This window comes from Phoca vitulina, unplaced genomic scaffold, assembly GCF_004348235.1.
Source record: "Phoca vitulina isolate PV1807 unplaced genomic scaffold, GSC_HSeal_1.0 scaffold21, whole genome shotgun sequence".
Lineage (NCBI taxonomy): Eukaryota > Metazoa > Chordata > Mammalia > Carnivora > Phocidae > Phoca > Phoca vitulina.
The window spans coordinates 1,110,857-1,255,035 of record NW_022589724.1 but is presented as its reverse complement, the minus strand read 5'-3'; the positions used below and the strand labels follow the sequence as shown (position 1 = coordinate 1,255,035).

The window sequence follows — 144,179 nt, the reverse complement described above, 5'->3', positions numbered from 1 at the left end:
TAAGCGTCTGCCTTTGGCTCAGCCTGTGATCTCAGAGTCCTGGGATCAAGTCCCGTGTCAAGCTCCCTGCTCAGTGGGGAGTCTGCTTCTCCTTCTGCCCAGCCCCCACTCATGCTCTCTCTCTCAAATAAATAAAATCTTTTAAAAAAATCTTATTTAGCATTTCAATGATGATAATATTAATCTATTAAAAGAATAAAGATTTAAAAAGTCACCACTAGACTTCAAGCTTCATGATGGGCAAGGTCATGTCTGTTTCAGTCACCCCTACACCCCAGTATGAGAAAGAGCTTTCACAACTGTTAAATGATGAAAACTGGTCACAGGCTTGTCAGAGTACTGCCTACGGGTTTGTCAGGATTGTAGGGGATTGAGTAGATGCAGCCAATAGAAAACTTGGATATAAAAGAGAACCTCTTTCTGATCACAAGTATTATCACATCAATGCAAGAAGTACATTTGTCACTGTTAATATTTTGGTATATTAGCTCAGTCTTTGTATATTTCATATATAGGTGAGATAAAACTCTATTACTTAGCATACTTTAACAACTCGAGTATTTTTAATGGCTAAAGAAATTAGAGTATATGGATATACCACAAATTACAATCCTCCCTGTTGAATATATTTCCAATTTTCCCTTTTATAAATAATGGCATGGTATCTTTTTACACAAAACTTCTGTAATCAGGATTCTTTCCTCACAATCGACTGCTAGGTGAAAGAATAGAGACATTTGAGTCTGTTATTGAGTTCCGAGTTCTTTATCTAAAATGGCAACCAACCCTTGTTATTTTTGTGACCTTTCTTGATATACGGAAATTTTAGGTATTTGCATTAATTTGTTTTCTCAAGGATACCGTTTTTACCTTGAGAAAGAAAAAAAAACAACCCCGAAGAAACATGGACAAAAAACAGACAAGCAAAAAAAAAAAAAAAAAAAAACAGATCACATTAAAAAAGTTGATGTGCAACTACAACAATAAAAGCTGCATATTAAAAATGAGATAGATCATCTGCTATGGAGAAAGCCAGGATGGATACAGATGTAGGTGAGTTTATAAGTGGGAGAGCAAGAAGTTCAGGGAATGCACACCTGAGACCTTTAAATTTTCTCCACGAGTAGGAGGTAACAGAATTCACTGGGGGTGAATCAGGCAGAGGATTGTATGGCTCAGCAGAGAAGGCATGCCCCTTGCCTTTTCCAGGAAGGCTGAAGTAGTAGTAAAGAAACGTGGCACCCCCCGGAACAAAGAGCCAGAGGCACAGTAAGAGGATAAGCCCCTGGGGAAAATGCACAGAACAGAGTGGGACTTACTGAAGAAAGCAGAGACCACAGGGTTCTACTTGGGGCTGTGCCCGAGGACAACAGGTCTGGAAAGCCAACCCTCAGCAGCCTTCTTCTAGCCCGTATAAAGTTCTAAACAGGAGCACGTGAAAGGTGTTTGCTCTCAGGCACTGGGTCAGCAGCAGCATTTGAGAAAACAGCCTTCCCCCTGCCCTATTCCTTGCTATGGAGGGACCCTGACTTGCTTGCAAGGGATAGAACTGTGGGAGAGGGGACAGAGGGCAGGGAGTTGGGGGTACATAACCCCGTGGCCTCCCAATCTAGTCCCAGAATAAATGAGGGATTCTAATCAATAAAAAATGGCCCCAGTTTCTCCTTCTTATGTTCCAAATCCTCACAGAGCTGCTATCTAAGGAGGTAAGGTTGGGCAGGCATTTGTACATTTATGTGTACAACTCAGGGAGCTATTTAGTCCAAGAAAAAGTTAGCTGGCCTTCTGCTTGAAGATAGTTTAACTTTAGAGACCAAATTTACTCATCCTTCATTTTCCAATTAAACTAGATTTTTTTCCAAATATGAATTCAAGGTAAATACTTAAAAACTAAAAATAATCCATATTATTTCCTATTTAACTCTTGTTTTTGTTTTCTGCAACTATCAGAAAAGCAATACTATTTTCGACTACTTTTTAACCGAAAAATCTGAGAAATATACTGTAGTCAAGTTATGGGGATTGGTGCTAAGGGCCACAGACAAAAATCAAGCAATTTTCCTTTCATCCTCTCCAACTTGCTCTCACTTTCCACTCCCCTGGCTACTCAAATCAATTTCACCTAACTGGTTTGGAACTGGTTGGGTGATTTTCCCCAATTAGAATGGTTATAATTGTTATAAGAGAGGGGGAAATGTATGGAGGAATTATAGATCATTTTGAATTATCAATTCCTTTAGTTAAATTAGAAAAGTAATACATGGTTATTGCAGTAAGTGAAATAATCCAAAAATGTAGAAAAAGCAACTCCTGCCATCTTTGTCAACTTTCATTCTTGAGTTAACCAATGTTCAAACCTTCCACCTTACCATTATTTTTAAAGTGTTTTCAAAATGACAGAATTTATATTAATGGTTCTCAATTGTATTTAGGTGACAGGACTACCAGCATGAAAGAAGGAAACACCCATATCCTATTGGTGGGTAGGTAAAGAAAGGAACCATTCTAAACAATTTGACAGAAGACAGGTTCACATTACAAGATGGTCATTTCAGTACTATTTAAAATGGCAAAAAGCCTTCTAACCACCCCCATAAATTAAATTATGATCTATGCAGACATTAACAACGAGACTGCAAAATAATAGTGACACAGAGAGATAAAGTTTACTGTATTTATATAAATATATGCATTAATAAAATTTGAATTTGGAAAAAATTAAATATTTTGGCAGACTATATACCCGAATGTCTAGATGGTAGAAATCACACAAACACACACACCCCATCCTATTTTATTTTTGTTTATCTACATATACTACTTTTGGCTTACCTGTACCTATTTTTTCCTTCAATTTAGATATAATACTTAAAAAATGAAAAAACCAATTAGTTGCTATGCAATCAATTAGAATATCCCATTATGCTAAAAATTACATTAATACACACAAGATGACAGAAGTTGGGGAAAAAATTTTAAAAGGTGCAAAGTAGAGAAAACTGAAAAGTGTCTCCTAAGACTACTCTTATTTATAGGAGAGGAGTGTCTAGTCTTCGCACACAGCCCACCAGAGTCCCACAGAGGCATCCACTGAACCATAGGAATTGCCTGGCTTTCTAACTGAATGAAAAACTCAAACAGCTACCATCAAGGCTGGCTGTCCCTGGATGCATAGTTAATAAGGTGCTCATAATAGAGTGCCATGTTTGGTGCAATGGAAGGATGACAGCCTCACATAAACAACAGCTATTTTTTCCATTTTGGAATATAACTAAATTATATCTCACTAGCCCCTATCAGTGTCTCATTTCAAATCTGAAAATACCACCAATTTCTGTGATGTATATGGTGTGTTCTAGCACTACACAATTTGTTCTCAGTGAAGTAACTGACAACACAATATTTTGTATAAAATATTTCTTATCCTTGCCTATATTTTAAAATGGTGATCTCCATTCTTTATGTAGATTTTTAAATGCCATCTTAGGCATTTTCCACTATGAGAACACACCTAATATTAAGAGCTGTTTTGGTCTTAGAAAAAAACCTGAAATACACATTTCTTTGCAAGTCCCCTCTTAAATGTTCATACTTGTGTTTATAAGGAGTAAGAATATAGTAATATGTGAACTGAACCTATTATCTTGGTCTCGCATACGCTGGCCAAGGAACACAAGAAGGTAAAAGTGTTGCCAGGGTCATCTTCACACCTCAAAATAAAAACAAAAAAGCCACACACACAATAAAAGCCCATCTGGTCTTAAGAAAAAAAAATTACAAAAAACATTTGTGGTCAAACCTCTACCCTCCTCAAACACTTAGTTCTCACTTGATGGCATTAAGTCAATCATAGAATGCATGTATGCATTTCAAGAGCCTCCTGTCCATATTCTAACTGTAAATCCGAAGAAGAAAAGGTTTTCTTTTCCCAAATGACAAGTCTGCAGGATCCCAGAGGCCAAGCCTACTCTCTAACAGCTGGCCCCACAAACATAAGGAGCCATGTGACTGAGTTTGGTTTTAAAGGAGTCCTCTTCGAACTTTTCATTTGCCTCAAGGATGATTCTTTTGTGCAAAACACTATTTTTTAGTTTTAGAATGTCCTTCAAAACCTACAGCATTTTCTCCCTGGAAAGCCTTCAATTTAAGATCAAAGCTTTCCTTTCTTAAAAACCTAACTCTTGGGGCACCTGGGTGGCTCAGTCATTAAGCATCTGCCTTTGGCTCAGGTTATGATCCCAGGGTCCTGGGTTGGAGCCCTGCAGCACCGGGGCTCTCTGCTCAGCAGGAGGCCTGCTTCACCCTCTCCCACCCCCCCCCCCCCCGCTTGTGTTCCCCTCTCTGTCCAAAAAAAAAAAACCTTAAAAAAAAAAAAAAACAAACCCAAAAAACCTAACTCCTGTTATCTCAGTCTCCTCCTCAGGGTTCCCAGGGGAGCCTTTCTTTACCTGTCCCCCAACCTTAGCAGGCTTCCAGGACGCTCCCAAAGCCCCTAAATTGCACCAGTACAATAGATACCACCGGGTTCTGAGGCTCCAGGATGGAAGGGATTGCTGTCTAGTTCACCCTGCTTTTCCAGACCCTGCCATACTGCTGGTACTCAAATATTTATTTAATAAACCAGTGGATGGTTGTAGGCTAGTGCTGTCCAGTAACAGTAGCCTAGTCGCCTGATAGTGCAACTGAAAAACTGACTTTTAATTTAACGTTCATGAAACAATCACATGACTGACCTGTCTTTGGCAAGAGCGTAAGGCCTAAGTTGATTTTACTTGAAAAGTTAACACCTGCTCCTATTTTATTTAAGTATTTCTGAAAATATCCTGGTTACTGCATATGTGAAAAAATTCCATATAGTGAGAACATCAGCCCAGTTGTGCTTCCCAGAGGCGACAACATTGCTCTTACCCACTACTTTAATAGTACTTTACTTTTCGCACAAAGAATTGAAATTCTAGATTTTAAAGTGCCTTGAAGATCCACGTGCATACTTTTGGCAATTTTGGCTAAATCTACTCCACATTCTATTGACTCGCAGCTACGCAGCAATAATGCAAAGGTCTGAAGTTAACAACTCCTCAAAATGAGAACACAACTCTTCAAGTCTGAGGGTGCGAAAAGGCTTAACCATTCAATACACTAGCACGTGGCCGACACAAAATGTCTGACTGTGGACGGATGGGACTGCCGTGGTCGAACCTCAACCTGAAAACCCAGGGGACCGAGTGGAGACGCCAACCCCTCCGGTCCTCCAGGGACGCGCGGGGCGCTTCTCCTCGTACCCCATTTGTGGGGACACCAGGAGAACGCAGGTGGATGAATTTCCACAAGTTGGCAACTTGTTACCCACAGCTACCTGACTGCACGAAGCGCGCCCACCGTTCGACCGGGGCAGGGTGAGAGGACTTCCCCCGGGCTTCCCCACGGCGAGGGAACGCCACTCACCCGACGCCCGGGTCTGGCGGAGGCGCGGCCGCCCCGCTCGGGCGCCGGGGAACATGGCCCCGCGCCCGGCAGCAGGGAGGGCAGGATGGAGAAGAAAGAGGCGATTCTCAAAGGCCCGCCCGCCGCTCACGCAGCCGCCGCGGCGAGTGCCGGCCTCCCTGGAGCACGTGCGGGGGCAGAGGCCGCCGAGACCGCGCGGCCCGCGAGCCCAGCCGAGGCCCGCCCGTACGCCCGGCTCCTGGCTCGGGCGGAGGCGGCCGCCTGGCGTTGCCCTTTTAAGAAGGGGGGAGGGGGCCGGCGACGCGCCCGAAGAGGAGTCGAGCCGGAGGAGTCCGCGGCGGCCGCACCGTGCGGCTCCCGCCAATGCCAGCCGAGAGCCGGCGAGGCGGGCGCAAAACAAGCCAGGGGCTCGGCCCGGCAGCGGTGGCCCGAACCCACAGGCCGGCTTACGCGGCGGAGGGAGACGAGCGCCCGCCAACATGGCGCTGTGTCGGACCGTGGCGCGCCCCGGCTGGCGCGAGGAGCCGCAGCCCGCCCACACCAAGGGGCCAGACTCCGGGCAGGGGCCCCGGGCTCCGCCGCCACGGCGCGGAGGAAAGGCGAAGCCGCCGCCACCGCCACAACGGCTGGCCTGGGCCGACCGGGGCGCGCCCTGGGAGGCCGGGAGTGGGAAAAGCCCGGAGGACGAAAGCGGAGCGAGAGAAACGGGGGAGAAAGTTTTATTTTTAGGCTTGAAAAATGGCGGGAACCGCGTCCTTTTTTTCAAACTTGGCCTCGGAGGGGCGGCGGTTGCGCCACCTCCGCGGCCCGGCTCGCCCCTCCCCCGCTCCGCGCGCCAGGCCGCGCCCGCCCAAGCCCCCCGGCGCGCGAGGGGACTCATCGCCCCCCTCGGAGGCCGACAGCCCCTTCCTCACCGCACGGCCCCTGCCCTCGGCCCCGCCGGCGCCAACCGCGAGGCCCGACTGGAGGAGTCCCCCCCCCCCCCCCCGAGCCCCTTCCGCAGCCGGCCCGGGGCGCGCGGAGCCCCGGCGGGCCGAGCCCCGGCTGGCCGCGCGGCTCCTCGGCAGGCCCGGCCTCCGCCCGGCCGCGCATCCCGAGAGGCTGCAAACATGGCTCCCAGCGTTACACAACCCCCTCCTCCCTCCCTCGCCGCCGGCCACACGCACACGCGCTCCTCCGAGAAAGGACCCCGGCGGGCGAAGAGCTCAAAGTTTGCTTTCCCCCACCCCACCGCCTTCCCCAGACGGCCGCGGGGGCCCTCGGACGCCAAAGAGTTAATCCCCGCGCGCTCGCTCCCCCCCTCCACGCCCGCCCGCCCGCCCGCCCGCCCGCCTTCCCTGTCCGAGCCCGCGAGCTGCGCCCTTCTCCGAGCCGGGGCCGGCGAACCCGCGGCCCGGGCCCCGCAGGTGGCCACCATTACATGCAAGTCATCCGGGGTGTGGGGGGAGAGGGCGCCCGACGGGGGTTCTACTTACAGCTGCCGGGGTCCGGTTCCTCAGCTCCAGGTGGATCCTCCTCTTCATGTCCATGTTTCCCTCTTCCCCCCTCTTCAAACTTAACTTTCCGCGGCGGGGGCGGAGGGGGGGAGAGGCGTCCCGGCCTGCGCAGCGAGGGCCGTCGGAAGGGGTCTGCTGGCGGTAGAGGCCGGCGGCGCGGTCCCAGGCGGCGGGCGGCGTGCGGGCTGGCGAGCGGAGCCCCCCGGAGCCAAGTTACTCACGGGAGCGGAGAGAAACCATGGAGGGAAAAGGGGGCTGGAGCGCAGCGCTGGTCTCACTACCGCCGCCCCCGGCCGCGGCCCCGCACTGCGCTTAAACCGGCGACGCGGCGCGGGCGGCTGCTCGGCTCGACTCGGCCCCGCGCGGCGCTGCTCGGCTCGGTGGCCGCGGCTGCACCAAGGACGGGGCGGGGAGACGCGCGGCGGGAGGGGCGGAGGCCGGGGGGGCGGGGGTAAAGGCGCAGCCCGGGGGACTGGAGCGACTTCCTCCCTCCCTCTGACTGCACGTGGGGTGGCTGATGTAAGACCTTGCTCGGGGGGCTTCCCCGCCCGCCGCCGAGCCCAGACCCCCGGGCCCCACCTCGCCGCGCTTGGAGGCGGGTCTCCGGCCCGCGCTTGGACGTTTGCTCGGAGGGCTGCGGGGAGCCGTAAGGCCAAGTCCGTTCTCGGAGGCTCGACCAAGCCAGCCCGACGCCCGCTAAATCGGGAGACGTGAGGGGAGCGCGGGACGGGGGGTCGCCTTCCGCTCCCTCACGCAGTTCGAGGCCAACAATCCCGACTCCGCGCTCCATGGCCGGGCCGGGGAGGGCAGTGCTGCGAGGACCCCCCGTCGGGGGCGGAATCGCTGCCGGCCCGCGTCGTACCGCGTGGCACCGGGCGGAGTCGGCCTTCGCGGCCTGCGGGCACCGGACAACCCCGGCCGCCCGCCGGAGCCACAGAGGGGCCGAGTGTCCCCGAGCTTAAGAGAATCTCCGTGGGTTTTTTCCTGACATTTAAATATAGGCTAGCAAGGCAGCAATTAGCATTTCTAATGGAGTCTCGGAGTTTTATAGAGTTTTCCCGCAGACTTTTATCTCATTTATTCCTCAGGGCACCCCTGTGAGGTGTGTAAATTCTCGGTGGGCTCTGTTTCGGCGGAGCTTGGCAGGTAGCCTTTGTAATGGTCTGGCGCGGAGAACAACCACTCTGAGAGCCAGGGTTAGAGCCCTAAGTTTGCAGACCTCCAGGGAGTCACGTTAGGGTGTATTAAGCTTAAAATAAGTAAATATGTCATGTGTCAAATCAGATGCCATCTTCATAGAGGCTCCAAAGATTGAGAACAACTTATGAATAGAGAAAAACTGCACAATTGTATGCAATAACCTAAGGTTTTCTTGAGGTAAAGAAAGACTCCCCATTTTACCTGAGTTCATTTAGTGGCAAACAAAACCGTCTATATCAATTTTTTAAATATCCAATTAAAATTTCAAAACAAGAAAGTTTTAGAAGCATTTTGGGGAAAGGCAAAAACTTTATAGTACGTTGTTTCTCGAGTCTTGTATTCAAAATGTTAGTCTTGGGCGCCTGGGTGGCTCAGTTGGTTAAGCGACTGCCTTCGGCTCAGGTCGTGATCCTGGAGTCCCTGGATCGAGTCCCGCGTCAGGCTCCCTGTTCGGCGGGGAGTCTGCTTCTCCCTCTGACCCTACCCCCTCTCATGTGCTCTCTCTCATTCTCTCTCTCTCTCAAATAAATAAATAAAATCTTTAAAAAATAAAAATAAAATAAAATGTTAGTCTTAGCCTACATCACTGATGGGAAAATGGTGAGTAAAGTGGTCTTCACGATGTCACAGGAGGTCTGTAAATATAAGGTTATGAGATCCACAAGGCCATGAGATAAAGGCTTTTATGAAAAACTAGCAAATCAGTTACATGAGCTAAGGGGCAATTACTGAGCCATCCGCTTTTAGGGTTTGAATGATTTAATCTTCAGACAACGCTGTGAAGTAGATTGTACTTTATTCATTTTACAGATGAGGATCTGAAGCACAGGGTCCTTAAGCTGCAAGGCCAACAAGAGGTGGAGCTAAAACTTAAACCCAGATGGGTCTGACTCTAAAGCCTGCCATCTTGTCTGCTACACCATCAGCTAACTGGAATGAAGTCAGCACGAGGCCTTCTTTGGTACAGTAGATTGAGAGCAATTGTAGAGGGCCTTTAATACCAAACAGAGCACGCAGGTGCCATCTTGCAGGTAAAGGAGAGATGCTGAAGGAGCCTGGAACATGGTAGCTCTGTGCTAGAGAGAGTGGTAACCTGGTGGCTGGTGGGGGAGGTGGTATTGATCCTTAGGAAGAAAAGGGGCAAATCTTGAGATCCTGTCCTCTTTTTATAACCAACCCGAGGGTATGAAGGACTCTTTCCCCATGATACATAGCTCACAGGATAAATGTCTGTTTTATAAGATTAAGCTACAAAGTAATTAATAAACATAGCCACAATGTGCAAGCAAATAAAAAGAAAGCAAAAGAGCCAAAGGAGGAGAGACTACAAGCCCGGTACTGTCCCTTCTGACACAGCCGGTGCTGGTATGCACCTCTGTGAACAAAGAGCATGTGTTCCAGTGACATGCTTCTTTGTCAGGGGCTTCACTGCCAGAGGCATAAATAACACAGGCAGAACAGGGTGTGTCTCAGTGCCCTGCCAACATCTTCCACTGGACTGTCAGTCCACAGGCCTGAAGGGGCTGTTGTCACAGTGCCCCGGTTTTGAATGTTGCTGTACTTAAGTGCATCTGGGTGTGAAAAAGAAGTAGAATATATCATTGTATCTAATCCACAATTACTATCATGTCCAGAGATTTCTGGATTTGAACAAGGGCTGGAAGAGATTAAGGAAAAGTAAAAAACACTTTCTTTCTTAGGGAGTCTGAACTATGGGCCAATCTGTTTTTACTCCCATTAATCTTAATGTATATATATATATATATATATATATATATATATATATATATATAAAATAATGCCTGATTTGGGCACTCCTTTGAGTCTTAAAGCTGCCTGTTAACCAGAATGTGTGTGTATTCCAAAAAGCTCCAAAATGTCCGAGAACACTCTGAGCTAATTTATAACTCCTTGGACCTGCTCTCCATCCCACTGCCTCAGCAGCATCATCAGATGACCCGAGCCTTCCACAAACTCTGTGGCTGTGAACAGAATTTAATAAATCTGAAGGTGAGAGGAAACAGCCCCACTCAGGCATTGGTTTAACTGACTCTGCAACCAGTTTAGCAGAATGGGCACATTTTCTCTTTAGTAAAGACAGTATATGAAGCTGATGCATAATATAGGGTGAGCAGATCATTGTTCTTTAAATACTAAATACTTCCATTCTTCCCCTCCTCTCCCATGCATATGTGCATACACTGGTAAATCTGCCTTTTGGGTTTCCACAACACGTGTGTACCTGTTACAGCAGTTTGACAACAAATGGGAGTTGAAGGATCTAAATTCTCAACTAGACTGTGAGCTCATACAAATATTTCTGAGGATATGAATGGAAAGTAGAAGCCTCGGGCCATCTTTAGGACACAGGTGCTCTGCAAACGTGGGTTATGTTGAAAATAATGTCACATGTATTCAAAGATACTGTCTAAGCAGCTGCGATTGTTGAGACAAAGGGAGAAAGAGAAGCAAATAGGTGAAAATGGGGTAAGGAATGAGATCCTATTAGTCTCCAGATGGTAAAAACAGGGGAGGAGAGAGTGTCAGGTGTGTAGACAGCTGCAGGTCTAGTAAGGGGCCCCTGCCAAGGAAACCAGATTCCTTTCTGCTCTCTGAAACAGCTGTAGGTGCTAGGCCTTCCTGGTGCAGCATGAAGAGCTATGACTAGTCAAGTTTAATGTTTATTAAACATCATCCTTATGCCAAGTACTGTGCTTGGGACTTTCATGTACGCTGCATCTCAGTTAATCCTGGCAACAGCTCACTGGGACAAGATTATAATCCCCTTTTATTGTTTAGGAAACAGGTTCAGTGAAGCCAAGTGGAACTCACATAACCAGTAAGAACCTGGATTTCTCTGTCATTAAGGTCTCACTGTAATTCACTCCAATTACTTTGATCCACTAGTCCTCACAACTGCTTCTGAAAAATTTTTTTGTTTTCTCTGCTTTAAGAAGATTTATGTGCTCATCATGGAGGAGGTGGAAAGTTAAAAAAAAAAAAAAAAGCAAAAGCAAAACACCAAAACCAAGAAAATAAAATTAAATTTAAAAATTAAATTCCTAGCAATGAGACTTAGCCACCATTAAGGCATATATTCTTGCAGCTTCTGTCCACCTGTGTATTTTTTTGTAAAAAAACAATATTCATATTTATCATGAGTATTAATTCTGCTCAATGTTTTTCCCTTTTCAGAGAGTGACTCTATTGAGTTAGGAATTCTGTTCCATTACTTACTGGCTGTGTGCTTTTGAACAAACCACATAACCTCTCTGAGCCTCAGGCTGCTCATCTGGGGACTGTTGCAAAGATTAGACATGGTCATGTGAGTGAAGCTCCTGCCTGGCACAGTGCCTGGCATTCTCCTCTGTGCCCCGGGCACAGTCACCAAAAGCCCAAGTCCCTCCCTTACCCTAAGCAGAGGTCCAGAGTTCGCAGGCCTCCTCAGAGGCTATTGAAGTTCTGCTGTGGCCATCAGTCCTTCACCTCCACTCCATGTCCTTCATCTCCTGTAGGGGTCCTGCCCCTCTGCCTGAGGGAAGGGCTCACCCAAATCAATACATGTTTTCACTCTCGAAAGGGGCAGGCTCATTTTCAGTTTCACTCAGTCCGTGGCTTCCCTTGAGGAATTGGGAATGTGTTCCTGAGCTAGTCTGGAAAATATCTGAGTGGCCCCACAGTGTTGAGCATCCCTCTCCTCCATAATTAGCCATCGTCCCCACCATCTGGACCCTCTCCTACCTCACAAGGATTTCCTTGTCCACACAGTACTAAGACTGATCTCCGAGTCCTGCTCCTGTTGACTGAACTTTCCATCTGTTCTCAAACTTGCTTTGCCAGCCCCTGCCTGGCCCAGGGCCCTTCAGTGGGCATCCAAGCTACTCCTCCCTCACTCTAGACTCGGACACTACTCAGGGAATTTATGTGCTCCCCAATTTGTTAGGCTCTATTTTGGTAAAAGCCAGAAGTCCCAGGTACCCTCACACTCTACTTCTTCCTTGAAAAGCAGGTTGCTGGGTGATTTTTTTTTAATGTTTATCTATGCATGTACTATAGAAAACTTAGAAAATATACTTAATGAAAGAAGAAAATAAAAATCTCAATTCAGGGCTAAGCACAGCTCATGTTTTGGTGTCTATTCCTCCAGTCTTTTCTCTACCCACATATGACACTTTCTCAAGTCTCAGGTTGCCAGAAGCATCGTCTCATTAATAACATCTTTTCAGGGGGGCAGGGAGGGGAGAGCCCACTACATTAAATATTCATAAGGATTATAACAGACATCCTTATTTCAGAAATAGCAAGTAGTGAAAAAAAGTATCATAGTACCTAGGAAATACCATATATATTATATAAAAATTTTTTTTCGTTAAGTGGAATGATACTGTAACCTGATTTTTTTGGTTAACAATATATTATGAACATATTTCCAGGTCATCGAATAGTCGTTTACAATATATATTCCTTGAGGACATTCTTCTACAAAATGAAAATAGCTTTTCTTTTTCTGAATATAAAGACAATACATATTCATGTTGCAAATTCATGCAATGCAAAAAAGTATAAAGAAAAAAAAGCCAGCCAAAATCCCATTACCTAGTGGCCACCACTGTTAACATTTTTGTGACTATTTTCTGAGTTATCTCTATGAATGTAGATGCATATGTAAAATATATAATATTATATAAGTGCAATCCTACTATAAATGGTGCTTTGTGACATACTTTCCTTTTTCTCTTAGCAATAGATTGCTCCAAGTCAATAAATATAGGTCTCCATTGTTTTATTTACTTATTTATTTATTGGCCTCCATCATTTTAAAAGTCTGCATCATATTTCATTGTATGGATGTAGCATAATTTATTCACATGGTCTCCTACTCATAGACATTTAGGTTACTTCCAGTTGTTCACCACTATGTATAAGAGCTTTGTACAATTAGCTCCTGAAAATAAATTCCTAGAACTACGATTCCTGAATCAAAGTATATATGTGTCAAATTTGGATGTGCATGGCAAATTGCCCTTCAGAGGATGTACTTCTTTTATATTCCCATTAGCCATGTAAGATTTCCCCTTACCCTTTCCTAAATTAGGTATTATCTTTCAAAAAATCTTCAGCCAGTCAGTTTCCAAGTAATAACAAGGTTGAAAACCTAAGGGCGCCAAGACAATTCAATGTGAAAAGAGTAGTCTTTTAAACAAATGGTGCTGGGAATATTATACATCCACATGCAAAAGAATGAAGTTGAACCTGTACCTCACAGGATATACAAAAATTAACTCACAGTGGATCACAGACTTCAGTATTAGAGCTAAAACCATAAGATGCCAAAGAAAAGAAAGGAGTTCATCTTCATGACCTTGGATTAGGTAAAGCTTTCTTAGATGTGACACCAAGCGCACAGCACGCCAAAGGAAATTGAAAGATAAATTTGGCTAATCAAAATTTTAGAACTTTGGGTTTCAAATGACACCATGAAGAAGGTAAAAAGACAATGTGTGGGATGGGAGGAAATATCTGGAAATCATATATCTAATAAGGGACTTGTATTCAGAACATATACAGAACTATTAGAATTCAACAACAAAAAGACAACCCAATTACAAATGAACAAAAAATTTGAACATTTCTCCAAAGAAGGTATACAAATGGCCAATAAGCACATGAAAGGAGCTCAATATCATTAGGCATTGGGAAATGCAAACCAAAACCGCAGTGAGATACCACTTCACACCCACTAGGATGGCTATGATAAAAATGATGGACAACAAGTGTTGGTGAGGATGTAGAAGAATTGGAAACTTAGTGCATTGCTGGTGGGAATGTAAAAAGGTACGGCTGCTCTGGAAGACAGCTTGGCAGTTCCTCAAAAAGCTAAACAAAGCCAGCAATTTCATTCCTAGCTATATACCCAGGATAATGAAAATATATGTCCACACAAAATGTGCACATGAATGTTTATGGTAGCATTATTCATAATAGTATAAATTGTAAACAATGCAAATGTCCATAAACCAATGACTGGGTAAACAAAATGTGGCATATCCATACAATGGGATTTTTTTCAGCCATAAGAAGGAATGTGGTACTGATAGATGCTACAACATGGATGAACCTTAAAAATATTATGCTAAATGAAAATAGCCAAACATGAAGGCCACGTATGATTTCATTTATGTGAAATGTATAAAATAGGCAACTCCATAGAGGCAGAAAGTAGGTTAGTGGTTGCCAAGGGCTGGGAGTAATGGGGAGTGAGTGCTAATGAGTATGAGGTTTCTTTTGAAGTAACAGAAATGCTCTGTAATTTGATAATGGTGAGGGATTTAATTCATATGCTTCTTGCCATCCCCTTCCAAATCCTTAAAAGGATTTAAAAGTAAGGTTGGGGAGGGGCACCTGGGTGGCTCAGCCAGTTAAGCGTCTGCCTTCACCTCAGGTCAAGATCCCCAGGTCCTGGGATCGAACCCCACGTTGGGCTCCCTGTTTAGTGGGGAGTCTGCCTCTCCCCCCACTTGTGCTCTTGCTTTCTCTCTCTCTCTCTCAAATAAATAAAATCTCTAAAAAAAAGTAAAGTTGAGGAAATTTTCCCAGAAAGCAGAACAAAAAGATCAAGAAATACTGAAAGAAAAATAAAATTAAAGGACAGCCCAGGTGGTCCAATATTAAATTAATCAGAATTCAAGAAAGAGGAATAAAATGGAGGGAATTAGTGGAAGTCTACATCCCAAATGGAGAGATACCCTTCCAATTCCCCTTCCAGAAGGCTACTAACTAATCTTCAAAGGCAGGAGATTGGAGAATTCTTTTCAGGGGAAAGTGACTGATTTAAGAGAAAATATCTAAAATAAGCAGATTTATTTTTTCTTAGCTATATTTCTAATTTTCAAGGGCTTTCTCTTGTTCTTTATAATTGTTCATTTTTCCTAGCATCCTGTTTTTATTTCACTGATGTAACATCTTTTTTTTAAGATTTATTTTTTTTAATTTAAAGATTTATTTATTTTATTTGAGAGAGAGAGTGGGGGGCGCTGGGGGGCGGCTGAGGGAGAGGGAGAAAATCTCAGACTCCCTGCTGAGTGCAGAGCCATCCTGGGCCTAGATCCCATAACCCTGAGATTATGACCTGAGCCAAAATCAGGAATCCGATGCTCAACCAACTGAGACACCCAAGCACCCTGAAGATTTTTATTTATTTATTTATTTATTTATTTATTTTTAAACATTTTATTTATTTGACAGAGAGAGACAGCGAGAGAGGGAACACAAGCAGGGAGAGTGGGAGAGGGAGAAGCAGGCTTCCCGCGGAGCAGGGAGCCCGATGCAGGGCTCGATCCCAGGACCCTGGGATCACGACCTGAGCCAAAGGCAGACGCTTAATGACTGAGCCACCCAGGTGCCCCAAGATTTTTATTTTTAAATAATCTCTACACCCAACATAGGACTGGAGCTCACAACCCCGAGATCAAGAGTCGTATGCTCCACCCACTTAGCCACCCAGGCGTCCTGATGTAACATCTTTTCTATCTTTGAAGAGATAAAGTTTTATTCTTATATCTGAATTGTGTTCATTTTCTCCAAATTCCTTTTTACTAACTCAGATTTTTGGCTCTTGTGTTAGAGTCTTTCCCCAGTATCCGATCATTCTTGAATATTCATTCATATTTACAAGAGAGGCACTAAAAAGGTGAGTGGAAACTGTGTGCACCGGTAGGTCTGAAAGACTAATGGGCATCATGCCACGGTGATCAGGAAACGAGCTGGCGCTTTCACTGAGAGACCCTCAAATGTCAGTCTTTTCAGTACCTACAGCTATAAAGGATGAACTTATCGAGCAATAATACAACACAGTTCCTTTGAATTTCCTGATTGAAATGGCCCACCAAGTCACATTGTAATGAGATTTCAGAAAACCAGAAATCCTAAAAGTGTCCTAAGAGGCAAAAAAAAGGCATAATGAAAGGATCAAAAGTCAAATGGCATGAGACTAGAAGACAGTGAGCAACTGATGCCTTCTGAGGAAAAGGATCCTCCTCTGAGAACTTAACACACAGCCAAACGATCACTCAGGATGAGAGAAGACTACAAATGTTTTCAAACATTCAAGATCTCAGACTAGTAACCCTCCACGCACCCTTGCCCAGGAAGCTACTGGAGAATACCGTCCCACAAGGGTAGCTGTAAGGCCTGGAGAGCAACCCAGTATGAATGGAGCAAGAGGTCAGAGGGCTCCAGAAGGGATGCTGGAAAATAAAAATGAGGATTACCTCCCATGTAACCACACTGAGAGGTCATTTTACAGCTCTGATTGAGAAATGAAAACGACGGAAAGAGGTAATTCTTAACTCGAGGAAAAATAAAAAGTTGTACGAGAAATACAGGTACATAGCTCATCTGTAAACATGAAGTCACACTAACATAAATAACCAGGACTGAAAGGAGGGTAGTCAAAGCTGGGCGGGAGTGAGGGTGGAAGAGAAGGAAATTCCTCTTTTTCATGGTAGGAAGTCACTAGTTAGTGGTAGGGGCACCTGGGTGGCTCATCTGCCTTCAGCTCAGGTCATGATCCCAGGGTCCTGAGAGCCAGCCCCCCCCATCCCGTCCCGGTCAGGCTCCCTGCTCAGTGGGGAGCCTACTTCTCCCTCTGCCCCCCCTCTGTCCCTCCCCCTGCTCGTGCTTTCTCTCCCTTTCTCAAATAAATAAATAAAAATCTTAAAAGAAGTTTAATAAAAAAAATAGTTAATGGTAACAGTTAATGTCTCAAATTTTAAAAAAAAGCTAAAGAGTACTATAACTATATTAGTTATGTAAAAGGAGGCAAACACCTCAGAGGCAAGAGCTAAAAGAACCTGAATCACTGTCTGGAGAGAAGGGGGGGTGAGGTGGGAAGGGTGGGACAGGAGCCCCTGTTTGGGTAAGAGCTCTGTAGTCCTATTTGGCGTTAAAAACTCTGTCCATCGAGGGGCGCCTGGGTGGCTCAGTTGGTTAAGCGACTGCCTTCGGCTCAGGTCATGATCCTGGAGTCCCGGGATCGAGTCCCACATCGGGCTCCCGGCTCGGCAGGAAGCCTGCTTCTCCCTTTCCCACTCCCCCTGCTTGTGTTCCCTCTCTCGCTGTCTCTCTCTCTCTGTCAAATAAATAAATAAAATCTTTAAAAAAAAAAAAAAAAACTCTGTCCATCGAACCATGAGAGACGATGGACTCTGAGAAACAAACTGAGGGTTCTAGAGGGGAGGGGGGCCGGGGAATGGGTTAGCCTGGTGGTGGGTATTGAGGAGGGCACGTTCTGCATGGAGCACTGGGTGTTATGCACAATGAACCATGGAACACTACATCGAAAACTAATGATGTAATGTATGGTGATTAACATAGTAAAATAAAATAAAAAAAAAAACAACTCTGTCCATGTATTGTATTAACTCTGAAACAAATGAAAGTTAAATTAAACAGCAAGCGAGCTGGCAGAGGAGGCTCCTGGCCGCAGCTGTGGATGCTGAGAAAAGGTGTTCGGGCTGCCTCAGATCTGTTCCCAAAGGGCTGGATGTCCCCCAAGTGGCAGAGAGAGGACAGGTGGTATGGGAGGGGCCCAGGGGCTTCATACCTTTTCTCAGGCATCTGCTCAGGCAATGGAAGTGGTAGGATACGAGCTCAGATTGGGTCAGATTTTCTTAATCCAGCTGCAACATGCACTTTAAAAGAGAAGAGATGATGCCAAGACTCTGGCATTGCATACCTGTCAGATTTTGCATGGTGTTGGGAGATTCCTAATTTCCCCTGTTCTTCAGATGTTCTTTAGTGAGAAGCTGAGAGAGGGCTGGGGCCTCCTAGGAAGCCACTGTTTTTCACCAGACGTCCGGGTTCTTCTTTCCACAACAGGCTGAGCAAGTAGGTTTCTCTCGCTCGCTCGCTCGCTCGCTTAAATTGAGAAGTAATTACATACAGTAAAATGTGCAGATGTTAAGCATACAGTTGGTGAGTTTTGACAAAGGTATACATGTGTATAACTGATACCCCAATCAAGTTAAAAAGTACAGCTCTCATATTCCCCTGTATCCCTTCCAGTACCCTATCAGAGACAACCCTTATCCCAAATTATATTCCCAAGAGATGATTTTGTCTGTTCTTGAACTTCATATGAATGAAATCATACCACAGGTACTCTCTTGTGTCTGCCTTCGTTCACTCAACGTGGTATTTTTGAGATTTATCTGGGTTGCTGGCTGTTCACTTCTTTTTATTAATGAGTCGTATACTAGTGTATAAATATAATGCAACTTGTTTATCCATTTTCTTTTTTTTTTTTTTTTTTTTTTAAAGATTTTATTTATTTATTTGAGAGATAGCATGAGAACACAAGCAGGGGGAGGGGCAGGCAGAAGTAGAGGGAGAAGCAGACTCCCTGCTAAGCAAGGAGCCCCATGCGGGACTCGATCCCAGGACCCTGGGATCATGACCTGAGCTGAAGGCAGACGCTTAACCAACTGAGCCACCCAGGCGCCCTGTTTATCCATTTTCTGAGCAAGCTTCTTCTTTCTGGTGACTGGCCTTGTTCCTGAGCTGGAGCAAGTCTTTGCGTGGCACTTATTTTTCCACTACGAGGAGTTGAAAGGTAAACAGCTAGGCTTTTTAAAAGACCAGCATAATTTACACACATGCTATAAATGAAAACCAGGTGTAATACATGTTCATTTAAGTTAAGGCTATTTCTATACCCGGAGGAGGTCATTTAAAAGCCTGTGACAATAACCTCTGTGTGAGGTAACTCAAGTCCAGAGCCAGTTTTTTTGCTGTGAGGGGACAGAGGGAGGGACAGGCAGGATACATATTTCACAGGAAGATTCAGCCGGGCTTTGTGTCAGATTAGATGTGTGGGATGAAGGAGCAGGATGAGACAAGTCCTATTTCAAGGTGGTCATCTGCCCGTTGAGTCCCTCTTCTCTTTACAGCTTGGGCCAGTCGGTCCCTCTGCAGGCTCTGTCCTGTTAGGGAATTTAAGGAGCCCTGGTTCAGTGGCTCAGCCTGCCCTCCAGGCCAAACATACCTTTCATCCTGCTCCTTGGGGCTAAGTTCTTACCACGAACCGTGGTATTTTTCAAGGCATAGTGAGATTGTGAAAAGAACACTGAATTTGGAACCATGTGAATGTAATACTTTTAAAACAAGTCACCCCTAAACGTAATCAAAGAAACTATCTCTATAAATGGTTTGGTACTCTAGGCTGCTGAAAGGGAATGGGTGCCAGAGACCGGCTACCTCCTAGAACCTTGAAGTCCATTAGCCCACAAGTCCTGTCACTCTGGGATAGCTGGATGATAGGGAACTATTTCAGCCTAATGACAAAAAATAGGTTGCTTGGGTTGCAGTGGGAAGAACTCTGCTCCGAGGGTAAAGAGATCTGGATCCTGGTCCTGTCTTTACTGTGTAAGGTAGGTTCTTTCCCCTCTCTGTGTCTTCTCTTGAGTGAAGGGGCAGGACTGCATGATCTTTGAGATGCTTCTGGCTCTGACATGCTAGAATATAACGCTAATTTCTAAGCAACAGAGGTTATCATGATGTGATATCTACAAAGGATTTGCTAGGGGCATCTTTATATCTAAGACAAGATACCTTTTCCCCTTTGATACTTAAGTAGATAACCAGAAGTGATGAGTCAAGTGGAGTGTATTCCAGGAAAAAGAAGCTGAGTCATGTTTCAGTAGTACTACTGGTGTAATCCCAATGCTGTTTGTTGTTAAAATCAGAATAAGGGTGTATCAATGATATTTTGTGAAGATAGGGCACTTTATATGGATATCAATGAACAAGGTCTCAAAGATCATATAGTTCAAATTCTAAGAAGACTCAAACGTGAAGCTTGGTGCTAAGGAACTCACCGCCTCCTGAGATGCTTCATTCCATTTTTATATTGCTCAAGTCATTAGGAAACTGTTTACTAGGTTGAGCTAAAATCTTTATTTCACCTAGCTATCAGTCCTAGCTTTGCTCTCTCGAGCTACAAACTACACCTGCGTTCTTTCTGGCTAAGGTTGCAAACTGCTGAAATGTGGGCCAGTATTGGACCATGTCTTGTTCGCTCTTCATGGCATTTAAAAATATCTCAATTAGGGGAGCCTGGGTGGCTCAGATGGTTAAGCGTCTGCCTTCAGCTCAGGTCATGATCTCAGGGTCCTTGGATCGAGCCCGGCGTATGGCCTCCCTGCTCAGCCGGAAGCCCTGTTTCTCTCTCCCCACTCTTGCTCTCTCTCTCAAATAAATAAATAAAATCTTTTAAAAAATAAACTTAGAAAAAAATTAAAATATCTCAATTAGTTTCCAATGTGAAAACATCATGAGTTTTTTGTTTGTTTGTTTGTTTGTTTGTTTTACATAAACTGCTTCTGGTTCTCTTGAAAGATCAAAAAAATCTGTATTGTTTCCTCCCCAATATGATTCTTCCCTTTTTTATTTATTTTATTTTATTTTAAGATTTTATTTATTTATTTATTTGAGAAAGAGAGAGAGAGAAACAGCATGAGAGGGGAGAGGGTCAGAGGGAGAAGCAGTCTCCCCGCTGAGCCAGGAGCCTGATGTGGGACTTGATCCCAGGACTCCGGGACCATGACCTGAGCCGAAGGCAGTCGCTTGACCAACTGAGCCACCCAGGCACCCCTCTTCCCTTTTTTATTAACAATTCAAAGTTTTGTTCCAGTCCCCATCTTTCCTGCCTCAGCCCCATGTGCTTTGGGAGAGGCTGATCCCACCCCTGGTCCCATAATAGGGCATGAAATTAGTCCTAATTCATCAACATAGTCGAACCTCTTGTCACCTTTGTTGATTCAGAAGCAAGCACTGTCTTAGATTGGGTTCCCTGGAAATGGAATCCTCGATGGAGAGTAGCATGCACAAGGTTTATTGAACAGTGTTCTTAGGACATAGACCTGTGGGGACTTGAAGACAACAGGGCAGATGTGGACAGAGTTGATCAGCTAACTGCAATGCAGTTACAACCAAGGCCTCAGCAGATCCCACCAGGGACTTGAGAATGGGGATGGCCCTTCAGACTCGTCCAAATTGAAGTGCAGGGCCCAGGCTCATCAGCCAGTTGCTAGCTTCAGGCTGCACCCTGGGGGAGGGTGGGGTGTAAAACCTTGGGGGAAGTGGTTTCCTGAAACCTGAGACTAACTGCAAGAATATTCCCAGGATCTGAGAGTTGGCTATATCCACCCTGAAGAGGGGAACTGAGCAGAGCTTCACAGTATCCACTACAGGCACATGACCCAATCTGGACTAACGGAGGTTTGCTGAGGCCACTGAGAAAGAGGCTTCCAGAAATGACCCTTCACTGTCTGGATATGGGTGAGGACCCCGGCGACTGTTGGCGGCCATGTCACATGGAAATCAGCATTGATGACACAGGTGTTCTGCTAAATCAAACCAACCTTGAAGCTTGAATTACCCTGGGCTGTTAGTGTGAGCTTCATGGTTAAGTCTATCTTTCAGCTGTGTTTTGGTGACTTACAAATAAACCTACTTTGACACATCCTGCCAACCTGGAGCTGCATTCCTGGCAGTAACCTGCTAAGTAGCAGCTGTCTCCCTTTCAGATGGATCACTTGGCTTCCAGTTTACTCGTGCACACCCAGTTTTTCGGGGAGGTAGCGGAGAACTAAATCCTCATCTTCTAATAGTAGGAACTCAATATGTAATGTCTAAAGTGGAAAAATCAAGAAATAGCAACAGAAACATGTATTTATAAATATGGAGGTAAACCTCAGAAGCTAAAAGAGTTGGCAGTAGCTGCCTCTGGGAAGATCTATCAGGGTGGTGTGGGACAAAAGATACAGCTGGTCTTTGTGGGAAGCCTTGACATGTTCTTTGATTTGAGACTCTGTATCCCCTGGGAAGCATGCATGCTCTGGGGCATCTTGCACTGCTCAATGGCTCTCCCATGTCTTAGTTCTCCTGCCTTCCTCCTGCCTTTCTCCAGGGTAGGGGGTTTCCTTAGTGCTGGTTGAATAATCGTCTTAAGCTACCCTCTCTTCTCTCTCTCAACTTATTCACTCTTCACTTCTAGGAGACCTCTTTCCTTGCTCCTGACCTCTCCCCTTAAGCTCCAGGGCCATGTCTCTTCCACAGGACCGCCTGGCAGCTTCCCTGGTCTATCTCTAACTTGCATGGGGAGATAGCCAAGGTCCCTCCCAGCTCTAGCACTGTGAAGTCTAAAAGATATATGTAAACATTTAACATGTCATAAGAATAGGACTCTTTTATTTACCCAATATTACTAGCCATTTCTTCTTTTGTCAGAACAGGCATTTATCGAGCACCAACCGTGTGCAAAGTTTGATAGCAGATGCTATCCCGTGGTTTTACTGCCACACGGCTTTGATGTTTTTTTTTTTTAAGATTTTATTTATTTGACAGAGAGAGAGCACAAACAAGGAGAGTGGCAGGCAGAGAGAGAGGGAGAAGCAGGCTCCCTGCTCAGCAGGGAGCCTGATGTGGGGCTCAATCCCAGGACCCTGGGATCATGACCTGAGCCAAAGGCAGATGCTTAACTGACTGAGCCACCCAGGCACCCATGACTTTGCTGTTTTAACGTCTTCATGCCCTAAAGTTTTTGTTTCCTCAGGTGAACCATCTATAAAATGTATATAAGGTTAGAAGGATTACATGAGCCAATGTTTGTAAAGCCTTTTAAAAAGTACTTAATATAAAGTTACTGGGACGCCTGGGTGGCTCAGTCAGTTAAGCGGCTGCCTTCAGCTCAGGTCATGATCCCAGGGTCCTGGGATCGAGTCCCACATCGGGCTCCTTGCTCGGCGGGGAGCCTGCTTCTCCCTCTGCCTGCCTCTCCCCCCTGCTTGTGTTCTGTCTCTCTGACAAATAAATAAATAAAATCTTTAAAAAAAAAAGTTATTAATTGGCACAATATTTGGAGAGCTGTGGGGGTGCGGAGTCGGGGGTATGTGTATGTACTGGGATTTTGGGGCAATGAGAAATACTCCCGCTCTTAAGAGTCACCTTTTAGGAGAGACAGACACATTAACAAAAAGTGATGTATTGTGAGTAACTGTCATACAATTCTTTATATCAGGAATATGATATAAGGAATAAGACCAAAGTACTGTAAGAACCCAGACTGGGGGAAGGGGCCAATTATTCCCGGGGTGGGGGTGGGGGTGGAGGTCCAGGGAGATTTCACCAAGGGAGCATCATTTTAGATGGACTTTAAAGAACAAGTAGTAGCTTTCCAGGTGAACAGAAAGGATAAGGCAAAAGGATAAAGCATTGGGCAAAGTCCAAAGAAATGGTTTTAAAGAGCCTAGCATGTTCAAGGAATAAGAAAAATGTTTCCTTACTTTAAGAATTATAGCTATTGGGGGTGCCTCGGTGGCTCAGTTGTTAAGCATCTGCCTTCGGCTCAGGTCATGATCCCAGGGTCCTGGGATCGAGCCCTGCATCGGGCTCCCTGCTCAGCGGGAAGCCTGCTTCTCCCTCTCCCACTCCCCCTGCTTGTGTTCCCTCTCTCGCTGTGTCTCTCTCTGTCAAATAAATAAACAAATAAAATCTTAAAAAAAAAAAAAAAAAGAATTATAGCTATTGAAAGGCCTTGCAAAGAGGAAAACTTTCAGGACGAGAAAACTCTCAAGCTTCAAAATTCTGGATAGGAAGAATTTCTCATGCGGTACAATGTGCAAACTTTACTCTCTCTCTCTCTCTCTTTTTTGTCTTTTAAAAAAATTGTGGTAAAATTCATATAACATAAAGTTCACCATTTTAACTATTTTCAGTGACATTTAGGACATTCACCACCACCACCACTATCTATTTCCAGAACATTTTCCTCGCCCCAAAAGGAAACCCTGTACCCATTAGGCTCTCCCTTCTGACCTCCCCTGGTCCCTGGCAACTGCTTATCTGGGTTCTGTCTCTACAGATTTGCCTGTTTGGGACATTTCATATAAATTGAATTATATAGTATGTAGTTGTTCCATAGTGTGAAAAAGACAAATAACATCTTAATATTATTATACAAATAATTTGGTCTTAAGGACCCCCTGAAAGAGTAGCAGGATCCCAGAGAGGTCTGCAGACCAGACTCTGAGAACTGCCCTTTTAGGTTGTCCAAGACATGGGGTACTGGGTCATCATTACAGCTTCTATTCTATTTTTTTTTAAGGTTTTATTTATTCATTTGTCAGAGAGAGAGAGAGAGCACAAGCAGGGGGAGCGGCAGGCAGAGGGAGAAGCAGGCTCCCTGCTGAGCAAGGAGCCCGATGTGGGGCTGGATCCCAGGATCCTGGGATCATGACCTGACCTAACGGCAGTAGCTTAACTGAGCCACCCAGGCGCCCCTACAGCTTCTATTCTAGCACAAGGTGGTTATCACGGCCCCATGTCCAACCCGAGGCCTCCCCCTCCCAGCTCCTCATCTCCCTTGTAAACTCTGCCAGCCATTTTCTGCACAGTTGAGATGAGCAGTATAGTAACGGGTTCACATCTAAACTGCTCAAAGGAACCAAACAACCAAATAGGGACACATTTTTATTAGTAATAAATCTGAATGTGGTAAACAACAACAACAACAACAACTATACCACATGCTTCCTTCCAATAAAATTCCGATCACTTCCTGCCACCTCATTATAGTTTATAATCACAGTCATTACCTTTTACCTGTGATGAGAACAGTCATGTATTTTTTTTTTTAAAGATTTTATTTATTTATTTGACAGAGAGAGACATAGCGAGAGAGGGAACACAAGCAGGGGGAGAAGGAGGGGAGAAGCAGGCTTCCCCGCGGAGCAGGGAGCCCGATGTGGGGCTCGATCCCAGGACCCTGGGATCACGACCTGAGCCGAAGGCAGACGCTTAACGACTGAGCCACCCAGGCGCCCGAACAGTCATGTATTTTTGAATATCAAGCAGCAGCCATGCTATAAATTGCTAGCCCCTTCCTCCTTTAATGATCACAGCTTATTTTATTCTTCAGGTATTCTTCTCAGAGTAATTAGCACGCTTATTATACCTCATATTCGAACGTTAATGTGCACGCTGCACTGTTGCTATTGTGAGACCCATTTTGCTCAGGAGCTAAAATTATGTTGCCATTCTGCTTGGTGCTAGAGGTCCTGTGCCTGAAACCTGTTTTCCACATGTAAGGAGCCAAGGTTATTTAATTAGAATGCTGAGCTAGAATGAGAAGAGTCTGACACTTAATATAGAACCTGCAAGCTAAACGGGGTCAGCAAGTATAGGGCCTACACATTTGAATGAGCCATCCATCACTGTAGAGACAATCAATATTTGAGCAGACTGGCTTTGGGGCATGTTTAACATCGTTCCTCCAGGGGCTCTACCAAATTCTGCCTCTGTAGGTTAAAATGCCAAAAAATCACAGTTCAATTGGGAACATTGTCCTCACACTGAGCTGAAGTCGGCTTGAATTTTCACTCTTTGTTTTTTGCTCTGCCCTCTGGAGCCCCTTAGAGCGTGTCTGTCTCTGTTCTCTGACTGCCCTGCAGAGACTGGGGACCGTGACCCTGTCCCCATGGTCTGTTCTTCCAAGGCTCAGGTGGCTCAGTTCTTATATGATAGGTTACCAATCCCTTTACCACTGTGGCTAGTTAATCAATGTCCCTCCCCCCACCACCTTTTTTTTTAAGTGAGATGCTCAGAACCTGAAACAATGATCCAGGTGTGGCCTGATTGTTGTGGAAATGCATAGACCTCTCTTGGATAGGATTCTTTAGTGCTTTCCCAGAGTATATTACCTTTCCTGTTATCCACCACTTACTTGTTTACTCGTGCACACCCAGCAAAACCACCAAGCTTTCTAAACCATGTATTGGCACATAGGCAATTAGCCATTTAGATCCAAATACAGAATCTGAGATTTGTCATCATTACATTTCGTCATGTTAAATTTGGCCCAATGCTTTGGCCTATCAAGAGCCTTTTTTTAGGGACGCCTGGGTGGCTCAGTCGGTTAAGCGTCTGACTTCAGCTCAGGTCATGACCCCAGGGTCCTGGGATCGAGTCCTACATCAGGCTCCCTGCTCCGGAGTTTGCTTCTCCCTCTGCTTGTGTTCTCTCTCTGTCAAATAATAAATGAAGTCTTTTAAAAAAAAAAAAAAAAGAGCCTTTTTTGAAAAAATTTTTAAGATTTTATTTATTTATTTGACAGGGAGAGATTGCGAGAGAGAGAGCACAAGCAGGGGGAGCAGCAGGGAGAGGGAGAAGCAGGCTCCCCGCCGAGCAAGGAACCCTACTTGGGGCTCGATCCCAGGACCCTGGGATCATGACCTGAGCCAAAGGCAGAGGCTTTAACCGACTGAGCCATCCATGCGCCCGAGCCTTTTTTTGAATCTATCCTGAATCTATCCCTTTTATCCACAAATGTAAACAATTTATCAATATTGCTATCTTTACACAAAACAAAGTTAAAAACAACTGACAGAGAAGGTCTCCGGATGGAGCCCTTTACCTGCTACCAGAGACCTCAGATCAAAGTATTCATTCAACCTGTTATAACCCTCCCTCCCCACCCTCCTTTTCTCTCAACTGTCCCATCCTCTAACTCAGGTTGTCAAGGAGGGAAAACATCAAAGAATATTCCACGTCACTAACTGGCTGGTTAAAGTGACCTGGAAAAGAAACCAAGGAAAAGGAGTGAATAAGACCTGTTGAAGGGCCCGATGTGGCAGGAGAGGATTTTCTGAACCCTACTTTAGCTAGGTCCACACACTGGGACAAACTGGGGAGGTATCAAGGCCTGGGTCAAATGGAAGATAGTCCAGGGTTCTGTTATGATGAGAGAGAGAGGAAATCAATAACGAGGAAACAGAACCAGTGTTGGAAGCTGGAAGACAGCCAGTTGGTAATCAAACTGAAGGACTAGGCAGAAGAGAATAGGGACAGAGGAGGGTCACGAGGAGAATGAAGCAAAGAATGAACATTTGAAACAGAATCTGGGCCTGCTAAATGCACTCCAGAGCCGTACTATCCAATGTGGTAGCCCTAGCTACAGGTAACGATTTACATTTAAAGTAATAAAAATTAAATTAAAAATTCACTTCCTTAGTCACATTGGTCACATTTCAAGGATTCAATAGCCACATGCTACCATATTGGATGTTACAGAAGAGCATTTCCTTCGTTGAAGAAAGTTCTATTGGACAGTTCATCCCTAGAGCACTCTAGATGTCAAACCAGGAAAGATACCATTTTAGGGCATTTGTTTTTCCTTTGCTTTCCTTCAAGACCCAGCTCAAATATCAATTCTTCTGAAAATTCACCCCATGCTCGGTCTGTAACTATATACTATCGGCAACAGAGCATTCCGAGCTATGCGGTTCTTGGTGATAATGCATAGATCTAGATGGGACTTAGCACGGAGATCCTAGCACGGATATTTGCCAATCCTTAACCAAAATGTGGCTTTTTTTCTATTTGGGGTAGGCATCCTCCTTGACAAAGCAATTAGTTTTGTGACTAAGACATGTGGAGCAGGAGAGAAGAAGGAAGGGAATATCGGCCCAGTCAGCCAGATCTGCTGAATCCACCTCTGCAGCTATTAAAAATCATTTGTAAAAAAGCTTTTGACCTCCTGTCCACAAACATTACATAGGCCATCTTGGCTAGGCAGTCAAGAAGTTGAAGTCAAGTTGATGCAAGATATCTTGTCATCTTACCTGTGGGCCCTCACTAAATTTTCAGTCTGACTTCTTTCTTTTTTAATTTCCTGTGCCAGAATCTCTTAGACTTTCTCATAATCAGGTCTATCAATTCTACCTCCTAAATCTCTCTAGGATCTGTCCCTTCCTTCAGTACTCTCAGTTAATTTATCTTCTCTCCCCTTTCCCACTCAACCCCCACACTGCCACCTAAATGCTCTAAGAACCTTATCTGACCATGACATTCTCCTCCCTAAAATCCTTCAGTGGCTCCCATGACATCATAAAGGCCTGCTCCTTGGGCCCCCACTACCCTTCTGGTTTCAGGTCTTTCCACTTCCTGCCGTGTAGCACACACTCCAGCCTCCTTGTTACCCAGAACCAAGGTGTCCCCCCAACAGCTGTGTGCCTTTGTACTTGCAGCTCCCCCTGTCCGAAATGCCCCCCTTCTCCCCTGGGGAATTTCTACACCCCTGTTAAGTTTCCATTTAAATCTCATCTCCTCTAAGAAGTCAAACCAGAGCCCTCAGACAGACTCCATCAGCGATGCCCAAACACTGTTTGGGCTTTGGTCATAACGCATCCTGTGTATGACACTCATGAGTCTGTTTCTCCCACTAAACTGTGAGGTCTCAGGGGAAGGCAGCAGGTCTGACTCATCTCTCATCCCCAGTGGCAAGCACAGGGCCTGACGCATCACAAACACTGACTAAATGCCTGTTAAAGTGAACAGCAGTCTGTGCCATTGGGAGGCTCCACTGTGACTGAAAACCGAGGACTTGGCGGATCCTCTGTGGGCTGCTACTGCTGGGCTCCTCAGGGTTCAATAGAGGCCTGTGCACAGGCGGCCCTGGTAGTCGAGGATGTGGGGAGGAGCAAGAAGACCCAGCAGATGGGGCGCCTGTGTGGCTCAGTCAGTTGGGCATCTGAAAGCCTCCCCGCACACTGGCCCACCCCCACCCCCACCCCAGGCGCCTGCGCTGTGACCTGCACAAATCCATTCCTTCTTTTTCATGCAAAAGCCCAGGATCCCTCGATGAACACTCTTGTAGGGACCCATCTGTGGGTAACTCTACAAAAAGAATGAGGGGCAAGGGTGAGAAGCCTCTTCGTAGAAGGGGGAGGGACGGAACCCTGCTCCTCTTGCCCAGCATGGGGGATGTCACTGGTGAGGGAATAGCAACCCTTGTCATGTTGTCAAAAGTGCACCATACCTTATGGTTACCAAGACACTTCTACTTCTACCATCTTCTTTAGCCTGTTCTCCACACTGAGGGGCAGGCAGCAGAGATCTGGGGCGGTTATTTATAGATGCTGAAACAAATAGCCAGAGAGGTCACAATTTTGAGCAGAGACCCCTAAAAATGAAATGACTTTCCCAGGGTCATGAAGTTACAATGAGAACAAATGGGGGTTACTTAAAAAGTGTCTGCTGGGTTTCTTTTTTAAAAATTTTTTTAAATTATTTTTTTTAAAGATTTTATTTATTTATTTGAGAGAGAGAGAATGAGAGAGAGAGCACATGAGGGGGGGAGGGTCAGAGAGAGCAGGGAGCCCGATGCAGGACTCGATCCAGGGACTCCAGGATCATGACCTGAGCCGAAGGCAGTCGCTTAACCAACTAAGCCACCCAGGCACCCTAAATTTTTTTTTAAAGATTTTATTTATTTATTTGACAGAGAGAGAGAGAGGGAGAGAGAGCACAAGCAGGGGGAGGGGCAGAGGGAGAGGGAGAAGCAGACTCCCCACTGAGCAGGGAGCCTGATGTGGGGCTCGATCCCAGGACCCTGAGATCATGACCTGAGCCGAAGGAGATGCCCAACTGATTGAGCCACACAGGCGTCCCATCTGCTGGGTTTCTTTAACAAAATGCTTAAAATCAGAAACATTTTCTAATAAACTGAGTCTGTAGAGGGCTTTCAGGCATCTCTTGGGAAATGGGACCAGATGACATTAAAGATTTCTTCCAGCTACAAGATTCTGTGAAATTTAGTGCTTACCGTGTCCCAGGTTCATGTAACTCCATTAAGTACAATTCTGAGCTCCCTCGTAATTCCCAAAATACATAGCTCTCCTTTCCAGACTGGCATCCCTGTCTGACTTACCAAGAAGTCTCACACCCAGTACTTAACTTATTTCATCACCTGGCCATCAATCTCTTCTTTCCACTCCTTCTACTCCTTACAACATAGCAACTCTATTACTTGATCAATGGTTCACTTCCTCTGTCAGAGATAACTAGGATTTAGCGCTAGAGGCATAATTTCTATATAAGACTAGAAAGCAGAACTGTCATCATGTATTATTGAGATCTTAATTTAATTCCCATTAAAGGGGAATTAAATTGCCTGGATTAGTGAAGGTCCACTCTATTCTTTCCTCTCAGAGAGATGACTAAATCCATTTCGGTGCCATATTTGGTAGTGGGCTATGGGAATGGAGGTTTCCATAAGTCAGACTAGGTGTGTGGTTTTCTAGAAAGGAAAGTCTGCCTTCATTGGATGGACAGATGAAGTTATTTACATTCTGTCTGACAAGGTTCTCCCCAGTCTCCTTCATGAGAACGAAGTATTGTACACCCATCTGGACTGGGTGAAAACAGAAGCTAATAGCAGTTCTGTGGAAATAGATACCCTATTTATCTTCTGATCCAAGAGTCCAGGCTCTACCCGCTGCAGCACATGCTGTTCAGGGTGGTAGTTGTTCCTTTGAGTTAATGTTTCCTGAGAAGTGAGGTGCAATGTCCAACTTTAATGATAAAGGCTCTATCAATAATAACACATGGCTCCTATTTCAGATAGAAGAGTTATGGGCAATTCTGGGTGTTGCTGGCAGTCTTGGAGGATGGCTATTCTGTCTGGGTTTGTTTTAATGTCTCTCTTGATGACCAAGAACATTCTGCCTCTTACATGTAAGAATAAGATGTGCTTCCTGCTGACGGGGAGGGGGGGCAGGGGGGGAGTTGGAGGGCTCACTACCATGGGCTGGGCCAGGCCTGTCACCCTCTTTTCCAGTGGAGTGTCACTGTTATGTGACTCCCACACAGGGGAGTCATCTCATTTCCTTAAAATGAGATGAGAGTACTAACAATGAAGGGTGACAAGACAACACATAAAGAAGCACAAAGGAAGTCTTCATCCTCACGTTGAACTTGCCCAGGATATGTGCTGATAAAATCAGAGCTGAGCATATCCTGAACTCCATCTGTTAAAGGCCCTCACAGCCACTTAAGAGAATGCCAGGCAAGAAAGACCTGGCAATACATTTTCTGCCTGCCAGAGTAACTCCTTCTCTTCCTTCCCCAACCTGGCTAAAAATACAACCAACGTGTCACTAAACACACACACACACACACACACACACGCACATGCACACGCATATACACACACACACACACACACACAAAACAAAAAAAGCCTAACATTTGTTGAGCAGATTGTGACAGAATATCAATCAGCTAAGTGTTTGGTATGCAAACATCCCCAGTTCTAACTCACCCAGAGGAGGGGCTTGGGGAGAGGAGGAACAGAGTGTCAGAAAATGAGGGAGCAAGGCACGCTGCCTCCGAGAGAAAGCGCTAGAGCCAAAGCTCTTAGTTGGCGGGTGAGAATGGTGCAATTGCCATGTATGTCCACCTAGTGGCAGCAGTTCCAGCCAGAGCCACCTCTACCTCAATTGGTGCAGGTGATGTCTATTTACTGAAAGCACGCTGGTGCGGGGCCTTCATGTAGGGTGGGGTGGGTGCTGGTGGTGGGTGCTGAACCATTCGGAAGGTTGCAATTTGTCAGCAGTGGTCCCTTTAGGGCAGGGGCTGATCTAGGTTACTTGAACTCTAAATTCCAAGTCCAGGGGATAGAATCTGCTGGAAGCAGGGGTTGAAATTTCCAAATAAATGGAACTAAAGCATCATGTTAGTTTCTATATATATTCTCTGCCAGAATAGCTAAAACTCTAGGGGATGAAGAAATAGCAAAAACAGGAGAGGCCAGTGTTCAACTAGAGACGCCAATGAGAGTAGCTGATATGAATAATAGTGGGACAGCAGCAGGCCAGAAGGAGCGAGGTGAGTCTTTTGCTCTGTTCCTTTTGAATTATAAACCAAACCACTACCAAGGGCAGTTTGGCTTTAGGATAGATTTGGACATGATCTAGACGTTCTGCGAAATGAAGAGTTCACTGATTAATTACATGGGCCAGCATTTCCCAAGATGTGGTATGCATTCCACTTGGGGAAGGGCAGACAATTAGATGAAATGTCTTTTATTTTAATAGTTTGGTATTTATTTATAAAATCCATCCATGAAAAACCCACAGCGAATATCATCCTCAGTGGGGAAAAACTGAGAGCCTTTCCCTTAAGATCAGGAACACGTCAAGGATGCCCACTCTCACCACTACTGTCCAACATAGTACTAGAAGTCCTAGCAACAGCAATCAGACAACAAAAAGAAATAAAAGGTATTCAGATTGGCAAAGAAGAAGTCAAACTCTCTCTTTTCGCAGATGACATGATACTTTATGTGGAAAACCCAAAAGACTCCACCCCCAAATTACTAGAACTCATACAGCAATTCAGTAATGTGGCAGGATACAAAATCAAGGCACAGAAATCAGTTGCTTTCTTATACACTAACACTTTCTTATACACTAACAACGCAACTATAGAAAGAGAAATTAGAGAAACGATTCCATTTACAATAGCACCAAAAACCATAAGATACCTCGGAATAAACCTAACCAAAGAGATAAAGAATCTATACTCTAGGAACTACAGAACACTCATGAAAGAAATTGAAGAAGACACAAAAAGATGGAAAAATATTCCATGCTCATGGATCGGAAGAATAAACATTGTTAAAATGTCTATGCTACCCAGAGCAATCTATACCTTCAATGCCATCCCGATCAAAATTCCAATGACATTTTTCAAAGTGCTGGAACAAACAATCTTAAAATTTGTATGGAATCAGAAAAGACCCCGAATCACCAAGGAAATGTTGAAAAAGAAAAACAGAGCTGAGGGCGTCACGTTGCCTGATTTCAAGCTACATTACAAAGCAGTGATCACCAAGACAGCATGGTACTGGCACAAAAACAGACATATAGACCAATGGAACAGAATAGAGAGCCCAGATGTGGACCCTCAACTCTATGGTCAAATAGTCTTTGACAAAGCAGGAAAAAACATGCAATGGAAAAAAGACAGTCTCTTCAATAAATGGTGCTGGGAAAATTGGACAGCCACATGCAGAAGAATGAAACTCGACCATTCTCTAACACCATACACAAAGATAAACTCAAAATGGATGAAAGACCTCAATGTGAGACAGGAATCTATCAAAATCCTAGAGGAGAACATAGGCAGTAACCTCTTTGACATCACCCACAGCAACGTCTTTCAAGATACATCTCCAAAAGCTAGTGAAACAAAAGCAAAAATGAACTTTTGGGACTTCATCAAGATAAAAAGCTTCTGCACAGCAAAGGAAACAGTCAACAAAACAAAGAGGCAACCCACAGAATGGGAGAAGATATTTGCAAATGACACTACAGATAAAGGGCTGGTATCCAAAATCTATAAAGAACTTCTCAAACTCAACACCCAAAAAAACAAATAATCAAGTCAAAAAATGGACAGAAGATATGAAAAGACACTTCTCTGAAGAAGACATACAAATGGCTACTAGACACATGAAAAAATATTCATTATCATTAGCCATCAGGGAAATTCAAATCAAAACCACATTGAGATACCACCTTACACCAGTTAGAATGGCAAAAATGGACAGGGAAAGAAACAACAAATGTTGGAGAGGTTGTGGAGAAAGGGGAACCCTCTTACACTGTTGGTGGGAATGCAAGTTGGTACAGCCACTTTGGAAAACAGTGTGGAGGTTCCTCAAAAATTTAAAAATAGAGCTACCTTATGACCCAGCAATTGCACTCCTGGGTATTTACCCCAAAGACACAGATGTAGTGAAAAGAAGGGCCATATGCACCCCAGTGTTCATAGCAGCCATGTCCGCAATAGCCAAACTGTGGAAAAAGCCGAGATGCCCTTCAACAGATGAATGGATAAAGAAGATGGGTCCATATATACAATGGAATATTACTGAGCCATCAGGAAGGATGAATACCCAACTTTTACATCAACATGGATGGGACTGGAGGAGATTATGCTAAGTGAAATAAGTCAAGCAGAGAAAGTCAATTATCATATGGTTTCACTTATTTGTGGAACATAAGGAATAGCATGGAGGACATTAGGAGAAGGAAGGGAAAAATGAAGGGGGCGGAAATTGGAGGGAGAGATGAACCATGAGAGACTATGGACTCTGAGAAACAAACTGAGGATTATAGAGGGGAGGGGGTGGGGGGATGGGTTAGCCTGGTGATGGGTATTAAGGAGGGCACGTACTGCATGGAGCACTGGGTGTTATACAAAAACAATGGATCGTGGATCACCACATCAAAAACTAATGATGTATTGTATGGTTACTAACATAACATAATAAAATTAAAAAAATAGTTTGGTATTTATTTATTTATTTATTTATTTATTTATTTATTTATTTATTTTTAAAGATTTTTGTTTATTTATTTGACAAAGAGATACACAGTGAGAGAGGGAACACAAGCAGGGGGAGTGGGAGAGAGAGAAGCAGGCTCCCCGCGGAGCAGGGAGCCTGATGCGGAGCTCGATCCCAGCACCCTGGGATCATGACCTGAGCCAAAGGCAGACACTTAACGACTGAGCCACCCAGGCGCCCCAGTTTGGTATTTATTTTAATGTGCCTTAGATGAAATATAATTTATTATAGCACAAGCCTGTGATTGGTTTTGTTTACAATGGTGATACAATATTTCCATTTGAAATACTTTTAGTAAAAATCCGACTCTTGATCTCAACTCAGGTCTTGATCTCAGGATGGTGAGTTCAAGCCCTGCATTTGGCTCCACAGTGGGCCTGGAGCCTACTTAAAAAAAAATGTTTGAAATACTTTCAGTAAAATAAGTTTATTTGAGGAAAAATATTAAGTACATAATAATACAGAAGACGTTATTACAAGAATCTGGCAAAAGTCACAAATAGGGAATGTAAACAATTGGAAAGTTTGGAAAATACTCATTAAACGAGGGAATGAAATAGATGACTTGTAGACAGAAGAGTTCAGAATACCAGAAAAGTGAAGGGAAAATGGTAGAACTCTTAAAGGATCCAGATTCCAGTTCTAACTGCCACTAAGCCTGTGTGACACTGGCCTCCCTCTGGATCTCCACTTTCTTACCTAGAAAATGACTCTAATGCCTTGCTCAGCTTTCCTATTTAGTGGTTCTGTTTCACTTATTATTAGATTATGAACAATTATAATAACAGCCAGCGCATTAAGGTTGGTTGTGAGCTGGATGGTTTCCATAATTCATCATTTTAAATTTCCATAGTAGTCATGAGAGGTAGGTGTTATGATGCCCATTCCATATACAAGGAGATGAAGGCCAGGAGATTTTAAATAACTTTCCCTAGGTTGCACACAACCTGATGGGAATGACCTTAGATCTGACGCCAGAGCCTGTGTTTGTTGCTCTTAGCTTTGTTGTGTCGCAATAGTTAATTCCTATTCACCCTTCAAAACTAAGCTCAAGATCATCTCTTCAAAGAAGTCCCTCTCTTTCCATCTTAGCTAGTGTCCCTCATCTGTGTTCTCTTGCTGTTCTATGTATGCTGTTTTTGTTTTTGTTTTTTACTTTGTATCCCCAACACCCTGCATTGTTTTGGGTAGAATAAAGAGTCAACAAATGGCCAAAAGAGGAGAAGTATAAGGGAGAGGAAAAAGGGGAAGCCAGGAGAGGGAGGGGATTGGAAAAGAAAATATACTGCTATCTTATTTTATTACATATGAAAGAAGTAGAATTAAGAGGTAAGAGAACAAGGAGATTAAGTATATGATCTTCTATATCCAAACCACCCAGCTGTGCCACTTACTAGGTGGGTGATTTATGGCAAAGGGTCAATGCCTGTCCTTCAGTTTCTTCATCTATAAAACAAGGATATCAATACTTACTTACCTTAAAGGATGTTGCAGAGACTAAATGAATTATATATAAGATGCTTAGAAGTGTGCCTGGGGTATGGTAAGCAGGTGCTCAATAAACATTTGTTATTATTATGATTATTTTTGTGAAATGAATAAAAGGGGAGAAACCCTACCATTATAAAGTGAAAAAAATCCCACGACACTATTACATACCTATAAAACCTCTTCATTTTCCCAATTCTACTTGTTGACCAGTGCAGATTCATTCCATGGCAGTTACAAATGAAAATTATAGCCGTGGTGTGCACAATGTAATATCCTTATCTTTCCGCTTCTATGGCAGTAGAATTAGTACTCCACCTCTACTCTCAGAACATTTGGAAATATCAATATTAAAATTACCACACTGTGTTATATTCTAATTCAGATTTACTTGTTATCTCTTGCCCTCAATCAGACTGAGTTTCTTGGGGTAAAGGACTCTTGTTTGATTCTTCTCTCTGTCACCAATTCTCAGTGAAGATGTTGGCAATAAATGTTCATTACATGTTTGCCAAATGAATACTGTAGAAAAGATATATACATGTGAACAATAAAATTAAAAATATTATGTGATATTTACCATACAAGAAGCTCAAATTAAGTGTGATTATAGCTTGGAAGGGAGAGATCACTTCTAGGTAGGAAGAGGAAGTAGAACAGAATGGTGAAATCTGAACTTTAGAGACAGACGGCCTTGGTTTTGAGCCCTAACTCTGGCACTAATGAGCTTATGTGATCTTGGGATATAATCTAATCTCTTTAAACCAATAATGTCCTTATCAGTGAAGTATGGATAATATTAGTTGGACAGACTAAATGGGATAATGTATGTATATATCAGGTACCTATTATGTGTTTGTAAAGTGGCTAATATATCATCATCATCATCATCACCATAATCATAATCATCATCATCAACAAAGGCTTTGTGATGGAAGCACTCACTACCTGGATGGGCAGACACAAGGAAAGAGCACTGAACAGCCAGGAGGTGTGAATAAAGGTACTGTGGGTGTTAGAGAGAGCCAAGGGCAAACAGGGAAGACAAATGGCACTGTTTAATTAGAATATTGGATATTTTCAGGAAAGTAATGGGAGGGAAGATTGGGAAGTTGGCTTTAAAGGCCAGGCTGAGAAATTTAGTCTTTAGACTGCAAGTATTACTGAGACTTTACAGTATTCTACACATGGTAATGACCAGTTCAGAGTCAGCCATATGGGGAATGTTCTAGCTGTTTGTGCAGGACAGTCTGGGGATGGTGAGGGAAAAGGGAAACAGATAAACCACCTAGGAATCTTTTCCAGTATTTCCAACGAGAAGTTGAGGTCCCTCTCTGGGCTGGTAGCATGGGGAAGGATAAGAGGGAATGAACATGTGGGACACTGGGAAGAAGAAACTCATAGAACTGTGTCCATCTGGATGTGAGAAGCAGTGAGGAGGCAGAGGCCAAGACAGCTGTGAAGGTTTCCAACTAGATGACCAGGAGCATGGCGCTACTGTTCTAACAGAAAGAAACCACAGAGGAGAGTGGCCTTAGGGGCCAGATAGATTTGCTTTTTGCTATGCTAAGTTGGAGGTGCAGTGGGATATTCTGTAATGAATGATATCCAAGAGACTCTTGAAAACGTGAGCTTAGAACTCAGACTGATATTTATTTAGAAGATATCTGCACAGAGGTAATAACTAAAGGTATATAGTGGATCAACCATCTAAGAAGGGTGGGAGTATACAGAGAAAAGATCAGGGAGTCATCCTTGGGAAATACCTCCCACATCGAGGGAAGTGAAAGAGAAGCCTGTGAGGAAGGATGAGGAAGAGGCAGAGAGGTGAAGAACATATCCCCACAGATGCCAAGAGCCAGAGCAGGCTTCGGGGGGGTGGAAGTGCTGGGAGGGGTCATGAGTGAGTCTCTCTCAGAGAGAGAGAGAACTGCGGAGGGGCCACTGGACTTGGCCTCTAGGTATCGCTGATGAGAGAACAATATGTGGAAAGAAAAACTAGACTGCAGGTGTGAAGGAAGGAAGAAGGGCTGTGGGGGAAAAGGAGGTCAACTGAGTACGGTAGGAGTTCAAGAAGTTGGGAAAAGAAAGGATAGAGATGTGCTGGCGGCTCAAGGTGGGAGCAGAATTGTTCTTCCCCAGATGAACGACCACTCACAGTTCATCCGGAGATGCCTATTTGGCTATACAGTAAGAAGTAGAAAGAAACATTGGTGGAGGAGGCCAGAGGAGGACATTTGCAACAAACTAGATTGAAAGGCAGGTTGTCGCCGTTCTAAAGCCATAGACCATGTTATCACTAGGAGGCCAGCAGCATCTGCTTTAGCAGAGACAGAACTCATTTATCACGCATCCACAGACCGTGAGAGAGGGAAACCAGAAACTCTCCCTCTCCCCTTAGGAAAACAAAGTTTGATCCGCTCTTTGAAAAGAATTCAAAAGCTTTGGAAAAGTATTTTAGCAAGGAAGGAACACTAAGAAAAATAAGTGCACGATATCTTCCCTTTCTTGACTTTTGTGCCCAAATGCACTCTAGGAAAATGCCTCGGTGCATCATTAGACCACTCCAACAGTACCTATGAACACCGCCCAAGTTTAGGACCTCCTATCCCCACAGGGCTTTTCATTCTACAAAAAGCTCTCATGATCACTTTCATTCTCGCAGAATCCCTGTGAGGTTTTACTTTTCCTGTTTTACAAGTGAAGAAGCCCAGGATTAGAAAGAACTGAGCGATTTCGCCCCAAATTACACAGCCGGGAAATGGTACAGCTACATACCCTTTGCTCTTTTTCGTACACATTCTCAAATATCACTCACATGGTCCTCACAGTATGATGCTCTAGGTATGGCATGACAAGCCACAGTGTAGCAGGACTCTGATCTCCCCTTGGTGTGGGGGCTCTATAATTATCAGTATAGCCTAAAACTACATTAGCTTTGGAGCACTTGTGTCAGATCATGTTTTTGATGGGATAAAAGTATCCTGTGTGCCCTGCTCACCCGCATCATAAGAGCCCTAGGGCAGAGGCTCTTAGCCATGTTTCCTTCCCTCCCACACCTGCCTGGTTCATTCAGCCCTCCGAAATGCATGAACAAGGCCTCAATATTTAAACTTGCTCCAGACGGGTCAGGAGGTAGAAAAGCCATTCTCTCCCTCAATAACTGGTTTGGTCTTGTAGGAAGAACACCAGACTGGGAGGCTGAAGGCCCAGGTTCCAGATTTACTCTAGCCCTGTGACCTGAAATCACTCGATATTTAGCACCAGTATCTTGATCTGAAAAATGATAATAGTTATTTTATGTCTGCTGCAAGGATCCAGCGAAAGACTTGTGAAAGTAGGGAGGGCCCTGTGCTGGGTTTAATTTTCTGCTGTGGTCGGCTTGAAATTCTTTTTTTTTTAAGAGTTTATTTTTATTTTTTTTTGAGAGAGTGCACGAGCAAGAGGAGGGGCAGAGGGACAAGCAGACTCCCTGCTGAGTGTGGAGCCTGACGTGGGGCTCAATCCCAGGACCCTCAGATCATGACCTGAGCTGAAGTCAGACGCTTAACTGACTGAGCCACCCTGGTGCCCCTTGACTTGAAATTCTTAATTTTTGTAGGAGGAGCTGTGCATCTTCATTGTGCACTGGGCCCTGCAAATCACGTAGCTTCGTCCTGCCTATATGACCTCTCTGGGCTCCAATCTATAATTAATTGAATTGTTAGGAAATAGACAACCCTCAATCCTTCTTCTACTCTACCTATTAGTAAAATTTGACACAATTGATCACTCCCTTCTCCTTGAAACATCTTTTCCACGTGGCTTCTGGGACACTATACTTTTCTTTTTTCCTCTGCTTCACTGGCTGTTCCTTTGTTGTTTCCTCCCTAATCTGTTAGCATGTCCCAAACTAAACTCCTCATCTCCTGCAAGCCTGCTCCTCCCAGCCTTCCTCATGTATTAATGGTAACTCCATCCTTCCAGTTGCTCAGACCAAAACCTTTGTCTTAGTCTTTGACTATCTCTCACTCCATATCCAACTTGGAAGCTACTCCAGAATCTGACCACTTCTCCACCACTCCCATCACAGTTCAAGGCTTAATCACAGCTCACTTGGATTATTGCAAGACCCTTCTAACTGGTCTCCCTGCTTCCGCCGCCTCCTCCTCCATAGCTAAGAGTCTATTTTCCACACAGTAGTCAGAATAATCCTTTAAATATATAAGTCAGATCATATCAGTCTTCTCTTCAAAACCATCCTATGACTATCCATCTCAATCAGAGTAGAAATCCCTACAAGATGCAACAAACTTACCCCTCTGAACCTATTTCCTACCACTGCAGGCCATTTGCCCATGTCTCTTTGCCTGGAATGCCCTCCCAGCTATCAGCCTGGCTGGCCCCTCCTTCAGTTCTGCTCAACTGTCACGCTATCCATCAAGCCTTCCTTGACCACCCTATTTAAATAATAACCAGCATCGACCTTCCCCTCATTCCTTAGCCTATTGTTCCCTGCTCAATTTTCTCCAAAATACTCATCACCATCTGATATACTTTTAAAAAATTTGCTTAATGTTTCTCTCTCCGCATTAGACTGTAGATTGTACGGGCAGGGGCTTTTGTCTTTTAGCTGCCATATCTCCGGCACATAGGACGGTGCAGTGAATGACAGTAGGCAGAGTTCTGGAACAGACAATGGGATTACTATTATTAAGTCATAGCCAGGTCAGGTCCTCTGAGTGTACAAAGTACTTTCACAGGCTGCATGCCCCACATATAGGAGTGTGGGCATTTATGGGGGGCTCCTGTGACAGCCTCTCACTAGATTACACTGTGGGGATGGAAAGGTGAGTCAGGAGAGGTGACTACCCCCTAAGAGTTTGACGCTTAGAGAGAGGTTTCACGTGTGTTTATATGCAAATAACTCTAGAACCAGGCAGCATTTGTTAAAAAATATCCAGCCTTTAATGGCTAACATCTCACATTCTGGTAATGACTCCAGAGTTTTCTACAGAGAGAAGGAACAATGAACTATGGCTTTTGAACTTGCTGTGTGGCTACTTCTGCCCCAGACAAGTTCCTGCTCTGGCCTGCTTATCACATCAAAGACACCTTGCTCAACTTCCAATCTAGTTTGCTCCAAAGTCCCTCCACTGGCACCCTCCACCCAATATTGGCCCTACTACTGTTAACTTGAGACCCCGCCCTCTCATAGTCCCTCCACATTCTGCTTCTAGATAAAGGGAACATGAGGCAGGAGTGGAATCAACTTAGGAAGCCTGCAGCAGGCTAACGAATCTATTATTTCCTTACAATAAAGATGCATATGTCTATCTTGAGCATATGGTGCCCAGAATTCAGGGACTACATCTGTTGGTCTTTGCGTCCTGACAGTCTTGGTCAACATTTGGCACAGCACGTGCCGTTCCCTAAGGTTTGCCGAATCATTGAACTGAATGTAATTAGCCCTGAGTAAGGATCATTCTAATTAAGAAGTACTTCTGCGCGTGGAGCACTGGGTGTTATACGCAAACAATGAATCATGGAACACTACATCAAAAACTAATGATGTCATGTATGGTGATTAACATAACATAAAAAAAAAAAAGAAGTACTTCTGCATCTTCTGTAAGGTACCCCAGAGATATTTTATGAGGTTATTTTATTGAGCTATCATAAGAAACAACCAGTACGAATTAAAGCATCAAATAAAGGGACCGATATTTGAAATACCAGTTTAAATGATAAACACTACTACTTTAAAATTTTTTTTAATTTTTTATTCAGTTAGCCAACATATTACTTTAAAATTTTTGAATTTATATTTGATTTCTTTAAACCCTATATCTGAAAATCCAAAAATTGTCAAGAAGCAAATTGCAAATTACACCTTCCATTCCCTCCAGGACTCCTTTGAAGAGAGAGTCTCTGAGGTTATGAGTTTTTAGATCTTTTCTTATGGGAAAGACTGGAGAACTGAGAAACTTAAAGCTAAAGCATTAGGATCTGGTGACTGAAAATCACATTAAGTCTGGGTGCTGGGTATATGGGTGTTTGTTATGTAATTCTCGATATTTTCCAGTGTTTGAAAAACTTGCTTCTCTCATCCATTCACACTACACATACATTTTCATACTCAGGCAAGATCAAGCCTGAAGAGATAACCTGTCTTATAATCAGTAAGAGGTGCTGTTGGCAATAAGTAAGAAAATTTGGGGCAGGTAAATCATACCTCTCCTTGGCTCTCAGTTTATCTCTATATAAAATGGGGGGAGGGAACTAGATGGTTTTGGGGGCCCTTCTACTTCTAATGCCTTACTAGTCTAGAGAAGTAGGGGGCACCTATTCACATTTTAAAGGTTTTCTCTTTATAAAGGATTCTTTTCAGATTTCCTGCATTTCTTTAGTGCATTTAAAACTATGACTTGGGGGATGCCTGGGTGGCTCAGTCAGTTGAGTGTCTGACTTCGACTCCAGTTGAAGATCTCAGGGTCCTGGGATCGAGTCCCGCATCGGGCTCCCTGCTCAGCAGGGAGGCTGCTTCTCCCTCTAACCCTCAGCCCACTTGTGCTCTCTCTCTCTCTCTCAAATAAATAAATAAAAAATAAAGTCTAAAAAAAAAAAAAAACAACCCATGACTTGGTTTACCAAAATCTGGTTACTATATTTTTATTATTAATAAAAGCAGCTAATACTTGTTAAGCAAGTTCAATATGCCAGGCACATATAAAATGTTTTATACAGATTATTTGATTTAATCTGCCCAATCCAATAACACCAGGAGATAGATACCGATATTGTCCCCATGTGTAGATAGGTCAATTGGCCCCCCTAGGCTATCTAACCTGCCTAAGCAACACTGGAGTTCAAACTCTCTTCAATGCAATCTATGACTCTAGAATACTGTTAATCCTGCATTTCTCACAGATGGGCTGCTCAGATCAAGGTGTGTTCAGTGGTCCTTCCCTACTTGAACAGTCATGGTCCTCTGTGCCTCCCTGCCTTCTCAAGTGGGGTGACCAACCGGGAATGGGGTAATTCCTCTGGTTTCAACTTAATTTCTGTGGCATAACAGGGTCATATTTTCATTAAGAAATTCTTTCTGATCTTTCCTGGACAAGTAACAGTGGATTTCACTAGTTATTTTGAGTCACTGGACAATGATCAGGTGAGCAGAAAAGGGTTCAGATTTGCTTTGAATTCCTAATTTAGTTCTTTGGGTCTATCATCTAAATTTCACAGCATCTACAGCAAGACTTTACATTATTTTGCAACAGATCAAGGTAAAAAGAACGCCATATGCAGGAAAATCATGTAAGATTAATTTCACATCTTCATAATGTTCACATTCATTATTTTCACTTTTTCACAAGAACTGTGTGAGGGGGGCAAGTCAGGAATTATTTACCCACCTTGCAAATGAGGAAAGAGTCACAGAAAGGGGAGGTGACTTATTCTAGGACATGGACCGGTTAGGTCCTAGACCTAGGGTTCTTTCTACACTATGTCACTTCCATATGGAAAAAGGGCCATCAGACTCAGGTACTTTTTGGCAGACAGAAATAAATGGCAGTTCTACCAGAGGCCGTGCCATGCCCGGCTGTGGCCGTGGGGCTCCCTCTATAACTAGCAACTATGCTACAGGATGAGGATAGTAGGACCGACCATGCCCCCTACTCATACCTGTGCGGTGTGATAAAGAAAGTAGAAGTAGCCAACAGCTGTGGTCCAACCAGATAAAACTTTTAGGCGGGAAGTTAAGTGACAAGTAAATTTGTGTGCCTGTGTGTCTGTGTGTGTTTAACTGTTAGGTGCTTTTGATATTTTTAAAAAGGTTACTTGTGGAAGTCAGACCAAATAGCAGGAAGGTATTACAGCAAGATGGATTTGGGAAGGGACCAATCTCACTTGAAACTCCATCAGACACCTAATCCTCATCAAGAAGAGAACCATGTTCCAGGTAATGAAAGAGATCCTGAGAGGTCTCTAGTGGCCACTCAGATGTCTTAGTGACTGTTGGGAAGAACTGAGGCTGTGATTATTTTCCTAATTTTTATGAATCTGGCTCCAAAAAAGGACATAATTGAGTATGTTCACATAACCTTAGATGGGAAGGATTGGGGTTGTATACCTTCTGAGGTGACTTCTAGTGCATTGATTCTAGTAAGCCAGAGAAACACAAGGAGATAGCAAGTAAATTACTAATAATATATTCAAGTGAAAGAAAATGAAAATACCCAGTATTGGATGGTTGTGGTAAAACAAGTACACACTTATACTTCTATGGTAATGTAAATTTGGTATGATTTTTGGAAAGAGATCTGGTCTACCTATTGCCACATCTGTAATAGTCGCTTATTCTTTTGACTCACTAATCTTAGTCTTGAGTCTGTCCTAAAGTGGCATTTCTCAAAACGTTTTTTGCAGAACCCTAGGCCTTGAGACAGTTTTTAAAACTTTTTTGTGCCATGGATCCCTTTGGCATTCTGATGAACCTTTAGACCCCTTTTTAAAATAAATATTTTAAATACATAAAATTGATAGGATTCCAAAGGAAACAACTGTATGATACAGTTATCAAAATGAAAAATTGTGATACAACAATATATATGCTTATTTATGGATGTATTAAATAACAAGATTATATTAAGGTGGGTCTAAAACCATTGTATCAAATCAAATATATTATCTCAAATAAATTATATTTTAAGGTATCTGAAACAACTGTATTGTAATATGAAAAAAATCTGATTTCTTTTGGTGACAAAGTCACTTACTGCACAAAAATTGCTGTGGTTTGTCACCTACATTGATAATTGAAGGAAATTTAATTAGACATAGGTAAAAATAAAGGTATAATATTCTTCCATCTAAGTTCACCATAAGAACTTCTGTCCTAAGAACAAAAGGTGCTGTGGTCCAAGGGCATGCTCTGGCTCTCGGGGATCTCAGTGCAAGTTTGTAATCACTTTACAGGCTCTAAGAAGACCCATTAACTTTTCACAAAAAAACAAAAAGTCAACAGAACCTTTTTTTTGATAACTTTCCAAAGAACTTGGAGAAACATCATCCTAAGGAAAAAAATTCAAAAGGAAAAAAGCTGTATGCATGAATATTCTTATTATAATTTGATCTACAATGGCAAAAAAAAAAAATAACCTTAAAATTGGCAACAACCAATACAAGTGGAATGACTGGGCAAACAGGAATACATCAACTTGATTAAAGTTATAAGGACTATCTCATAGAAAATATATCTGACGTAATGTTAGATTAATAATGATATATGGTATGCTATCATTACAAATTTGTGTAATATATGGGCTAGATGGGTATGAGAAATAAAATGAAAATGGGTTATAATGTTAAGGATGGCAGAACATGGCTAATTTTTTTCTTTTATGTTCCTATAATATGTAAAATTATTTTGAAGAAATTAATGGGTTGATAGCACACTTAGGTACTGACCCTTTCGTTTAAAAATGTTTACTGAATGTTTGTTCCTAGGCATTCTTTGGAGGTACAAGGATAAATAAGATATGGTCCTTGTCCCCCCAAAGCTAGGAACAAAACAGACACCTAGTATAGGGGTTCTACCACTCTGCCATAGGACTCTTGCTGATAAATGCCACAATTTATCACTGCATCCTCTAACTTCCATTTTGATCCTACAGAAGTCATTGGAACTTGGAATTTGCGAAACAGAGAGCAACTCAGGAAAAGGAAAGCTGAAGCACAAGAGAAGCAAAATTTGCAATGGCATTTTGGGTATAGTATCATTGCAAGGGAAAAGGAACTGATATTTGTCAAGTATATGCTGCGGGTCAAGTAGTGCTGAGTGCTTTTACATACTATGTTTATCTTTCCAACAATCCCATAAATTGGGAGCTGTTATCCCTATTTTACAAAAAAAAAAAAAAAAAAAGGAACCAAGTCTTCAAAGGTTAAATCTCTTGCCTAAAGTACATAGCTAGTAAAGGGGTTGGAACAGAATTTTATTCCTGTTCTTTTTATTTTTTTTAAAGATTTTATTTACTTATTTGTCAGAGAGAGAGAGAGAGCGCACAAGCAGGGGGAGTGGCAGGCAGAGGGAGAAGCAGGCTCCCTGTTGAGCAAGGAGCCCGATGCGGGACTCGATCCCAGGACCCTGGGATCATGACCTGAGCTGAAGGCAGATGCTTAACTGACTGAGCCACCCAGGCGTCCCTATTCCTGTTCTTTTTAAATAAAAGCCCCAGGCAGTTGAATTATATTGTAGAGAGGTCTGGTGTTCTATTACTCTGGTGATATAAACATAGAAGCATCTTGTTGGGAGCAGGAGATAACTTTGAGGAGAACTTCAAGTTAGTTTTCCACGCTTTCAATTAGTAAAATCCTAATTGAATGAGTGCGTTAACTCTCCATGGAGTAAACCATGGAAATAAGTGATGGAAGAGTAGGAGTTTTTAAATCTCCAAGCAAAGTCACCTGTATGTAATCTCAGTGGGGGAGTACAAGACCATGATTATAAATGAGGCAGCTTCTAAGTGCATCCATTTAGAATAGGAGTATGAAAACAGAGGTACTTGGAGATGCTTGGAGATAGAAATGGGGAGTCCAAGGAGCCAACGTGCAACACCCATCTAAGCCAGAGTATCTCAACCTGGGCACTGTTGATGCTGTGGGCAGGATAATTCTTTGTGTGGGAGGCTGTTCTGTGCATTGTAGATGTTTAGCAGCATCTCTGGCAGCTAGAAAGTAATAGCACTCCCCCACCCACATTGTGACAATCAAAAATGTTTCCAGACATTGTCAAATGTCTCCTGGCATGGGACATGGGGAGGGGGGTGATGAAGGGGCAAAATTGCCCCCAGTTGAGAACCACTCATCTAAACACTCTTATATTTTTATTATTGTTGTTGTTGTTGTTAAATTAGCAGTTAGATTTGCATTTCTTCATTGCTGCAAAAATGTTTCTTTCGATGGCAAAGATAAAATAGGTATACATATTTCCAAGCATCGTTTAAAAAAAAGTACAACCTAGATGTTTTAGCACTTTTCTGGAGAAAGGGCACCTCTCACCCCAGTGGACTGCGTTACCGGCTATTCTGCTACAGCACCAATCAGCTCACATATGATTGGTAAATAGGAGAACGATGTCAGTATAATATAGAAGTTGTATTGGTTCGAGATTTTTCCCAGTCAAAAGGGAATGCAATTCAAACCTTTGGTGGGAAAGGGAAAAGCCTTCAGCTTGGCTGCTGCATAAGCAGGGTCCTTTTCAGCCTGTCTCCAAGGCTCCTTCCCCAGAGGACAGGACTGGCCCTGCACAGCTCTCCACATGTAGGTTGCACTTGCCCAAGCCCTGTGCCCAGCCCAAGGGCAGCCCTGCTGGCTCAGAGCACCACCAGCATTTGCATGATCTCAGCAGCTGAAAGCCTGCATTTACACTGCTGTTTTGTGTATTTTTGCTATGCCCCAGGCAGCCTCCAGCCAGGGTAAGCTGCCTGTCTGTACTACTCAATTTATCTCCCGGGTACCCATTATTGTTTTTGTTAGTGTTAAAAAGTTGCACAGGGGTGCCTCCATGGCTCAGTCGGTTAAGCCCCCAACTTCTGATCTAGCTCAGGTCTTGATCTCAGGGTTGAGGGTTCAAGCCCCGCATTGGGCCTACTTAATAAAAACAAACAACAAAAAAGTTGCACAGGATTTGAGTCATTTGCCTTAACTCTATTTTTCCCCACAAGCACTGTACTTTTAGTGTATGATTTTGAAGAAAGGTTTTCCAGGAATTACGTTATATTACGTTATAGCAGAAACTTCTATACTCGAGTCCTGTGGCGGGTGACTCTATTGAAGAATATCCTATTAGCTCCCCTAATTCCATACTCTCCAAGCAATGTTCTGATCATTACTTGGCTTCTCAAATACTTGCTACAGAGAAAGAATTACATTCATCTGTTAGTCCAAACATCCTCTGCTATGTGACTCTGCTTTTCTCACTGTTCACTTAAAAATTGGTCTTTAGGTTTAATATTAGTCTCTCTGAGCTGGTTGATGAGTTCTATCCCTGATAAATGGAGTTAGTCTCAGTGTGCTGATAGAATTGGGTTTCTGAGCTTGCTGGGTTGGGGCGGGGGCAAGGCTGAAAAAGTCACTGAAGTAGATGACACCTTGGTGAGCCTCTTGGCAGCTGGCTGGCCATGCTCTTGTGACACATCTCTATATTACTGAGGGCTGTTCTTACTACAACATACCACACAGTGAAACCTTATTGGTTCCAGAGAGAAGCAGGGGAGTGTAATGGTTGAGAGCCCTGGCTGTTAAAGCCAGAATGCCTAGATTTGAAGCGTGGCTCCCCCACTTCTAGCCAATTGGCCTTGAACAAGAAAGTGCCTCGGGTTTGTCATCTGCAAAATGGAGATAATAATAGTATCTGCCTCATAAGTGGATGATGTGAAGATTATACGAGATAACAGAATAAGTAAATTGCTCAAAACAGTGCCTGGCTCATAGGAAGCCCTGTGCTTCCTGTATTAATATGAATACTAATTTATAGTTGAATAATTCATTCATCCAAGTTATTATATGCAATTTTTTTTAAGATTTATTTATTTATTAGAGAGAGCGAGAATGAGAGAGAGAGAGTACATGAGAGGGGGGAGGGTTAGAGGGAGAAGCAGGCTCCTCGCTGAGCTGGGAGCCCGATGGGGGACTCGATCCAGGGACTCCAGGATCATGACCTGAGCCGAAGGCAGTCGCTTAACCAACTGAGCCACCCAGGCGCCCCTGCAATTCTTTTTTTTAAATTAATTTATTTACTTTTAGAGAGAGAGAGTGCATGAGTGGGGGGAATGGGTGAGGGGAAGCAGACTCCCTGCTGAGCAGGGAACTCAACATGGGGCTCAATCTCAGGACCTTGAGATTATGACCTGAGCCAAAACCAAGCACTGGATGCTTAACCCACTGAGCTACCCAGGCGCCCTTATTATATGCAATTCTTTCAACAACCACCTGAAGTTGGACAGATACCATTTACTCCATTTTACCTATGAAGAAACCAAGGCACAGAGAGTTTAAATGACTTGTCCATGATCACATAGCTGATCAGTGACAGAGTCTGGATTAAATTTTAGGCCACATAGATATATTTGCATCTTTTGAAAAACTACCATGAAGAACATGGAACATAACTCAGAATCCCTCAGATAGAGATCTACCTAACAAATTATTTAGGATTTAATATCTAGGATGAAGTAAGTGTTTCCTGAAAAAGTCACATACACCATCTTTTAAAAATCTGACAGTAAGGACTTTATAAATTATCTTGTGTCCTTTGTTACTTGGAATGAAACTCTAAAATGCTGAAGCGTCATCCTATCATTTTTACACATTTTCTTCTGTATTATTTTAATACTTATTTTTTACTGTCTTATTACATATGTAACTTTTTAAATTGATTTCAAACTGGTTTTTGTGAGGCAACCTTTAAAAAAAATTTAACTATGGAAATCTTCAAACATAAACAAAGGTAGAATAGGGTACCCATTTAAGTATGCAAGGAATTATGAGCACTGCAGAGACATAGGAGCACTGGTTTTATCTAGTTTGCTAAAAGAAATACAAATATTTACTATAAGAATATTCCCCCAGAAGTAATGAGAGTCTGAGGCAGGCTATGTTCCTCACCTAAAAGCATGATCCTCATCATAAACCCTGAGCAAGGAGAGCATTTCAGCCTGTGATCTCTAAGAAAAGGCTCCACAGAGCAGGTAGCCTGGAACAGAATTTCAATAGGTTTAGAAAAATGATGAAATGTTTATTTATAGTACCTCTTCCTCCCCACGCCCCCAGCCCGTCTGCATTAGCCATCTGTATTCGGTGATGGTGCTGTACCCAACAACTTGCCATTGCCGCAATTTCCATGCGTATCCTTTTATCTTTTAGATCCTTCATCTAGCTATTAATTTGGAGTAGGTATAATATGGCCACTCATGCCTTTCCACCAGGCTTCTTTACTTCCAGAAATGGTTTTGCAGCCTTTGACCCAGCTTACAGTACATCTCATTTGACATGTATCGCGGCTATTTAGGATTCTGTACACAGGACGCTGAATTAGATAAGCAATTAGATATACATCTTCTGTCTACAGCCTGCACAGACAAGGAGCTGTGCCTGGATTGCAGATCTAGAAACACAATTGTATCCGTTGGCCCAGGGCATAGTGGGACTAACTCACACAGACTAAACCCAAAGAGACTACTGTATAAACCAGCATGCCAATCTATTCTTTTATAACATGAGTTATACGTTTCCCATAGCCAATCTTTAAGTGTATGCTCTCAAACACACACATGCGCTCTACACTCACCAAGAAGATTCTGTGTGAGCCAGGTGTCAGAGACAAAAAGTCCCCGAGGGACATTTCATCTCCTGACAATGGAGAACATCTAGCACTACTCCTTCATTTTACAAACAAGGAGGTTGAGGCCTAGAGAGATTAAGCGATTTGTCCATGGTCATGCAACATGGCAGGCGGGAGACCTGGGGCTGTTACCGCAAAGCACTTCTTCCAATCCTGTAGCCCCGTTGCTGACACTAACTCTGATCTTCCACAGAGAGAAAAAATACAAGCGGCAAAGGACAGGAAAAGGAAATAAAAGAGGCAGAAAGAGACAACAAAATACAGAACTGAAGGAGGAACCTCAGTCACAATTTCAAAAGGACATGATGGAGAAAGCACTGGCACCTATGGAGAAAGAAACTGAACCGCCTAGGAGTATAACTGAAGTGCTGTCTCTGGTAGCCTCTCCCAAAAAAGTTGTGCTTGAGAGACAATTTTCTGCAGTGGATCAAGAAAGCATTATACATCAGGAAAATTCTTCTGAGTTACAAGAAACAATGGTACAAAACCATCCTTCTGAAACATGCCAAGATGTGGCTGAACCTGAAGCCCTCTCTCCTAAAATATGCCAAGAAACAGCTGTACTTCAAGGCCATCCTTCTAAAATGTGTCCAGATATGGCTGAACCTGAAGCCCTCTCTCTCACAATGTGCCAAGAAACAGCCGTATTTCAAAACCATCCTTCCAGATTGTGCCCTGATATGGCTGAACCTGAAGCCCTCTTTCCTAAAATGTGCCAAGAAACAGCTGTAGTCAAAGTCCTTCCTTCTAAAACACCTGAAGACATAGCTGACCTGGAAGGATGCTCTCTTGAAGCATTCCCCAAACCAGGTATGCCTAAAAGGTATGCTCTTGAAACATACCCAAAAAGAGCTGAACCTGAGGAATACAATTCTGAACCAGATCAAGGAATGGCTGAGGTTGAAAGCTTCTTTCCTAAAACAGAAGAAATAGTTGCGCCTAAAGACCTTTCTACAAAAACACATGAAGAAAAGGTTGAACCTGAATACTTCTTGTATGAAACATATAAAGAAATTGCTGTGCCTAAAGCATCCTCTCATAACACAGTCCAAGAAATGCCTGCTCCTGAGGAATATCCACCTGAAATATATCAAGAAACACCTGGGCCTGAGGACTGTTCACCTGAAATATACCAAGAAACACTTGGGTCTGAGGATTGTTCACCTGAAATATACCAAGAAACACCTGGGCCTGAAGACTATTCACCTGGAATATACCAAGAAACACCTGGGCCTGAAGATCTTTCTACTAAGGCATATAAAAATAAGGATCTGCCTAAAGAATGCTTTCCAGAACCATACCAAGAAACAGGTGGGCCCCAAGGCCAGGATCCTAAAGCACACCAGGAGGATGCTAAGGATGTTTATACTTCTCCTCGAGGTAGGGTGTTTTATTGGGATAAGTCAGTGACACTGCCACTTAATGGGGTTTTGGTCCCCATTTATAATTAGAGCACTAACATAGATACATCTCCCTCAGAGTGGTGATTTATAGCCTTCTTTAACAATCGTAGAGTATCTCCCGTTATCGTAAAGGATATCATTAATGTCATTAGCCAGTTTCAAGTAAAAAATGTTTTTCACCCAACCAATGTCTGTTTGGCACATTTATGAAGAATTAAAAGAAAATAATTGGTGAAAATATAAGTGTGTATAGTAGGTATTTGACATACTTTCCATTCTGGGAAGCTTTAGCCAGTGAAGTGAAATGAACCCAACATAAGATGAATTATGTACAAAATATTTTAAAGAACAATCAAGTTTAAATTAACAAGAAAGCTTCAGGAATACAGTTTTTCTTGAGAATGAAAATTCCCCAGCAAACTAAAAGCAAGTAAGTTCAGGGTACAAGGTACCAAGGGAGTTATAAAGGTACAAAATATGATCCTGTTACTGAGGAACTCATTTTTGTAGGATTTATCAGGTTTGCCAAAACCCCTCTCTATTTCAATGTCTGTTCCTGAAAAGCTTTCTCCTAAGCATAACACTTTTAAGATAATGTGATCTTTCTTCAGTTTGACTTAAGCGAGAACCTCGATTCCCTTTGTACAATACCGTAGACAGTGTAAGGGCTGAATCTACCAGACCAGAGTTCTCCCCAGGGAATTGTTTTCTAAAGAAATCCCTCTGGTAGCTTATTTGTTCTCGTTCCTAAAAGATGAGTGCAACAAAAGCATGGGGTTAGTTGGGTTCCCACAGGTACAGGTTTTGAAGAAATACCTTGAAAAAATTAGAGTAAAAAGCAGACAGGTGAAGCATGGGCCTGTGCCGACAGGAGCCCCTGCTGGAGAAGCAGCTCTCATCCACACAGGGCACCGTTCTAAGAGGTTCATTCTTGCCAAGGTTAATGTGGGCAATTAATTCATGCTTTTCTTGTTTCGGGGTTTTGTCTGGCCAAACGAATGGAAATATGTACCCTTTTACTGATTAGAAAATATTCATAATAATGAATTAGGAATGTTCATTATGATAAATGAGAGCAATATGTAAGTGAATATAGAGTAAGTCCACTCTAATACCATCTCCTATCTCTGATCCTCATCCGGAAGGTTGTTTTCCTTTGTTTTAACAAGTGAGATAGTAGAATACATCCTATTCTGTAACCTGCATTTTTTCACATACAATATATATCATGGCCATCTTAATGACATCTTTCGTAACAGTTGTATGGTATGGTGTTATATGTGCAATAATTTGTTCAACCAATCTTTGAAATGACGAACATTTATGGCTGCCAAGTTTTACTATTATAACAGTGTTCAATGAACATCATTGGAAGTAACATTTATTGGGCACTTTCTATGTGCCAGAAACTATTAAACCTTTTGTGTGAATTATTTTATTCAATGTTAAAAGCCCTACTAGAAAAACAATATTATTCCCATTTCATAGATAAGGAAACTGAGGCACTGGAAGCTTAAGTTTGTCTGATTATATTCTTGGATAAATCCCTAGAAATTGAAATGCTGGGCCAAAGTGTACCCACATTTAATGTTTGGATACATTCAGTCAGACTAACCTCCACAAATATTGTAGCAACCCACACAAACCAAGAGTTTATATGTGTCTTTCCTCTAGGCCCTTGCCAATACTTCATATGATTACATTTAAAAAACTTTTCTGGGGTACCTGGGTGGCTCCTTTGGTTAAATGTCTGACTTGATTTTGGCTCAGGTCATGATGTCAGGGTCCTAGGATTGAGTACCACGTCAGGGTCTGTGCTCAGCAGGGAGCCTGCTTGAGGATCCTCTCTCCCTCTCCCTCTGCCGCTTCCCCTGCTCTTGCCCCCCCTTCTCTAAAATAAATAAATCTTTAAAAAATAAAAATAAAAAACCTTTTCCTATATGTTAGGTTAAAAAAAACCAAAACCAAACAACTGAATTGTTTCAATTTCCACTTTTTAAATGACTACTGCTACTAGGCATTAGTATTATCATGAATTTGAATTTCATGACTGTTATAAATTTGAATTTTTTCTTTTGAGACTTGCCTGTTCGAATTCCTGTTCCATTTTAAATTTGATTTTTTTGGATTGATTTTAAAAATCCCTATATAATAGTTATTAAGCTTTCACCTACATATAAGTTATAAATATTTTCCCTGTTGTTTTTGGTTTAACTTTATTTATAGTGGTTTTTGTCATCTACATGATAAGATTTTATTTATTTATTTATTTAAAGATTTTATTTATTTTTTGACAGAGAGAGAGACAGCGAGAGAGGGAACACAGCACGGGGAGTGGGAGAAGGAGAAGCAGGCTTCCCGCTGAGCAAGGAGCCCGATGTGGGGCTCGATCCCAGGACCCTGGGATCATGATCTGAGCCGAAGGCAGACGCTTAATGACTGAGCCACCCAGGCGCCCCAATTTTTAATTTTTATTTATTCAAAACTGTCATGATTTTAATATTTAGTTATTCAAACCAGTCATTCTTTTCCTTTATGGTTTCTGGTCTGTGTTCTGCTTAGAAAGGCCTTTCTAATCCTAAGATTATAAAAAACATTTTATTGTTCCTACAACACTTACGGTATTTTAATATTTAAATCTTTAATTCATCTGAGTTTTTTTTCTCTAGGTAGTCAATTGTTTCAATACCATTTATTGAACCTATTTTCATATTTTATTTTACAGAAATGAGAGAAAAACCCAAAGCAGAAGAACCAGAGATACCAGCAATTCCAAACGTTGCTCAAGAAATTCATCCAGAAAATGACGTCTTTAGTTATGTTTTGTTTTAACAATGCTCAACCATCAATAGTTGTGCAAGAAAATACACATCTTAATATATTATGTGTGTGATTTTCTCAAAACACTGTAGATCTCTACAACACCCATTAATATTTTAAGCGTTTTTTTTTCATGTATAGACTGTATCTGGGAGAACGAAGGTGTTTTTTCAGGCTCTATTACGTAGATGATATCCTGCTAGTGTATGCGTGTGCATGTGCGTGTGTGTGTGTGTGTGTATATGTATATGTATATTGGGGTGAGGATAGTGGTGGGGAGAGACAGAAATGGGAAAGGGATGGCTGAATAACTGATCCCACCCCTTAAGAACAAACCTTTCTTTGGTTAATTCCTTTATTTTAATTTATTTTTTCCTTGGTTAATTCTTAAAAGTAGAGAAAGTATTGTCTGAACACTTAAAATCTGGGGGAGTGATAGTTTTCTTGTAAACTTTGTTCACTTACCAATGTAACAATAGCTTCAACATTTTATTCAGACTTGGTAAGCTTTTAAAGTTAATTTTAACAATTGTTCTGGGACTCCTTCAAAGATATTTTGAGGTGATGAGTGATGAATACAGTTTACTGGAGTGTTTGAATTCTGATTTTCTCTTTTTCCTTTTTAAATATTGTATTTGTGCAGAATGTATATTAAATCTTTATTACACGTTTCACCATTACCAGGGGTTTAATCTAGTCTTGTGAGGGGAATAAAACAGAATATAAATAATAGTAAATGCTAGTGTCATTTGAAGAGTAGATACAATAGAGGAAACACTCACTTTTTCTTTTTTTTTTTTTTTTGCTGGAGTGACCTAAAAAAATTACATCTTCAAGGAGCCTTGAAAGATGGAAAAGATTTGTACTGTAGGTGAGGATTGTGGCTTTATTGTATTGTATGCGACACAGAGAAGGATGAATTCAGGGCATATTCAAGAGAACTACATGCAAACTACAGCTGATGCACGGTCCATGTGGAATAGCAGGCTAATAGGCTAAAAATCTCATATTATTAGAGTGGACAGAATTTTGCATACCTAAGAAGTATGTGTTAGGTAATGTGGAACTAAGTAAGACTTTTGAACGATGCAGTTTTAGTATTTTAAGAATATCTATCTGGTGATAATGGTCAGGGTTAGCTGAAAATGAAAGAGACTGGGGGCAGGAATAGGAGTTATTCTGGGTGGGAAAATATCTGAAAACTGCAGTTTTCCATCTATTAGTACAGAAGACTCAAAGTCAAGGATATTTTTACAAGTAAAGGTTTAGTTCAGCAAGGACACAATTTTACAAGCTCTCCATATAGGTACAGAGGCACTGTGCTAGGTACTAGGCTAGACAGCGAAGAACAAGATAGAATCCCAGTTCTCACAAGCATTCACAGTGTAGAAAGAGGTTCTCAACCCTCAGGATCCATTAGAACCACTGGGGAAGATTTCAAAATTACAGCCGTCCAGACACCTCCCCAGAGATTCTGATTTACCTGTCTAGGATGGCATCCAAGCATATACATATTAATTTTTTAAATTGCTTTTTTGTTTTAAATATTTTTGAGAAATAATTTTAGAAATTATAGAAAACTTTTAACGAGAGTACAGAAGTTTATACCTCTCACCCTGTTTATCCTAATGTTAACATGTTCTGTAACCATGGTCCATTCATAAAAACTTATGAAATTAAGACAGTGACATTACCATTATTTGGATTTCATTAGTTGTCTACTAATGCCATTTTTCTGCTTCAGGATCCAGTCTAGGATACAACATTGCATTTAGGGTATTTGAAAAGCTCCCCAGGTGATTCTAATGTGCAGCTACAGTTGAGGGCCACTGGTAGAGTGGGAGGTTACAATGCTTTTCCCTCCTGTTTGCACCCACTCCCCCCACCAACATTACATTTTTTTCCCTCCCGGGATATATTTATCATACAGGGATTACTCACACCCCGTTATATTAGTCCAGTGACATATTGAGGGCAGCATTACCATATAATAGTCATTTACATCTGGATGGCACTTCAGAATTTATATTTTCATATACACTTATTTGATTTGCACAGGAGTCTGTGAAATGGGCGGGTCAGTGATTATCATTCCAGTTTTACAGATGAGGGAATAGCCTCAGAGAGGCTGGGTACTCACCTAAAGTCACATCTAACTTCTTCAGTGCTTTTCATGCTGGGTCTAATCTTAAGAAATCTTGTCTCAATTCACCTGCCAGAGTGGGTCAACATTAGAGGAAAAAGAGTAAATGGAAGTTTCATGTTCTAAGAGAGTTGCATTAAGATGAACCATAAGACACTTGCATAGGCATAAAGGTGAAAGAGATGGGGAAGTAGATGGAATGAGGCATATAGTACATTAGAAGGAGAGGAATCTTCTCTTCTTACCTCTTAGGACCCTTTCTGCTTGTCCTCTTACCCCCCTCCCTGTATACACACAACCTCTGCTTTCTCACTATTCTCATTCAAACACCAGTGTGCATCTAAACATTTTCCAGTTCTCTTCTTTGGCTTTGAACCTTGAGGTCACAGAATCAAAAGTTTTGCCACCATTTACCCCTACTTTGTGCTACTTTCCTCTCATGGTAGGTACAATAGTGGTTCTTAAAAATCCATGATTCCTATGCTTTTAAATCTAAAATTATGCATGAGAAGTCCCAAAGCTTTAATTGCTTTTCAAAGGGATACTTCATCCAAATGGAAGATTAAGAACCATTATAAGGAGAAGTGTCTCTCTAAGTGTAGGCTGATGACCACCTATATTAGAATCATTTAGGTTTTTTTAAAGGCAGATTCCTAGGTCTCACCTCCAAATAAACAGTTGCCTTATAAACTACAAATAATCAGATATAACTCTAGAAAGGATAATAAAAAGCCTCTCAGATCACATAATAAAAGTGCTACATATTTAAGTTCCTGTTTTCCATAAAAAGAAAATTTACCTTTGAAATTTAGATGTAGCAAGCTGCTTCATCAGTGTTTCCAAACCTCCTTTGCATCGCAGTACTGTCACACTCGGTAATGCGTTATTTTGCATGATTATCATTAGATAATGATATCTAGGGTCAGGAGGGCAAATACCTCTCATTTTCCGCACTAGTCTGTCCACAAATTAAGCGAGACATTACTTTCAACACCACCATCTAGTGGCAAACGCAGCTATTACGGCCCCAGTTTTATAAAGTGTATATAGCTCAATTGTTCTCAAACTTGTTTCTGCAGGAGCACAGATTAATGGCATTCCTCCTGGCAACAGATTAATAGCATTCTTTTCCAAATTTTCATGGACAGAGGACAGAGAACACATATATGAATTTGATCAATTTTAAAGTGTGTGTTTTATTTTTATTATTTTTTTAAAGATTTTATTTATTTATTGGAGAGAGACAGAGATAGCGAGAGAGAGCCGGAGCAGGGAGGGGAGGGAGAAGCAGGCTCCCCGCTGAGTGCAGAGCCCTTACATGGGACTAGATCCCAGGACCCTGGGATCATGACCTGAGCCGAAGGCGGACGCTTAACTGACTGAGACACCCAGGCGCCCCAAAGTGTGTGTGTTTTAAACCACAACCCTCTCTTTATATCTTTGGCTGGTTGTTTTCTACTAGTGATTTATAACTCCACGACAAATGAAAAGGTTTAGCAACAGATGTTCATGGTTGAGCTTTTAAAATCTGTGGACTTCCACGCTTTTGAATATTTCATATTGCAAGCCATATGTTCCCCCCACCCCAAACAGGATAAAAAAAAAAAAACCCAGAAACAGAATTATATGTACAGAGAAACTTGATATAGGGGAGAGATGACCTTACAAGTAAGTAGGTGAAGGGATAGTATCGCTGCAAGGATAACTGGTCATCGCATGGGATGAAAACAGGATTCTTGTTGGCTCTCAACTTTTCATAGCTGCCCAGAAACAAAGATCACAATCTCTCCCATGTACATGGCATATTGACTCTCAATTTCATTCTTGCTTCAGTTCCCGCGTGGTATGGAACACAAAAAAGTCCCCACCTCTTAACCCCTATTCCAGTGTGACGCTCCCCATCCATTAGACGTGAAATAAGGCTTACTTAGGGTTCCTTGCTGACAAAACATCGTTTTTATTGTGGAAAAATTGGGAGTACACAGAAGTATAAATAATCATGTACATTCCCACCACTCAAGAATTTCTAATTTCCTAACATCCGATCGTTGTGCTATGTGGTAACTGCATATACATATCCTTTTTAAAATTCAGAGTCATTCATTGGACACGTAGGTTGTTTATATTAATGTTTGAGAGAGCCATCTCAGTGCGTAAATCTTCATCGAAGTGTCCCCCTTCGCAAGCGCGGTAATTCTGAGTCGCTGACTGGCAGGGAATCGCAGCGGGTCAGCGGCAGGGAACAGCGAGCCACGTCCGGGAGAGGAACGGAGGCCGGGAAATGGAAATCGAAACCCTACTGGTGCCACCAGCTGCGGCCGCCTACAGCGCGTCCCACTCCCCACGCATGCGCCAGGCCCCGGACCCGCACCACCCCGCCAGGGCGGCTACTGCGCAGGCACCAGGCTCGGAGACCGGAAGCGGAAGGCCTGTCGCGTCGAGTCGACACCTCAGTGAGTAGTAGCCATGCGCGTCTTGGAGGAGCCGGGGCCTCAGCCCACAGCGACCCCGTGCGGGTGCGTGAAGCCGGCTCTGGAAACAGGTAATTTCTGAGAAACCCGCCGTTCCGCACTCAAAAGAGGCCTAGGTTCAGGCCGCTGATCTGACTGTAGAGAGGGATGTAAAATGCGAGAACTTGAACCGGAGTGCGTCATTCTACTTATTGCGAAGCCACGATCACGTGCACCTGCGACCACGTGATTGTGCTGAGGCGAGCGGAACGATGTCATCTCCTGTTCTGTTCTTGGTAGCCGCGGTTGGGTTGGGCCTGGCACTGTGGCTGGAACAACCACGTGCAGTGTAACAGCCTTTCTCGCAGAGTTCTTGCTCATGTAGGAGAGATAGGATGTGAACGCTGGTGTTAGGCGGGTTAGGAGTTAATAAATACCCCCGAGAGAGAGGCATCCTGTGCTGTAGGAAGTGAGGCGGGAGATGTGGAAAAGTTCTGGGGCGAAGGGAAGAGACAGGAAATCTTTTTAAACTGGGCTTGGAAAGATGGGCATGAGTTTATTTTCACCTCATTATATAGAGCGGAATATTAACTTTAGAAATTAGAAGACACAAATGGAAGAAAATGTCTGCCATCACCCAGAGAAAAGCACTGCTAATATCCTGGTGCCTACCTTCCATACTTGTTTCAGTGCATGCACGCTAGAAAAATGGATTATGTGACCCCACTGTTTCATAACTTCTTTCTAAAACTTAAGTTTCAGGGGCGCCTGGGTGGCTCAGTCGTTAAGCGTCTGCCTTCGGCTCAGGTCATGATCCCAGAGTCCTGGGATCGAGCCCCACATCGGGCTCCCTGCTCCACGGGAAGCCTGCTTCTCCCTCTCCCACTCCCCCTGCTTCTGTTCCCTCTCTCGCTGTGTCTCTGTCTGTCAAATAAATAAATAAAATCTTTAAAAAAATAAAAAAATAAAACTTAAGTTTCATATAAATCTATGGCCGTTAATAGTTTTAAGGGATTGCACATTATTTTGCTTTAGAGATGTGTTCTAACTAACCAGTTCCCTATTGTTGGGCATTTAAGTTACTGCCAGTTTTCACTGTTGTGAAGAAAATTCTTAAGACTAAAATGTTTGTGCGTGTTATGTTTAACTTAGATTAAATTTACTGAAATTACTGTTACTTGTCAAAGGTTGTGCTCATTTAAAAATTGTTGCATGGTGCTAGATTACAGGCCTAATAGTTTGACAGGCAGGAAGGAGCAGGGCTCAGAGGTCTGTTACATAGCACCAGATTGGGGAGCTATAAGTTTGAAATACTGGATGGTACAAGGAGGTTGATTGGATTCAGATTGTAGAGAACCTTGAATACCAGGTGGCTCAGTGAGTTAAGCGGCTGCCTTCAACTCGGGTCATGATCCCAGGGTCCTTGGATCGAGCCCCACAAAGGGCTCCTTGCTCAGTGGGGAGCTGATTCTCCCCTGCCTGCTGTTCCCCCTGCTTGTACTTGCTCTCTGCCTCTCTCTCTCTCTCTCTCTGTCAAATAAATAAATAAAATCTTAAAAAAATATATATATATATGGGGCGCCTGGGTGGCTCAGTCGTTAAGCGTCTGCCTTCGGCTCAGGTCATGATCCCAGGGTCCTGGGATCGAGCCCCGCATCGGGCTCCCTGCTTGGCGGGAAGCCTGCTTCTCCCTCTCCCACTCCCCCTGCTTGTGTGTGTTCCCTCTCTCGCTGTGTCTCTCTCTGTCAAATAAATAAAATCTATAAACTAAAAAAAATATATATATATATATTAACAGTTATATATAGTTATATATTAACAGTTACAGATTTTATAAATAAAATCTATAAACTAAAAAAATATATATATAATATAACAGCATAAACTTATATATATATAAACTGTGTATAAACAGTTATATATATATATATATATAACGTCTGTTAACAGTGTGGGAAACATGGAAAATTTAGTTAGAGGGTAGCATAAGATTAAGGAACACAGAGTCTGGAGTATTGGTGTAGAGTATTTTAACAAAGGGAGGGACCTGTGCTAGGGACATGAATTATATTTTACAGTCCCGGCAGGAGGGTCAAAAGGACCGGAACTTTCTGTCAGCACTAAGACATACAGATAAACTTTGTGTACAAAAACTCAGCATTAATAACTTGTTGGCTTTTCTCTTATTACACAGTTAGTACAATTGTAGTATTGTTAAAATGAGGGAAAAGCCTAAGTAAGAGCTTGGAAAACCACTTTTTGCTGAGCACTTTGTGTGGTACTAGGTGCTTTACATATTTTTCCCGTGATATTGAAACATATTGTGAGACTCTCCCCAACCAACTGTTAATTCCACTGTGATAAGAGTTCTTGTTGTTTCTTTTATTCAAACTTAGCTCAATGTCTGGCAATTGTATGATATTGGAGTGTTTGTTAAACAAATGAAAACAAGACACAGGGATCCCATCTTATTAGGTTAGGGGTTCTTTTTTGGCCATTTTTCTTTATGGCATTTTAATGAACACCAGGATTGTTTGGCCTCCGTTTCCTCATCTTTAAGGTATTTACTGTCTTTATTCCACAGGAACATGGATGAGGATAAACAAAAGAATGCCTGTAAACATATTTGGAAAAAATTTAAAGTCATCAAAAACATACACAGTATGGAAGGGTCTTAGAATCGTAATATTGAGAGAAAAAGCAAGTCTGAGAAGATAACATGCAGTTTGATACCAGTTTTTGTGGAGTTCAAAGACAAAATAAATGAAGTATTATATAGGCATGCATATGCATGTGATAAAATTATATTAAAGGAAGTGAGTGATAAAGATCCCATTCAGGCACCTGTTTATCTCAGGGGGAAAGGATGGATTTGCCATAGGAGAGAAGCAACATAAAAAGATACATTTTGTTGGTAAAGCTCTAGTTCTTGGAATGGGTGGTGGGTACACAGGATTTCGTAGTATTATGCTCTATTATACATTTATTACATGTAATATTTTATATGTAGCCAATAATACAGTTTTAATAAGTGAAGAGTAACTAAAGGTGCTGTGAGGGACAACACCAGGCCTATAATCTTACCACCTGTGCTGGTAGGATAGACTTAATTAATGGAAGCTGGAAATAAAATGATGGTCTAGAGTGTCTGTATATCATCTCTTAAAAGAAGTAAAGTTTTCATGAGATGTGAAAAAAAAAGTTATTTGTAAATTCAAAATGCTAGTTGTGGATACCTTGGACTTTAAACAACTATATTGGTGCTGCTTGGCTTTTCTTCTTTTGAAAGGAGTTACTATTTAGGAAGAAAAAAAAAAGGATTTCTGATTGTTGTAAAAATTTCAAATATTATACAAATTACAAAGTTAAATATAAAAATAATCCAAAAATCTCAGTGTCTGTTTTTACAATATTACCACATCCGTTTTACCAAAATGTTAACATTTTGGTGAATATCATTCCAAATAGCTTTCTAAACATATATAGGTACATATTTAAATAGGTAAATGTATAAGCAAACTTTCATAAATGGGATTATATTCTTCCAGTTTTTCACTTTCCATTTTAATCAGTTTAAACCATCCTTTTTTTCCATGTAACATGAATTTTTTGAGTACCTACCCCCTTGCATGCAATGTACTAGATCGTGAACATAGCGGGAAACAAGATAGAAAAACTACCCACATGGAGCCTACATTCTCGGGGCAGAGAGCTACTAGACCAAGCCTAACCTGAAATCTCTTCTGTCTGTAGATATTTTAGTAGTATGATTATGATCCCATGCACTCCCTTTATTGCTTAAACTACTTTGTTTCATATGTTCTGTTTTTAATTGAATGCATCCTTATTTGGACATGTTTTCCCCACTATCTGAAAGTAGATCATTCCTATGAAATTTTTCATGAGCTTAAATGGCATAATGCGAAGAAGCAATTACCATTAATTTATGTGGAAAAATTGTTGAGTGTTCCCAGGCCCAAAAAATAACCTCTCAGGCTTTTCTGTTACTTCAGGACACATATCGCGAGTAGATGCACAAAATAAGTCAAAATAAAGCACAGATCCTCACAGACACAGTTCAAAGCTCTGGTGGCTTGATGCTCAGATGCTGAGTGTAGTTCCTGGGGAAGGACCTGGGTGGGGCTGATCTCACTACTTGGGGGGCACCCTGCATCTATAACAGTTTGCTGCAGAACAAATGCTGAACACTTTTCACTTTTGCCCTTTTTTTGGTAAAAGCAGACATTCTCTTTGGATTTCTTTTGATTAGCAAAAACAGGTACTGATGTAGGTCTTTTCACAAACACACAGTGGCTTAATGCAAACTTTAGAAAAGCATGAGGATGTCTGTATACAACCTCTGTCTCCTTATCTTTCATTATTCTTTGCCTTATCTTTCACACTCCAGCCAATCAAAATAGCTTGTTCCCTGCATGTGCTATGACACTTCTCATTTAATTTTGTGCATGTTATTCCCTCTGTTTTATTTTAAAATATTTTTTAAATAATTAATTTATTCTTTAGAGAGAGAGAGCTCGTATGCACAAGCATGAGCAGGGGGAGGGGCAGAGGGAGAGAATCTCAAGCAGACTCCATGCTCGGCACAGAGCCCAACTTGGGGCTTGATCTCACAACCCTGAGATCATGACCTCAGCAGAAAGCAAGAGTTGAGACGCTTAACCAACTTAGCCACCCAGGTGCCCCAATTCCCTCTATTTTAAATACCCTTTTAGCCCCGACCAAAGTCACATACCTTGGTAATGGTAACATAGAATTTGAATTATGGTCATAGTAGAACTTCTGAGAATGTCCCGTTTTTCTTAGACCTGCACTCTTTTGGCTATCTAAAGGGATATAATAATGTGTGTGTAGTGTTGAAGATATTTATATGTTTTCATGATATGTGAATCATTTTTAATAGTTGCATAACACTTGGTAGATGTTAAAACTATGAAATCAGTGCATTAAAGAAAACATGTTTTCCTACATCTTTATTTGACATTTTGACTAATGATTTCTTACCTGCTTTTCTTCTGTAGGGAATCTTTTAACTGAACCAATTGGCTACTTGGAATCCTGTTTCTCAGCCAAGAATGGTACTCCAAGGCAGCCATCTATTTGTACCCATTCGAGGGCTTGTTTGAGAATTAGAAAGAGCATCTTTAATAATCCTGAACATTCCTTGATGGGCTTAGAACAGTTTTCTCATGTTTGGTAAGTTGTTTTATAGTTAGAAGTGGTTCTTTGGGTCAGAACTTGCCCTTGAGTAAAGTACTCCAGTTGAAGGCAGCCTTGGAGTCTGTCATCCAGACCACACTTACTATTGCATGGAGTTCCTGTACCAAATTCACACACATGACTATATGCATAACTTGGATGCCCTCATGGAAGCTTGGGATCCACTGAGGGTGCACGTTCCATTTGCAGTTGGTTCTTTTTTTTTTTTTAAATATTTTATTTATTTATTTGATAGAGACAGCAAGAGAGGGAACACAAGCAGGGGGAGTGGGAGAGGGAGAAGCAGGCTTCCTGCTGAGCAGGGAGCCTGATGCGGGGCTCGATCACAGGATCCTGGAATCATGACCTGAGCCAAAGACAGACGCCTAATGACTGAGCCACCCAGGTGCCCCATTTGCAGTTGGTTCTGATTGTGAGGAATGCCTTCTATTGAACTGAAATCTGTAGATCTCGATTCTGCCTGTGGGTCATTATTCTACCTTCTGGACCAGGGGTCAGGAAGCTACAGCCCGTGGACCAAATCCATCTACCTCCCATCTTCGTAAATAAGTTTATGGGAACACAGCCACTCCCGTTCATCTATGTATTGTGTATGGCTGCTTTTGTGGTACAGTGGCAGAGTTGAGTAGTTACAGCAGAGACTGGTTGGCCTGCAAACCCTCAAATATTTACTGTATGATCCTTTACAGAAAAAGTTTGCAGACTCTGCTCTAGACCCATGAACAATTAAGTCTGTTCTTCCTAAGAGACAAAAGAGACTTTAGAAATCTGGATACTCTAAATAAAGTGTTACCTGTATTAGCACCTGTGTTATATTAGTGTTACTGTCACTTGCAATTCTGTCTCTGTCCATTTTTCCTCACTCCAGCATCACCAATATGACTTGGTCTAATTTTACTGGTGAAGACCTAAAATTAAGTATTTATTCTGAAATAGCTTATGTTTTTGTTAATTTGGAGATGTGGGTAGAGTAAAAACAACATGTGTCTGACCTAGTTTGTATGATCTTGGTTAAATTAATTAAATTAAAAACATTGCTGATATAAAAAAAATGGGTCCAGATCTATATAAAGAGATTTTTGTATCCTTCCTATTTTTCTTCTCACTCATTCTCACCCCCAACACTCTTCAGAGATTTTTATTATTAATAGCTTGGTGTATATCCTACCTTGCCTTTTCTTTTTCTTTTTTAATAGAGAAGCATAAACATACACATTGGGAGTAGGTGTTTGTTTTAAACAATGGAATATGTTTTCTTCATTTAACAGTGTATATCATGACAGTACATACAGATTTATCCTTTTTGCTTTAATGGCTGTCTCTTATTGCGAAATACAGATAGACCATGATTTGACCATGGTATATCTCTTGTTAATGGATTTTGCTATTACAGTAATGCTGTAGCAAACCTTCTTAGACACAATTCTTGGCACTTGTACATTTTTACAAATAGGTATCAGAAATGATTATATTGAGCTAGAGGGTGTGCGTATTTACAATTTTGGAGAGCTACTGCCAAATTGTGCTCTAAAAAGCTTAATTTATATATCATAAGTGTATGAAAATGACCTGTTTCCTACGTTCTTGCTAACATTAAATGTTAAAGTTTTTCTGCATTTTTGTTGGACGGAAAAACAATATACTTTTAAAATTTTATTTATTTACTCATTTGAGAGAGAGAGTGAGCATGCACACACATGGGGAGAGGGGCAGAGGGAGAGAATCCCAAGCAGGGATTGATCTCACCACCCTGAGATCATGATCTGAGCTGAAATCAAGAATCAGATGCTCAACCAACTAAGCCACCCAGGTGCCCCGAGAAAAACAATATTTTATTTTTCAGTTAAATTTCTTAATTATTAGGTTCAACATCTTTTCATTTGGTTGCTACTATTTCTTACTCTTTTGTCAATTCATGTTCTTTGCTTAATTTCTTATAATGAGTTGCCCTTTACTTTGTGATTTGTAGGAACAGTCCATTGTACATGTAGCAAACATTTTCTCCTGGGATGACATTTTGTAGTCATAAATTTAATGATTTAATGAGTTCAAATCTGTTACTGTTTCTCTTCATGGCTTCCTGCTTTTATGTCTTACTTAGGAAGACCCAGTCAAGTTATTTAACATTTCTGAGCCTGGATTTCCTCATTCTTAAATTGGGGGATAAATTACAAATCTTAGGCTTGTTAAGAGAGTTAAATGAGTATAAAAATGTCTAGTAGACTGCCTGGCAAATAGCAGCCCAGGCTCTTACTTTATAAATACTGCTTATTCAGGCACTTGACAAACATTTGTAAAGTTCCTACCACGTGCCAGTAATTGTGTTAGGGGCAAAGGATATAGAGATAAGACTCTGCCTTCCTTCAAGGAATGAGAATGACATTTTTTTTTTCCCCACTGATTACATTGTAATACCATTAAAAGCATTCTTTCAGCTTTAATTTGTGGGATTAAAGATTAAATTTTTTTCCCCCATCAAATCATTATGATAAATTAACTAATGTTCTTTTCAAAGTTTTTTTCACCATCAAATCATTATGATAAATTAACTAGTGTTCTTTTCTTACTTGGTGGTTTGGTTTATTTTCAATAGGATTTTGTTTGTCTTTCACAAAAATGGTCATTTGAGCTGTAAGGCAAAAGTGCAGCCTCCTAGGCTGAATGGTGCAAAGACTGGAGTTTTCTCCACAAGGAGCCCACATCGTCCCAATGCAATAGGACTGACCCTGGCCAAGCTGGAAAAGATAGAAGGTAACAAATTTCATTTCTACTTTTATCTTTTTTTTCCTTATCTAAAAGAAGTCTTATAAAACAAACATAGTATTCACTGGCTGTTATTCAGATGAGTACCAATGGTGTTAACCCCTGAGAACTACCAGGCATGGAAGAACCTGAAATGACTAAAAGAATGTTACCCTTTGAAATCAGCTCTCATAGGATGCTCAGAGTTTAATTATATCATCACATATATTAGAAACTATTACATTATTTAAAAATAATGTATAATTTCATAATCATTAAATTAGTAACCAAATTTTCTCTGACTTGGAATACAATAAATACAAAATTATTCAAAAATAATTGGACACTTTCAGAATTAACACACAGTAACTGGTTGTATGTGTAGATACGGTAAACACATAGGGTGGTGTTGTATTCTTTCTTCCTTGCACCTTTGAGGAAATGGACATGCACTGTGGCTGTAGTACAGTTGTTAACTCTGATGTGTCAGAGGGTCTGCAATGAATCTCACTATAATAACATTTAAACACCTGTCAGATTGTGGAAGTACCTGTGTAGAATACCAGGTTAGTTTTACCTGTGTATTCAGATACAGCCTACTTACTGAGCCATACATTCTTTTTTTTTTTTAAAGATTTTATTTATTATTATTTTTTTTTATTTGAGACAGAGAGAGAGAGAGAGAGACAGAGCACAAGCAGAGAGAGCGGCAGGCAGAGGGAGAAGCAGGCTCCTCGCTGAGCAAGGAGCCCGATGTGGGACTTGATCCCAGGGCCCTGGGATCATGACCTGAGCCGAAGGCAGGAAGGCAGACACTTAACCGACTGAGCCACCCAGGTGTCCCATTCTTTGGAAGCATCCCATTCTTTTTTTTCTTTTTTTTTTTTTAAGTATAATTGACATATTAGTTTCAAGTGTACAGTATGATTTAGTATTTATATACATTGTGAAATGATCACCACAATAAGTCTAGATATCATTTGTCACCATATAGTTAAAAATTTTTTTTCTTATGGTATGAACTTTCAAGATCTACTCTCAACAACTTTCAAATATACAATACAATATTATTGACTGTAGTCACTGTGCTGTACATTACATCGCCATGACTTACTTATTTTATAATTGGGAGTTTGTACCTCTTGAACCCCTTTACCCATTTCACCTATCTCCCTACTCTGTTCCCTCTGGCAACCACTGATCTGTTCTCTGTATCTTTAAGTTTTGGTTTGTTTGTTTTGTTTGTTAGTAAGGCATCCTGTTCTTGAATCACTCTGACCTAATAAGCACATTTGTTGGAGAGACAGAAGACTGGGAGTCAGGAGACCATTCCAGGCTTTAGCTTGCTTGTGGACAAAGGAGTAGGACCAGGCTTTAGCTAAAGTGGACAAAGGAGTAGGACCTGCCCTCTCTGGGACTCCATAGTATTTTAAGGATCTTATGAGACAAAAGCTCTAAGAGTACTTCTCAGGTTACTTAGTGCTAAATAGGTAAGACCAGTTATTTTGCTTGTTTTTTGCCAGAACTTGAACTACCTCCCCTGGGTTGTATTTAACCCAGCCTTGGATAGATTTTCCAGGAAAATTCTGTAGCCAGTCCAACTTGAGCTTTATCAGTTTGTGATGGCCAACCAGCTTGGGTAACAGTACTGAACATTTTATGATCATTTGTGCAACCCACACATATTTTCTGAGCACTGTATATGTGCCAGGCATTGTTTTAGGTGCTGAGGGTATAGTGGTAAACAAATTAGAAATGTAAGAGGCAAACACAATAACACTATAGACATTCTTAACAAATAAGTGTTATGGTGACTACTAGTGTTTGTGTGGTGCTTTACCGTTTATAAAAAGCATTTATGTATGTTATCTGTCAGTGGCTCTTTGGGTTTGATAGGGTAGCAGTCCTCCTTTTATGGATGAGGGAGCTGAGGCTCTTTGATGTTTGATAATATTACCTAATAGCATCCAGCCAGGTGGTTGTATAACTCTAAATCCCATGAACTTTTACATATGCTACAATACTTCCTTCTGCAGACATTGTTAGGCATATCCATTAGTTAGGAAGTCCAAAGTCGTTATTCCAAAGTTCCAGGCTCATTCACAGTGAGCATGTTTTAGAAATCAGAGTCCTTTGTTAGTCTTGTTTTCTAAAATGGAGACAGAGAATGTGATCACATATAATTTTTTGATTCTCATTTGGCCAATTTCCCAAGAATCAAGTTAGTAGACTCTGCACCAGTAGCAGGAGCTGGACATGCAGCTGTATAAGTGAGACAAAAGACCTGTCCTTAATATTTGGCAATGGTGACTTATGTTCTGCTTAATTGTTTGAGTCTTGATGGATGTGTTAGATTTCCATTGCTGTGTAACAAATTACCACACACTTAATCAGTTTATTTATTTATTTATTTATTTATTTATTTATTTTTAAAGATTTTATTTATTTGAGAGAAAGTGAGGGACAGAGCACTAGTGGAAGGGGAGGGGCAAAGGGAGAGGGAGAAGCAGACTCCCTGCTGAGCAGGGAGCTGGATGATGTGGGGCTCGATCCCAGGACCCTGGGATCATGACCTGAGCCAAAGGCAGACACTTAACTGACTGAGCCACCCAGGCACCCCTACTTAATCGGTTTAAAAAATACCCATTTATTATCTTTTTGAAATATTATTATGTTTCATAATAATGAATTTACAAGTATGGGAACAGCTTTGCCAGTCCTCTGCTTAGGATCTTACCAGGCTGCAAATTAGGTGTCATCTGGGATGAGTTCTTACGTGGAAGCTCAACTGTGGAAGAATTTGCTTCCAGACTCCCTCAGGTTGTTGGCAGAATTCACTTCCTTGTAGTTGTGGAACTGAGAGCCACAACTGCTTGCTGGGTGTTGGCTGGTGGCTGCTCTCAGCTCCTAGAGGCTCCTGCAGTGCCTTGTCACATGGGCTTTCCCAGTGTGGTTGCTTACTTCATCAGGCCCACAAGGAGAATCTCTCGAGTGAATCTGCCTGCAGGTACAGGAGTCTCAGATAAGGTAACATAGTCACTGGAGTGATACCATGTCATACTCAAAAGATGGAGATTATCAAAGGGTGTCAACACCAGCAAGTGGGCATTCTGGGGGCCACCTTAGTGTCTGTTTGCCACAGTGGAAATCCTCATTGATCCCACAGAGATATATTGAGGACTCTGATGTGCCTGGAACAGAGTTAGAAGTCCCAGTGATGCAAAGATGAGTCAGTGCTCAAGGGCCTACTCACTGTCTAGGGAGAAAGACCAACTAGGTCACTGCCAGACCATGTGAAATGGGCTGTAGTAGAGGTTTGTACATAGGTTTCTCTGTGGAACCCAGAGGAAAGAATGCTTATGTGTGGAAGAGCCAGAAAGGCTCTGTAGAAGAGGTATTATAGAAGAGCCTTAAAGAGCATGTAGAAGTTCAACAGGTGAAGAAGAGGATGGGTTTCCAGGTAGAATGAAAAGGGTGTGTTGGCACCAGGTATAAGAGAGCCTGGTGTGTAAGAGAATTGTGAGTTAAACTTGGTGAGGCATAGGCAGATGGTGTTGGTTCTTAATTGTTTGCACTGTTCTTCATTGTTAAGATTTCTAAGAGGATGTGTTTTTCACATTATAGGTGGAGCTATATATCTTTCTGGAATTGACATGATTCATGGCACACCTATCCTAGACATAAAGCCCTACATAGCTGAGTATGATTCGCCACAAAATTTGATTGAGCCCCTACAGGACCTTAATTTACAGAATAACCAATATAAACCGCAAAACACATCCCGGTCTAATGGCAAGACTGACAGCTGTGACCAGCGACAGCTCTCAAGGTGTGATAAACCACAAGCCTGTAGTCACACTAAGGAGAAACCTAAATGTCCTGAAGACAGAACTTCAGGAGAGAACTATATGAAACATGATAACTCAGCAAAAATCCAGCGAAACTCCCCTCAGCACAGGGACATAGCAGCAGATTTGGGTTTAGAATCAAGACGTGATCAGAGTCTGACTGTGGCAGAAGAACAAATTGGCTCATATTGCCTTGAGAAGAGCTTTTCAGAGGAAGGTACAGAAAAGAAGCTAAAGAGAGGGAAAGAAGCAGTGATCACACAAGGAAATAGTGCAGAGATGCCACCCATGGCTCCCCCCTGCCCTTCCAGGGCCGGTGCATCCCGCCGCAGCGTGGTCCCAGCCTGGGTGAGAGAGGCCCCTGTGGCCACCTTGGAAGTCCGCTTCACCCCTCACGCAGAGATGGACCTTGAGCGCCTCAGTTCAGAAGGTGGACCAGGTACTTTCTGTCTCTTGTTTCGGAATGAGAGCTTTAGCCAAATTTGGTATTTCTGAGGGCAGTTATATGGAGTGTTTGTCAGTATGACTGGTGGTAAGAAATGTAGGAGTATAAAATTATATTTGGGCAGCAGCACCATCTGACGATGCGCCTTGTTCAGCACAGTGAGTCCCAGACACTCAGTAAAGTGTTTGCTGAGAATGGTTGCTGCCTCACGAGGTGGCTCATGATTTAGGGCCTCTTGTCAATCTGTTACAGTAGTTCCTGGAGTTTTCAAACAGCATTCAGAAGCTAAATTGTGCTTGTTCTATACTTGGGTTAAGTTTTTTCATCTGTTTCACTATCTGACTAGAGACGTATCCCATCTTATTCTAACTATCAGGTAGCTGATAGCTCTCCCTATGGCACAGAGCCTAGGGGTAAAAGGGAAGAGTCTCTTAGCACAGTAACTGTCCCTGTAACAAGTCTTAGCACTAGAGACCTGCCCTTCACTGTAGAAGAGAGGCCACCGGGCTTTTACTTGGAGCTTGTGTACTTTAACACATGGTTTTTAACAGACACTGTAACCTGGTTTTCCCAGCCCATAGCTGATCCGAGGCAGCAATCTAGAATGAAGGAAGGTGGTTGCAGTGAGTCCAGTAAGAAGTAGCCAGTTAGTTGCCAGGGATATGTCTTATTTCATCTGCCACTCCACAGTGTGTTTCTCATTCTTTCCAAAGGCTTTATGTTTAAACAAAGCATTTGATTTTTAAATTGACCTCTTTATTTAAAAAGTTTTGTTTATGAAAGTTGTTTCATCATTGTATACAGTTGATGGGAGGAGGAAGGTCAGTTTTAAAAGGTTTTTGTGATAGAACAAAGAAAGCAGTGCTGCCTAGAAGATACTTTATATTTATACTTACCCTTTGGCCTGCATTTATCAGTGAATGCTTCCTACTTTGGAAAGATTTATCTTTTTCAAACTGTAGTGCTGTGTGTCTGAGAGGTTATAATGTGCCTTGTTGATTCGAAAAAATCGTTAAAAAGAGAAATTATGAAATGTAACTATAAAACAGGGACTGATTGAGACCAACAGAATTTGGAGTTAATATAGAAATAAGAAATGACCTCAGAAGGTTTAGAGTCTAGAAAAGATAAAAGATACTGAAATGGTGGCGGTGTGTTGGTGTAGGGGTGGGGGGATTGGCGCTGGAATGGAGTGCTTGTGGGCACATGAGGGGGAGAAAGATTATGACTTGGGGAGCAGGGAGGAAATCTGGGAAGGCTTCCTGGAGGAAAAAGTATTTGAGCTGAGTCTGGAAGAATTAAGTAGGCAGAGAAGTGAGGGAAGGGCACCTATTACAAATGAACAGCCACGCCAAGGCCTGGAACTTTTACCAATTACACTGTTACTGAAGAGTGTGATGTTTTTGGAATTCCTCTTTTTTGAGTGGCCCTGGAGTCATTTCATGAGCCATGCAATAAAAGAATCTTAGCACTGCATACTTGGTCCTTGGTGGGGATTTTTTGTTTTTTGTTTTTTTGTTTTTTTTTAAGGATTCCATGTGATCAACACTTGAATTAGTCCTTGGTTTTTGACCAAAGATTGAACTTCATGGCTTTATTTACGAACTTACTGGATATAACCCAAGTGATTTTTGGCTGTTTTCTAAAAATTGAATTTACTTTCAGAGGAATAAAGATCCACCACCACTGCAGATGCTATTTTGAACAAGAACAACATTATTTAAAGCACATACCTGGCCTTCATTTGGATGTATGTTATATTGTAGCTATTAAAAATTAAGTCACAGTTAATTTTTTATTTAAGTTTTGTACATACTGTATTTTTAAAAATTAAAATACATTCATGATGATATGTAGGAAGCTTTGCCACTTAACAGGGTGTATATCTGTTTACCTGAAATATGCACCTTGGTGGTTTGGGGTGGCCTGTTCGCTAGTCATGGTATTTAACTTTCTCATAGTACCTATTTTACTCTTTCAGAAGGACTGTCCCATTTCCTTGTTCCTTAGGGAATGTGGTGTTACTTTTAAGTAGGGCTGTGATACCAGCTCTCTGAGACACCGTGCCTTGCCTACAGCTGGTGCTTTGGGCCTGTGTGGGTTTAGTCTTCTTTCTTGTGGCTTTCCGAGAGTGCTGGGACTGTCATGCATTTCCCTGACCCCGTACAGACTTAATTACTACTCCATTCTGAGAAGAAAATGACGAGGAATCAAATTAAAGTCGACATTGAACATAGAAGATTTTGTTCAGCAAATGACAATTTGGGGTACGCATAGGTTTAATCTAATGATAGTAAATACCACTTGAAAGTGACATGCTCTGTAACAACTGAGTAGATTGCCAAACCCAGTTCATTTCAAGTGATCGTCAAGGAACCAACCAAACTCCACATTGAAGTTCACTGTAATGAAATTTGACCTGCATGATTTTCAGCATTAAGTTGTATTCTTTTCATTGCAGATGGCAGTCAGCCTTCATTTAAATATTTTCAATCAGCAGAGGAAGCAAGGCATGCCATTGAGGCTGTGTTGTCAGCTGACCCTCGGTCTGTATATCGACGGAAGCTCTGCCAGGACCGCCTTTTCTACTTTACTGTAGACATAGCGCACATCACTTGCTGGTTTGGCGATGGCTTTGCAGAGGTTCTAAGGATCAAGCCGGCTTTGGAGCCTGTTCAGATGACTGACCCTGAGGAGTCCTTGGTGTCTCTGGGATCGTAAGTAGCCTCCATCATGTGTTTAAAACAGCCTAATTGACTTTGGATGTGGCTGTTGCATTAACTATACAAGCTAATGATGTGCCTTCTTTGCAGAAAGAAGCAACACTTTGTGATCTCACTGCTTTGATTGATTATGGTTGTTCAAAATATTTATTTGAAAAACATTTTTAATAAACAGAGATTTAGAGAAATTTAGAGAAATTTCTGTATGCTTTTCATTTAGTTAATATTGAAGAATCCAAAGGTGGTGATATCTCAGTGATTTCTGAAAGAAGTGGATTGTTTTTGGCACTTGGTAAAACTGGGCAGAGATCATTCTAGCAGGAACTTACAAGCTCAGGGGATCTGTTCAACAGTTCGTATTGGTTTTCCTGTCTGGAAAAGCTTGACCTCTCTATTTTATTATACATCAAACGGAGTTGGGACACCTGGGTGGCTCAGTTGGTTAAACATATGCCTTCGGCTCAGGTCATGATCCCAGAGTCCTGGGATCGAGTGTCATGTCGGGCTCCCTGCAGGGGGCCTGCTTCTCCCATTCTGTCTGCCTGCCACTCCCCCTGCTTGTGCTCTCTGTCGAGTAAATAAATAAATTCTTAAAAAAAAGAAATCAAACTGAATTAACAATGTCTTAGGAATCTAACAGATCAAAAACAAATGGTTATAAAGATCTTTAGAGATTAAACCCCTGTGTTTTATAGACTTTGTCATACACACATATGTATGTATATAGTATACATATATTTAATCTTGATTCCAAAGTAAGGACTCTGATGTTTCTTTGGATGTCTTTGTATCAGAAAAGAAAGTCAAAGAAAGTCCCAGAAGTCCAAGAAAATAATTACTGGTTTATTTCTTATTTATTCTATGAGTATTTACTGAAAACCTACTATGGGTTAGGTTTTGGTGATAAAATGAGATAAAAACAAGATGCAGTTCTTGTTGTAAGTCATAGGGGAGGAGGAAGATATGAGTGCATTATTGTGTTACAGTTAGATAAATATAGTAATTAAGTCTGTACATGGTTCCTGTGTAGTATGATGTAGGAAGCAGTTGTAAGAATGCATTGCCTATAGGTGATTTTGATGATGTGATCTGAGATAACTGAAGATTTACGATCAGCATAACCAAATTAGACACCTGTCAACATGACAGGCTTTCCTAATCACAATTGTAAATCTTAATAGCTGATTGATCATGGTTTTGAAACGAGCCCTGCTGCTTGTAGATACTTGCACAGAGTCATTTGTGGCTGATGACACTGCACTCTTGAACCAAACGATTATCTTGGAGGTTACTTAGAACCTCTCGGGGGAAGTATCTTTAATTTGATTTTTAAAAGATCTCTATTTTGAGATAATTATAGATTCACAGGAGGGTGCAAAAAATAGTGTAGAGGCCGTGTATACCCTTCACATAGCTTCTTCCTATGGTAACTTATATAAATTGTAGTATAACGTTAAAACTAGGAAGTTGACATTGGTATGATCTACCCTTTATTTTGATTTTGATGTCTTTTTTCTTAAAATTATTTTGAGACTAAATCAGGGCTTGAAGCACAAAATGTTGATATTTAATATTGAAAAAATAGTCTGAGGATGATACCATCCAGCCTTCTAGCAACAGGACTATTCAGTTGTTTGGAGTTTTAACATACTTTCTCAGGATTTTAGAACTAAAATCCTAAATACAATCCAGTTTAGTTCTCTCTGCCCACTCACAGTCAGTGATGATCCTTCACCCCTGCCCTTTGTAGTTCCTTATGTATGATAGTGCTCATTATTAAAATATTTTTCATTTCTATGAGATAAAATCTGTTCTCTGATAACTCCACCCTCTAGTGGGGCCACATGGCATAAGGCTGATCATGCTCCCATGCTAGCCTGTCAGATACCATTCCAGCTCCCTACCCCTCGGTCCTGTCTCTGCTGAGCCACCCTCATTTCCTTCAGCTCTTTCCCATTTAACATGATGTTAAGCCTCTTCCCCAATCTTTGAATCCCCTGTGTGAGCTTTTGTCTCTACGCATGTATTTTCAGTGTCCCGTTGTGAGGAAATTTGGATCTCTAAGTCATGAACTTCCATCCCCCAGAAAGACAAATAGTTTGAAGTAAGTCTTATATTCCTTTTTGTTGTGGGAGCTTTAACAGAAGAAGAAGAAAGGGACACAATACTCTACTATGCATAAATGTTATCTACTTCAAATTTTAGCCTTTGTTTTTTGGTGCCAGTAGGGGGAGCCCTTGATAACTGATTATTTTCACTAGCTTGGAAATAAATTCCAGGAATTCAAGCTGTTCAGGTAATTTTGGCTTTCAGCCCACTTACCCCAGCTTTCCAAAACAGTAACTTCCACAAGATGCTTCCACTGATGCTTGTCAATCACATATAGGAAGAGATTAGAGGATGAGTGCCATTTATTAAATTTTTAAATTGTAGCTTGGCTTAAGGGCTAGGATGGATTATTTCAGCATGTGGAGGCTGTGCACAACCAGATAGACTCATTAGCCAGACCCATGAGCATGTATATACAAGGTGTTCACTCTGTTTATGTATTTGTGACTTTTTTTTTTTTTTTGAAAGAAGAGAGTGGAATTGAAGATACCAATCAGCCTCTTGTTGGTAGTTTTTGTTTTATGATAATCGTCCCAAAGAAGGTAGGTGAAGACTCAATAAGAGTGAAATATGTATCAGTTAGTGAACTTCTATCATGTCCTTGGCACCGGGCTACATGCTTCTCATACACTGATCAGAGGTTAAGTAACATACTGAAGCTCACACAGCTGGTCAGCCATGCATTGAGGATTTCAACCCACCCAGTCTGGCCCCAGAGTTGGCTCCCTTCCCAGTGTGGCTCTGCTGTCTCCCCCATGCAGATGCAGATGCGCAGCAAACCATGCTGGTTTATTTGAGGGTCAGCAGCTTCATGTGCTTAATAAGTGTAGGACACTTAGAGTGACGTTCATGGGAATCCAAGCACTAAATAAAGAACGGGGAGGAATACAAGTAGAAATGCCTTTTCCTACCAGATCTCTGTGGAACCTCCTGGGAAGCAGCATGGGAAATGTGGAGAATACTGAATTTAGCCTCAGAAACTTCAAGTGCCGTTTTCTGCTCTGCCTTGTGCTAGCTGTGTGATCTTGGGCAAGTCACTGCACCCATCTCCAAATCCCTGCCCTCACAGAGTTGTTACAAGGATAATACTTGGGAAAGTATTTTCTGAACTCTTCAGTGGTCTACAAATGTAGATAATATTTTAATTGTGCCCGTCATCATTGATACCCTTTCTTTGCCACTGTGCTCTGGCTCACCTGCCTGGACAAGCAGACTCAGGGGAACCAAGGGGTCCTTCAAATACAAGGTATGGATAGCCTCTGTTTTCTTTGTTTATTACAGAATTTTTTTTAAAGGACTCCTTTTAGCAAGTTACAGGATGCTTTGCTAGGGGAGATATCACAGAGTGCCCCCACCTTAAGGACCCAGTCGACATGAAGCCACATGCTCAGGGCAACATCTTCCTTCCACCCGACCTTCCCTTCTAGGATTGCACATATATCACGAACTGCCTTCCTTGCCTGTGTGTACAATCAGCGGGTCAACCACTTTCTCACACTTTTTGACCTTCTTTCCTGATTCAGCCCAGATGCTTCAGGAAAATCTCTGCATTTCTTTTTTATAAGAAGATAAAAGTGTAGTCATGCCATGAAATTATTCTCTATGACAGAGAACAGGCAAGTCATAAGGGTTAAAGCTCAATATGACAGGGATTTTCTGCTACTGTTAAAATAAGGCTCCTAATATAGGTAGTCATCAAGTGACTCTCCAGCATTCTCTCTAGTCTACTCCCTGCCCCTTCTCCACCTTTGTAGGTTACAGCAGCTGCAGCTCACAGAGGGTTCAAGGTTTAGGTCAGTGCATGTGACTGTGAATAGGCATAAGAAAAGCCTTTTCAGTATCCACAGGAGGTAAAAATTCAGTGATCTACTCTATTTTTTGATGGAGTGAGCCACTTGCCCAGTGAACTCCCACCACACTAACCAATCAAATTTGAGTCAAGGTGTGTTTATGTTGTGCTGACAAAAAAGGTGGGATTGGATGTAACACGATGTTATCCCACCTCTGCTGCCTTGTAAATCACTTGAGAATTCTATTCAGATTCTTCACTAATTCATGGAATTCAAGATATAGAAAGCTTTTTTATTCAATGTTAACAGTTTTTATTTTATTTATTTATTTATTTATTTTTTAAGATTTTATTTATTTTTTGACAGAGAGACAGTGAGAGAGAGAACACAAGCAGGGGGAGTGGGAGAGGGAGAAGCAGGCTTCCCGCGGAGCAGGGAGCCTGATGCAGGGGTCGATCCCAGGACCCTGAGATCATGACCTGAGCAACCTGAAAAGGTGTTTTGAGTTTCAGAAAGGTTTTTTATAAATTAAGTTTTTGGGTTATCACATGCTTCTAAATCAGGGACTATCTGTGTTTTTGAAGGGATCTAGTCATAGAGCCATGTGGAAAAACTTACAAATGACATAAATACTAAGTATGTTTTAAAATATCCTATTCATTTGTGTAAAATGAGGTTATACAAATCGATGTTTACACACATGTAGAAAATTTCTGGAAGGATAAATAAAAATATGGTTAACAATGGTTGCCTCTGTGGGTTGGTCTCTGGGGGCTCATTGAGGAAGGAAACTTTATTTTCTTCATTATGTTGTGAATTTTTTCTAATCATGAACACATTATTTTTATATGTGGAGCATAAGGAGAGTAAAAGGTCCTAACTTAAATAAGTTAGATTTATGTATCTAAATACATAACTATATGTCCTCTCCTCCTCCCCCCCACAAATCTGATAAATAGAGTTAGAGACATTTTTACTTTTTTCTGGAGCATCACATGTGGATCACAAAACCAGAAACCACCCAGGTCACACATCAGCTGTAGAGCTGAGCCAGTTTGAGGCAGGTAAACTGGCTGAGCCTCGACGGCTTGTCCCTGAGGGTGTACTGGCGTTTTCTTGTCTTCCAGAGAGAGGGTTTTGGATAAGACATAGTCCCTCCAGGCAGAAAACAGGCACCTATTCAGATGGTGTTGCTGGCACAGGGCTGAGCCATAGGAGAGCACCTTAGCCCTGTATTCACCCAGCCTGCGCAGTTCATCCAATCTGGACTAAGGGATGGGTCTCTGCTTGTAGGATCCGTTCACTCATCAGCTCCACCCACTGAATCCTCTGGCTACTTGCATTATTTAGTAAGCTCACAGGCTATGTGACTGGTGGGGATTGCTGTTCCTGCATCTCCAGAGTTGGCCCTTACCCACCGGAGGAATGGAAGCTCAGTCAGCAAGAAAGGAGAAGCTTGGAGCTGGGGATCAGCTGTGCCCATGGGGTAAGGGGGCTGTGCTGAGGTGGAGGTGGGGCAGACTTGGAGGAAGGGTAGGTTGGCGTGTTGGCAGGTGGCAGAGCAGAGCCTGTGTAGTGGGTGGAGTGGGGCTGTCAAATGATTCGGAGGCTCAGGCTCTTGCCTAGGTTGGGGGAGGAGTTGAGGTCAGAGAGAACTGGCAGAGCCAAGGCAGGACCGAGTCCCAGAGGGGTTAGGCAGGTTATCTAGGCATCCCCTCGTATCAGAACTGGAGATTTTTCTTTCTTAATTATTTGCCTAATATCCTATCTTGGCCAAGATAAAACGTCACATTCAAAGATACCTTTCATATATAGTCAGAAAACATGAGTATAAAGTGTTTGCAAATGACTATAAGGGGAAAACAATTGGCATAAAATTAGGGAAGTCAAGCACAAAATGTCCACTGGTTCATAAGGTGGGAGAAGTTTGGTCATCAGAGCTTGCCCTCTCCTCCTCTTGGGAATACTTCTACTACCACATGAATAAGCCTGGGTTAGCCTACTGGATAATTAGAGATAAATGGCTGAGTCTCAGCTGACCTTGAACCAGTCACAATGCATACAAATGAAGGTAACCTACATCATCTAGCTCTGAGTGTTCCTAGACCAGAAAAACTGCCCAGCCAATACATAGAAACATAAGGGGAAAATATTTTGTTTCAAGCACTAATTTTAGAGTGATTTGTTACAAAGCAAAAGCTAGCTTTTAGTATTTAGCTACCACACTCTTGAGGGGAGCAGTAGAAATCTGGTTTATCTAACAGGGGGGTTAACATGAAAAAAAGTCCTTAAATGATGAAGTGGTCTTTAGGGTAGGATAGATTTTTGTGATAAAAAATAATGAAAGAGTAAATAATAGCTAATGTTTTGTCAAGCTCTATGGGTCAGGTATGGAGCTTTACATGGTTAACTCATTGTAAGGAAAGATGATGTTATTTCCATTGTACATATGAGCAAACTGAGGCTCAGGGACATTTAATTACTTTATAGCTAGGAAGGGATATAAATCCCTTAGGATATAAATCCAGAGTCTGTCAAACTGCAGAACCAACATTCTTAAATACTAACTTCAAAGTTTTTAGCTAGGAGAATCTACAAATGGCAGTTCCATTAAAAAAAGAAGAAGAAAAAGAGCCAGAAAACCAGACTACATGAGTTCATCACCTCTTTCTCTCAAATCACATCTCTGATTTCTGGATAAGCATAGCATGAATCCACGCATTTGTTTCTGCTACCTGCTAAAATCCTGATAAATGACAGCAAAAAGGAGCAAATCAAACCCAAAGTAAGCAGCAGGAGGAAAATAATAAAGATCAAAGCAGAAATCAATGAAATAGAAAACAAAAAATAGAGGAAATCACTAAAACCAAAAGCTGGTTCTTTCAGATCAATAAAATTGATAAACTTCTGGCCAGACTGATTAGAAAAAGGCCCCAATTAAAATATCAGGAATGAGAGGTGACACCTCTATAGATTCTACAGATAGTTCAAGGGAATATTATGAACAACTTTATGCCAATAAATTTTAAAACTTAGATGAGATGAATGAATAAAAAAATATGAAAGATACCAATTATCAAAATCTAGTTAAATAAATAATCTGAATAGCCCTTGTATCAAATTCAAATTGTATTTAAAAACCTTCTCACACAGAAAACTTCAGATGCAGATGGCTTCACTGGGGAATTCTATCAAGAACCGTTCTTCTAGGAAGAAAAAAAAAAATTCTGAACAAACTCTTTGAAAATATGAAAAGGAATACTTTTCAACTCATTTTGTGATCCCAAAATTACCTTGATACCTAAACCAAACAAAACTATTACAAGAAAGAAAACTACAGACCAATATCTCTTGTGAGAGTATAGTTGCAAAAGTTTTAAACAGAATTTTAGGAAATGTAATCCAACAATATATTAAGGGATAATACATCATGACTGAGTAAGATTTATCCCAGGAATGTGTGGTTGGTTTAACATTTTAAAAAAATCAATGTAAGTCATCATATTTATAAACTAAGAAAGAAAAAAACTGGGGTGCCTGGGTGGCTCAGTTGGTTAAGCATCTGCCCTCGGCTCAGGTCATGATCCCAGAGTCCTGGGATCCAGCCCCTCTTCGGGTACCCCGCTCAGTGGGGAGTCTGCTTCTCCTTCTCCCTCTCCCTCTGCCCCTCTCCCCACTTGTGCACATTCTGTCTCTTTCTCAAATAAATAAAATCTTAAAAAAAAAAAACATTTCAGTAGATGCAGAAAAAGCGCTTGACCAAATCTAATATCCATTCCTGGTTTAAAAGAACCCTCAAAACTAGGAATGGAAGGGAACATCCTCAGTCTGATAGAGGGCATTCTCAAAACACCTACACCCAACATCATACTTAATGGTGAAAGACTGAATGCTTTCCACCCTGAGATCAAGAACAAGACAAGGATGTCTCCACACGCTACTTCTGTTCAATATTGTACTGGAGGTACTAGCTAATGCAGTAAGGCAAGAAAAAGAAAGAAATAGAATTTTCCTATTTACAGATAACAGATCTATGAAGAAAATTCAAAATTGACAAAAGCCACTAGAACTAATAAGTGAGTTTAACAAAGAAATGGAATATAAGGTCAAAAAACAATAAAATTTATCTCTATATATTAGTAATGAACAACTGGAAGTTTAAATAAAAATGCCATTTACATAAACTTATGAAATAGGGATAAAATTTATCAAAATATGTATGATGTCTGTACACAAAATTATAGGACATTGCTGAGGGAAATTGAAAAAATGGAGATATCTACAATGTTTGTGAATCAGAGGACATAGTATCATTAACATATCAACTCTCCTCAAATTGATTTATAGATTCAAGGGAATTAAGTAGGCAGGCTATCTAAGGCAGGGGGTACTTCAGTGGGACAACCCTGATGCTGGCTCTGCATCTCTACCTCCAATATGAACCTCAGTCCATCAGCAAACTGCTCTTTAAGGCTTGGCTGTTCCAGATCTTGGGCAACCAACACTTGGGGTGGGGGCAATACTTGGCCACTGGAGCCCCTTGGCCACTCAGACATTCAATTTCTGAGCATCTCTCAGCTCACTGACTCTCAGAACATCTTCCAATTATGATATAGCAGCTGGAGTCTTCTTGGACTTCACTGTCTCCCTGGATTATATGACCCTTGAGGGAATCTCTAAATTAATCTCCCAATATCCTTTTCCTGAAGTGGAAACTCCAAGGAGATGCTCCCCTCTATGGGGCTCCCCTCCAGACATTCATTCTGTTCTCTGCCTCTGGGGCACTGCTTCTCCATGGCTGGAGTCTGTGGGTACACAACTCCACTCTTATCCCTTGGGTCATGTCCTGCCATCATTTGACTGGGAGTGACTCTGGACTGCCTCTCTTGTCCTTCATATAGTCACATTGTGCCACGATTTGTCCATGATGATGGGCAAAAGTTTGTCTCCTCTTCTCCTTGGACTGAGGGTCCTGTGTGAACCATGACCAACATCTCAGGGCCCTCTGGTTTCCTTGCTCACACTGGAAGGCCAGGGAAAGGACTATCCAGGGTAAGAACTGCATTTTTTGTGATCAGCTTGTCTCCAGACCTGTGCAATGAATGGTTTCTTTCAAAGAGCTAATAAGCAACCTTGGCTTAGCCATCCCTGAAACATGGGTGGCTGGGAGAGAAAAGCGGACTGGGAAGAAATCATGATTGGGTCTCTATCAATGTAACAATTTTATGGATTCAAGGACCTTGAGAGGTAAGTTCTACCTCGGCTGTACCCCAAACCATATAACCTGGACTTCTAGTACTTATCTAATGCCTGGATCAAGGAAGGAAATCTTCCAAGAGGTATTCAGACAGTGTTCCTGATTCATGAAGGTGCCAAATTTCCAGTTTCTTATTAACTATAGGACTTCGAGGAGGGGGCAGTTGGCAACAAGCCATGAACTACACACACCTACAAGGGCTCCTGCTGGAGTTATGTACCCAACCTTTTGTCCAAGTGAATCTTTAGGGTGTTTTCCAGTTGTATCTAGTCTAGGTTCTCCCTTGAACCCTTTGGTGAGTCATTCCCTGAGTGGCATACCAAGTCACTTTCTCTCCTTAGAATCAGACCCTAGGCTCCTCATGGGGTAGCTTTCTAAATACTAGATTATTGGGGGGAGGGCACTTCCTTGGGCTATGCTCCATACTCTTTGTAGGTCATTCCCTAGCTGGCACTTTGCCAGGCCCCTCACGTGGAAACTTCCTGGATGCCTCTGTGTCATCTGGTCTAGATCCTTCCCTGCTGCTTTGGCACTTGTGACAGAGGATTGTGAAGATCCACGTTTGCCCTTTGGCCAAGAAGTCCCTGCTGGTTTGCTGTGAGGCTGTATCTGTGCCAGATGGGCTCAGTGCTGGATGAAGCTTTGAAGGTGGTGCTCCAGCTGCCCCCAGATCTCCTTGCTAGGAAATTCTCCATCAAGGATGGAGCCTGATACTTGAGACAGAGAGTCTCCTGTACTGTTATACTGAGGACTGTTGGGAGCCAGAGAATTAAAGATTTCCTGAGATCTTTGGAACAAAAGAAGGCAAACATCACAAATGTTCCAGCTGCTTCTACAATAAGTGCCAATCCAGGGATTGAATTTCCCTTGGGTGAGAGTCTGTACTTCATCCTGGGGTCTAGGGAAGGACACTCCACGGGCCCTAACTGGGGCTGAGATAGTGGGAGAGAAACTGAAGGGGGCGCCTGGGGTAAGGGCTGAGGCCAGTGGGGATTCTTTAGCCTGGATATGAACTGGACCCATTAGGGAATCCACTAAATAAGACAAAGGAAGACACTAGTGGGATCAACCCTGTCCAGAGACCAGGACAGTAGCCCCCAAGGACTCTGTACAGAGAAGGGAGACCCTGGGAGAGCTGGTTCCATTTCTGCTGCAAAGAGCCTCCCGCCCCTCCTCCAGTGTTTGGGGTTTGGGAACTGAGGACTGTGCATTTATCTATGTTACTCCACAAGGGTTGGGAGCCTTCAGTGTCCCATGTGTCAGCAAGAGACTAAAGTAGTTCCAGAAGATTTCACTGATGTGCTTCAGTTGTTTGGGAAGTACCCCTCCTCCTATTCTTTCTCCTCCATAATCTGGAAATTCACTCCTTTTCTGACTTGTGTATTCAAGAGCTCTTAGATATCAGGACTGAGGGAGAGGCTACCACCTCAATGCACCTGCTTGCAGAGTCCCCCAGAGACAGGCCTCTGAGAGAGGGGAGGGCTCAGGCAGAGATGTGGAAGACAAAGGGGACACAGAGGGGGCAGCATCTTCCCCAGCCTCCCTAAACATCAGAAGATGAGCTTCTACAGTCACTCTGTCACGACTCTCCCAGCAGGGATCTTGCTGCCCTCATTAAGAAGTTAGCCCAGGTGGCCGCACAAGATAAGAGGTACAAGCTACAGCCAGGAGCAGAGTGGGGATGGGGGACCCAGCAGGCCTGGCAGGAGTCACATTGCCCTACATCACTGACTTCATGACACTTCTTTCATTTCTCATGCAGAAATTCCTTTCACATTCCCTCCCTATAAGTTTGCCCTCGCATGTCAAGTTCGGCTGCAGTGGAGCCCTGGAATCACATAGGCCGTGCTAGGAATAGAAGTACAGGAAACAAGAAGAGACTTATAAATACCTGCTTTTCCAAAGAGCTGGCAGGTCCCATGTCACATGAGCTCCTTTCTGACAAGCTCTCCAACCTGGGACACCAGGAGACTCAGTCACATGTGGTGAAGGGAACAGCAAAGGGATCTTCTAGGAGGCTGAGTAAAATGGTCCTTTGGGACACTACGGACTCTGAGATCCCCAAGCATTCGTGTACAAGATCAGTCAGTGACAACAACTGACACGCTCAAGTATGGAATAGCGCTTTTTACTTTATCCCATCAGATCCTCATAACCATGTTGTGAGGGACGCAGGCCAATCTCAACAAGGAATATGAGCCTTAGGAAAGTTAAACAATTTGTCCCAAATCAGGACCCAAAAGGCGGGTCTCCAGATAGTCTACCACTGCACCTCACACCGCCACCTAGTGGGCAACACCCACTGGCCAGCTCCATCATTTTTCATTCCTGTGGACGGGCCTAGCAGGGAACCCAAAAACATTCTAGGTTCTGACTCCTTCCTGAGTCTCCTTGCTGAGAGCTTTGTTTTCAGAGAGGGGTGGGCTCTAGCAGCTGACATCCTCAGAGACTGTAGACCTGGGTCTCATGGAAAGGAGAGACTAAGCTTAACTCTTTTTTTAATTATTTATTTTTATTTAAATTCAGTCAACTTATATTAGTGGTTTCAGAGGTAGAGGTCAGTGATTTATCAGTCTTATATAATACCCAGTGCTCATTACATCACATGTCCTCCTTAATGTCCATCACCCAGTTACCCCATCCCCCCACCTCCCTCCCCTCCAGTAACCCTCAGTTTGTTTCCTATGATTAAGAGTCTCTTATGGTTTGTCTCCCTCTCTGATCTCGTTTTATTTTTTCCTCTCTTCCCCTGTGATAAGTTTAACTCTTGAGAGCTCTGGACTGACAGGCAAATGCTCCCTCTTTGTTCCTCTTCTTCCCTCTGCATTGACGCTGAAAGAAAAGAAACGAATGAGGGGCTTGGACTCAATTCTTACTCTTTCCTCACTAGGCATTATTCATGGATAGATCATTATTCATGGATAATTTTTCTATAATGCATTAATGGAGCTCTACATTCCTTCCCTTTTATTCATTTGTAAAGTGGATAAAAGTATTTTCTATTCTTTTCTTTTTTTTTAGAAAACCTCAGAGAAGGGTTTTCTGTGTAGGGTCCTCAGTTGATTTTCTTCAATTAGCAGACCTCTCCTGAGGAAGGGCACAAAATCTCAAATGGCATTTGCTCCAGAAGGTAGGATTCTCCTCCATGAGGACAGCACTAGGACTCTAGCACCTGATTAGAAACTCTCAGATTATCCCTAACACATAGGAAAGGCCGGGCCAACACACCTAGATGGGAGGGTGACTGGTGAACAAATGTTGAGGACTCTGTTCTCCCGGTTTTCTGAATTCTCAGAATAATTCAATCCATGGCCCCTAAATTGCATGACTGGGTTTTCCCCAGAACCCCTGTACAGCACCCAGACAGGTGGTCTGTGGGTATTGGATAGAAGCTCTCGTCTCTACTCTAGCCCTGCCCTGCACACGAGGGTGATTCTCTCTTCTTTCCTGAGAGTTTCTATCTCACTTGTCTCTCTGGGCAAACATAATTGATTTAGAAATGTGGGAAGAGGGATAGGAGAAAAAAAGACTCAATCCATGCTGGGGGCTGGCTGCCAGTTTCTCTAGGATAGTGGTTTGGGGGGGGACAAAGAGTTTAAGGTGAACTCCTAGCCTCTCAGCCCAGCAGACCCCTTAACCCTCCAGCCCTTTCTAATCCCATCTCCCCGTGTGCCGTCCTCTTTTCCAGCTCCATCTTTATCATCATGTCAGATGTATAGCTCCTCATGCTATTCCCTATTCTTCCCACCCAGAACCTAGATATTAACAGTCCTTTGGAGAGCTCAGCTTGGACCCCACCAGTTCCACAGCCTTTGAAGGCCTAGGGTTGTCCTGGAGATTTTTGCTCATTTCCAGGGATTCATACTGGAATCTTCAACTCCAGCTTCTCTGCATAATCTATTTTTGTCTTGCATCAACACAAGCATACACCTCATCCCACCCCCTTCAGTATCCCCAGAAGAATCCACTTTCATATAAAAGACCTAGTGAGCAATGCAGCCTTTGCTAAAGACAGTGCATGAGTGACCCGAGGGAAAGAGGCCCAGGGCACACACCATGGCAAACAACTTCAAAATCCTCTCTGATTAATTCTTTTCCTCCCAAAGTCCCTTTTGTGTTGCTGTGCCCCTAAGGGCTCTCAACTCTCCCTCCTCCACCCACACAGCATCCCACCCTGCTGTCCCTTTCCCTTCTCTGCCAGGTACCCTCCCTTTGCCCAGCATGGTCATTCTTCTCCCTGATTTTACAGAGCAATCCCCTCTCCCAAGGCCCTGCCCCAGCCTGCACACCCAAGCCCATCCCGACTTGAGGACTGGGAGAGGCCTTTAAGATATTCCAACTTTTAAAGAGAGTAGTTAGAGTTATTATGAAAATATATTTGGTTAATTTTGAATCATGCCTATACTTACTGCTATGAAGTTTTCTTGATTTTTCTTACCTACTTTCTATATTTTTACCAAAATCCCTATTAAAATCTTAATATTTTTGAGGTCATGTATTTCACATCACTATTCCATTTTTTTTCTTTTTACAGATCTTTTGAGGTAAATTATTTAAAATGTACGACTTGATGAGTTATGACACATACATATATACCAGTGAAACCATCACCACAATCAAGAATATGAGCAAATCAGCTAATTTTCTTTTGTGAAGTGGTATTTTATTTTATGATTTTTAAAGATTTTATTTGAGAGAGAGCATGAGCAGAAAGAGGAGCGGAGGGACAAGCAGACTCTCCACTGAGCAAGGAGCCTGAAGTAGGGCTCGATCCCAGGACCCTGAGATCATGACCTGAGCCAAAATCAACTGACCTGAGCCACCCAGGCACCCCTATTTTACTTTTTTAAAGATTTTATTTTATTTTTAAAAAAGATTTTATTTGTCAGATTCAGAGAGAAAGAGAGCACAAGCAGGGGGAGTGGCAGGCAGAGGGAGAAGCAGGCTCCCTACTGAGCAGGGAGCCCGATGTAGGACTCTATCCTAGGACCCTGGCATCCTGACCTGAGCGAAAGGCAGACGCTTAACCGAATGAGCCACCCAGCTGTCCTTAAGATTTTATTTTTAAGTAACCTCTACACCCAGTGTGGGGCTCAAACTCACAAGCCTGAGATCAAGAGCCACACACTCCTTTGACTGAGACCGCCAGGTGCCCCTCATAAAACAGTAAGTTTTTTAGGTGCCCGGGGTGGGTCGTGTGGGCTGGGTGTCTTTATGATAATCACCTGTGACCAACAAAGACTAACCATACCCTAAAAAGGAAGTAAGCCATTGAAGGTGTTATCAATAGAGATGTTAAAAGGATTTAAGTTCCCTGGTTAGCTTTCTATAAAAGACCAACCCTAAAGGCCCTCGTTGGCAACCCTGTCGCAACCCTGTCTCACTCTTGAGAGCTTTTTCTGTATCTTAACTTAATAAATAAACTTCTATTGCTTTACTCACACACACAAAAAAACCCCCACAAAACAACAATAAACAGTAAGTTCCAGTCAAGTCCACCTGGGGGAAAAAAAAGTCCCAACTGAAGACTTAAAATAAACTGACCAGATTCGTATGAGATTGAGGAAGTGTGACCCGGCAGGCCCCAAAGGTGTGGGGATGGGATGCACAGAGTCTTACAGTAGGTCATTGGGACTGATGGTTAGTGGGGCCACTGCTGCTTCCACCCCTTGGTTCCCAGGGCATCTATGCTTCTTACTGGGGGCACACCACCACAGAGTGGTCTCTGATTCAATGAATACACTATGTCCTGAAGGACGACACTCTTCCTTTCAGGGTGTTGCCTTAGAGATGGTACCTTTTGCCTTTAGAAGGGTTTCAGCATTCTATGAGGCTTCCTCCTCCGGGTGCAGTATGTGATATCAAGCAGTGCATCCCATGGCCATGGGCTCATTCTCATTCCTCCTTTACTGTGAAGTTAATCCCCCTGTTCATATGCTATGCTCAGTGGGACTCCATGCCTGTAGGCCAGGCAGTCCTTATGATCATAGGGGGTCAAAAGTAACAGGATGAAGATAATGGAAATCATACAGAGAAAAGAGAGGTGTCAATGTATAATAATAGGCAAAGGGAAAGGAAAAGGATTTTGTAGAATCAGAAAGTTAGTCTTATTCTGTCATCTTGGACAGAAGCTATCTACTTCCAAAGTCAGTACATTCTGGAAAATTCCTAAGAATCCTCAGTCTGAGGTCTCCTAGTGGAATGGATGTCTTGTAGTCAGGAGAAAGTGATGTGTGTTTTTTTAGTTGGCAAGCATATATTGGAGTTTTATGCTATGTCAGGTGTTTTAACAGACCCTTTCCATTGAGGTTCAAGGGCAGTTTTCCTTGATGTCTTTTCCAGAATATAAATCTCCATATTTCAGATCATACAGAGGCTGCTTAGGTGGGTGTTTGGCAACTTATAAAAATAAAGCAAAAGCAAAAAAAAGTTCATCCACCTTTCCCTCTTGCATGTCTGTTTCTCCCACCAGTTTCCCCAAGGACGAGAGCCATTTCTTAACCATATCTCTCTTCCTTTGTCTTCTCCAGAGACCCACACAGGGCCGGGTGCAGATAAATATTTAGAAAAAACTGTTGAACAGAATGGCATTGTGCCCACCTTGTTGCAGTGGGCTCGCTCTCAGCTAGCAGCCGCACATTCTTCCCGCGTGTCCAGCCCGGTGGATCTGTGCTGTGGCATGCACTGCTTGAGTCCTGAGAGACTGGCCAAATTCCAGGGCAGTACTCACTGCTTGATGAAGCCAGAAGAATGCCTGAAGCGGATGAGCACATTCCCATCCAGTGTGCAAATGGTAGTGAAATCACTGTAGCTTCCTGCGGGGAGTCAAACGCCATGACCCTAACCCCAGCAGGAAGATGCCGGTGGATACATTAATAGAAACAGATTTTCCAGAATACAGAGTCCTTTTGAATCTTACTCTACCCAGGGTCATTGCCACTGGAGTATAGCTTTATTGTTTTCCTTTAACTTGAACCTGGTGAGACCGCATTTGTAAGAAAAGGTTTTCTGATATTCTCACTTGCTCAATGGTGGAATGGCTGCCGTGGGAAGTTATGAGTTCCCTGCCTGGGGTGCTGGATAACTAACTGATTGGCAGAGATGTGGTGGAGGTGGACGGGACTCCCAGGCCCAAGATGCTACGAGTCCCATTGTCCCCAGGATGCTGCCAGTGGTACGCAATCTGATGCGGATTTCACAATGCAGTTTTGAGGTTAGTGATGCAAGTTCATTCAGGAGAAAATTGTGGCTGGTGAGACCGACCCCAGGCTGCTGCTTGGGGCTCAAAGGGCCTGACTCACGCTTCACAGCCCCTGCCAGCATTTCACAGGGAAGCAATGTTGTCTCTCGTTCGTCTTCCTCTGCTCGTTCCCCGAAGGTAGGCGACTGGTATTCAGCCTTCCTCTCTTCATCCCGCACAACCCCCCTGGGAGATCTCAACCACACCCCTGGCTTCAACCTCTACCTCTGTGATGACAAATCCTAACGCTGTGTCTCCAGCCTTGACCTCATCCCGTAGCAACAGACCCATCTAAGCAACAGTTTACTGAACATCTCCATCTTGTCATCCTACATTGCAAACACAACGTGTCCCAAAGTAGGCTGTTTTCTCCTGCCTTTAAACCTGGCACTCTTCACCCAGCCAGCCACCCCACACAGAAACCTTCCTCCATCTCCCTCTTTAAAAAAAAAAAAAAAAACAAAAAAACCCCAATGTATTTATTTAATATATTCATCACAAGGGCTCAACCAGAGACTTAATTTAAAAAACAGAAACAAAACAGAAATGACACCACAGCTTAAGATACAGAGTCCTAGACAGAAATGAAGAGAAAGACTATCTAAGGAGAAAATAAAAAGACAACACAAAGAGAGAGGCTGGACAGTTAGGGATCTTGGCTGGAGACCTGCTTTGAGTAGGTTTCTTGAAGATACTTCTTAAAGGCTGTGGGGTTTTTCCAGAGCTCGGCAGCATGCGTGTTCAAAGGACTATCAATGTTTGGTTCTCCTAGCAGGCTCTGGATGGACAGTAGGATGGTCCTGACATCATACAGGGCAGACCACTTGTCCTTCAGGATGTCCAGGCAGATGTTCCCCTGGGTGTCCACGTTGGGGTGGTAGCAGGGTGTGAGGAACTTCACCGTGGGCGCGTTGTAAGGTAGCCACTGGGGAACTCCAGGGAGAGCTTATACCTCAGGTCTTCATACACTGTGCCTGCTGCCCTATGGATGGTCCCAACCCATTTGAAAAGGTTGTTGGATTCAGGGAAGGCAGAGATGCCTTTGTCACCAGACATCATGAGGGTCATCAGCTCCTGCTGTAGCCTCTTGCCCATGGGGCCCCGGGTGGCGCCCCCGCTGGGCTTGGCTCCTTTGCGGGCGGCGGCAACGCTGGTGGCAGCTGGGTCGCAGTTCTGGGAGGCCATCCCGGGTGGCACGGGGAGGGAGACAGGAACTTGGAGAGCACTACTGCAACTGCCCCTCCATCTCCCTCTTAAGTCCACTTCTACCTTGCATTCATGTTCTGTGTATTCACCCCTTCAGTGCCTCTTTTTATCAGCCTGTTTTATTCTAGTTCTATCGCCACTGATTTCATTACCCCTCTCCTGGGCCTTACTGTCTGACGTCATGACGGGTCATTTCATGCCAGCTCCCTCTTTTCTAACCACCCCACTCTGTGCTGCCGCCAGAGTGACTAGCCTTCAGCCTGGGTGGGATCGTGGCACTCCCCTCCAAACAAACAAGCCGTAAAACGTAAAAAAGACTGACAATATCAAGTGTTGGCAAGGATCTAGAATTCCCAGAACTCTCATGCATTGCCTGTGGGAGTGTAAATGGACAGAACAACTTTGCAAAACTAACTGTGTCTATTCACATAGATATGTGCATACCCTATGACCCTATAGCTCTACTGCTAGGTAGGTACCCAACAAATGTATACATCCAGACAAGCACCAAAAGACATGTGCAGCAAGATTTACAGCCCCTACCTGGGAACTACCCAATGCTTGTTAATAATTATGATACATTCACACAATGGCATATTAGCAATGATAAAGAACAAAATACATTTATGTAGAACCACATGACGAGTCTTGAAAACATTATGTTGCGTGAAAGAAGCCAAATGCAAGAAAATAGGGAAAACTAATGTATGATGTTAGTCAGGATAGTGGTTTGTCCTGTGATTGGGTAGTTCCTAAAAGGGGGCCAACAGGGATTTTGGGAGTTTTAGTAATGATTTGTTTCTTTATCTGGATGATACTTACATAGTTGTGGTCAGTTTGTGAAAATGTTTATGATTTTCTGTATGTATGCTATATTTCAAAAAAAGTTTACTAAAACACACCCACCCACACATACACACCAAAACAAAATTGCTTCCATGTTCCTCGTACCCAGAGGAAACATTTCCAAACCCTGGCAGAACATTCAGTGTTCTCAGTGGCATGACCCAGTCTACCAGGCACCTCCTTCCCCCTGTGACATGTGTGTCATCCACACTAGGTCACTCCTTGATCTCCTCATACATCTCTGTGCCCATGCTTTTGCAGTTCCTTCCGCCTAGAATTCCTTTCTCTATCTGGCTTTTTGCTGAAAATGCCGTCTCCTCTGTGAGGCCTCCCCTGATTTCTCAGACCAACCAGATCTTTCCTGGTGTTGCATTCCCATGGCATTCTGCTTTCCTTCTCTCAAAGCTCTTAGTTCCCTCTGCTTGCGTGTTTCCTTGACTGGAGATAAACCTTGAAGGTGGTAGGAACAGTGTCTCATTCACCTTTGTGAAACCTCCTAGGGCCAGTGCTGTGTCTGCTACAGTGCTTGAGCTAACAAATGTTTGACAAATAATTGTGTGCTCTGAGTTAAGCCACAGTCCGTACTGCCAGAAAGCCAAGACGCCCAGCATGCCTGCAAAAAAGCTTTTGCCAAGATCCAAGTCCCTTTGCAAGTAAACACATCCCACCATCCTTTATTCGCTGCTGACAGCCAAGTAGATGTAAATATGTTGTGCAGCATTGTGGGCGTGTCCAATTAGACTCGGTTAGACCGAGCAGCCCCACTAACATGAATAAGCCGTGCAAATATGTGGTTAATGACCATGTCGCTCCGTGTCAATTCTTAATCCCAGATAATTAGCAGATAGATAATTGGTGGAAGAATGGGAGGTGCTGATGGATGTCCCATCACTTGGGTGAAGCTAATGATCCTCTGTGGATTAAGACCCACCCTCTGTACGTGTTGATGGCTCCTATTTGAAATGCTCCTTTTGAAAGGGCCTAGATCCAAGAAGAGGTGTCAGGAACTCCAGAGCAGGGCGTAGGCATCCGCACTAATTCCCGGGCTGCTTCCATGGAAGGTGGGTAGATGGGCCTCATTGCTGCCATCCTAGTGTAGACAGACAGCTCAGAGTCCTGTACTGCCCCTGACTTGGTGGGTAATCCTGAGTAGATTTTTTTCTCCTCACTTGTTTTTACCGTTTATCTAATGGCAAAAGGTGGAAAAGATGGGAGGGCATGTTGATTCAGGAACCCATTGTAGATAAGCATTTCCCTTTTCTGTTCTTCTTGGTTACATTAGTTAGCATAGTTAGCTGGCCTGGATGATAGGATGCTTTGGAGGGGACATTCTGGGGGAGAAAGAAGTGTCTGAGATGTGAGCTGACAATACCTTACATGAGCTGAGGCAAGGCCAGCTAGCTGTCCACCAAGATGGCGCACCTAGTTCCACAGTTTTGAGGCATCACTGGGATGAAGCTGGCCAGCTAATGACTCTGTTTTCCAGGCCCCTTTGCACTGAGCTGGGGTCTTGGGAGTGGTTCTCACTAGTGGAAGGTGAGTGTAAGTGATGTGTGTCACTTCAGGGCCTCGCTGTGAAGAAGAGGGTGCTCATTTGCCACATGGAGAGTCACCTGGCGATCGGGAACACCCTAGATGGACTGTTTACAAGTGGAAAATAAAATCCTGTGTGTCAAAATTTCAAAATTCTGGGGGTTTATTCGTTACAGAAGTGAGAGGTCCCTGACTAGGTAGGTAATCAAGGAATCAGTTTTTTTCCATGAAGCCGATACTGAGAGCTGGAAAAGGAAATTCACTTAGAGTCCACAAATATTTACTAAGCACCCTCTCTGTATCAGGTGCTGTACCTACTTACCGTATGTAGGTACCATGTTGAGTGACTGATTTGGGATAAAATGAGTCAATGTAAAGGAAAATATCAAGCAAATATTAGTATTGTTTGCATGAAGATATGGCAAAAAAACAAGAAGGTGGCCTTGAATGACTGGAGGGTCAACACGGACCTATATCAGACTATATCTGGCACATAGTAGGTGATTTTTCTGTACTGGTAAGCTCCTCTGTGCCAGGACAATGTTAGACAGTCGGGATACAGAGTGAATAAGTCACTGCTCTGTCCTCAAGGTGCTCATAGCCTAGAGCAGTGGTTCTCCATAAGGGATGATTTTAACCCTTTGTGGACATTTGGTAATGTCTGGAGATACTTTTGGCTGTCACAGTGGGATGGGGGTAGGGAAGAAGGGAGGAGGTATTGGTATCTAGTGGGTAGAGGCCAGAGATACTGCCAAATGTCCTACAGTGCATAAGACAGTCCCCTAAAACAAAATATTATCTGGACTCAAATCTCAATAGTGCTGAGGTTGAAAAACTGGTTAGTGGAATCCTAAAGAACAGAGGGGTAAAGAGATGAATCTGCTAGATGCTTCAAATGTATGGAGACAAACACCCAATGTAGTGCTTTTATGGGGTAGCAAAGATCCATTTCTACTGGGGAGATTCTGTAAGGGCCTTGGGGGATGTTGGATGTGAGTGGGCTACAGATTGGACTATCCCAAGGGCCATACGAGAGAGAGGCACCCCAGGGAATGTCACTGAGCAACTTGCCAAAGCTGAAAGAGATGAGCCCCAATTCCAGTTGTGAATTAGGTCAGTGGAAGCACTGATTGGGTGGGCCTGGGATAATGGGTGCGAAGATGCTTTGTAAAGGGTAAAATTTGGGCCATGACAACAGTTATTATAAAGAAATGGACTAGATGTTGGAGGTTGGTTTGGATTTAGAAGTTTTAACCTTTTAAACTCCTGTCTAATGATTTTGTTGCCATAGACAATCTTTTTTGTCCTGAACCAGTGGCAAATTTCTCTTTTAAGAAGTTCTCCTCCAGTGAGCTAGTAGCACCAGGTTACAGAAACCCAAGGAGTGCCACTTCCATTGGCTGGAAGACCAATTCCATAGACAGTTGTGTGCATGGTGACCCTGGAGTCACACACCATGGCAGCCCTGGGTTCAACAACTTTTACATTTGACAAACCATTCACGTTCATGAGAATGGAACTTAAAGGAAGCTCTGCAGTGGAAACAGGTGTAAAAGAGTGAGCTCTAGACTCAGGAGGCCAGTTTTGAGTCCATTACCATAGGTGGTTAGGTCACACTTTTTGAGCTTTAGTTAGTAAGAAATTTACATAGAACGTGGAACCCAAGATTTTTGAACCTAAATCCAGTGTTCTTAAAAAAAGAAAGGTTTTGGTGAAATATATCAAACATATAAAAGAGAAAGTTGGTACAATATTCTTCTCCTCCTCCACCACCACCACCACCATCATCATCATCATCATCATCATAAAAGGAGCATCATCATCATCATCATCATCATCATCATAAAAGGAGCATCCTTGAACCAACCACCCGACATAAGAGATCAGAACAATTATCGTAGACCCCCTGTGGTTCCTCTCCCCTATTGCTTCCTAGTTCCTCTCAGACCAAGATAACTACTAACAAGAATTTTGTGCTAATCACTCTCATGTATTTCTTTGTAATTGTACCATGATGGTACGGAGGACTGACATTCAGCCTGTTGCTCAGATACAGCATTTCCCACTGTTTACAGCTGGTGTCTGTTTGGGTTGGCTGGGTGTCCACTCTGGTTGGTGCCTGTTCTGAATAGTCAGCAAATTTCTAATATCACTCCTATATGTGTGAATCTGTAAACAAGAACTGTATTGTTTTGTTTTATCCATTTAGCATATTTGTGAATGGAATCGTAAGGCATGTATTCATCTGTGCCTTTTCTTTATCATGCTCAACATTTTGTTTTTAAGATTCATCCATTTTGGGGGCGCCTGGGTGGCTCAGCCATTAAGCGTCTGCCTTTGGCTCAGGTCATGATCCCGGTGTCCTGGGATCGAGCCCCGCTTCGGGCTCCCTGCTCCTCGGGAAACCTGCTTCTCCCTCTCACACTCCCCTTGCTTGTGTTCCCTGTCTTGATGTCTCTCTGTCTGTCAAATAAGTAAATAAAATTTTTTTTAAAAGTCTTAAAAAAAAAGATTCATCCATTTTGATGTTTCTAGGTATAGTTCATTCATTTTCACTTCCAAGCAGTATTGCATTGTATGAATACACCATTATTTATGCACTCTGATTTGATGGATATTTGTGGGGTTTTTTCCCAGTTATTTAGTACTATGAATGTATTGCTATGAATATTCTTGTACACATCTTCTGACGTACATTTGCAAGATGTGCTGCATCTGTGTTTATGTTTTTTCCTTAACTAATTGTATTTATTTGAGTCTTCTCTCCTTCTTTCTCTCAATCTCTTTCTCTTTTTATTAATCTCATCAGAAGTTTGTCTAGTTCATTAAGCTTTTCAAAAATACGGAGTTTACTTTTGTTGATCTCTCTATTGTATTTTTATATTGTATTCTTTCTCTTATCTATTTATCTTCTACTTTTTGGGATTTATTATTGTTAAAATTGTTAATTTCTAATATTAGAATGCTTAGCTAATTAATTTTGAATACTTTCTTTTTTTAAATAAGATTTTACTTATTTATTTATTTGAGAGAGAGAGTGAGCGCATGCGCAAGAGAGAGCACAAGCAGGGGTAGGGGTAAAGGGAAAGGGAGAAGCAGACTCTCCTGCTGAGCAGGGAGCCCAACGTAGGCTCAATCCCAGGACCTCAGGATCATGACCTGAGCTGAAGGCAGACGCTTAACCTACTGAAGCAGCCAGGTGCCTTTGAATACTTTCTTTTTTAAGGTAGATATTAAGGCTCTAATATTCCCTCAAATTGCCACTTCAGCTCCATCCCTCAGGTTTTGATATGCGATATTTTAGTCATGGTTTGATCTTAAATATTTCTCAATTTCTGTAAGATTTTTTTCTTTGCGTTGTTTAAAATTGTTTTAAATTTTTCAAACATGTAGTGTTCTGTAATTATTTTTTTGTTATTGATTCTTAACTTAAATACATTATGGTCAGAGTTGATGGTCTGACACCAATCCTTTGCGTCTTCTTCTGTAGGTTAGCACCTGGTCAGTATTTGTAAATGTTCCAAGTGTGCAAACAAGGAATGTGTTTTCTTCTTTTTTTTCTTAAAGATTTTTTTTTAATTCATTTGTCAGACAGAGAACACAAGCAGGGGGAGTGGCAGGCAGAGCAGGCAGAGGGAGAAGCATGCTTCTCACTGAGCAAGGAGTCCCATACAGGACTCGATCCCAGGACCCTGGGATCATGACCTGAGCCAAAGGCAGATGCTTAACCAACAGAGACCCCCAGGCTTCCCAGGAATGTGTTTTCTTCTTTTGCTGGTTGCCATATTCCATGAATGACAGGCTTACTAACTGAGTTGTTCAAGTATTCCTTATCCTTATTGATAGTTTTTGTTTGCTTTATCTTTTATTACTGAGAGAGATGTGCTCTCTGTGATGGTGTATTTGTTAAAATCTCTTTTAGTTCTGCCAACTTTTGCTCTGTATTTTAAAGTTATGTTGTTAGATGCATACAAGTTTAGAATTACTATCTTCCTGGTGATTTGAAAGTGTTATTATTACAAGGTGACCCACCTTATTTCTTGTGAGGGTTTTTTTCTTTTTTGCCATGAAATATATTTTGTCTGGGGATATTATCACTGATATTGTCAGGTTTATTTTATTAACCTGACATATTTTTATATTAAACCTTAATACCTTTAGATAATTATGGACTCATATACACTTGTCAAAAATAATACAGAGAGATCCTTGAACAGCACGGCATCACTAAACTGTTCTCTACTACTGTAATTTTTTCATTTCAAAAATGATACTATATTGGGGTGCCTGGATGGCTCAGTCGTTAGGCGTCTGCCTTCAGCTCAGGTCATGATCCCGGGGTCCTGGGATCGAGCCCCGCATCGGGCTCCCTGCTCAGCGGGAAGCCTGCTTCTCCCTCTCCCACTCCCCCTGCTTGTGTTCCCTCTCTCACTGTATCTCTCACTGTCAAATAAATAAAATCTTTAAAAAAAAATGATACTATAAATGGAATTATACAGCATGTAACTTATTGGGATTGGCTTTTCTTTCACTCAGCATAATTCTATAGAGGCTCATCCAAGTTATTGTGTGTATTGATAATTCATTCCTTTTTATTGCTAAGTAATATTCCATGGTATGGATGTACTAGAGTTTAACTATTTACCCATTGAAAGACATCTGGGTTTTTTTATAGTTTTTTTTTCTATTATGAATAAACTGCTATAAACATTCCTGTACAGGTTTTAGTGTAAACGTAAGTCTTTATTTCTGTGGGATAAATGCCCAAGAGTGCAATTGCTGAGTGTATGGTTGTTTCATGTTTAGCTTTATAATAAACTGCCAAATTGTTTTCCAGACTAGCATCACTGTTAGTGATCCAATTTCTCTGACTCCTGGCCAGGATTTGTGTTGTCACTATTTGTTTTATTTTAGTCATTGTGATAAGTATGCAGTGATACGTCATTGTGGTTTTAATTTGCATTTCCCTAATGGCTAATGATGTTGAACATCTTTTCATGTGCTTATTTGCCATCTGTATATCATCTTTGGTGCAATATTTCTTTTACTCATTTTCTAGTTGGATTTTTTTTTCTTATTGTTGAGTTTTGAGAGTTGTCTGTATATTCTAGATCTAAGTCTTTAGTCAAATTGTGGTTTGAAAATATTTTCTTCCAGTTTGTAGTTTATCTTTTCTTCCTTTTAACAGTCTTTCACAGACAAATGTTTTTCATTTTAATAAAGTCCTATTTAGCAATTTTTTCTTTTATGGATTGTACTTTTGTTGCCAAGTTTGTTTTTTTTTTTTTTAAAAGATATTATTTATTTATTTATTTGACAGAGAGACAGCACAAGTAGGCAGAGTGGCAGGCAGAGGGTGAGGGAGAAGCAGGCTCTCTGCCGAGCAGGGAGCCCAATGCAGGGCTCAATCCCAGGACCCTGGGATCATGACCTGAGCCGAAGGCAGCCGCTTAACCGACTGAGCCACCCAGGCGCCCCCTTTTGCTGCCAAGTTTAAGAAACTTTTTGTCTGCCTAGTCCTACATCCCAAAGATTTTCTCCCATCTTTTTTCTAAAAGTTTTAGAGTTTCACATTTTCTGTTTAAGTCTATTATCCCTTTTAAGTTAATTTTTATATAAAGTATGAGAATTAGATTGAGGTGTTTTTGTTGTTTTGTTTTGTTTTGTGGGTGTCCAATTGCTACAACACCATTTGTTGAAAAGGCCATCTTTCCTCTATTGAATTGCTTTTGCACCTTTGTCAAAAATAACTTGGTGATATTTGTGTCGGTATATTTTGGGGTTCTCTATTTTTTTCATTGATATGTGTCTTTCCCTCTATTAGTACCACACACTCTTGATTACTATAGTATATAAGTATATACTATAGTATATAAGTCTTGAAATTGGGTAAATGATTCCTCTCACTTTGCAATGGACTAAATGTTTATGTCCTCTCAAAATTCCTTTGTTGAAGTCCTATCCCCCAATGTGAGGGTATTAGGAGGTGGGAGCTTTGGAAGGTGATTAGGCCATGAGGGTGAAGCCCTCATGAATGAGATTAGTGCTCTTATAAAAAGACCCCGAAGAGCCCTCTCATCATCTATACACCACATGGGGATACAATGATAAGTTGGCAAAATGCAGTCTGGAAGAGGGCTCTCACTAGAACCCAACCATGCTGGTGCCCTGATCTCAGACTTCCAGCTTCCAGAACTGTCAGAAATAAATTCTTATTATTCATAAGCCATCCAGTCTACAGTATTTTGTTATAGTTGCCCAAACTGAACAAGATATACTTTATTCTTTTTTTCAAAATTATTTTCACTATTCTAATTCCATTACCTTTACATACATTTTAGAAGAATCTTGTCTATATCAATAAAAGCTCTGGTTGGGATTTTGATAGGAATTACATTAAATCTGTAAATCAATTTGGGGAGAATTGATAGCTTCGTATGTTGAGTTTTCCAACCATGAATATGGCATGTCTCTCCATTTCTTTAGATTTTCTTTGATTTCTTTCATCAGGATTTTGGAGTTTTCAGCATACAAGTTCTGTACATGTTTTGTTAGATTTACATATAAATTTTTGAGTGATTGTATTTTTAATTTTAATGTCCACATTTTCATTGTTGGTACATAGAAATCTATGGGGGGGGTATGTTTACATTGTATCCTGTGACCCTGCTGGGCTCACTTACTAGTTCTAAGAGCTTTTCTTTCTTCCTTCCTTTCTTTCTCTTCCTTCCTTCCTCCTTCCCTCCCTCCCTTCCTTCCTTCTTTTCCTTTTTTTTTTTTTTTGAGATTTTATTTATTTATTTGACAGAGAGAGAGAGAGCACAAGTAGGCAGAGCGGCAGACAGAGGGAGAGAGAGAAGAAGGCTCCTCGCCGAGCAGAGAGCCCGACGCGGGCCTTGATCCCAGGACCCTGGGATCACAACCCGAGCCAAAGGCAGACGCTAAACCCACTGAGCCACCCGGGCACCCACCTTCCCTTCCCTTCCCTTCCCTTCCCTTCCCTTCCCTTCCCTTCCCTTCCCTTCCCTTCCCTTCCCTTCCCTTCCCTTCCCTTCCCTTCCCTTCCCTTCCTTCCTTCCTTCCTTCCTTCCTTCCTTCCTTCCTTCCTACCCTTCCCTTCCCTTCCCTTCCCTTCCCTTCCCTTCCCTTCCCTTCCCTTCCTTCCTTCCTTCCTTCCTTCCTTCCTTCCTTCCTTCCTACCCTTCCCTTCCCTTCCCTTCCCTTCCCTTCCCTTCCCCTCTTTTTTCTTTTCTTTTTGTAGAGTCTTTGGGTTTTTCAAAGTAGATAATCATGTCATCTGAAAATAGGAACAGTTTTATTTTTTCTTTTCCAATCTGCATGCCTCTTATTTCATTTTCTTGCCTTTTTGCATTGGCTAGAACTTCCAGTACTATGTTGAACAAGAGCAATGAGACTGGGCATCTTTGCCGTGATCTTGATTCCAAGAAAAATAGTCTTTCACCATTAAGTATAATGTTAGCTATAGGTTTTTGGTAAACATTCTTTATTTTAAGTTGAGGAAGTTCGTCTTTCTTCCGATTTTTCTGAGAGTTTTTATCATAAGTGGGTGTTAATTTTATCAAATGCTTTTTCTGCATTGATTGATATAATTACGATTTTTTCTTCTTTAGCCTGTCAATATGGTGGACTGCAATGATTAATTTTTAAATATTGAACTAGCTTTGCATCTCTGAAATAAAATCTGATTGGCCATACTTGTAATTCTTTTCATATTGCTGAATTCTATTTGCTAATATTTTATTAAAGACTTTTCTGTCTATATTTATGAGGACTGATGGTCTATAGTTTATATAGGTATGTATATAGTTTATATGTATGTATAAATATACATGTATATTTGATACAACCTTTATCTGATTTTGATATCAGGGTAATACTAACTTCATAAAATGAATTGGGACATATTTCTTTTTCTTCTCTTCAGGGAAGAGAGTATATAATTGTATTAATTCTTTAAAAATTTGGTGGAATTTTCCAGTGAAATTATCTGGGCCCAGAAATCTCTTTTTTGGAAGTTTTAAAAAATCACAAATTCAGTCTTCTTTATCTTTATAAGGCTATTCAAATGATCTACTTCATATTGGGTGAGTTGTAGTAATTTTTGTCTTTTGAGGAATTGGTCCATTTTATCTAAGTTGTCAAATTTATGTGTTTTGTGTTGTTTATAGAATTCCCTTATTATCTTTTTGATGTCTGTGGTGTCTGTAGAGATATCCTTTGTTTCATTCCTGATGTTGGTGATTTGTCTATTCTCTCTTTTTCCCTTAATCAATCTTGCTAGAGGTTTGTCAATTTTAGTCATCTTTTCAAAGAACCAGCTCTTTGTTTCCTTGATTTTTCTCTATTGTTTTTGTTTCCAATTTCTGCTCTTTATTATTTCCTTCCTTCTATTCACTGGGGTTTATTTTGTTCTTCTCTTTCTATCTTCTTGAAGTAGGACCTTAGGTTATTGATTTGAGATTTCTCCTCTTTTCCAGTGTATGCATTTAGTGTATAAATTTCGCTCTCAGCACTGCTTTTGCTGTGTCCCATAACTTTTTATATATTATATTTCATTTTCTTCTTTTTAAAAGATTTTATTTATTTATTTGAGAGAGAGAGAGAGAACGAGCAGGTGGAGGGGCAGAGGGAGAAACAGACTCCTGGCTGAGCGGGGAGCCCAATGTGGGGCTCTGTCCTAGGACCCTGAGATCATGACCCGAACTGGAGGCAGACGCTTAACTGACTGAGCCACACAGGTGCCTCCACTTTCATGTTTAAAAAAAAAAATTCGCCGAGACTTTTTCTTTTACCCATTGAGATTTTTTTGTTTTTTCGTTTTTTGTAATCTCTATACCCAGCATGGAGCTTGAACTCATGACCCCAAAATCAAGAGTTGCATGCTCTACCGACTGAGCCAGCCAGATACCCCTCTTTTACCCTTGAGTTTTTAGAAGTGTGCTGTGTAGTTTCCAAGTGTTTAGAGATCTACCTGATATCTTTCTCAGAGAACTTTGGAGAGCTTACTCTATATGATTTCAATTCTCTTACATTTGTTGAGGGTTTTTTTTTACGGCGCAGGATATGGACTATTCTGGTACATGTTCCATAGGCATTTGAAAAGCATGTGTATTCTACTGATGCTGGGTGGAGTTCTACAAGTGTTAATTAGATCCTATTTTGGTATTGTTGAGTTGTTCTATATCCTTCTGATTTTCTGTGTAGGTGTTCTACCAATTATTGAGAGAGGGATATTGAAGTCTCCAATTCTATTTGTGAATTTGTCTTTCAGTTCTATCAATTCACTTCACATATTTTGTAACTCTGTTGTTTGGTGCATATCCATTTAGGATTTTTTTTTAGATTTATTTATTTATTTTAGAGAGAGAGTGAGAGTGGGGAGGCGGGGAGTGGCAGAGGGAGAGAATGTCAAGCAGACACCCCAGCTGAGTGTGGAGACCAATGCAGTGTTTGATCTCACAACCCTAAGATCATGACCTGAGCCAAAAATCAAGAGTCAGAGGCTTAACTGACTGAGCCACTCAGATGGCCCCCATTTAGGATTTCTAAGTGTTCTTGTTGGGTATTTTTATTTTGTTATTTTGTTTGTTTGTTTGTTTTGGTATTATGTAATGTACCTCTCTGTCCCTAGTAATTTTCTTTGCTGTGAAGTTTACTTTTTTTTTTTAAAGATTTTATTTATTTATTTGAGAGAGAGAGCACCTGAGAGGGGGGAGGGTCGGGAGGGTCAGAGGGAGAAGCAGACTCCCTGCCGAGCAGGGAGCCCGATGCGGGACTCAGTCCAGGGACTCCAGGATCATGACCTGAGCCGAAGGCAGTCGCTTAACCAACTGAGCCACCCAGGCGCCCTGAAGTTTACTTTATATGATATTAATACAGCCCTTCTGTTTTGGTTTGTTCTTTTAAGATTATTTATTTATTTATTTGAGAGAGAGCAGAGCAAGTGAGAGAGAACACGAGTGGGGGGAGGGGCAGAGGGAGGGGGAGAAGCAAGTTCCCCACTGAGCAGGAAGCCCCACTTGGGGCTCCATCCAGGAGGATCATGACCTGAGCCCAAGGCAGATGCTTAACTGACTGAGCCACCCAGGCACCCTTGGTTTGGTTTTTTTGATTAATATTTGCATGATACATATTTTTGATCCTTACTTTCCACTTGCCTATATTGCTGTATTAGAAGGAGTTTCTTCAGAGGAGCGTAGAGGAAAGGAGGGGAAAATAAAACAAGATGAAATCAGAGAGGGAAACAAACCATAAGAGACTCTTAACCATAGGAAACGAACTGAGGGTTGCTGGGGGGAGGGGGTTGGGAAAATGGGGTAACTGGGTGATGGGCATTAAGGAGGGCATGTGATGTAATGAGCACTGCCTGTTATATAAGACTAATGAATCACTGGCTGGAGCTGGGAGCGCAGCCTGGTGAGCGGGCGGCTGGAGGCGCGGTGCTGGGGGGCGCCGAGGCCCAGGGGTCGCCGGAGCCTGTGGGAACCCGTCCTGGTCATCTCTCCTCGCCCCCCACCCTGTAGAGCAGTGGTCCCTGCGGCACAGACGTCCGGCGCACGAGAAAAAGGTCTCTTCTGATTTGTTTAGTGTATATTTTTCTGTGGTCGTTGTTACCCTGTTAGCATTTTGTTCTCTCATTCATCTATTCTCTTCTGGACAAAATGACAAGACAGAAAAACTCACCTCAAAAAAAAGAACAAGAGGCAGTACCAACTGCCAGGGACCTAATCAATACAGACATTACTAAGATGTCGGAACTAGAGTTCAGAATGACGATTATAAAGATACTAGCTGGGCTTGAAAAAAGCATGGAAGATACTAGAGAAACCCTTTCTGGAGAAATAAAAGAACTAAAATCTAACCAAGTTGAAATCAAAAAGGCTATTAATGAGGTGCAATAAAAAATGGAGGCTCTAACTGCTAGGATAAATGAGGCAGAAGAGAGAATTAGTGATATAGAAGCCCAATAATGGAGAATAAAGAAGCTGAGAAAAAGAGATAAACAACTACTGGATCACGAGGGCAGAATTCGAGAGATAAGTGATACCATAAGATGAAACAATATTAGAATAATTGGGATCCCAGAAGAAGAAGAAAGAGAGAGAGGGGCAGAAGGTATATTGGAGCAAATTATAGCAGAGAACTTCCCTAATTTGGGGAAGGAAACAGGCATCAAAATCCAGGAGGCACAGAGAACCCCCCTCAAAATCAGTAAAAATAGGTCAACACCCTGACATCTAATAGTAAAACCTACAAGTCTCAGAGACAAAGAGAAAATCCTGAAAGCAGCTCAGGACAAGAGGTCTGTAACCTACAATGGTAGAAACATTAGACTGGCAACAGACCTATCCACAGAGACCTAGCAGGCCAGAAAGGACTGGCATGATATATTCAGAGCACTAAACGAGAAAAATACGCAGCCAAGAATACTATATCCAGCTAGGCTGTCAATGAAAATAGAAGGAGAGATAAAAAGGTTCCAGGACAAACAAAAACTAAAAGAATTTGCAAACACGAAACCAGCCCTACAAGAAATCTTGAAAGGGGTCCTCTAAGCAAAGAGAGAGCCTAAAAGTAACATAGACCAGAAAGGAACAGAGACAATATACAGTAACAGTCACCTTGCAGGCAATACAATGTCACTAAATTCGTATCTTTCAGTAGTTACCCTGAATGTAAATGGGCTAAATGCCCCAATCAAAAGACACAGGGTATCAGATTGGATAAAAAAAAACAAGACCCATCGATATGCTGTCTGCAAGAGACTCACTTTAGACCCAAAGACACCTCCAGATTGAAAGTGAGCAGGTGGAAAACCATTTACCATGCTAATGGACATCAAAAGAAAGCTGTGGTGGCAATCCTTATATCAGACAAATTAGATTTTAAACTGAAGACTATAATAAGAGATGAGGAAGGACACTATATCATACTTAAAGGATCTATCCAACAAGAAGATCTAACAATTGTAAACATCTATGCCCCTAACATGGGAGCAGCCAATTATATAAGCCAATAAATAACAAAATCAAAGAAACACATTGACAACAATACAGTAATAGTAGGGGACTTTAACACCCCCCTCACTGAAATGGACAGATCATCTAAGCAAAAGATCAACAAGGAAATAAAGACTTTAAATGACACACTGAACCAAATGGACTCCACAGACATATTCAGAACATTCCATCCCAAAGCAACGGAATACACATTCTTCTCTAGTGCCCATGGAACATTCTCCAGAATAGATCACATCCTAGGTCACAAATCAGGTCTCAACCTGTACCAAAAGACTGGGATCATTGCCTGCCTATTTTCAGACCACAATGCTTTGAAACTAGAACTCAATCACAAGAGGAAAGTTGGAAAGAACTCAAATACATGAAGGCTAAAGAGCATCCTACTAAAGAATGAATGGGTCAACCAGGAAATTAAAGAAGAATTTAAAAAATTCATGGAAATAAATGAAAATGAAACACAACTATTCAAAATCTTTGGGATGCAGCAAAGGCAGTCCTAAGAGGAAGGTATATAGCAATGCAAGCCTTTCTCAAGAAACAAGAAATCTTGGTCTCAAATACACAACCTAACCCTACAACTAAAGGAGCTGGAGAAAGAACAGCAAATACAGCCTAAACCCAGCAGGAGAAGAGAAATAATAAAGATCAGAGCAGAAATCAAATAGAAACCAAAAGAACAGTAGAACAGATCAACCAAAGTAGGAGCTGGTTCTTTGAAAGAATTAATAAGATTGATAAACCCCTGGCCAGACTTATCAAAAAGAAAAGAGAAAAGACCCAAATAAATAAAATCATGAATGAAAGAGGAGAGATCACAACCAACACCAAAGAAATACAAACAATTATAAGAACATATTATGAACAACTATATGCCAGCAAATTAGATAATCTGGAAGAAATGGATGCATTTCTAGAGAAGTATAAACTACCAAAACTGAACCAGGAAGAAATAGAAAACCTGAACAGACTGATTACCACTAAGGAAATTGAAGCAGTAATCAAAAATCTCTGAACAAACAAGAGCCCAGGGCCAGATGGCTTCCCAGGGGAATTCTACCAAACATTTAAAGAAGAACTAACACCTATTCTTCTGAAACTGTTCCAAAAAATAGAAATGGAAGGAAAACTTCCAAACTCATTTTATGAGGCCAGCATTACCATGATCCCAAAACCAGAAAAAGACTCCATCAAAAAGGAGAATTACAGACCAATATCCCTGATGAACATGGATGCAAAAATTCTCACCAAAATACTAGCCAATAGGATTCAACAGTACATTAAAAGGATTATTCACCACGACCAAGTGGGATTTATTCCTGGGCTGCAAGGTTGGTTCAACATCCGCAAATCAATCAATGTGATACAATACATTAATAAAAGAAAGAACAAGAACCATATGATCCTCTCAATAGATGCAGAAAAAGCATTTGACAAAGTACAGCATCCTTTCTTGATTAAAACTCTTCACAGTGTAGGGATAGAGGGTACATACCTCAATATCATAAAAGCCATCTATGAAAAACCCACAGTGAATATCATTCTCAATGGGGAAAAACTGAGAGCTTTCCCCCTAAGGTCAGGACCACGGCCGGGATGTCCACTATCACCACTGCTATTCAACATAGTACTAGAAGTCCTAGCCACAGCAATCAGACAACAAAAAGAAATAAAAGGCGTCCGAATCGGCAGAGAAAAAGTCAAACTCTCACTCTTTGCAGATGATATGATACTTTATGTGGAAAGCCCAAAAGACTCCACCCCAAAATTGCTAGAACTCATATAGGAATTCAGTAAAGTGGCAGGATATAAAATCAATGCACAGAAATCAGTTGCATTTATATACACCAACAAGACCGAAGAAAGAGAAATTAAGGAGTCGATCCCATTTACAATTGCACCCAAAACCATGAGATACGTAGGAATAAATCTAACCAAAGAGGCAAAGGATCTGTACTCAGAAAAGTATAAAGTACTCATGAAAGAAATTGAGGAAGACACAAAAAAATGGAAAAACATTCCATGCTCATGGATTGGAAGAACAAACATTGTGAAGATGTCAATGCTACCTAGAGCAATCTACACATTTAATGCAATCCCTATCAAAATACCATCAACTTTTTTCAAAGAACTGGAACAAATAATCCTAAAATTTGTATGGAACCAGAAAAGACCCTGAATAGCCAGAGGAATGTTGAAAAAGAAAAGCAAAGCTAGTGGCATCACAATTCCGGACTTCAAGCTCTATTTCAAGGCTGTAATCACCAAGACAGTATGGTACTGGCACAAAAACAGGCACACAGATCAATGGAACAGAATAGAGAGCCCAGAAATGGACCCTCAACTCTATGGTCAACTAATCTTTGACAAAGCAGGAAAGAATGTCCAATGGAAAAAAGACAGTCTCTTCAACAAATGGTGTTGGGAAAATTGGACAGCCACATGCAGAAGAATGAAACTGGACCATTTCCTTACACCACACACAAAAATAGACTCAAAATGGATGAAGCACCTAAATGTGAGACAGGAGTCCATCAAAATCCTTGAGGAGAACACAGGCAGCAACCTCTTCGACCTCAGCCACAGCAACTTCTTCCTAGAAACATCGCCAAAGGCAAGGAAGCAAGGGCAAAAATGAACTATTGGGACTTCATCAAGATAAAAAGCTTTTGCACAGCAAAGGAAACAGTCAACAAAACCAAAAGACAACCGACAGAATGGGAGAAGATATTTGCAAATGACATATAAGATAAAGGGCTAGTATCAAAATCTCTAAAGAACTTATCAAACTCAACACCCAAAGAACAAAGAATCCAATCAAGAAATGGGCAGAAGACATGAACAGACATTTCTCCAATGAAGACATCCAAATGGCCAACAGACATGTGAAAAAGTGCTCAACATCACTCGGCATCAGGGAAATCCAAATCAAAACCTCAATGAGAGACCACCTCACACCAGTCGGAATGGCTAAAATTAACAAGTCAGGAAATGATAGATGTTGGCGACGATGCGGAGAAAGGGGAACCCTCCTACACTGTTGGTGGGAATGCAAGCTGGTGCAGCCACTCTGGAAAACAGTATGGAGGTTCCTCAAAAAGTTGAAAATAGAGCTGCTGTACAACCCAGCAATTGCACTACTGGGTATTTACCCCAAAGATACAAATGTAGTGATCCAAAGGGGTATGTGCACTCCAATGTTTATATGAGCCATGTCCACAATAGCCAAACTATGGAAAGAGCCCAGATGTCCATCAACAGATGAATGGATAAAGAAGATGTGGTATATATATACAATGGAATATTATGCAGCCATCAAAAAAACACGAAATCTTGCCATTTGCAATGACGTGGATAGAACTAGAGGGTATTATGCTAAGCGAAATAAGTCAATCAGAGGAAAAACATGTATGATATGATCTCACTGATATGAGGAATTCTTAATCTCAGGAAACAAACTGAGGGTTGCCGGAGTGATAGGGGGTGGGAGGGATGGGGTGACTGGGTGATAGACATTGGGGAGGGTATATGCTATGGGGAGCGCTGTGAATTGTGTAAGACTGATGAATCACAGACCTGTACCTCTGAAACAAATAATACATTATATGTTAAAAAAAAAAAAAGATAGTAGGAAGGGAAAAAGGAAGGGGGCGAAATCGGAGGGGGAGACGAACCATGAGAGGCTATGGACTCTGAGAAACAAACTGAGGGTTCTAGAGGGGAGGGGGGTGGGGGGATGGGTTAGCCTGGTGATGGGTATTAAAGAGGGCATGTATGGAATGGAGCACTGGGTGTTATATGCAAACAATGAATCATGGAACACTACATCAAAAACTAATGATGTAATGTATGGTGATTAACATAATATAATAAAAAAAAGACTAATGAATCACTGAACTCCACCTCTGAAACTAATAATACCCTATATGTTAATTAACTGAATTTAAATAAAATAAATTTTTTTAAAAAGAAGTGAATTTCTTATAGACAGCTATATTAATTTCCTATAGCTGCTAAACCAAATTACCACAAACTTGGTGACCACGTATTTATTCTCTCACAGTTCTGGAGGTCAGAATTCCCAAATCAGTTTCACTGGGCTAAAATCAAGGTGTTGGCAGGGCTGATTCCTTCTGGAGGCTCTGAGGGAGAATCCATTATTTGTCTCTTCTAACTTCTAGAGCCTGTTGGTATTCCTTGGTTCATGGCCACATCACTTCACATGTATCAGTTATCTAGTGCTGCATAACAAGTTACCTCAAAACTTAGTGGCTTAAAACAATTACATTTATCGGGGCACCTGGATGGCTCAGTTGGTTAAGTGTCTGCCTTAGGCTCAGATCATGATCGCAGGGTCCTGGGATTGAGCCCCACGTTGGGTTCCCCACTCAGCAGGGAGTCTCCTTGTCTCTCTCCCCCTGACCCTCCCCCTGCTTGTGCTCTCTCTCTCTCTCAAATAAATAAATAAAATCTTCAAAAAACCCAGTTATATTTATCATCTCACAGTTTCTCTGGCCCTCTTCTTCAGGATCACTTACAAGCCTGCAGTTGTCTCAAGGTTTGACTAAGAAGGCTCCACTTCCTAGCTCACTCACTTGTTTGCTGGTGGGATTAGTTCTTTACTTATGGACTAAAGTCTAAGTTCCTCATAAGTTCCTTAGTTCCTTACCATCTGGGCCTCTCCATCCAGCATTTAAACATGGCCATTTGCTTCATTAGAGTAAACAAGAGAGGGAGTGCTAGCAAGACAGAAGTCACAACCTTTTGTGACCTAATGAAAGGGACCCCCTATGATTTTTGCCATATCCTGTTCATTAGAAGCAAGCCACTAGGTCCAACCCACACTTATGGGGGTGGGTGGAAACTACACAGGCTGTGAATACTAGGCTAGGGGATCTTTAGGAGCCTTGTCAGAAGCTGCCATCACACTGTGCGACTATATGGAGCAGGTAGGAGGGACGGATGGAGCATGAGACACATCATGCCTGAGATAGCCATCGGTACTCCATCTGGAAGGTGAATATAATAAGTTGCGGACAGAGGGCAAGGGCTTGGGTATTCAGGCTATCCATAGGCACCCTGGGTCTGAGCAACCTATAAGATTGGGCCCAGATCTGGGTAGGTACTAGCCCTAAGCCCCTCTAGACCCAGGCTGAGTACCAAGGTGGGGGTTGACGTTCCTCCTCCTTGCTACCAAGCCACGTTCTTAGGTCTGCATACTGTGAGCAATCACTGCAGGCAAGGCACAATGCCAGGCACAGCATTATACCTGGGCCAGTAATGCTCTGGGGTATCCATTCATTTGCAAAAATTCATAGTATAACTGCAAGAGCACCAGGTCACAAGTCTAGTGGGATCCACCCTACCTGCCCATGCCTTCTCTATGGGCTTCAGTTCTTCATGCTATAAAAACAAGTGCAGTAAAACCTCCCGCATCTCACTCACTCGGGGGTTGCTGTGAGGGCTTTATGAAATAATGACACGGAAGGCCTTGGAAATAAACTATCACACTACAATTATCAAAAACTTTCACATTATGCACTTCCATCCTCATTTCATATTCAGGGGAGGGGGACTCAGACTCAACCAAATGTTATGCTAAAGAGACACAGGAGGCCACCTGATTGCTCCCAGCCACACACATCTACCCAGTGTATAGATGAGACTATTGAAGACAAGAGACTTGCCCAAGATCACACACAAAGTTGGTGGCTATGGATGGGTGAGGCCATGAGTCTTTTGACTTCTAATGTAGTGCCTCTCTCAGAACCAGGAGCCTTATGATGCAAAGTGTTATCTCTTAGAAGCTGTGGTGCCTGACTGCCTGGCTTCAAACCCTGCTCCCCCTATTTTCTAGTTCGTGGTCAGTATCTACCAGGGGAGCTGTGGAGACTAGAAAGCACCAAACAGTGCCTGCCACGGAGCTCACCGAATATGAGCCATTGTCATTGGTATTGGAGAAGGAAGGCAGTGTTGTGTCCATTTTATTGCTAGGGAAGATGAGGCTGAGACTTACCTAGGTGCTGGAGCCAGGACTTGAGCTGGAACTCTTCTGACAAAAGCAGGCAGCCTCTCAGAAAGCAGGAAAGTACCAAACGTTGGTAAGATTTGACTGTTATTAATAATACACCATAGACTCCAGGTTCGTTTCATGCATGTGTGTATAATGTAAAGGGGGCATTGGAGGCAGCCCGGGTTTCCTGAGGATGAATTCAGGAGAAAATTTTCAAAATGAGACCTAAAAACCCCTAGCTAAGAAGCGAGGTTTCTGCCAGGGCATCAAACTTACGGGGCCAGTCTACCTTGCAGTAATGTTTTAGGAAAGCTGTTTATGTTCATTGTAGCTTGGGATTTGGGTGGAAAGACTGTTTCAGTTTGGGGTTTTGCTCTCCTATCGGCCCGGCTGCAGGCCCAGACGGGCCCCTGTTGGAAGGAAGTCAGCCCTCCTCCCCCCAAGGAGGAAGGGCCCTCCTGTCTGTGGTTGGGCAGCATTGTACTTGCTGGATTCCAGGCTGTCAGTCTCACGGCAGCACTCCCAGGACGCTTAGCCTGTAGATTGTTTTGTTAGGTTTCTCCTACAGTTAATTTGGAAATTACCCAGCTGCCCACAGCCTCTCCCAGGTGTTCTGTAAACTACGGGCCTGATCCTGCAGGCTGCGCCTTGGTGGGACCACTGGTGGCTGGAGCTGGGAGGGTACCATGTCTGTCTGCCATGGTAGGGCACATTCTAAGCAAGAGCCCGTCCCCTTCGTCTTTAGCACTAACCGTCCTACCTTGTAGAATCTGAAGCAACCAGATCCACACACTTCACAGACATTGTCTTTAAGCCAAACACACCCTGTAGAGATAAGCCAGGGGCGTGTGGAGGATCTACCCCACTCAGAGGCCCGGAGAGAGAGGACTTCCCTGGAGCTCCAGTCAAAACCAACAGGCAAGTCTCCCGATTCCCATATCCCAGGAGGAAAAATCCTCAGACATCTGATTCATTTTGCTGTAGATGTGGCTTGAGTCTCTCCCATACAGAGGGTCACATGACCTTGAGCTTGTTCTCTCTTCTTGGACCTCAGTTGCCTCATCTAAAAAAATGCAGCTGAAACCTGCTGCTTCGTGGGGCAGTTGTGAGGATCCAAAGGGATAACATGTGTGGAAGTGCTTGGTACACCCTGAACACAGCCACTCTTCCATAATGTCAGGGTTAGAAACAGTCAGCTCCGCCACTGCCCAGCCACTTGGAGCTGGGGAACGGCGATGGCATGAGAGAGCCTCGGACAGGGTCTAAGATGTTAGCTCACTGGGCAACCACAGAAAGTGACCTTCCTTTGTCCTTGGTTTCTCCTATAAAATGAGGATGGAACTAGACAACCTTTCAGGTGCAAGCTTATAAGAATAGCAAAGGAAATCTCAAAGGGAATAAACTGAGAATCAGTTTTTCCCCCTGACTCATAAGGGTCACCCTCTGTATCCATTAGGATGCATCTGGCTGCAAGTAACAGAAAGCCCAAGGAAAAGCAGCTTAAACTTGGAGGACATTTGTTATCTCAATAGGCGCCCAAAGCTATAATAACTCATTCCAGCATAGGTTCTTTCAGCAGCTCAGTAATGTCACCAGGCACGGAGGTTCTTCCCATCTTTCTGCTCCTCCGTCCTCAGCAGGTTGATTTGTTCTCATGGGCTGGCACCCTCCAGGTCCAAAGTGGTGACCGCACTTCCAGGCGTCACGTTCAAACAATAGTCCGAGAAAGAAAAGGACTGCTTCTCTTCCCTGTCTCTTTCTCAGAACAAAGAAATGTTCCTCAGAAGCCCTCAGTACACTTTTCTGGGTATCTCATTGGCTTGGAAAGTATCCTGTGGCCATTTCTAAGTAATTCCTGGCAAGAGTGATGGAATTATCACCATGGTTACTGTAGGCAAATCCACACTGAACCCATGGGTACTCCAAGCAGTAAGACTTCCCCGAAAACACATGACCAACTGAAACCTGGACAAAATCAGAGTCTTATGAGCAAAGAAGGGGGAAGTTTGCTGGGTAGATGACTAGCTGTGTCTGGTACACTTTCTTGAATATGGCAGAAAGAAGGTGCACTGTTGTATTTCTCTCCAGGGTTTCCGCTGTGTGGTTGTTTTCAACATGTTCCACTTGACTGCTCGTATTAAACCTAATGTTCCCCTGGTGTAAGAGACCCTTCACAGGACTGCTCATGGACACGCCATGCTTCTGCTCTCAGCCCCTCCCTGGTCCTGAGGTCTGGACCTCTGTGAGAGAGTGAGCTGATCTGTGGCTGTTTGATCTGGGGCACACACTGGCTGCTGGCAGGGGAGTGTCTGAGGGGAGCAGTGGAGGGAGCAGGGAGCCCTGTCGGGAGGCCGGTACTGTAATTGAGGAGAGAGAGGACAGAGGCTCCTACTGGGTTGGTGGCCTTAGAAGTCCCGAGGTAGCATGAGATTAAGAGGTAGTGGTCAGAACAAATTCATGATGATAGGAACACAGAGGGGTGTCTGGGGAACAGCAATGGGTGGGTTGGCTGGAGCCTAGAGGTGCAGGAAGGGTAGCTATTGGAGGAGAGGCTGGGAAAGGGGTTGGCATAGGTATCATGGAGGGTCCTGAGTGCCAGGTGAGGAGTTTGGACTTTCTGCTGTGGACATCAAGAGCCTTTTCCCAAAGGACTAAAGTTTGGCTTCAGGAAGTGAAGCTGGTGGTGGGGGCAGAATGGAGGGGAGGAGGCAGGAACGCCCATGCGGAGGCCCTGGCTGGCTGCTGGGGAGGGTAGAGGGAGAGTTAGGCCCTATGAGGCTGTGGTTCTCACACTTTATCTCTTGATTGCTGAGTGCCTCCGTGCCTGAAAAACCATGAGGCTTGGCTCTGCCCACACTCCTGGGAGAAGCCACTCCAGGTTCTCAGATAGCAAGATAAGCTGGTGCTCTACACCAGGGCTGAGATCCACCCTGATTCTGGCTTCCCAATCTCTTCCTCACCTTGGGAGGGGCTGACAGTTGATCCCTGGGCCTCCCAGCCTACGTGCTTCTGCACCTGGTTAACTCTGGGCTGAGCTGGAAATCTGAGCCTCAGCTCAGAAGAGGGGTTGTGGGCCTGGCAGAGGGGCTCAGGGAGCTCCGTAGGGAGCAGTCACCCTATCCGGAGGTGGAGTAACAAAGGCCATTCCAGGAGCTCTGCAAAGGCCAGCTTTGGCCTCAGCTGGGGAGAGAAGATGCCAGAGAGAGGGCAGGGACAGACCAGACACCAAACTTGATAAAGGAACTCCTATCCTCCCTTGCCCTACCTGTCCACACCATTTTTTCTTCAGTTCAGTTTTTGATTTAGTTCACTGCTCAGTTTAGGCTGAGAAGCACCAGCCACACTGCTTTCCCTCTAGGTAGTTCTAAGCTATGTATTTAACCCATGCCAACCCAGTTTACCAGTTCATCCAGTGGAGGCCCTAACAGGTAAGTCTTCCGAGGTGCAGTCCACCCCAATCCCCAGCTCCCACCTTTGTCACACCCCCATCTGATTACTTCCATCTCCACATTGCCTTTTATTAAAATGATAATCAAATGCTATCCCCCTTGGGGGAGGCATAGGTTCTAGTCCTGCTTGGACACTTAACAGCTCTGAGAGCTTGGGTAAGTCATGTGCTCTTTCTTTAACTCTCTAGAAGCTCTACACACACTCACGGTATTCCTCTTATTGAGAACGCCTGTGAGCATTGAGGTGAGAGTCCTGGTTCTCCCAGTGAGTTGGTATATGATCCTGGGCTCCATCCAGCCCCATTCTTCATGGAACATGCCCTCTGTCTGAACTGCTTTTCATCAGGGACATTTTTTCCTTAGTTACCAGGAGTCACCTCTTCTCAGGAACAAAAGGAGCATGTAAACCAAATTCTCCTGAAAGGTGTGTATTTGAGGCAGGACAGGATTCATTAGAGTGTCCAGGATCTTAGGCTGTCCAAGGGGCACTTAAAAGCTCTACTAGAGGATCCCTTGGCCAGGACAGACTCAGAGATGGGGGCTCCTTCCTGCTGGCTGCTGTGTGCCAAGAAGAGAGCATTCTTTTTCTCCTAAACTCGCAACTACTCCCAGATTTGGGGCTGGAGCTGAGGGAACAGAGGCCAAGTTTATTCTATACTTGGGCAATGACTGCTGCTTAGGGAGGGTATAGAGACCAGAACCCAAGATCTCCAAAGTGCCTCAGCTAGGAGTCAGGAGCCTGGGTTCCTTCCCTGGCTCTGGCACCCCAGCTTTCAAGATGCTTTCAGGTATACCCTCGTTGAATGCCATGTCACAGTTCACCCATAAGGCTGGGGACATGAGGTGAGATGCACTGCAGGGTTCTAGAGCTAGATTCCAAGACTCGGAAAGTACACCCCAGGGAGGAGGTGAAGTGAGATGAAGTGCTGCACCCCCGCCTTCTCCCCTTGCAGCCCAGCCCTCTCCTCTGGGCAGCCAGAGGCTCAAAGTAGCACTGTATCACTGGTTGGGGCTCTTGGTCAGAAACCTGACTCCTGGAAGTTACTCTGGGGTCTCTGATCTTGACAACATAACACATTTTTCTCATTTCTCTAAATTTCTCCCTCTTTGCCTAGGGCATATGAATCACCTGAGGGTCTTGCTGAAGTGCAGGTTCTGGTCCAAAGATCTGGGGTAGGGCCTGAGATTCTGCATTTGTAGTGAGCTCCCAGGGGATGTCCATGCAGCTGGTCTATGGCCCACACTTGCAGTTGCAAGTCTTCAGTCTCTTTTGTAAGACAACAAAAATGGGGGAGAAAAAAAAAGATGGGGAGCGCATCCTGGCCCTTGCATCCGGGATTCAAGTGACCCAGAAGTGACCCAAGTGACCCAGAACAGAGAAGTTCAAGAATGTGAGAGTAAAAGGGACCTGCCACCTAGTTTTGTAGATGGTAAAAATGAGGCCTACTCAGTGCAGGAAGGAACTTGTTCAAGATCTCACAGCCTTTCAGTGCAAAAGTTGATACTTAGGCCTCCTGCATAGGAAAAATAAAAAGGAAAACTAGAAGATACTCATTGAGGTGTTTGCTGTGCTTTCTCTGGGCAAACCATGGATTCCTTTGATTTTTTTCTTTCTAACTTGTTTTTTGTTTGTTTGTTTGTTTGTTTTTCTTTTACAATGAAGATGTACCAATTTTTGTAATAAAAACAATAAAAGAAAATTCTCACAAAGTTCTTAGTAAATGAGATTATGTTTATGAACTGTGCTGGGTAAACTGTAACAATACATCAGCTTCATGTCATGGGTGTGTAATTCAGCTTAAACTATCCCGAATTTATTTCAACGACGTTACTCTTATTCCTCTGGGCACACGAATCACGGAGATGGGGAAGAAGGCCAAAGCCGGTTACCACCCACAACCACCGCTAGCAGCTTCCTGCTCCCCCTTCGCCTCTGTGTCGGGACACTTCCCCCAAACACTGGCCGCGGGAATCTTTCCCCTTAAATTGGGGGAAAAGTTTCCCTAATCCGTTTTCGTAGTAAACGACCTCAGGCCAAGTCTGCTTTTGTTGCTGGTTTCCTAAGCTTAATTGCAAGCAAAGTTAATTTGAAAGAAAATAAATGTTACAGCTCTGGGGCGAATTCTAATGAGCCTTGGGCAATTAGGGAAGAACGCATCTAATTACCCACAGCCCGGGGGCGCCTGCACACGACGCTGGGAGTGCAGGGCCCAGAGAATGGCAAACGATTTTTCTAATTTCACAATAGGAAGAAGAAAAAATAAAGAGAAACGCACCTCCCGTTTCTGAGCCCCCAGATGGGGGAACAGGGAGCTTCTGTTCCACGGTTTGGGGATTCTTAGAGTTGGAATGTTCCAAGACGCTGCAGTGAAATGTTCTCAAGATCTAGAGTCCCGCGGACTGCAGGGTCTGCCCGCGACCCCGTCTGCGCAGCGTCCGTTCCAGGCAGGCCGGGTGGCGCTCGAGCTTCGGGTGTCCGAGGCCCACGAGAGGCGGAGAAGCGCTGACGCTCTGTCTTCAACCCCTTGATCCCAACCAACCCTCGCGCGTCTCCCAGGCTCTCCCGGCTGGCTGCCGCTGCACACACCCAGTTCCCTGCTCCCGGTGTCCTCCCTCTCCGGGCACAGACCCTCTTCTCGGGCATAATCTCACCTGATGTCCTAGTTGACAAAGGGCGGAAGGGGGGAGAAGACGCATTCACTTTCCCACCCCATCTTTCTCGCTCCCGGAGCTATACCGCGACGCTCCAGGAGGCTTCGGGATATGGCGGCGCTTTAAAAATTAAAGCCTCTCCTCCCTCCTGTGCCCAGCACTTTATAATTCACAAAGCGCTTTTCATCTCTCTTGTCTCCTTTAACTTAAGGAGGACTCTCTCAGGTGGGGGTCACAAATTCCCATTCACAAATTGGACAGTGGAGAAAAAGGGACTTAAGGTTAATGGCCAAAGCACTGGTCTTGGTAACTAAAAAAACAAAGGGTCGACTCCTGCACTAACTGGGCATATAGACCACCCTTCCCCAGCCCAAATACCACAGCTGGGCTCTTGCCAGCCAAAGACAAAACTCCTGGGTGGAGGGCTCTCAATATTCTGGCTACTGCCAACTAGGCAAAGCATCTTGACTTCTGGGCTGGGAGAGCCAGACTGTCGAGCTGCACATGGAGAACCTTTGAATTTCATACCTGCAAGGGTCCATATGGAGATGAGAGAGGCCCAACACCTAGACTTTGGCAAGGTTCAGGCTGGAACCTGGACCCACTGGCAGCAAGGTCAGCGCTCCAGCTGCCTCCTGCCTCCGAATGGTCATTTACCACCACTGAAGTCAGGAAGGACCAGCATACTGTCCAATACAGTAGCCATCAGCCACAAACTGCTACTGAGCACTTGGCATGTGGCTAGTCCAAATTTAGATGAGCTGCAAGTGTAAATGCATTCCAGATTTGGGAGATTTAGTATAAAAAAAGTAAAATATCTCCACAATTTATATACTGATTATATGTTCAAATGATAGTTTGGATATATCAGGTTAAATACAATATATTAATCTCAACTGTTTTTTTATTTTATTAATATGGCTACTGGAAAATTTTAAATTACACATGTAGTTTGCATTACGTTTCTATTGGACAGTACTGATTTAGACAAATACCCGTCTGGACGGAATCACATTCACATGTCTTTGTGAACAAGATAGAGCAATTCCCAAAATTAAAAATAAAAATTACGAATGGTTTTCAGTCTTCTTTCTCACACAACCCCCACCCCTTTCCTAGCAAGTTAACTACACAGAAAGGGGCTGAGTTTCTCTTGCCAGAACTCACTTGATCAAAGATTTTTATTAAAACAGTTCGTCGGAACCCTCGGGTTTATCTGAAAGCTGCACACCACGCCTCTGGAGTATTTAACACTGGAAATGTTCACTCCAGAATAAAAACTTACAAGATCTCTCAAGAGAACAGTGGGAAAGTGGTTGGATTTTCTCTGATTTTGGTCAGCTTGATGCTTACAAATGGATACAAAACAAAGTGAAAAATCCAGTTTCTTTCTAAAGCTTACTTCACTGACAGCCCCAATTATTTTTTCTCTTTCCTTTTCACATGGCAGAGGGTGCGAGGGGTGGAAGAGCTAGCTCCACCAACTAAAAGCTGTCACCAAAGGGATCCCCTGAGTCCTGTGGTCTCTTTGAATTTTAGTTTGCCAATTTGGTCCAGGGTTGCTTAATGAAAAGAAACAGTGGCCAGTGGACAAATTTATTTTTACCTGCCTCATTGGAAAACCAAATTTATGACCTAGCAGTAACAGCTACCAAATGATCAGCACATCATGCTCAAAAGATTCAAGAAATTATAATATAATTGCTGCCTGGAACCAATCCAGAGACTTTAGGTTAGGCGCTTGCCATGAGCTCTGTTCTTGGGAATAGGGTTAGGCCCTGGGTGGCCCACCGATGCTGCCAAATATGCAGGGCGGCATCTAGGACGATGGGGCCCTGAAAGATCACATGGGAGTCGAATCCTGCAGCCCTCTTGTCTAACACATGGGGAAACTGGGAGTGTGGGCGATGAGACTAGGTCACACTAGAGCTGAGGCACTCACGGTCGACTAAGCCAGGTCTGCAGTTCTTAGAGGCAGGGAAAACCAGCCCCAGGTCAAACGGAGCAGAGAGATTTCCCCCATTTTGTTTTGGTGTTTGTTAAAGGAGGGAGGCTACTTCTTTTGCAAACTCATTCTCCGCACCTTAAGGAAGGTGCTATTGGAGCCGTTTGTTGTAGTAACCTAATCAAAGGCACAAGAGGCAGAACCGTGTAAAAAGGCCAGAGTTTCTTCCAATACAGGTAAGAGTGAAGGCGTGATTCCCCACAATGTGGATCCTAGACCCTGTGGGCACTACGCTGCGCTCCCATTATCGCCAAGGACCCTCCCCATGGAATGTCAGAAAGGCATGTCCTTTGGAGCTTCGCCTTGAGGGTCCTTTGTCCCAGTCCGTGGGCCACCGCAGCCCCTCCCCACCTCCTCCCATTTCCAAAGCGAACCGGGTGTGTATGTGGTGCACCGGTCCCTTCCACGTGGCTCTCAATCTTCTCTCCAGTTCTGTTCTCAGGTCTCGGGGAAACTCAGTTCGTGTGGACAGCCGAGGTATCTAGGAATTTTCGACTGTATGCTGGGCTCACATGGCGGACACATATCGATCCACACCGCCAGGATAGGCAGTCGCGTGGCGAGCATGGTAGGTGCCTCCACTGCCCCCTCCGAGCTGCCCACCAGGATTATAGCAGGGCCCCAGAGCTCCGAACTGGCCGGGCGATGTGCGCCCATAGAAGTCCACTGCGGCTTCGACGCCCCCACTGCTGCCACCCGCGGAGGGCGAGGCGGGCCCCGCCAACCGGCCAGCCGCCGCAAAGAGGGCACTGCCCGCCCCTTGCGGGTACGCGCCATCCGGGCCCGCGTAGGCGGCCGCATAGGCGGAGGGGTTGGCAGGTCGGGCCCCAGCGCAGCCGGCAGGCTGGTAGCCGGTGGAGGCGGCGGAAGCGCCGGCCGAGGCAAAGGCGCAGGAACCCGCGGGCCCCGACGGCGCGGGGCCCAGTTCAGGACTGAGCGGCCTCTCAGGCACCAGGCCGAAGACCCGGCACGGTCCTGGCGACGCAGCGGGGTAGTAGACCGGGGGCGGCGCGGCGAGCGACGGCGGGGCATAGCCTGCATAGACGGCGCCCGGGTAAGGCGGGCGGGCAGCGGGCACCGCGCCCGGGAAGATGGCGGCGGCGGCGGCGGCAGCGGCGGCGGCGGCGGCGGCGGCCGCGTCGTGCATGTAGGCTGGGTAAGTGGAGAGGTCCGAGCGCTTGAAGCGCTTGCGGCGGCGCAAGAAGCTGCCGCTCTCGAACATGTCCTCGGCGTTGGGGTCGAGCGCCCAGTAGTTGCCCTTGCCTGGGCGGCCGGCCTCGCGCGGGATCTTGAGGAAGCAGTCGTTTAGCGTCAGATTGTGGCGGATGCTGTTCTGCCACTTTTTGGGGTTGTCACGGTAGAAGGGGAAACGCTCCGTAATGAACTTGTAGATGCCGCCCAGCGTGAGGCGGCGCTCTGGCGCGTGCGCGATGGCCATGGCAATGAGCGCAATGTAGCTGTAGGGTGGCTTTCCGCGCTGCAGGGGGCGCTTCCGCCGACGCCCGCCCGCGCCGCGACCCGCGGCCTCCGCCGGGACCCCGGGCCCAGCCTCACCGCGCTCCTCCTTCACGGCCGCCAGCGCCTCCGTCTGCGGCGGCGGCGGCCGGCTCTCAGCCGTCATGGCGCAGCCGTCCCGCGTCCCGGGGTGTCCCCGCCGCCCGCTGCTGTCTAGGGGCGGGGGCGGGCTTGGAAGGCTGTGGGGCTGGGCTGCAGGGCCAAGGGAGCGGGCGCTGGGCCCCACTGCGGAGAGCTCTGGGAGTCCTCGCGGGCTGGCACTCGGAGCACAGCTTCCCCAGCAGGGGTGCTCCGGAGGCTTGCTGCCCTCGGTTTCCGGGCTGGCTCAGTGCAGACAGAGGCTCAGGAGTGTCCCGCCCACCGACGGCTCTGCTCGTGTTCTGGAGCTCGAGGCCAGGCGCCGGCAGCGCTCTTGGGACCGGGACTAGGCCCCGGTCGCGGGCTGAACGGCCCTTTGCGCGCTGGTGCCAGACGGTCGAGGGGTCCGGAAGCGGTCCTGGGGCTGGGGCGCCCGCCGCTGGTCTGTGCTTCCCGCTGATCTGAGGCTAACCGTCGAGGTCGTGCGCCCAGAGGAGGCTCCGGGCCCGAAGGCCTGAAGCGAGGGCAGTTAGTACAGGCGTGGGGCACTCCGGTGGGGGCTGCCTAGGCTGCGCCTCTGCGGCCCAGCCTGCGGAGGGCAAGGAGGCGAGGTGCAGGAGTGGTGCGGGCCAGGCGGGTGGGCCGGCGACTGTTCCTCTCTTCAGCGTTGGCCTGCCGCCGCCGAAACTACAACCGAGACGCTCCCTAGCACACACCCGGACCGGCTCCTCCCTCCGCCGGCTTCTCCTCCTTAAAGGCGCCAGGAAGCTTGGGGCGGCGCCCCGTGCCCGCCCGCCCCCCGACTGCCCGCCCCCTGGGCCCGGGCGCACCTCCGCAGGTGGGAGCAGCTGTGGAGGCGCGGCGGGAGCCCCACAACGTCAGAGCGGGGAGGGCTCTCGGGGATCGCCGGGGCTGGCCTCCCCTGCGCGCCGACGGGGAGACTGAGGCCTGGAGAGGCCAGGGACTGACTCCGGAGACCTTGGCGCGGGAACTCAGCGCTTCTGGACTTTACCAGCCTCTGCAGAGCGCTGGGACCCGCAGGTGAAAAGGACCGGCTCGCTTCACTTTTTTTTTTTTTTTGTCGGGAGAGGGTGAGAAATGGCCGAGGGGGCGCTTGGTTCTTGTGGGGTCAGGGCATGGGGAAGGGAGAAGACCTTACAGATGGCTGGCTCTTAAGGTATTTCAAGGATGATTTTCAAACCCCAGTCAAAGCTGCCTTGCCCATTGCCCATCCAGTCTCTCATCTTTCAGACGAGGATTCCTAGGCCCGGTAGGGGAGGTGACCTGCCCTAGCCTCACCTCTGCAGCTTAACGGAGCCTCACACCTGCGTCTCTGTCAGGACTGCGCTTCGCCCGCTCTGTGCCGGAGGCAGCCACTTTCTCTCTTTGGGTCCCAGGTTTCTCGACTGCACGGAGGGTTTGCACCTCGAGAGACCTTCCGTTGCCAATATTTAGGGAAAGCTCCCTCCCCATCACCTGTCTTTGGGTGACCCGGGACCCCTCTATATAGCGGAAAGTGGCGCACAGCTTAAAGAGGATGAAGGCTAGGCTTCTGTTCTCTCGTGGTAACCTCCTCCTCCAGTTCGCTCCAAGTGGCTCCCAGAACCCCGAAGGGCAGCCGAGCAGCCCCTTCCCGCAGAGGGCGCAAGGGCTGCGAGAGGCTGGGACCGAAGTATGGGCGCTCCAGGAGGGCGCGTCTCCCTGGGAAGGGGCGGGCAGAGGGGATCCGTTTGCTTCGCGGGTGTCCGGTTTCTAAATTCGTTTCCGGCCATACTCCAAGGCGGGACCCCCGGCCTCACCCGAGACGCCCTGCAGCGGCCGCCCTGCTAGTCTGGGTTTGCTTTGTGGTCTTGCGCAGGGAGACCTTGGGCCTGTCCTTTCTCTGAAGCAAGGCCTCAATTTTCTGCTCTGGGAATTGGGGGCGGGAGGGCAGATGCGTATCTCGGAGCCCTTTCTGCCTTTAGGAATCCGGGCCTTGGCGCCGACTCCAGAGGTTCCAGCCGAGGTGCAGCTTTGCGCGGCGCTGTGGGTGTAGGGCGAGGCGGAGCGAGTCTCAAGAGCGCGGGCGGCAGGGCCTTCAGGGATTTTAGCCGCGTCCTTCGTGGCGGCGAGCTCGCTGTCGGTTCCGCCCCGCGAGCATTGGGGCAACTGCCTTCGGTAGAAAGAGGCAGAGAACCCAGATCCTCGCTCCGCCGACCCGGGTTTGGAAGCAGTTGCACGGTTTGCATGAAGACCTTCCTCAGCGGATGGGTGCTTGAACGACTGGAGAGGGGCTTTTTCACTCGTTCAGCAAAACTCTCAGTTTCCTTCTTCCAAAGTAAAGAAATTGCGAAAATCCAGATTTCACCCTGTTATGTTTTTGCAAAAGGAAAAAAAAATGTTTAAATTTCTTTTAATTTAGCCAGATTACATCATGGCAATCTTTCAGTGCTGGATTTTGTGGTTCTCTGTATTTCCAAAATTCTAAGATTCAGATTTCCAAATTTTTAATTTTGGATCACTATCCTAACGAGTTTTCATAAATCAAATAATGCGATTCTGTAATTCTAAGAGTCCATGACCAGAAGTCTAAATTCTTCTACTGTAATTATATTCCTATGACTTTACGCTTCTGTCAAAATGTGAAAGTGAATTCCTCATATTTTGAGATGCTGGGGACTAAGATTTTATGCCTGAAAATATGATGCCACTACTGGGAACTGCAGCTTCCTTAGTTTTTAGATATTTTCACAGCTCTGAGGTATATATTACTTAATTTTAATTCCTTTCCAGGAATGTCTGATTAGAAGATTTGGGTCGCATAAATGTACTCCTCTCTTCTTCCTTAATTCCGAAATGTCAGTACTGGAGCCACTCTTCTGTAATGCGAAGACTCTAATTCTGATAATTCTTACAATAGTCGTGAACGTATGCTTTAATGATTGGTCCCATGACTTTATGATTCTTTACTTTTAAGCTCCAATGATTATGGTTAGAAGCCTCATGTCTCAGGATTTCTTGATCCTCCATGTTTTGTGTCTATGAACCCATTCTTCTAGAATTCTGATTCCTTTTTCTCAGACTTTGCCGCTACAGAGCTGCACCTGTGCATCAGACCAAGCATTAGCATCCTGAGATTATTAATTCCTAAGGTCAAGATTTTCATGAGCAAAGGGTCCTAAAGATTCTATTCCATAGATGTTTTATTCTAAGAATACATTTCAAAATTCTGTACTTTGAAGATTCTATAAATCCATGATGCAAAATTTGAAGTAAATGATTTGATGAATGAACTGGGACAGTTTACCGTTTGGATCAAAACTATGCAAATAGATTCCTCTCCATGCCAGGGCATTTCTTTGCTTTTCTCTGGTCAAGTCCTCCCTCTTCTCTGGTGCAGTGTTCCTTAACATTTGTGGGGGTAGCAGATGCCACTGAGAACCATTTGAAAGCCATAGAGTGGGTTCCAGACCCTGGGAGGTTATTCTCCTAGTTTAGCAGGGGTCGGTTGGTGTTGATGTGGGCAGGTGCTGGGTGATTTCCATCTCCTTTGCACCTGCTTCCAGCCCTGAACATATCCCCAGCATGTACCTTTGGAAAAACCTATTTTATGTTCAATTTTTAGGCAGAGGGGAGGAATGCTGGTGATCTGTAGAAAACCTTGCCGCTCTTCTCCCAACAACTACTTTCCTGAGTTTTGAAGTGCCCTCAGCTTTGAAGTGCTCTTAGAGAGTTCGTAAATATAAAGGAGGGGATCCATGGAGTTATGGGAAATTCCTCCATATCCCTTGACCCAGATGCCCTTCATGCAGATGCAAAGGTAACTAACTCTTCTCCCTAAGGAAATCTTGGAAATACAAGTTGGAAGGAAACTGGGCCCAGATTGCCAAAGGGACTTGCTTAAAGTCTTGCAGAGGACGTTCTGTGCTGAAAGGGAAATTCGGGTCTTGGGCTCCTTACCTTCTGGGCCCACAGCCTCTTTACCTTTTCCTGAGCTCTCAGAGCCTCAGTTGTGCTTACTGGCCTGGCCTGGGTCACTCTCTTTACCAAGTGACAGTGGAAACTCCAGACCCCGATGCTTGCAAATCAGATCCAAGAATCTTGGGACAGCGGGAACACAGTGAGCTCTGTTTGGTTTACTCTGGGACAATCAGTCATGATCAGCAGGATGTATGGCTTCAGAGAGCATCAGACAAGACACTGCCACAGAGGGGGTCCCGTGTCACAGTGAGCCCAGCCGAGGAGAGTTGCAGTGCTGCTGAGTGAGAGCTGTGACTACAGCTAGCTCACTACTGGCCCAGCGACCTTGAGCCATCTGCTTCTCTTTAAGACCTCAGTTTCCCCATCTGTGAAGTAGGGGATCCCCTACCTGTCGCCCCTCTTCCAGAGAGTCAAAAGAATGGAGTAGGATGCATCGCTGACCCGTGATTGTTTTCTTGCTTTTAAATTGTTTTCAGGGCGAAACTTGAACCATGGGGGGCGGGGGGTGGGGGAGCTGCTGGGGGAAAGTCAAGTCGTTCTCACTCCTGGGCGGAGATAAGACGCCTCGAAGAAGTAGCGGTTGATTAAAATGTTTTCTGCAGCTTAGCCCAGGATTTTAAGATTTTGAGGTCCTTCGGGTGTGGCCTTTTTCCGTGAGTAGCCTGGCTCAGGAACCCCCGGAGCTCGGTCGGGGCCACACGGCTTTGAGCGCTTCTTGCCAGTGGTTCACTTAAACGCCCTGAACGCAGAATTATGGTCACTCTCGGAGACAGATTGCAGGAACTAGGGCCCAGAGGGGTGCCTTCTGCTTCCTGCCACCCTGCTTGGGCTAGCGCTCAACCAGCTTCCCGGCTCCCCGCGAGGAAGCGCCTCTCGTCTTTCTGTCTCCCAATCCCTGCTCCGGAGTCTTCTCCCAACCCTTCCCGCGAGTCTCCGGAGCCGGGAGCTCCATCCAGGAGGTGTGCGGCGCAGCGAATAGGGCAAGCCGGCTCCGAGAGGGCGCGGACTTTTCCCTCCGCGCACGGCGAGTCTGGGACAAAGCCGAGCCTGAGCTCGGGTCTCGACCTTGCCCCCACCCCAGGTTAGCTCCGTCACCTGTTTCGGGCGCTCAGCAAGCGCTCCCAGCCAGGGACCGAGGACCGCAAAGCGCGATCCTTGAAGGCTCAGACCCAGCCGGCCACCGGACTGGCAAGAGCTCGGCGGTGGCGGTGGCGGTGGCCTCTCCTGAGAAAGCCGAGTCCCCGTTCGGAGGTGGCGACGAGAGCTAGACCCTGGGGCTTCTCAGTGTGGCGGGTAGGCGCACGTCGCTTAGATTCTGGCGCAGGAGCAGACCTCTGTGGATCGTCCGGCGTCCGGGTTTCTTAGATTTTCCGTGCTCTATGCACGGCTTTGGGACTCGGAGAAGCCCGCAGTTGACATGGAAAATTATGGATGTTTATGTCTGGAGATAGAGTTCCTGGTTTGCAAGACAATCTCAAAAGGGCTGATAATTACTCCCCTTTCCCGAAATGCACTAGACAATATTCTAGTTCAACCACCTGGGGCACACGGGAAGAGACCGTGACCGGTTCCCCACTGCCGGCCAAGCTAGGCCTAGGAGATTGGGATCCTTGATGTCTCCTGTAGGCCGGCGTTGGAGCCCATCAGGATGACCCGCCCTAGAGCTCCGTCCAGGTCCCGGGCTGCGGCTGAGCGGGTCCAGTCCTGGGCTGCCCGCTGAGCGCGGGGCTAGGGGTGATGAGAGCTTGGCGGGGTTCCCCAGACAGGTCGCCTTACAAACCCAGCACCACTGGCAGGCTGGTTGCTCAGGACCCAGGGTGCAAGGCAGGCCGTGGTCTGGGGAGCTGCAAGATACTTGTACCCCGGGGGCGTGTGCAGGTGGCTTTCCTTAGGGCATTTTGGGGCCTCTGTCTGTCTCCAGGCCTGGGAGTGTGTGTCTCTCTGGTCTCCCCCTCTGTCTTTCTGCCTCTGTGTGTGAGTAGGTGCGTACCTGTCCTCCCTTTCTGGGCACGTCTGTTCAGTCACTCCCAAAGAAAGCTGGCTGGTGGGAAGTGAGGGGTTCTGCACACTTGAGCCAGCGCCAGGCTGCCCACACCCGTGTCTTCCCTCCCAGAGGATGGTGTGGACAATGGCAAGGAGGGATGGAGGGATGTCCAGCCAGGAGGATGCTGCCGCTGGTGGGAATCCTGATCCTTAGCCTTTCTGGCCAAGTGCCTCTCAGAGCCCTCTGCTCCCTTCCCTCTGCTGAGCCTGGCCTGAGGAGAGGGGACACAGGGTTACCTGGTGCCAGCCATCGGACAAGTCTAAAGCACCAAACAGTCCTCAGCAGGGCACTCCCACTGTCTGTCTCTGCATAAACCAGGCCACTTGGCTGCTTAAAATCCTCAGTGGCTCCCCTTCATCCAAGGCAAGATCAAGTGCCTCGTTTCCTGGCCTGGCAGCAGTTCAGGGCCCTCCCTGCACAATGCAGCCCCTTCCCACCCCTTCTCTCTCCCTTGGTCTTCACTGCCCCCAGCTTCAGTGTACTTCCACCAAGTCTTCTCCAGTTCCTTTGCATAAGTTCATGCCCTCAGCCTGAGGAAGCTGCCCCCTCTCCCCACCTCAGCTCAAATGTCTCCTCTTCTGGGAAGTCCTCCCTTATCTGCCTGACAGTGAAACACTCCCTCTTTGAACCTGCCCCAGCATGTTTGGATTTTGGCACTTGTCACGTGTTTTGTGGTGTAATGATTTGGTTATGTGACTGTCTCTGTTCTTCTCTGGGAGCTCCTTAGTGGCAGGAACTGGGACTTCATGCAACTGGGCATCCAGGTCACCAGCACAGGGCCTGGCACAAGGCACGATGTGGCCCTGCTATGAGATCCAGTTACTGAGAGTTACCCCAGTCCAGGGTCAATTCCTATCTCTGCCTTTTCCTAGCTATGTGACCTTTGGCCACTTACCCACTCTCAGCCTCAACTTTTCGATCTATAGAATGGGGATGATACTAATGTCATAAAAGAGTTGTGAAGGTTACTAATATTGCAGTACTCTTCTATGTGCAGACACTGTTTTAAACCCTTTACATACTTTAAATACACGAATGTATCAGGAAACTGGCAAATCTCAGGCCTGTCACTAACCAGGCTTTGGTGGTATATTCAGAACAGGCAGAGCACTGGATCTGAAAGGCATGACTGGATATGCCATCTAGGCAGCTGTGTGGCTACAGAAAGAGGGCTCCCCCAGGTGATAAGCAGGACATGAGAGGGTGAAAGTTAGGGCCTTGGGTTTGCATGCAGCCTTGGTTTTTCTGCCAGGCAGATCTAGCCCAACCTTTTGGCGGGAGGGTTGGGGAAGGCTTCAGCACTGGGCTGGGTATATTCAGAGGCATATTCTTTAGTCCTGAAGCTGTCCACGTGCTCCACCCATAGGGTAGGATTCCAAGGGCTGCGGGGCTGGTTAGGGGATCTGGGCTTGCCCCCCTGAAGTGTGTTTGGACATACTCCAAGAGTAGGAGAGAGGTGAGAGGCTGGTGCTGGGGTCCCATTAGGGGGTCCCACCTTCTGTGGGTGGTGTATGTGGCTTTCTGTCTTCCCTGAGCTCTGGCCAGGCCAGACTAGCCCCAGGTGGGGTAGCCAAATGGACTGCGGGAACTTGGCTCTGTGGAGTAACACAGGAGTGAAGCCTCTCGCAGGCTTCGATTACTTCCTTTTTCAACGTCCTAACTTTCTGATAGAGGCCAGCTATTTCCTGTTTGTGGTTTGTGGAGCTGCCTCTGATTGTGGGGGCAGTTTTCTGGCCAGGGATCATTGGCATTGGCTTTACCCAATGAATAAAGGGCCCAAACTCAGGTAAGGAGCTCTACCTCCTTTTCCAGGTTCGCTTTGCTGACCACCTCCTAGTCCTCCTCCCTTGGGAACTAGGTTTCTGTCATTTATGGTATTGAAATAACCTAAACAGACTAGCAGCAATGGAAGATTTTCACTGAGAAGAAAAGAGTGTGTCCTTCACATCACACCCTAGTTCTTTTTTTTTTTTTTTTTAAGATTTTTTATTTATTTATCTGAGAGAGAGAATGGGAGACAGAGAGCATGAGAGGGGGAGGATCAGAGGGAGAAGCAGACTCCCCGCTGAGCGGGGAGTCCGATGCGGGACTCGATCCCGGGACTCCAGGATCATGACCTGAGCCGAAGGCAGTTGCTTAACCAACTGAGCCACCCAGGCGCCCCTTTCACACCCTAGTTCTGTTCAGCTTTTCGTCCATGATTTAGAAGACACAGAAGGCAAGCTGAGTGAGGTTGTGGCTGACCACACTGAGGGGCTGATGCTGGTAGCTGATGGAGGCAAGACTCAGAATAATCACCAGGTTGGGAGAGGGAGCCAAAACCAACAAAGGAGATATTTTTAAAAGTGTTATGAAAACATTGTAACATTACAGGAGACAAAACAGGAAGAAAAAGTCACTCACATGCCAATTACCTATCAATCACCTGCTAGGTTTTCCTATGTTCTGGTTTTTCTTCTCCTTTGTGTTCTTACACATGTATGTCTGTTTGCATAGGTATAATCATAGTGTAAGCACAGTTCTGTAGGCTTCGCCCACAACGCATTTGCATTATTTTGTAAACGTAACTACATGTTACCCCTTACTTTCCATTTTTCATCTACTGTTGTGAGTGAAATGGTCTAGGGTTGACTTAACCCTGTCACACTCTCTGGGCAATTAGGTAATTCTCAATATCTTTGATCTATAAATGTGTTTGTATAAAGAGCTTTTTATTTCTTTTGAAATAACCTTAAAACAAATTCCTAAGAGTGAGATTTATGGGGCCAGGAACGATTTTATGGATCTTAATATAGCGCTACCAAATTGTCTCCAAGGTATCTTGCAACTTACTACAATCAATATAATTAACATATCCATCGCTCCTGAAAGTTTCCTTGGACCACTTGATTTATATGCTCCCCCACCACCACTATCCGTAGGCAATCACTGATCTATTTATGACACTATATTTTGCATTTAATAGAATTTTATATAAGTGGAAAAACACACTGTGTTCTTTTTGTCTGGCTGCTTTCTCTCAGCATAACTATTTTGATTCTCATCCATGTTGTGATATCAATAGTCAATTCCCTTTTTAAACTTTTTTGCTAAGTAGTATTCTATTATATGGATACACCACAATTTGTTTATCTATTCACTTGTTGATGGACATTTGGATTGTTTCCATTTTTGGCTATTACAAACAAAACTGCTGTGAATAGTTGTGTAGAAGTCTTTGTGTGGACGTACATTTTTATTTCTCTTGGGTAAATATCTAAGAGAGGAATGTCTAGGTCAGATGGTAGAGGTATGTTTAGATTTTTAAGAAATTGCCAGACTTTTTTCACAAAGTGGCTGTATTTCGTTCATTTCTCCTAGCAGTATATGAGAATTCTAGTTGCTCTACCTCCTCACCAATACTTGATATGTTCAGTCTTTTAAAATTTTACCCTTTTTAGGGGCGCCTGACTGGCTCAGTCAGTGGAGCATGCAACTATGCTCCAATCTCGGGGTTGTGAGTTCAAGCCCGCGTTGGGTATAGAGATTACTTAGAAATAAAATCTTTTAAAAAAGTACCCTTTTTAGTGAGTATGTGCTGGTATCTCTTTGTAGCTTTAATTTGCATTTTCCTCACGACTAGTAATATATTATTTATTGCCATGTAACAAATTACCTCCAAATCAGCGGCTTAAGACACCAAACATTTATTTTTATTTTTATTTTTATTTTTTTAAAGATTTTATTTATTTATTTGACAGAGAGAGACACAGCTAGAGAGGGAACACAAGCAGGGGGAGTGGCAGAGGGAGGGGGGAAGCAGGCTTCCTGCTGAGCAGGGAGCCCGATGCGGGGCTCCATCCCAGGAGCCTGGGATCATGATCTGAGCCGAAGGCAGATGCTTAACAACTGAGCCACCCAGGCGCCCCGACACCAAACATTTATTATATCACAGTTTCTCTGGATCAGGAATCTGGGTGTGGCTTAACTGGGTGTGCCTAGCAGAACTGACCCATCTGAGCTTGAAACTGCTTTGGAGTAATGCTGATTAGAGGAAAACTGGAGAGAAGAAGTGAAAAAACGAAGGGCTGGGAAAGTGGACAGAAGAAAAGTGAATTAATGGACTGAAAAGAATTATTGTCCAGAACAAGAGAGTGGTTCTTAAATCGATTGTCAGGCTGTAGTTCTCCGACAGGTTGGAGGAGTTTGTTCCTGATGATTCTGGGAAATGGAACATTTGTTGAATAAGGTACCTGTAATTGCGCTTTGAATAGGAGCTATATGTTAGTTCATTTAATCATTCCTCAGAACAGTCCCACTTTACAGATTTAGAAATTGAGATCTGAGAAGTGAAGTAAAACTTGGCCAAGACCATCTACCTGAGATGGATTTGAGCTCCCTCTGTCTCCTGCCAGAGCCTGTGATCTTTTATCACAGTACCCTAGTATATTTGTGTGTTAATATACTTCCATCTCTGCCTCTTGGTGTCCTTTGCCTCCAGGGCCAATGAGAGTTCTCTGAGCAAGTTCTAATAGTCAGTAAGGAGTGCAGCTCCTCTCATCACTTAGGTCTCTAGGTGTGGTAGCCTAAGTGTTCCCTGGAGCTTGAGCTGTGTTGCAAAGCCTCCCACCTTCCCCAGGTCTAACAGATTCCAGTGGCCTCTGTAAGGTTGACCTCAGTAAGAGGACTGTAGGTCTTTGCTCTGGCTACCTCCATGAATGATTTTTGCCCCATAATGAAAGTCACTGGTGGCCCAGCCCGAAATGTCCTCTGCCCAGTCAGCACCCCTGGTATAACACCCGTAGACACAATAAATCTTGTATGTGATGCCACTTCAAGTTTTAGCTCCAAGCAGTGAGTGGGTTTGAGAAGGTCCAATCTTCTCTCCCGCCTTAGTTTCTTCAGCTATCTAATCGAGGAGGAGGATCTGGTTGGCCACATTAGAACCCCACAGAAGAGAAGAGTGCAAAGTATGTTTCAGTCTCTAAAAGAACTATGCATGGAGCACCTGGGTGGCTCAGTCATTGAGCATCTGCCTTTGGCTCGGGTCATGATCCCAGGGTCCTGGGATGGAGCCCCACATCGGGCTCCCTGCTCAGCGGGAAGCCTGCTTCTCCCTCTCCCACTCCCCCTGCTTGTGTTCCTTCTCTTGCTGTGTCTCTCTCTGTCAAATAAATAAATAAAATCTTAAAAAAAAATAAAAGTGCTAGGCATTGTCTATTGATGAAGTCATTCATAGGTCTTGCATTAAAACTGTGTCACACATAAAATGCAAATCCATTTACAGATGTTACTGAAGTTTTGGTCATTTTTTTGGACATGAAATTCCTCAGTGTTGACAAAAAAGTATATCTACTTACATGTATGTGTGCATGTTTTGAGAATTGTGGAATTTATACTTGTTAAGAAAAGGATCCTCACACTCAAAATGATTGAGAAGCACTAAGAGATTCCCTATCATCTCTCTAGCCAGATGGAGTAATACTAAACATATTTAACAACCACAGTGTTTTTCAATGAGTATAAAGTTACAGTTATACAAGATGAGTAAATTATAGAGATCTGCTGTGGGGACATAGTATCTACACTTAACAATACAGTGTTATGAGCTAAAAATGTGTTAAGAGGGTAGGTCTCATGTTAAATGTTCTTTTTTAAAAAAGATTTTATTTATTTATTTGACAGAGAGAGAGAGAGAGAGAGTGAGAGAGCACACAAGCAGGGGCAGCAGCAGAGGGAGAGGGAGAAGCAGGCTCTCTGCTGAACAGGGAGCCTGATGTGGGGCTCAGTCCCAGGACTCTGGGATCATGACCTGAGCCGAAGGCAGGTGCTTACCCAACTGAGCCACCCAGGTACCCTCATGGTACATGTTTTTAGCACACACACACACACAGGAGTACAATAATTCTTTTGGAGGAGATGGATATGTATGCTACTTTGGGGTGATAGTATCATCACCAGTATATCCATATAACCAAACTCACCAAAATGTGTGCATTAAATATGTGCTATTTTTTGTGTATCTATTATATGTCAATAAAGCTGTTTAAAAGAACCCAAGCCAATAAGTCAGGGGTATTGATCAATCAGAATGTATGCACCGAACAGGGGCCAATCAGAATGAAGGACTGCACTACAGCATCCCTCCCCTCTGGGGTTTCAGGCTTTAACCCTTTAGTTGTAGCATCTTGGGGTTTCCAGGAAATCCCAGGGGAAGTGCTGAGACAACCTGGACAGCGGGGAGCATGGGTGGGGGTGGGGGTGGGAGTTTGGGCAGTCACTGCTTATCTGTGGGCATCTCAGCATTTCGGTATCTCAGTATTCAGAGATTGCATGTAGGTCATCATTCCAATTGCTGCACGGAGGTAGCATATGATGCCTGGGAACTGGTTTGGACTCTTGCATCCCTGTATGGCTGACTTCCCATGGCCACAAGCCCACCTGGGAGCAGTGCATGGTACCTGTCTGCCCCAAATTTGACTTTAAAATGCTGGGCAGTTTTCCACACAGGTGGTAAACTTGTGACCCTCCAAATCTGGTTATGGTTGAATGAGTTCATCTCCTCTTCACTACCTGTGTACAAGTGAGCTGTGTAAAGGAAAGGAGGCAGAATTTGGGGTCAGGAGTCGGTTCTGGGTTCACATACCAGCTCTTCTGCTTTTTTCCATATGCCTTCTAGGGATGAAATCCTCCCGGATTTCATTCCTGTGACCTGAGTTTTATAGTCAGTTAATGGGATGGTGACATCTGTCCTGTCTCTCTCACAGGGCTGTGTTGAGGTTTAAATGACAGGAAGGAGGGGAAGTGCTTTGCCAACTGTAAAGCACTGTGCACACACGAGTGAGTTTCTGTTCCATAGGCTGGAGGATCTGACTGTTGAGAATGTTGCTTGTCTGCTTCTGATCGAATCAGGGGTTACAGATCTGAATGTTCCCTGACTCTTCTCAAATGTGATCATAATATAGCTTCAGCTTTTTATGGGGAGGAGGAGGGTGGGCTGCAGAAAGTGTGATCTTTCTTTTTCCTTAACTCTGCAAAAATTAGAGCTGACATGGGCTGCTAGAGAGTACCTAATTCATCCTCTTCATTTTATAAATGGGGTCGCTGAGGTCCAGAGAGGGCCAGTGAGTGGCCCAAGGCTACACAGTGAGTTAGTGGCGGAACCAGAACCGGGTCTGATGCTCAGTTCTTTTCATCACAACGTGTGATATGTCTCATGGCAAACTACTCATTCACATTTTCATTCATTCAACAGCATTACTGTGTCCCTACTAAATGCCGGGCTCTGTGCTGACTGTTTTGGGGGTAGACAAGTTGGGTGCGACTCTGCTCTCAAGTTGCATATGACACTGGGCAGAGAATGCCCTTTCCGAGTCTTGAGAGGGGACCAGATAAAGTGTTATCCCTGTAGATCTGGCAACCTCTTTGGGAGGTTGGGGTAGTTTTGGAGAACAGTCAAAAAGTGTGGTGAGGAAGCCCAGCGATGCTGACCTAACACCAGTCAACAACCACGCATCTTCATCTGCCTGTCTTACTCAGTTTTCCCCGGCAGCTCCCATTGCTGAGGCCCCAAGAAGGGAAGGGATGCGACCAGGGTCACAGAACTGGAAAGTGCCAGTGCCACTTTGAAAACAGGGTGTGATCCCAGGGCCTTGTGGATCTTGTCAACTGGCTCAATTCAGGTAGAAAGAACATGGGTTTGGGTGCTGAAGAGACCTGGGTTCAAATCCCAGCTCTGCCATCTCCCAGCTGTGTGAGTTTGGGCAAGTTACTATTTTGAGGACCATTTTCTCATGTGCAAAATATCTGAGCTAACAAGATACTTACCTCCCAGGGCTCCTGTGAAGGTGAAATCTGTGCTTGAGAGTGGAGCTCCCAGCTAGTGCCCAGCCTGCACTGGGCACCTGATATGTGTTTCATTGCTGCCCTACCAGCCCCTCCTGTGGGCGGCTTGTCAGTAACTGAGGGACCAAGTTCTCCCGGCTCTCTGCACCTGAGTCCTGTGCTTCTATGAGAAAGGCCTGGAAGAGGTTCCTCGGCTGAACTATAATAAGGGCGGGGGCAAAGGTGAGGTTTGCTGAAGGCTCAGGCCTGCAAGTTGGGGCTCTGTCCCCCGAAGTGCTCTCTTGGGCTCTCTCTGTCTCTCTCTCATGGGTGGGGACTCCTCAAAGCTTCCTTAGGCCCAGTTTGGATGCCCAGAGCCGCTGCCATGCCTGACTGCACGGGGTGTCAGTTTTGCCTTGTTCCTTCTGCATTCCGGCTTCATATGTCAGCACCTCATGAAAATCTTCCAGGTCTCGGCTTTGAATAGCCCCTTGGCTGCCTGGGAGTGAAGAGGCTGCCTCTGTTTTGCCTGTCAAATCATCCGCTTTGTCTGTCTATGGACAGGTAAGCTGGGTCCCCTTACATAATACCGCGGGGGGCCATCGCTGTCAGGGCTGATCTTGTCCTGCTCAGGCGGAACAAACAGCCATTCAGACCCACCAGCAGAGGCCATGCGTAGCAGGAGCTGCTATTCTTCCCATGCAGTTTGATGACAGGCTCTAAGCAGATGCGGACTGCCCCAGTGGGGAAGGAGCTGAGCTCTGACTTGCCTCTCCCAGCCGCTACAAGTCCTCCTTTCCTAGCTGAGTCAAGCCTTCCAAAGGACTCCCAGGTTCACTCTTGCACTCTCTGGGCATGTGATACAGGGAGTGGGCAAAATGAGAGGGAGACCCTGATATACAGAGAACCTGGAAAACATACAGAGAACCCAATAACCTGCCAGATATCTTCTTCTGCCTTAACTGCTAGGAGACCTGGAACAAACTTAGTACTGGAGGCAATAATGAACTCATCCCAATTGCCTGGTAACATCTTTAATCAATTTTTCTTTAATGTATTTTTTTATTATGGTAAAATACATATAACCTAAAATCTACCCTTAGTGACATCTGGTACATCCCCAGTGCCGTGCAACCATTGCCGTTCTCTAGCCACACAACTTTTTCATCACCCCAGAAGGAAACTGTTTACCCACTAAGCAGTCCCTCCCTGTTCTTTCACCTTTGAGACAGCACAGGTATCCTTGTGAAGTGAGTAGGGGGTATGGTCTGTAAACACAAGTAATAAAAAAAAGAAGAGACAAGTCGTAAATTTCATTGCATTAGCTAGACATATTCACTTTTTATTTTATTTTTCTACATTAACTTTTGTTTCCTTTTCTTCTTCAGTTAGGGACTGAGTTATGGCTCATTTCTGATTTGGCTGCGTCATTGCAAATTCCCTCTTTTCTTCTCCCTGCCTTTTCCCTCTTCCTTCTTCCCTTCCTTCAGACTTTCAGATCTATTGTCTCTCTAACCTACCTATCATCTGTCTCTCAAAAATCTGTCTATGAAAAAAAATCTGTCTATGAACTATATATGTGTCTGCCTATCTATCTATCTATCTATCTATCTATCTATCTATCTATCTATCATCTATCCAGCTATCCAGCTATCTATCCAATCTATCCATCTATATCATCTGTCTGTATCATCTATCTTCCTACTCTCCATCCATCTATCTGTGCCTCTCTTTGTAAACCTAGATCATTGGCTCTCAGCCCTGAACATTAGAATCACCTGGTAGGGTTTTAAAATCTGTTGCTCAGGTCCCATCCCAGGTCAGTTGAAATGAAAACGTTTGGTGTGGGACCTAGGTAGGCATCTGCATATTTTTAAAAAGTTCTCCCAGGTGATTCTGATGCATAGTGAAGGTTAAGAATTACTCACCTAAATCAACTTCTCTATGATACTTATCCTTTGGCAGAAACTTCTTATTTCAGTTTTGGTCCTCTGTTGGTCTATTTTTTTTTTTTTTTACATAAATGGCTGTTTGCCACACTTGATGCTGTATAATCTGCCTTTTAACAATATGTATAAACAACTTCCTATGTACTGAAATAGTTTTTAGGAGCATTATCTTAAAGGTTGCTTAGTATTCCATTAACATATATAGGTTACATTTATTTAATCAGTCTCCTATTGGGATTTCGATTAGAATTGTATCAAATCTATAAATGAATTAGGGAAATTTTATGTATATTTGAAAACTATAATTTAATTTAAAAGTATGAAATTTTGAACATAGACAAAAACAAACGTACCCCTGGGTACCCACTGTCTATCTCCAACAACTATCAGTCCTGTTCACTTCTGTCCCATACATATCCCCATCTTATTCTACAATCCTATTATTTTGAAACGAACCCCAGACATCATATAAATTCATCTGCAAGTATTTCATTATATATCTCTAAAAGACAACAAAACTCCAATAACATTGCTGTACCAAAAAAAAGAAAGAAAAGAAAAGAAATTAACAATAATCCCTTAATATCATCAAGGGAAACTTGATGGCTTGTGATGGTTCAAATATCCAAATGTCTCATAAATGCATTTGTTTTATTTTTACATTTTGTTTGGGATTAAAATTTTTTTTATTGTGCTAATCACCCTTAGAATTGTTTTGATTGGTCTTAAGTCTCATTTCATATATAAATTCCCACTCCATCTTTTATTTTTCCCTAGGAATTTATTTGTTGAAGAAACTGGATTGTTGGTCTTGTAGAGTTTCCCACATTATGGACTATATTTTTATGGTGTAGTTTACCTTGTTTCTCTGTCTTCCCCATATATTGGCGGCTAGGGCTAAAAATTTATATGATATTCAGCCTTCCAATTCATGAACATGTTTTACTTATCACTTTAATTTAGGTCCATCGATAACATTTTCTGTTTTTTCTCCATAAAAGTATTGCATGTCTTATTAAGATTATTTCTAATATTTGTTTTGGGGTTTTTTTGGATAAAATTGGAAATGTTAGCTGTTCTTTTTCTTTTTTTTCCCCTTATTGAGATATAATTGACATATAACATTGTGTAAGTCTCAGGTGCGCAATGTGATGATTTGATACAAATATGTTGTATATATTGCAAAATGTTTACCATGACTGAGTTAGTTGACACATTCTTCACCACACATAATTACCATTTTTTGTTGTGTTGCTGAGAACATTAAGATCTACTCTCTTAGCAACTTTCAAAAATACAATACCCTGTTGTTAATTATAGTTACTATGCTGTACATTAGATCCCCAGAACTTATTCCCCCTCTGATGACTGGAAGTTTGTATCCTTTGACCAACATTTCCTCCAACCGCTAGCCCCTGGAAACCACCAATCCACTCTCTGTTTCTATGAGCTTGGCTTTTTCAGGTTCCACATATAAGTGAGAGATTATCCAGTATTTGTTTTTCTTTGTCTTAAGAAATGTTAACTCTACTTAAATTGTCATTTCTACTTTTTGTTGCTGATGGATACAAATACAACTATTTTTTTTTTAACTTTGATTTTGTATCCAGCAACTGGTTAAACTCTCTTAAAACCCTAATAATTTATTTTAAACTTCTTTGATTTTTAAATATAGATAATCACATAATCATATAATTATACAATCATATAATTATATAATTATATAATCTGTGAGTAACAACACTTTTTTCATATATATTTGTTTCTTCTGTATATATATGTAACCTTTTTTTTCTTATTGCTTTCAATAGATTAATGAATGGAAGTCATGGTACTGGGCATTCTTGGTTTGATCTCTATGTTAAAAGAATTTTTTAATGTTTCACAATTAAATATTTTATTTTGCTGTAGGTTTTCATTTGTTTGTTTTTGGTACACTTATCAGGTTAAGAAGTTTCCCTCTATAACCAGATTTTAGGAAATTTTGTCGTAAGTTGGATGTTCATTTTTCAAATGCTTTTTCTCCATCTGTTGAGATAACCACATTCTTTAATCTGTTAATATTAATCTGATTTTTAAAAATGTTGAACAACCTTGCATTTTGTGAATAAACCTTGACTGGAATATAATGTGTTATTATTTTTATATATTGTTGGATTTGGTTTGCTAATATTTTGTTTGGAATTTCTGCATCTAGCTCATCTATAAAGTTGGTCTTTTAATGTTATTTTCAAGCTTTCATATCAAATTATGTTATAATCATAAAATAATTGAGGAATAGTTACTTATTTTCTATTAGAATTATTTTTTCTTGGGGCACTTGGGTGGCTCAGTCGGTTAAGCATCTGACTCTTGCTTTTGGCTCCGGTCACGGTCTCAGGGTCGTGAGATGCAGCTGCGTGTAGTGCTCCCTGCTTATCAGTGGGGAGTCTGCTTGAGATTCTCTCTTTCTCTCTCTCTCTCTGTCCCTCCCCCTGCTTGCACTCTCTTTCTCTCTCTCTCAAATAAATAAATAAATCTTAAAAAAAAAAGAGTTATTTTTCTTAAGAGTTTGATAGAGTTGCTATTCAAATCTTCTGAGTTTTTTCCCTTTGTAGAAATATTTTCAACGCTTAATTCAATGTATTTGATCATAGGACTACTTGATTTTATTTTTCTTCTTAAGTCATTTTTAAAATATTAATAGGCCTTATTTTTTGAAGCAGTTTTAGGTTCACAACAAAACTGAGTGAAAAGTACAGACAGCTCCTAGTACTCCCCACACACCCCCTCCCCAGCCATCCCCACCATTTCTATCTCTAGCCAGAGTGGTACATTTGTTATAATTGATGAACCAACATTGACACATCATTATCAATCAAGTCCATAGTTTACATTCGGGATCACCCTTTGTTTTACCTTCTATGAGTTCTGACAACTGTATAAGGACATGTAGTTTCACTACTCTAAAAATTCCCTGTGTGGGGGGGGATCCCCTTGTGTTCCACCTATTCATATCTCCCTCCCCCCAACCATGGCAACTATCTTTTTACTGGCACTTATCTTTTTAATGTCCCCATAGTTTTGCCTTTTCCAGGAATGCTATAGAGTTGGAATTATACAGTATGGAGTCTTTTTCAGATGGGCTTCCTTCTCTTCATAGTATGAGTTTCCTCCATGTCTTTTCATGGCCTAATGGCTCATTTCTTTTTAGCACTGAATAATAATATTCCAATGTATAGAAATACCACAGTTTATTCACTTACTAAAGGACATCTTGGTTGCTTCCAATTTTGGCAATTATGGATAAAGTTGCTATAAACATTTGTGTTCAGGTTTTTATGTAGACATCAGTTTCAGTCCATTTGGGTAAATATGAAGGAGCATGATTATTGGGTCATATGGTAGGAGTATGCTTAGTTTTATAAGAAACTACCAAACTATCTTCCAAAGTGATTAGTACCATTTCACATTTCCGTGAGCAGTGCATAAGAGTTCCTGTTGCTCCGTACCTTTGCTAGTATTTGGTGCTGTCAGTGTTTTGGATTTCTACCATTCTAACATGAAATGGTGTCTCAATGTTCTAATTTGCAATTCCCTAATGATGTATGATTTCACTTGCCATCTGTATATCTTGTTTGTGTGTGTGTGAAGTATCTGTTCAAATCTTCTACCCATTTTAAAAATTGGGTTATTTTCTTAGTGTTGAGTTTTTAAAGTTCTTTGTATCTTTTGGATAACAGTCTATTATCAGATTTGTCTTTTGCAAATATTTCCTCCTAATTTGTAGCTTGTCTTCTCATTCTCTTATCAGTGTCTTTCACAGAATAGAAGTTTCTAATTTTAATGACATCTGTCTAATTTATCAATTTTTTCTTTCATGGATCATGACTTCGATGTTGTATATAAAAAGTCATTGCTAAACTCAAGGGCATCTAGATTTTCTCCTGTGTTATCCTCTAGGAATTTTATTATTTTGCATTTTACACTTTGGCCTATGATCCATTTTCGTTACCTTTTGTGAGGGATGTAAGGTCTGTGTCTAGATTCTTTTTTTTTTTTTTAACATGTGGATGTCCAGTTGTCCCAGCATCATTTGTTGAAAAGACTATTCTTTCTCCATTGAATTGCCTTTGCTCCTTTGTCAAAGATCATTTGACTATTTGTGTGGATCTATTTCCGGCCTGTTTATTCTACTCCATTGATGTATTTGGTTTTTGTTTTGTTTTGTTTTTGCCAATGCCATTGTCTTGATTACTGTAGTTTCTTTTTTTAAAGATTTTATTTATTCATTTGAGAGAGAGAGCGCACGAATGGGGTAGGGGGTAGGGGCAGAGGGGGAGGGAGAAGCAGACTTCCCTCTGAGCAGGGAACCCCATGTGGGGCTCGATTCCAGGACCCTGGGATCATGACCTGAGCTGAAGGCAGATGCTCAACTGACTGAGCCACCCAGGCGCCCCTTGATTATTGTAGTTTTATAGTGAGTTTTAAAGTTGAATAGTGTCAGTCCTCTGATTTTGTTATCCATTAGTATTATGCTGGCAATTCTGGGCCTTTGCCTCTCCACATAAACTTTAGAATCAGTTGGTTGATACCCACAAAATACATTTCTGGGATTTTGATTGTGATTATGTTGAATCTATAGATCAAGTTAGGAGAAATAGGGGCCCCTGGGTGGCTCAGTTGGCTAAGCGTCTGCCTTCAGCTCAGGTCATGATCTCAGGGTCCTGGGATCGAGCCCCGCATCAGGCTCCCTGCTCCGTGGGGAGCCGGCTTCTCCTTCTCCCTCTACTGCTCTCCCACGCACCCCCCACTTGTGCTCTCTGGCTCTCTCTCTCTGTCAAATAAATAAATAACAATCTTTAAAAAAAAAAAAGTTAGGAAAAATAGATTATCTTAAAAATGCTGAGTCTTCCGGGCGCCTGGGTGGCTCAGTCGTTAAGCATCTGCCTTTGGCTCAGGTCATGATCCCAGGATCCTGGGATCGAGTCCCACATCGGGCTCCTTGCTCAGCGGGGAGTCCGGTTCTCCCTCTCCCTCTGCCCCTGCTTGTGTCCCCTCTCTCGCTGTGTCTCTCTCTGTCAAATAAATAAAATCTTAAAAAAAAAAAAATGCTGAGTCTTCCTAACCGTGAACATAGACTATCTCTGTTTATTTAGTTTTTCTTTGATTTATTTTATTAGAGTTTTATGATTTTCCTTATATAGGCCTGTACATATTTCTTTAGATTTATATGTTAGTATTTCTTCCCAATTTTAGTATATGTGCTGCCAAAGCGAGCACTATATGTAAGTATTTCTTTCTCTTTTTTTTTTTGGTGCTAATGTAAATGATATTGTACTTTAATTTCAAATTCCAGTTGTCCATTGTTGCTATGCAGGAAAGCAATTGACTTTTGTATATTAACCTTGTATTCTGCAAGCTTGCTATAATTGCTTATTATTTCCAGGATTTTTTTGGTCAGTTCTTTGGGATTTTCTACATAGGCATTTGTGTCATCTGTGAATTAAAATAGTTTCCTTTCTTTCTTTCTTTCTCTCTCTTTCTTTCTTTTTCTCTCTCTTTCCTCCCTCCCTCCCTCCCTCCCTCCCTCCCTCCCTCCCTCTCTCTCACTCTTTCCTCCCTCCCTTCCTTCCTTCCTTCCTTTCATTCTTTCTATCTATATATTCTTTTTCTTATTGCACTAGCTGGGACTTCTTGTTATTGATTTTTAGTTTAATTCTATTGTGGTCTAAGAGCATACATTGTATCATTTCTATTCTTTTCAATTTGTTAAGATGTTTCATGGCTCAGAATGTGGTCTATCTTGGTAATTGTTCCATATGAGGCTGAGAAGAATATGTATTGTGCTCTTGTTGGGTGAAGTATACTGTAAATGCTTAGTTATCTTTATAACCTTATGTTCATATTTTCTAGACTCTTTCATTTCTTTTTTTTTTTTTTTAAAGATTTTATTTATTTATTTGACAGAGAGAGACACAGCGAGAGAGGGAACACAAGCAGGGGGAGTGGGAGAGGGAAAAGCAAGCCTCCTGCCGGGCAGGGAGCCCAATGCAGGGCTTGATCCCAGGACCCTGGGATCATGACCTGAGCCGAAGGCAGACGCTTAACGACTGAGCCACCCAGGCGCCCCTGACTCTTTCATTTCTTGATATATAATTATTCTGATAATTCTAATAGCTTAAGCTTGTAATTTTTACAGTTCTGATCTACCATCTCCTTTCTGTATGTGTTACATTTCTGACTATGAGACATTAATTTTTATGAACTTAATCTTTGAACTTAATCTTTGGAAATTCCACGGGCTTTATATCCTCTCCCTCTTTCTTTTAACAAGTAGAAATACTCTCCTAAGTTTCTCTGTTCCTTTCCTATGTTAAGGTCAACTGGATCTTACATAAAGTTATTGATGGACATTTTTTACTTTCAAAACTCTGTATATGTTACTTTATTGTCTTTCACACTACTTTTGCAGATAGAAGTTTGAAGCTGATTGAGTTGATTTTGTTCTTTTGTCTTAATTTTTTCCTGTCTGTGGAGATTTTCTCTTTTTTATTTCTTATGGTTCTGTTTTCCTGAATACATTTAAATGACCTCTAAATATATTCATTGACTTTTCTTTTTTTTAAATTTTA

General features: G+C 43.2%; 4 protein-coding genes and 1 pseudogene across 7 annotated transcripts in view; 2 read left to right on the top strand and 3 right to left on the bottom strand.

Annotated features, from left to right (window-relative positions):
- Window positions 1–7,307, bottom strand: part of ANP32B (acidic nuclear phosphoprotein 32 family member B) — a 24,896-nt gene extending 17,589 nt beyond the window's left edge. Inside the window, exon 1 of the mRNA XM_032418677.1 lies at window positions 6,921–7,307. Coding sequence (XP_032274568.1) covers window positions 6,921–6,974 — 54 coding nt within the window. The 5' untranslated portion in view covers window positions 6,975–7,307. The remainder of the gene's footprint in view (window positions 1–6,920) is intronic.
- Window positions 7,308–43,738: 36,431 nt separating this feature from the next.
- On the top strand, window positions 43,739–54,501 carry HEMGN (hemogen). The gene is made up of 4 exons (XM_032418980.1): window positions 43,739–43,822; window positions 45,537–45,635; window positions 50,462–51,646; window positions 54,395–54,501. The coding sequence occupies exons 1-4, from the start codon at window positions 43,744–43,746 to the stop codon at window positions 54,499–54,501; spliced, it is 1,470 nt and encodes a 489-aa protein (XP_032274871.1). The 5' UTR covers window positions 43,739–43,743.
- Window positions 54,502–59,044: 4,543 nt separating this feature from the next.
- TRMO (tRNA methyltransferase O) lies at window positions 59,045–100,900 on the top strand. Of its 4 annotated transcripts, XR_004301131.1 has the most exons (7): window positions 59,045–59,174; window positions 64,122–64,296; window positions 66,914–67,071; window positions 70,687–71,349; window positions 73,817–74,072; window positions 89,765–90,447; window positions 100,868–100,900. XR_004301131.1 is itself a non-coding variant. In XM_032418550.1 (6 exons), exons 1-6 carry the CDS (start codon window positions 59,099–59,101, stop codon window positions 89,790–89,792), a joined length of 1,356 nt encoding a protein of 451 aa, XP_032274441.1. In that variant the 5' UTR covers window positions 59,045–59,098; the 3' UTR covers window positions 89,793–90,922. The 4 variants fall into 4 exon arrangements, 3 of the variants coding, with proteins under 3 accessions (XP_032274441.1, XP_032274440.1, XP_032274442.1); XM_032418550.1 differs by lacking the exon at window positions 100,868–100,900 and having other exon boundaries at window positions 89,765–90,922; XM_032418549.1 differs by lacking the exons at window positions 89,765–90,447; window positions 100,868–100,900 and adding an exon at window positions 74,169–74,266.
- LOC116641106 lies at window positions 90,990–96,348 on the bottom strand (annotated as a pseudogene).
- A 19,824-nt stretch (window positions 100,901–120,724) lies between the features above and the next one.
- On the bottom strand, window positions 120,725–121,837 carry FOXE1 (forkhead box E1). Its single transcript, XM_032418358.1, has one exon. It carries the CDS (start codon window positions 121,835–121,837, stop codon window positions 120,725–120,727), a length of 1,113 nt encoding a protein of 370 aa, XP_032274249.1.
- Window positions 121,838–144,179: the final 22,342 nt, after the last annotated feature.

What these genes read in the sequence shown, in the direction of transcription:
- HEMGN (XM_032418980.1), top strand. Translation starts at nt 43,744, where the DNA reads ATGGATTTGGGAAGGGACCAATCTCACTTGAAACTCCATCAGACACCT. An exon ending in AGAAGAGAACCATGTTCCAG is followed by an intron (nt 43,823 to 45,536) that starts GTAATGAAAGAG and finishes TTGATCCTACAG; the next exon opens with AAGTCATTGGAACTTGGAAT. An exon ending in GCAATGGCATTTTGGGTATA is followed by an intron (nt 45,636 to 50,461) that starts GTATCATTGCAA and finishes TCTTCCACAGAG; the next exon opens with AGAAAAAATACAAGCGGCAA.
- TRMO (XM_032418549.1), top strand. Translation starts at nt 59,099, where the DNA reads ATGCGCGTCTTGGAGGAGCCGGGGCCTCAGCCCACAGCGACCCCGTGC. An exon ending in CAGTTCAGAAGGTGGACCAG is followed by an intron (nt 71,350 to 73,816) that starts GTACTTTCTGTC and finishes TTTTCATTGCAG; the next exon opens with ATGGCAGTCAGCCTTCATTT. An exon ending in TCCTTGGTGTCTCTGGGATC is followed by an intron (nt 74,073 to 74,168) that starts GTAAGTAGCCTC and finishes CCTTCTTTGCAG; the next exon opens with AAAGAAGCAACACTTTGTGA.
- FOXE1 (XM_032418358.1), bottom strand. Translation starts at nt 121,837, where the DNA reads ATGACGGCTGAGAGCCGGCCGCCGCCGCCGCAGACGGAGGCGCTGGCG.